The 112,794-nt window shown below is 41.4% G+C and overlaps 4 protein-coding genes across 6 annotated transcripts; 1 reads left to right on the top strand and 3 right to left on the bottom strand.

Moving 5' to 3' along the window:
- Positions 1-7,914: 7,914 nt before the first annotated feature.
- Positions 7,915-13,004, bottom strand: LOC110975670 (uncharacterized). Its single transcript, XM_022228344.2, has one exon. The coding sequence runs from the start codon at positions 12,576-12,578 to the stop codon at positions 11,598-11,600; it is 981 nt and encodes a 326-aa protein (XP_022084036.1). The 5' UTR covers positions 12,579-13,004; the 3' UTR covers positions 7,915-11,597.
- Positions 13,005-19,796: 6,792 nt separating this feature from the next.
- LOC110975684 (uncharacterized) lies at positions 19,797-37,463 on the bottom strand. 2 transcript variants are annotated; one of them, XM_022228374.2, is made up of 11 exons: positions 37,309-37,463; positions 33,995-35,362; positions 33,689-33,803; positions 33,178-33,371; positions 32,764-33,019; positions 32,294-32,461; positions 31,829-31,898; positions 30,986-31,117; positions 30,406-30,578; positions 29,260-29,879; positions 19,797-21,300 (listed from the first exon to the last, which is right to left on the bottom strand). In XM_022228374.2, the coding sequence occupies exons 1-11, from the start codon at positions 37,382-37,384 to the stop codon at positions 21,257-21,259; spliced, it is 3,216 nt and encodes a 1,071-aa protein (XP_022084066.2). In that variant the 5' UTR covers positions 37,385-37,463; the 3' UTR covers positions 19,797-21,256. The 2 variants fall into 2 exon arrangements, with proteins under 2 accessions (XP_022084066.2, XP_022084065.2); XM_022228373.2 differs by lacking the exon at positions 19,797-21,300 and adding an exon at positions 23,633-28,595.
- A 3,487-nt stretch (positions 37,464-40,950) lies between these two features.
- smpd3 (sphingomyelin phosphodiesterase 3) lies at positions 40,951-81,428 on the top strand. Its single transcript, XM_022228375.2, has 7 exons — positions 40,951-41,868; positions 45,770-47,864; positions 65,161-65,236; positions 69,572-69,712; positions 76,275-76,428; positions 76,882-77,053; positions 77,804-81,428. The coding sequence occupies exons 2-7, from the start codon at positions 46,530-46,532 to the stop codon at positions 77,978-77,980; spliced, it is 2,055 nt and encodes a 684-aa protein (XP_022084067.2). The 5' UTR covers positions 40,951-41,868; positions 45,770-46,529; the 3' UTR covers positions 77,981-81,428.
- Positions 81,429-81,588: 160 nt separating this feature from the next.
- LOC110975686 (glutathione synthetase-like) lies at positions 81,589-97,082 on the bottom strand. Of its 2 annotated transcripts, none has more exons than XM_022228380.2 (11): positions 96,835-97,082; positions 92,771-93,072; positions 92,497-92,572; positions 92,253-92,389; positions 91,152-91,262; positions 89,431-89,595; positions 89,033-89,102; positions 88,475-88,666; positions 86,587-86,668; positions 84,426-84,615; positions 81,589-84,103 (listed from the first exon to the last, which is right to left on the bottom strand). In XM_022228380.2, exons 2-11 carry the CDS (start codon positions 93,052-93,054, stop codon positions 83,980-83,982), a joined length of 1,431 nt encoding a protein of 476 aa, XP_022084072.2. In that variant the 5' UTR covers positions 93,055-93,072; positions 96,835-97,082; the 3' UTR covers positions 81,589-83,979. The 2 variants fall into 2 exon arrangements, with proteins under 2 accessions (XP_022084072.2, XP_022084071.2); XM_022228379.2 differs by having other exon boundaries at positions 96,715-97,081.
- Between the last annotated feature and the right edge of the window lie 15,712 nt (positions 97,083-112,794).

The following is a 112,794-nucleotide window of genomic DNA, read 5'->3' on the forward strand; positions in this document are numbered from 1 at the left end:
ATACCAGTGGGCGGCGCTTCGATTCGTACAGACATGAATCTGTTTTACAAAGTGAAGGACGCTAGTAGGCCTACGTGAGTACCGTGAATTTGTCCTAACAGAACGGGATTTATGTTGGCACTAAAATGTTTGCATACGTGGAGTGGTAAGAATAATTTCATTCGGTGATAGATGAAGCATTCCATTTTATACAACACCTGGATAAATCCTCGTCATCTGCTTGCCGGAATTTTGATCAATGTCATTATCTGTTGAATAGAACTTCATTTCACTTGACTGGTTCCCACCCCCATTTCATAAATTTCATTCACAGTTATAGAGAGGAAAATAGTGGAGGGACCAGTGTAACATTGCACAGGATCTAGGACTGGCAGTGCGCGTATGCGGTGGCGCCGCACTTCAAATACGAATCTGTTTCGCCAAATGGCAGATATTACTACGCGAGGACTTTTTTCCCTAACTGTGAGAAGAGGAAATGATAATGAGGATTTGCGCAGGTATTGCATAAAGCAAATAATGAATGGTTCACATTTGTGCAATGGTAAGAATAATTTTGTCACCTCGCCTCGTGAAATGGCACATTTCGTCTGTCACCTCAAGTTTATTTTTACATTGTACTCGTATATATTCTTTATAATGATATTCGTCGTAAAATTTTGTGCAGGAAACTCGGGTATATCACAGAGACGGTATTGTGGGAAGCTTATTATCCATGCGCAGACATTCCACACACTTGTCTTGTGCGCGTCTTACATCCTGTGAGGGTTCAGGGAAATTACGTCGTTCATCCCGAAGGAATTAGACCTTACTGACGTCCTGTTTAGGGCTGTGGGTGCGTGCAAACAATGATCGAATGCCGAAGCAAATACGCTACAGAATTTGAGAAATAATTCGCATGTACATGTCCATGTCGGCGTTTCCAGATTTGCTCAGTTTGCAAACTTCACAGGTACGAGAGTCTTCAATTCGTTTTCACTGAGATTTGGAGGGATGGGATGTTGTTCTTCGCGTCGGAGCTGTTGCAGTGGCACAAACAACTCCAAGCGACACACTTCAGACTCACCTGTCACACCCAAGATCTCTATAACCAAGAACGGAACCTTTCCCGTCTCAAACTGTGATGAAAAGGAACCAGTCTTTATTTCTCTCTCCGTTTCACCTAAGTACTGAAACGTCAGGGATCTTAGCCACCCGCGGTTCCTTAACCGCAACTTTCCATAGACCGGCGTAATTTAAATTGACGGTGTGTTGTGGTGATCTTTTTTCCCCTCCCATCTCGCTACTCCAGAGACTCGTGGGTTCACGGCGTGAGGTGAGCTATTCGTTGTTGGTGAATGGTGCGGTGAGACGGCTCCTGCCCGTGTCGTGGCATTCCTTTCCATCTTCCCGTCTCTCACCAAATTAAAGGACACTCTCCGTTTAGGGTTTCAAGAAATAACTATCTAATATCTGCTGAGATAACTCGCACAGTGCCGACGTACGTAAGCCTTTAGGCGTAGAGGGGTTACCAGTGGCATATACACTGACACACAAACACAAACAATGGTGACAAGAAACGGTAGATAGAAACTGCAAAGTAGTGCAGAAACACAAATAATCCCCGATTCGAAACAGCAGATAAGCCCGCATGGCCTGGAGCAATCGTCGGTTAGATTTATACATACATGTATTTGAATATTCAACCATGTGACTATGGATTGAGAAATTCAAAGTTCACAGGTATAATACACTTGGCCAAAATTCTTGCTTGACTGCCCTCTACTTTCAATCCTCACGCCACGCCCACATAAACACATCCCTTCGCAGAGGTTAACCACTTTGCGTCTACCTGATATGGACGATTACTTTTACGAAATTCACGGAGGTAAGAGTTTTTCTGTCCTCCCCGCGTTGATCTTTTCTGGACTTATTAAACAAACTCATTTAAGGAACTTATCCGAACCCAACGTGTTTGCTCGTGATTTGTTTAACACTGACGTAGACTTCCACACTCATATCTATTTCCCCAGTTTTTTTCTCGTTCACAGGAAAGGGCGTACCCTTTAACGCAGCCAGATGTGGACCTCTGGCTAACCCATATCTTGCCGTGCAGCATTGGTGATGGAATCACAGACGAAAAGACCCCAAATGAAGATCATAAGACCACCAACTACGCGCTGGGCCCATTCGGCCCGTCTGCAACCCTCAACTGAATTAAGGTCAATGCTAAGTAGATTTGTAAGTTAAGAAAACATATCCTTCGGGAGTGGGAAATTTTTTTCAGGGAGAATTCGGAAACAGACTGGACCACGAATTTCTGTGTCTTTGATTTAGTTTTCTACGCCTTTCGGCGTCGATGGGGAAAATCATCGGGATACCACATACGTAAATGTGATTCCCAAAAGAAAGCATCGTTTTATAATTTCGTTTCTGAACATTGTCCTAATTTACCATTGCGTAAGTTCGTTTTTAACATCACTTTCCTGTAAATATTGACATCCGTTTGATATGGAGTGTATTCAGAAACGCCAGATGTTACTGTTGCTAAAGTGACCATATTTGGAACGATCACGACTGTGGTTCGTGTTCACTTCGTGTGCATAATAACAGAGACAACAAGCCTTGAACATGTTTTTTTTTTTTGTGACAGGTGTGTAACATCCGATTATTGAGTGGATTCCCTCTCTTGTCAGTTCTCTCTGCGTAGTTTTTGTTGGGACATGTTTACCAATGACAGTGGCTCTGTTACAGCCTAGAAATAAATACGTGCATGATTCGGAACTGTTCAGTTATCCCTTCTCTAATCCGTATTTGTAATGCAGTTCTCAGTTCGTAACAGTAAACTTTGATTATTGTGAGCAGTGAAATTAATGTGTTGCATGTCCTGGGACAACCGTTGAGATATTCTGTTTTAAGCCCTGGAATTATGTCAAAATGTTTATGGTTGTTAGTACATGTTTAACTTTATAACTAGAAAATAGCTACACTTTGCTGGAAATGATTATGATAGTTCAGGGAACAACGTGTTCGCGAGAATGATGGTAGACGCATTGAATTTGAAACTGTCCATGCAAGCTTGTTACCCACAGTTTGGGTCACTTGCTCTCCCCGAACGGCCGTCCTTGCCACGAGGTGCCCCCTTCCCCATTTGAAATTTCCAAGTACATGTCACCCAACCTAGTTCTAAGCCATAGGTCGTTTGCTTTCAGCACCTCCTTGAAAAAAATTAGTTCCCCCAGGTGCCCCCTCAGAAAAATATCACCCTAGTTACACTACTGTGTGACTTTCATTTGAAGGTACGCTGGCAGCATGTGCTCCACATGTGAATGGCTCTCGTACAGCAAACTGGACCTACATCGGTGGTTTGGAATCGAGTTGAGGATGAGAACAGGAAGAATGGTTCAGTCGAGTATCCAAGCCAAAAGCCTTACGTTTTGGGTAAAGCCACCTTTGGTTAGATGTCGGCATCGACACCCATCGAGTCAGTTTGGTGAAATAGCTCCCATGCAGCACGCAAGGCGGTTGTAGTGTTTTTCTTAAGAAATTGATTTTTCTTTAAACATTAAAAAAATGTGGGAAAGTTGAGAAAGTTCCCCCTTACTCGAGAAATTCGCCGAGAATGTCGAGTCAGTAGTTGAATGAAATTGATTCTCCGGAAATTGTTTCGTTTCTGCGAACCAGAGATGATGTATAGGTGTCAATTGGCAGTTTAAAAATCAAGATTTCAAACGTCGCTCAAACATCAGGGGCAGATGGAGAGTATTTTGGTACTGCATGTAGTTGTTTTTTTTAAGATGGGATGAAAAAAAATTCTCTCTTTCTCCCACTATGTCGGCACGTAATTTCCTTTAAATTAGTCAAAAGTAGTTCGACTAGTCTCTCCCTCGAGCAGGAGCCAAATGTTGCCGCTGAGCAGAAGCACACCGGTGGGGATAGATGGAAAATAGTTTGTAGGTCACATCTTGAACCTTTGGCACCTGCAGTGCTTTTTTTCGTGGTCCGGATGGATCCGGTTTTCACCAAAGCACCAAAATGCTGATGCGCATTGCGACTTCCCCCAACGTAAGTTCAAAAAGGTGACCTACTTGGATCGAGAAGAGGGGATAACCTAACCAAGCATTTCTATGACGGGAGATTGCCCCTGAGGACACTCTGCAGCAGGCTTGATTGAAAGGCTATACTCAAGGGGAATTCATTGACCTTGCGGCCAAATGAGAGCGATTTGACGTATGGGACATCGAATGGTCGAATAGCCTCGATTTCTGAGATTTTCCTCCTTCTATCCAAAATGTTGTTTGTGATGTCTTTAGAAGTCAAACACAAGAAGACTTTCATCAGTATTATTTTGGAGTTCGTTGTGGTCTTCGATATATCTAGACTATTCTGAAGGGAAAGCCAAGTTAAATGAGATACTTCTTGTTACTCCCAGAGTATGTCTCCATTTTTATGGCCCTCAAAGTTCTGCTCATGCTCAAACACGGCTTGACCGCAACTGAACGTTGTAAAGTTTTACATTTTAAAGCCGGCACGGAGGCGAACGCAAACTTTGGACATCAGATCAAATATTCGCGGTGCAAACTCACTGGTAGAACACAACCATTTTAACTTGGCAAATTTCTCTGCAAATGTCTTCTGATGTCGAAATTCGCTTCACTTTCGCGATCGAACTGGCCTTTCACTCGTGCATGCTTTCCACGGTCTTGTGAAGTCAACGCTGTACATACAATTTTAAGGAAGCTCGATGAAGGCAAAGCTGAAGTAATGCTGTTTAGTGTTTACATCAATCACTCCAGGTCAGCTTCTAAGCCATACCTTGATGGGCCAATCGATACTCCACATTTCAACCAGCTGTTGGATCATTTGCCCACAAGTCGGGGTACACTATCGTTGACCCCGGCAACGAACAGCTCCCAAGTGACTGTATAAATCAACATCAAGCTTACTTGCTTGAGCTTGCGAAGTATCCCAGGAAAGCCTCATGCAAAGGGTGGGTGAAGGATCCAAGCTTGCTTCTGGAATACTGGTTTCTCCAGGAAGAAATACACGGGTCCAACTTTTCACGGTTTTGCTAACCATAGAATGTTGCGTTAAGCCTGTCGACCCGAAATTTCAAAACGCACGCATAAAGATTTACTTGAAAATTGAAGAACAAGCTAACCGTTCGCGCAGAATTTTCTGCTGTTAGCGACGATTGTTCGCTCATGGTAACCATACCCATGAAATCGGGCCTATTTTGTTTCATAGAGCCGCTAATCAAGAAAGATTTGAACAAAATCTGGCACACCGAGTATAACAATTTGAATTCTCCATACTAAAGACATTGTTGCTATATACCTTTTGATTTGGGGCAAGATAAGGGTTGCCTTGCACTAATAGGCCCACAGTGTTTTCAATGGATAAAAATGGAACAGAGGAACCATTCCCTCCCAGAGATGGTGGTCGCCAAGCAAATGTTTGCCCCGAATCACCAGATATAGCAACAGTGCCTTTAGTCTGGGAAATTCAAATTGTTTCGTTTATGTGCAATGAGATAACTCAGTGTACCAGACACAAATTTAACTCGCAAAAGGCTTATTCTCAACGCGAACATTTGATCTGGCGTCACAAATTGGCGTTCGTTTTCGATTTCGCGCCAAGTATGAACCGGCTTTTAGCCCTATACAGTAGATTTCCGGCAGCTCAGTGGAATGGACCCGCTAACAAGGCCCTGTATCCCATCATGTATTGAGATCGAATTCATCGATATGACATGAACGCCCATGGGCATGGCATTCGGAAGGGCCCTACGTATTGGGACATCGAGTGACTTTGCGAAACCGAGGTCAGTACCACGACATCTTCAGCAGACACATTTTGCCGAGTCCAGGAAGTGTTTCGTCGCAAGGACGGGTTAGCAGCCAGCTTTTGGTAAGGTGCGAGGTCTCAGCGGCTTGTTCTCTTGTTCATCCTATCCTTACCAGGAGTATATTAAGCCGTAACTATTGTACCCCGTTCTCTTCGCAAGAAACAGTGCAGAGGGCGGAGTGGTTGTGTGACTATTTTCGTGAAGGAATTTCCAGTGTGAAGTTGGCGATATTCGTACCCACTCTTTCATACCATTTTGTATATGACTTTTGAAAGGATCCTCAAAAATTGGTTCCGAAAAATCACTCCCTGAAATTAATAGTTCATTCCGGACTAAGTAATGTCTAGAACCACTTGAAAACGTTTGATTTGTGGTCGTTTATGGCGTTGGAATGATTACTGGGAACGGGCAAACTTTGTAAATTGGATTCAACGGTGAATCTAGGGAGGCTCAGGCCACCCCCCCCCCAAAATGGTACTGGGTCTACCCTTGATTTGATTGTACGGATTAGAGTACGGAAAGCTAAGACTTTTGTGCCATGGGATGGGGTGGCTCCGTGGGACTCGTCTTTAACTGGGACATTTGTTTCTAAAAGTTACATAAAGTTAACTTTGCTGGAATCTCCTTGTCTGGAGCGAACCATTACTTAGCTTTGCTCGGTTTTTATTCCTTGCAGGGATCACCAGAGACTCAGACTTGCCCTAGATCTAGGTTAACGTAAAAATCTGCCAAGAAAGTTTCTTTGACCCGTCTTTATTTTGTTTTGGAAAACTTTAGTGGCGTATCAGCGTAATTGGCGCCTTCCCGCGTGTAACCGAATTTTCATGACAAAACGCCAGCTGAAATTAAATCTTGCCAGATGCAAAGCCCCTGTCAGAAGCTCGGCATGTTTAACCCATTACACGCATTCCGACTCGAAGCCATTTGGGTGAATTTTGGTGAGTGAAAAGAAAGTGGATATCAGAAAATATGGAGTCATTTCACGCTGGCCCAGATCAGGGAACAGCGGAGGTCACACATGCCCGCATTCATCTGGATGCCGAGGACGTCTCAACACTCTTCGCCTTCCGTCATCTTGAAAATGAATTAGATATTTTCTGATTTGAGCGAACTATTCCTGAAACCTTGACATAAATAGATTTAGTTGAGGGAATTATGCACAGCAAATTTTGTTACTTTCGTTGCTGCTTTGGGTGAGACTTGAAAACAACCTTTTTTTGGTTGAGAAAAGCGGCTCCGTATTTATTTCTAAAAATCTTTTAACAAGTTTGGAGGGCACGCGCTTTAGATAGAGACTAGGGAAAAGGGATGGAAGATTATGACGCTAGAGAATGAACTTCCAGAGTGTCCACAGAAGAGGTGAAGCGTAGATGCGTGCTCCTGATAGCGCCAAACGGATTTTTTCTTTCAAAGGCTGGCATTCCCTAAACAGCAGCAAGGGCTCCCCGTTATTCACTGGAATTGCACTCTTTCAAGCAAGTGAGCCGTGACAGGTGGGCTATTGCTTGGTCACGACTACATGTGCTCTGGGAACCATGTCCGGAGATGTCATCGGTGTACATGTAGTTTAAAGCAGGTCCTTTGCTCACCATGGGAGGGGGGTAGGGGTAATACACTTGGAAATATTGGGTGTGTTCGAGTAGCTTCCACGAGTTGACTCTGCATGGTTCAACTTATTCCTCACACTTCTGCGCGTTTTACACACAGCAAACACGGCCTCTCCGAGGTGCATGCTGCCCTGAGGAAGCTACTCGAACACACTCATTTCTAAAAACCGAGTCACGCGATCAGAATGGCGTGATGTCCCAGACGTCCAATCAAGCGCGACCTCCGATAATTAAAAGAACCACAAACCAAATCCCAAGCCAAAACAGTGCTGCTTCATTTCATCGGCTAGCAAGCACATTTCACTTAAGCTCCCCTTCCCTTTCCTCTCGATGAAAGAGTCCTCTATGGACATTATTGCTTGTAGTGCGTGCACTGTATGTAACGTGACAAAACGAGTATGAAGTTCACGGAGTTTGGGTTTAGCAGTTGGCGGTTAACACCATTTAGACACACAGTAATCAAATTGCCAACCACAAAGATGATTTATGCTTCCTGAAAAAAAAACAGAATTTTGTTTATTGTTTGACTCCAAGAATAAAAGGAACGAAGTTGCAACAAAACCATTAAGCTTAATTGCTTCAAACATAAACAAGCTTTGCAGCACACTCTTTGAACCTTATCATTAACTCATGCTCAATTCTCAAGAGAAAAGTGATTGACGTAATATAAAACCAATTCTTAACATGAAACATCATTAAGAATCCTGGCAAAACAAATCATCCATTGTTACTAAAACTACTGGACTTAGGTACATCTAAATCTATTTGTTTTTACAGGGTTGATTCTTTAAAGGATTGGACACTGTTCGTTGTGAAAATGTACAATTATTGTCACATTACATCTGACATTGCAAATAGTATCGTGGTCCAGGAACCAGTCTTTTGCAGTGTTAAAATCGCAATACACTCGCGAGGATACTGACAACAAAATTTAGACAAATTTGATCACTTGGAGGTTAAAGGATCTACGCAATGAAATTTTTACGCACAGCTCTTGAAAACGCATTTGTGTCTTATTAAACGTACTGATTTTTCTTTGCTATTTTTAAAGGGCACTCTGGTACCTTTGTATATTTTTTAGTATTCCCATATTCATGACCAAACCTGTGATGTCATGCCTGGAAGAATATTCAATGTTACATTGATTTGTTCACAAAAAAGTTATGCTGGATTTTTTATACGTTGTTGGCCTGAAGTTTCATTTGTTTGGTGATTAATTTTTGTGTGAATGCAGGGCTATAAACCAATGATCAACCCTTTCTCAGTAATGTTTTCGACAGGCAAATTTTATGCTCACAAGTTGGATAGAAAAACCTGTAAAACAAGCAGTGTCTTCTGTAACTGACATCACAGCAACAGCGCCCTCAGTTGTCCAGAAAAGCATGGACCATCTTATTATCTTAAATGTTAAAAAGGTGCATTTTCAATACACTTAAACCAAAGGGGAAGACGACTAGTTTCATACAAACAGGATAACATTAAGAAAAGTTCAACAAAAGACGAGACTAAGAAAAATTATCGCTAGGAGAATTTAACGTCAGCAAGTTCTGCCTTCATTCGGGCACTGACCTCCTCAAACACAATTTTTTATAAACACTTTCAAAAATTATTCATAAGAAAACTAATGTCTTCGGCTCAGTTGTTGGAAATGAACACAGTCATTTTTTCTTCAAATCTGCTGCGTGTCACAATCATAAATATGTCGCTCTTAATAGTTTGGTTTCACCTCCCACTCATGGATTCAACTTTTCAAGTTTTTGATGAAATACATGTAGCTCATGTCAAAGTTACCAAATGCATGCTATCACGTATCCTTTTTTCCTAAGCGCAAATGGTATGTTGTTCGACAGTTAGGCCCTTACTTAGAAAAGTCACTGTCAAAACCATATTTGATCCATGCTTAACGAGGTGGCACACAGACCAGGTGTTTTGTTTTGTACGGTTTAGTTTTGTTAGTCTTACTTTTCATTGAAAACGGCTTGCATTGGTCCCAACTAGGAAGTGGCAGGCAATTAATTGACTTGTAAGGATTCTAGAATTGAAATTTGTCTTACAATTTTGTTTCTAATATAATTTTAAGCAACAGCCTCGTACTTACAGCGCTGCAGCTGAACTGCAGTCGAGAAATGGAATGAATCTCACTTCAAACAAACCTACGTCATGTATGGACAAATGTCCATTATCGACTGCCACTTGAGCAAAGAAACGAGAGAGGTATATAATTCACTGATACAACAAAGTCCTGACAAAGACACTGGATTTCGCAGCTTTTTAAGTAATATTACACACTTTTTCATTTCATAATTCAGTACTTAACTTTGGAATATTCTATGTGCATAAAAAGATACACACAGCATGTTCAAACATCAGTAACAAATACATGTAATAAGATTGATTACTTTTGTCCTTCTGATATGCATAAGACGGAAACTGTTACTTTATCGTCATTCACACATCAGTATCTTATGCCCCCGGTGTAGTTCACGGTAATGAAGCACTGGAATCTCGTGCACTTTCTGAGGATAAAAGTCATTGCCTGATGAACATACTTAGCCAAAGATAATCAAAATCGCCATTTATAGTTTATGGGTCCGGTCTTTGTATATTTACACGAAAGCGGTGTTAACATAAAATACACTTCTCTGGGTATTTATATCACAATTTAAGTTCCGCTACACACATTCCACTTCATTCACGTCATGGTAATGGCACATTCTGCGAAGAGCACGCTCTGATAGGACAGTGCTATTGCTAAACAAGATTCAAACCCCTCGTTAAACCTTGGCTAGATTTTAATGTATAAGTCTCATTTGTTTGTGCCTTTCTCTTTTCAGAAAAGGACAGGTCTGGGGTTTATTAATTGTCCACAATTAAGTGTCTTCCCAGTAATGAGTTCTCGACTTAAAACCCAGAAATGCCCGTCTGATTTCTGCGCTCGGCCTCTACAGTACACGTATACTTTTAGCACAATGCATGCTGACTAAACGTGGTAACACTCGCCCCTCAAACTCTACATTGTACAATTTTATAGCAGTGTGTACAGTTACTTACTCCAATTTACAAATAAGGTTGAGCAGAACTCTTTGCCCACTCGTTTTTGTCTGACTTTCTATCACTCACTTGCGTAGTGACGTAAGTGTGACGTAATAGATGACCAGAGCTCCTGCCGAGCAGAAATACCTCCACAATATTTCTGCATCAGGCTATGCCCCGGTCTGTTTTTTTCTCTTTTTTATATATTTTCCTCTTTTTTTTCGTTATTACATTTAGCTTGAATTAAACCACGTGAGCGGAATTCAATCTAACTGCATACATGTATATTTCTTTTTATTTTTTACTTGGTTGTTTGTTCTTTTTTTTCTTTCATTTGTTAACTTGTTTTGCTCTCAGTTTTCGTATTGCGTATTGAGGTGTTAAACAAATACGACTCTTTTTTTACTTGTTTCGTTTCCATAGTTACCCGTTGTTCCGACTGACAAAATTGGTAGTTTTCCAGTTTTCTGCCAGATACCTTGGCGTCAGTGCCCTGGTATTCTATATAAAAATATATATTTTTCTGATAACAAAATCGGCAAGATTGTCGCCTAAAAGGGCGCGTAAAGCTGACAAACACATGCAAGGCATTGCATACATTACATTAATTACACAGCTTACAGCGACAAGGAGACTAACTTTGATGTACATTAACTATGCCAATTACATGCAGCTGTGTGACACTTAACTCGGGACCACTGAAGATTAGTTTCTTGTCCTCGATACATCTGCTTCGATCTGCTTTGCTTTGATCATGCATGACAACATCTGCATAACGTTTGAGTACGGTGAGAAACGCTATCCACACAGCTGCGTATTGGTTTGGTCGCATAACTGAATACATGTAAATTTTTCTTGCAGTACTACTTTAAGAAAAGGCTTAAATAGCAAAAACTTAAGTATGCAAGTATGCAAACTTGTATGCTTTGAGTGCTAAATGTAATTGCAATTTAAACCTTCTCTCGTCGGTGCTAAACAGGTTTACACTTACATTCAGTTTTACATGAGATGAACTCTGGTCGAGTCTGGCAAAAAGTTCACAGTTCCGTGTGTTTTTAAGTATTGTAGAGGAGACTGGAACTTGGCCAAAAGCTGCTTGATATTTTTAGCTGCAAGGTGGTAATGTCACATGTTTACATGAAGTACTCTGGGGACTCAGGACTGCTCGGCAGACTGTCGGCTCTCAATCGGCGGGCACTCTTGACAAGTTCGAGTTCTTTACGATACTTGTCTCGCTCGTTCTGAACACGTTCCAGTTCCTTCTTCAGCCGGGTCACCTCGGTGTGAAGGAAGAGTTGACTGTGTTCCAGATCCAACCGCTGCTTGAGACGTTTGGTGCGGCAGCACTGCGCGTAGCCTCGGTTCTTGAGTGTCCGTCGCTTCTGTTTCAGCTTCACAACGTCCTCTTTCTTGTATCCACGAAGCTGACGGTTAAGTTCCCTGACTGTCAGGCGAACTAACTCATCGTCGCGGTACAAAGAAAAAATGTCTTTAGTCGGCTTGGTCACGGCGGGAGCGCCTGGGTCGGTACTGTCAGAATCGGCCGCGGACGAGATGCTCTCTTCATCTTCGTCGCGAGGCTCAGTTCCGGAACAGTCCGAATACTTGTCGCAGTCGAGGTCAGAGGGACGGGTGGCTGTCGTAATGTCACCCGTGTCGCCAGTACTGTAGACCGGGGACATCAGCTGCAGATTATTGATGGTGGTCAGAGACTGGATGCTCGACATCCAATACAGCTCATCGAGGTTTGGTTTGTACTCCATGTCGACCGGGCTGGGAATCAGACCCAGATCGTCCGGTGAAGGAGGCACGTCAACGCACGGGGACTCAACTAACGGAGTCAGGGATCCCGTGCCGAGGTTGGGCAGGCTTGTCGGGGGAGAGCGTCGCTTTGCAGCCACAGCGCCCGTGCCACCGCTGCTGGTCACAGCGGCAGCAGAACCGGCTCCCTGGCCCTGTATCAGGCAGGACGTTCCCAGCGAGTTCGCCTGGTCCTCTCGCTTCACCTCGATGTGTTCCAGCGCCAACGGAAGCAGGTCGAAATCCTGAATGTATTCCATGGCCAGAGCTGCGTCTGTCTCGAAGTCACAGCTGGTCTCATCAGTACTTGCCATCTCCCGTACACTGCAGGCAGCAAAAGCAGGTGGCTTTCGATAGTGTCACGGCTACACACGCCGAGCTAGCACCGGGGAAACTAGCGGGGCTGTACTGCTCGGCCTAATCGCGGTGACCTTACCGAGGTCAGCTTGCTGTGCTGGAATGACGGCTACCCCTGTCTCGCTTGTCATATAAATAACTTGTGTGTGTGTCTCCTTGTCTCTCCTGTTATGTTTATGCGCTCTCGCGGTCTGGTCGTGTGGTTAGAGCGCACAAGGGTGAGTTGGGGCAACCCCGGAGAGAAATTTGAGACTGTAACCCGATTCCCCAAGGGAAGGACCTTGCGACGGTTTACCAGACAAACCGCCGGTAGGTGTGGAGGATCCCAAGGAGTGAATGAGGCAAACAACGGCTGCTGCACTGAGCGCAATCCCAATATATACCCCGTCACCGACCGCGCTGACGTCAGATATTGCTTCCTATATCGAGTTCATTACATCACTCCCAACCAATCATCTTCACGATCCTGAAGGTGGCGGGATTACCCGGATGAAGTAATTCTCTTTTGAGCGTTGTTGTGCAATGTTCATAGTTCACGGCGGGAAGGTTTAGTATCGATATTCAAATTGCCGTGATCACTCGCCCGACTCGTGCTTTCATATCGACCAAAGGTTGATATTGTTTTCATATTAGCAATTTTCGACAAACAATATGTTCTAGCTTATTTAGTGACTTTTCACCGAAGAGCAATCGAAACGAATGTGGATTAAATTCAGGGGTGCTGCCCGGTACCAACCTGCCAGGTACTAAAAGATAAAACAGATAAATCTTTTGTAGACTCTTGTATCACTGATTAACAGAGCAGTACACGCTGCCATGACGAAATGTGCTCTATCATGACAGGCTTTTAGGAATTTCTAGAGAATGGAGACATAACATAATACTCTCTCACGGTTTTCAACCGCGGATATTTTAGCCTCATTTTGGTTTGGGAGACAACCTTTTTGCAGTTTTCAGTTATGCTGGCCTTGGTTTGTCTGTTTCCTGTAGGGACCAACTGGAGAACTGCAAAGCACACAGATTTAATCAGAAGTGGGTTGGCTTTGCTTAATATAAAAATCGAACCCAGCAGCATCTCCTGCCTAGCCGCTCCATGGAATTGAGCCCTGAACAAGCATAGGCCCGCTATATTTACTCTCTTAGCAGGTTCCTCGCAAAAACAATCATATAATGTCAACATAATGCTCCTATGATTAGTCAGGTCCCTTTAAGACGGCATATTACAACCTGTTGGGCAATAGCCACATCAGTAGAAGCGTTGGTTGATATTCTTCAGTTCCTTTTGTGATTCCTTTCAAAGGGGTTGACTCACCGTGTTGACTTTCATTATCCAAGTATGTGTCATCTTTAAAGGGGCGCGCAGAGCTGACTCATATGAAAAATGGACACAGTTTTAATCCCGCATAAATCCATTCACACAAAAGGTTAAAAAAGTGTTTGTTACCCCCGGTTTTTAAGACAGTCCTTTCAGTCTGTGGTTATTGAACACGTGACGAAACATCAACAGTACACTGAAGGTCATACATGTACATGTGTACATGTACAGCCAACTTGCCTTCGCTCACATTTCCAAATTAAGGGTCCATCCAGCTTCAGATCGCAGGACAGCACACAGTATCGCTGACTTGCCTTTTAATGTCCGCGTTTTGCGGGGCATTGAAGCACGAAATTCCAAGGTTTTCACATGTTTTTATATACACACGTTGTAGGCGTGTGGTGCTATGTTTGCCTACCCCTTCTTTATTCTTGAAACAAGCGAACAGAACGCCACATTTGTGATCAGGTTTTGTCACTTTTAAAAGAGAGAGAGAGAAATTGCCTAGCTTATATAGACCAATTTCTCCTTTTATTCTTCCTATGCATCTGATATTGTATGTTTCAGACGACAGGTACTTGATCTTTTGCTGTCCTAAAATATTTTTCAAAGGAGTGGAAGCAGAAAAACATGAGTTATGATACATTTTCATAGTCGATCACCCATTTATTGAGAAGTTGCTTCCTATTTAATGTGGGTTAAGTGGCAGTATAATTCGCCATCTTGGGCACGATAACAAGCCCCTCTTGTGTTCAGTTACAAGACCAGACTGGTCACTTGAACACGAATGACCCACTGCATGTCCGCAGGCATAGAGACTAGTGGAGCCAACTCGGAAATTGGAAAAGATTCCCTGAGATCCCTCTATAATTTTGTTTCTGAGGTATCTTTGTCTCTTAATAACCCGGCCAATTATAAGGTTTCCATTTGAGTACAGAAAGAAGTGAAAGTTTTATTGCATGCGAGGACGTGCACAAGTGTTGCTTGAACCCGGTCCACTGTCATACCAATCGGGCATCATGGGTGTCACATTGAAACAACGCATTTTCATGATGACTGAGCCCATCCGATTTATACAACGATGAGTTAGATTCCGTGGAATCGTTTTCATTTTCTGGTGAACTACAGTTATTTCAGTGGAAGAAATCAGAGGAAAATTTGCCCATGATGGGCAAGCTTAAGTTCCAGTGTTTGGGCAGAATATTTATTTAAAATGTTATATTATATTTTTGGTGTCACGGGTTTTAAAGTCGAGTTTTTACCTCCTCAAATTGGTATAAACTGTGTAAGCTGTTATCCCTCATGCCCCACCCAGCATACACATGTGAATGCACATAATTATAATAATATTTAAAGCCGTTGCACAATTTATACGCGAAATTTCTGAATAGCACTTCACTCATACGACTACGCGCAGGATCGTGTAAGTCCTATTGCCATGCGCACAGCAAAGTACGCATGAAGTGTTTTATCACGTGTGATGTGTTAAGTAACATTTGCCTGTTAATAATATCTTAACACACATAGTGACCTTGTGATGACGTTATTCTGTCAGCCTGTTGGAGTTTGAGTTTATGCTACAGGTAAATGTCGATGAGAGAGTGGTTATCATTTGAAGATTTAGCTGGATACGAATCACCCACAAATCACGAAAATGCCCCCGCGGTCGCACAGCTCCGAACAAAAAGAAGTGTTAGACATTCGATCAAAGGCAGGTCTCTTGAAGGGAATTAATTTTCAGATATTGTAGGAGGACTCGAACTGTAGGTACAGATATGAGAAATCAGTGAGCAAGTGTTTCTTCTGTTGAGCCGCCCCCTCCCCCACCTCGGAAGTTCGACTGTTTACCCAACTCTAGGTCCACCGTGAGGCTCGTTGCCAGACTATTTAGGTCTGATCATGGATCAACTCGGCGAGGGAACAAAACAAGGTCGTCTGGAGGACGTGCAAGCCCCAATTATAGGAAAAATTCCATTCCCCATTATAACTTACACAAGGACTCCTTTAAATCTGTCCGCGGCGAGCGTCTTGCAATACAAACACTGTACCAAAATGGAGGGAAAGGGATAAAAACAATATTGATCAATATGCTTCCCGCATAGATTTATCGGGAACTTGGCTCTGTTCTTTGGGTACACAAAATGTGGAGCGAATCGACGACCCTCTCCCCTCCTTCTGAATTTATTGCATTATTTTCCAGACACGATTCAAAGTAAATTGAAGACAGACATTTTCCAGTGTAATGAATGCGGAAAATTGTCGTATTTTCAGCTCTCAGTGGACTGTCTTTACATGGCGAGGGATGTAGGATGACCTCGTAAGGTCACGCGTACCGTTGTCGTGGTAATATCCCGTAGGTTTTTAATTAATTCTAGGGTGTCCATTTTGAAGAACAGGTGGTTGGCCGGCATCTAGGTTGAGTACCTCGGAAGGCCAAGTCCCAATGGGGGCTGACCTGGGCACCGATCTGGGGGAACTTGCAGCAGCCAAACTTAATGTCTGCTCTGCATCTGGAAAATTATGATAGAATGGAAACATCAGAAAGAATTAAAATCCAAATATGATGTGTATGATTTCTTCTCTTCTATACGCCAGGTAAAAAAAAATGCACTGAGGACCCAATAATTGCCCAAATAGAGCGTTAACAAGTCTGGTCGTTTAGTAGTATAACAGAAGTGTTTAGAGTGAACAGAAGGTACCATTGAATTGTCAACATCTATCAGTGAAATTAGCCCATCGCGTTGTTGCTAGCAACCCTTAGCATCTCCCGGTTTTTGTCTTACTGAAGCACATACATGTACCACATCCAAAAAGCTCAAGATTTCACAGTGATCATATCAAATTAAAAAAAAAAGATTGTACGCTATTTTTTTTACTGAATTTTACAACTTAATTATTACAAATGAAGTTTAGGCAAACGACTGTACGTAAGAAACAACTGCGCATATACATTGTGCATGTACATGTATGTCATAGTGTCAGTAATCTGAAGTGTCTGTTTCAAATCCTTTCAACTCCCTAATTGTAAATATTTGGTCAAGCCAGTTTCCAAGGTTATATTTTTTCTTTCCGTGGTTAACAAGACCCGTTCGGGACGCAGTGGCCCTCGGGTAGGGGTGTGGTCACTAGGACACAGTTTGCACGTTTGCATGAGCCGCAGGTGACCTTAGAGGCTTTACAATGTGTTTGGGTTGTAAGCACATGTCGGCCTACAGTTTTCCAAATTTTCAACGAAGTTTTCACTTTTGTGGTTCTTTGTTTTTTCCCTCACAAAAGCTGGGCTTAAGACAAGGTTGCGGTTTGCAACAGGTGGGGTCGTTGCACCGATGGCTGAGTAGGGCTGGGGTAGTTTGCTTCAGTACATGGGAGCGGAGAGGGGGTGTTGGCAACAGAGCTTTCGGGTACAAGCAGGGGATCTCTCTCTCTCTCCTTTGAAGAAGTGTAGAAAGAACCAGTAGTGGGTGTTCTCTCACCGCCAGAAAGGGGACTATTCTTGCCTTGTGACGTGTGCTTTACCCACAAATTTACCCACTGAAACGATAAAAACGCCATGTTGACGCGATTCCACAGGAGTAGATCCCTGGCGGAGAGGATACACTTTCTGATTGGGATAGGCTGTAAGATCCTTCCCCCGGATTTATGCATCCAACACCAAATACTGATGATACATTTTCCCTTCATCAATCAACACAATCGTACAAAGTACAGTATATGCAATTCACCTGTAAAACTGATACTCAGCATACTTTGGAAAGACACCATTCCTGTACGTTTTGCTTGTGGGTGTTAAAGTATGTGTTTTAGTCTGGCTTGAACATATTAGGGTGCAGACCACTAATTCAAGTGAGAATTTCTGACCAGCTCATTAGCATTAAAAGTGCTCCCCCCCACAGTATCTTTTGAAAAAAGAGATTGTTTGGCCCCCAAAATGGTGAGATTGTGTAAATCGTCGCCAGGATCAACTCCCTGGGTCTTTGAGCTTTCATATGAGGGCAGAAGGGCTGAAAACTACGGTTGAAAAATGGTCCTAAGTGCCCGAGAAAGTTGAGGGTTGCCACTTGAAAAATGGCTGCAATCAGACTTCGGAAAAATCACTTTTTGGGGGGTGATTTTGTTTTGTGGGAATAATTAAAAATGTAATTGGTTAACCCACAAAAAATTGAAAAGAAATTGAAAGATAAGTGACCAGACAAGAATTTCATTTGTGTTTCAGAAATCTCAGGGATGTTGGCGTGCATGCTATTGGGCCCTGAACGGTGCTGATTTTACACTGTTTTCAATGGGGCTTGAATTAGTGGACTGGACCCATTAGTCTCGACAGTCGACATCGTCGTCTTCCCAATTGCTCCAATGAAATATACGCCCCTTCTTATTTGACCGAAGGGTGAGATGTATTTCTTACCCTCTTCCATGCAATTTCAGTGGATCGACTGTGCACCGATCCCTCTCTCAGGTTTTGCGGTACTGCACGGTTTTATAAAATGGACGAAGTAGGTTTTCAAGGAACCCAGCGCTGGTGATAGGGATGTCCGGCCGAAAAATATGAGGTTGCGGTGAAGGTCAAGGAAGCGCACTCACTCGGGGAACTGGGGGGGGGTTGAAAATGCTACAGGTAAATAAGGGAACAAGCACGAGAAAAGTTGGGACATCGAGATCCAGATCCGCGTGAAACAAACTGGCCCATGGAGCTCAGAAATCTAAGTGGTAAGAGGGAGACAATAGTGACAGGGGTTGGAGGTCCGACAGCTGATCCGGACCCCAAGGTTGACACGGAGGGCATGAATAGACAGGCGAGGCTCTGGAGAAAAGCCCTGGTTGATGGTGATGATCTTACACTCAAACTAGATTTGCAGGAATGCCTTATTGGTCTGCCCTACAAAGGCTTCGAAAAAAGTGAAGGGGAGGAGTGGGACGGTTAGCTTAGAAAATGGTATTGGAGTCGAGTCCAGTCAAAAGTAACGGGTGAACAATGGTAAGGAATACTTTTTGTTACAGTTCATTTGAATAGCTTGTATGGCTCAAGACTAAACAGGTTGTGATAGACACGCAGGAACTTACATGTAAGAAAAGGTCAGATTCAGTAAGTTTGCTTTTCTACTTACAAGTGGCAGCTTACTTCCCAGCGGTTCTGTCCATGTGTGTTCGCAAGCAGATAATTTGATGCAATGTATCCAGACTGGAGGGCAAACATAACACCCTGAAAATTTATATTTAAATTTCGAATTACAATAACACCTGACAGCAGCGCCCTCAAGTGCATGCATCTGGCTTTTTAATGAGAACTTTCCCCTGTGGAACGACCCGACAGCTTCAGTGAGCTTCTGGAATTCCAATAAAAAGAGGACTTGGTTGCCCGACGAGAAAACCAGCCGACTTGAATGAAAACATCAATCATTGGACTCTATATGAGTCTTACCAGACATATGCCAGGTGTATGCGCTGTAGCCCGTTTGTAATAATGTTCCGTAGCACAAAAGTCACTTACGACAAAACCATGTGACTTTTCATGTTCAGCATGGTTTGAAAGTTGACAATTTGAAAGGGACTGATTCTAAAGCAGTAATGCTTCACTGGAAAACCTGCTAATTTTGCGTAACAGGTGACGACCTGGGGGAAAGCCATCCAAATGCATTGGAATTCCTGGCCCTCAAGGCTGGACTCGAACCTAAGCCAGTACAAAAACCCACGAGAATTTGAATCCGATGAGCCAGACCAACAGAAACCAATATGCGCACATACATGGATGTGTAATGTTCGGCTATACCAATTCAGCTTCATAACAAGAGACGGTGTCACCCAACTTTGATAGGGTATAAACATGATCACATAGCCAAAAAGAAAAAAAACCCTTACCACATCCTTTAGTATACTTGTACACCTTCTGTTCATACTTTATTAATAATGCCATAATCACAAATTCACAAAATGATGTCAAAAAATTAAGGGAAGATTAAAGATAGCATTAACCGTAAATCTGACAAGAGCAAAAAGATGAATCTATGAGTGATACTGAATTTTTCACACAAAATTACCTGTAACTTAAAGTGCAACAACTGTCCAACAACTTAATATCTTTCAAACTTAAAGCATCTCTTTTGGGCTACATCACATTCATCAGATTTAACAATTTACAATGATTCCATGGGTACACTCCGATGCTGCATTGTCTGCCATAAAACAAAGTCTTTGCTATGACCACGTGCACTTTCCATCTGTTCATATTTGGGGATCTTTGTGTATCATGAAGGTGGGGTAAGTCCTGGCCTCTCCCTTATCATTTTGAAGGGGTGGTGGCAAGACAAAGACAACGCAAGAGAGCAACCCTTTTCTCACTGCGGTTTCCGACATGACAGTACAACAATGGACTGACGACAGTGTTTCAATTCTGTTTTTACTGCTTTGAGAGTACTTATTCTCAGACTCTACATATTAATAACAGAATGAAAACATCAAGTGGATAACTGCACATCAGAATAAATATAACTTTTCAAAAAAAAAAACCCACCATTCAAAAATGTATACGCATGTGAAATGATCTCATATTTAGTCATGCAAGTAAATATGCAAACAGAACCAATTCAACTTGGCACTTCATTTAAATTTATGCACAAAACAGGCTGTAAATAATAAGGCAATCAATTAACTCGGCAAACATCTATCTGTTGCCTTTTTTCCACACTAACAAATGAGCTACTTATTTTCTGTGAGAACAGCAACCTGTTAAAAACCTTTTAAGCATTAGTGAAAAGTAACTACACACGTATTGTGAAATCTTTGAACTTTTAATATGAACACTTATCAAAATATACCATATTTGTTACTATAGTTCAAAAGAGGGCAAATTATCTTTTGAAAGGTAACTGAATTCTATCTCCTATAATTTAAGGGATCTTGATCTATAGCCATTGTCTAAGTTTTCCGCAAGAGATACATGTTATTGGAATTTGTGTTGCATGGGGGAGTAGCCTCGAATATTTACAGAGTTAACATTTTTTTTCTGGTCACTTATTTATGTACAGATTATTATTTAGCTGGAGTCGGATGGCCACTTAAACAGTTCTGGCTTTTCAACTTTTCTAGAGTGCATTTTGCTTATCACTAGTCGAGCACTTTAATAAATCAGTACTTCTGTAAGTGCCTTTAGTTCCGTTCTGTTGTGAAATAATTTTGTTTCAAATTCATGTACACCAGATTGTGCCACTGGTCTCCGAAAGTTTTTTCTAGCCACAAATATATATCCTTTGTGGCTTCCACGCTCAATAGTTCCCTACTATGAACACCGGAAGGACTGCACCAACCTTGCTTCCATGCTGACTGTCCTCATTTTGAAAACCGAGGTCTTATTCTCAAGCTTCTCCTTCGTTCTAAGAAACAGCCACAAGATTTAAAAAAAAATCACAAGGTGAGAGAGAGAGATGATTGGATGCTTCAAAACGCAAATATAATTGTTCAGATTCAGACAGGGTCTACTACATGACATGCACAGGATACCATCTTTGTCAGTGCTCATCCCTGGTAGGCATTGCATTTCATCATCTTCCAACGCTGACAGCAAACTTTATTTGTTCATCCTTATCTTGCCAGTTCAAGTCTACAATGTATGTGTATCCTTTCTCTCTCTCTCCAGAGTTTCAAGTAATTTGGGCATTCCTGTAAGCCCACTCTTTCATTCCCTCCTGAATCAAGATTTGTCTCACACTGGCTTCGTGTATTTAATCTTGAGAGAAGACTATTATAATACAAGCTTCATCCAAGCAGCCACACGTAAGCCACTTTAAATTCAAGTTTTACCACAACAGATTTTGGGTGGTTCACTTGATACCGTTCAAAACTTTCCCCAACACACTGACCGAGCAAGCAGATCAACAATGCATTTACTACTTCTCCACCTCAGTGTCTCACCTGCCCGACATTCAGACGAATTGTAACCCTCAATCCTCAAATATTCAGAAAAAATCCCACTACACACTTGTTAAACCCACTTGAGGCGAGAGTTTTCCTCGTCTGGACTTTTGCACGGGATGGTAATGCCACACTCCCTTTGAGTTTTTCCTCACTGCAGCTGTCAGAGCAGCCGCAGACACAGCATGCCGGGAGATCGCAGTGCAACTCACTGGAGACCCAATGGAGTTCATGAGGGCATAGAATCTCTTAACATCACTCCTATATCACTGACACCCTCAACTTGCCCAGGAGCCATAAATCTTGAGAGTACATGAATGAGGTGTGAATTGAGAATATTAGCAGTATTCAGAGTCAGGGTGGCAATCCACTGCATTTTGGGTTGGGAGGCAAGGATACCGCTCATGGATAGCCTACTGGTTAGCTGTAGCACTGATGCTCTGGCCATTTCCACGATCGATAGTATGGATTGGTTGAAAATTTCAGCAAGAGTGCTCAGAACTGATGAGACTTCTCTTGCGGCACATCATTTTGTTTGGCAACTAATGTCAGAGCTGAGGCTGACGAAGTGTTCACCAGCTGTCCACTGCTTGTACAAATTAATGAACTTCTCCCCTGCAGTGTGGATTAAAGCGTATGCATAATATCGCCAAGACCGGACAGAATTTGAAGGCAGAGTGAAAACCATGGTGCCCTTACTCAGTGAATGATGGGCATCAGCCTCATTTTGCTCCCCCCTGCCATTCTTACTCTTAGTGGGAAATTTAATCCAAGCTCCAGCCACCAGTGTGCAATCAATGATTGTCACCCATCATTCATGCAAGTCATGGAGGACGTGTGCCATTAAAAGGGTCAAAAGGCTGCCAGACAACGGCAACATACTTCCCGGCAGACAAGCCTACATGTACAAGCGCTAACAAGGCCATCAGAACATTCATGACACTTAAAGTGTAGCAGCAACACATTTTTCCTCGACACAGTTTTTCTGCAACTTTCTATACCTCTTCAATGAGTGAAAATTATTTTATAACCCTTTTGGGATAGATGCATTGAAACTTATGCAATTTTTGGAACATTAAAAATTGCCCATTCTTTCTTGGACAACTGAGGGTGGTGCTGCTGTGACGCCATCCAGGAAAGACATGTTTCAGTTTGTAGGTTTTACTGTTCAAATTGGGAACCTAGAACTTACTCACTGAGAAACGTTTCTGTTCTATAGGGTTGCGTGCTTGCTTAATCATCAGAGAGAAGAAAATTTAAAACTCAAAAAAAAAAACCATTCGGCATTTTTTTTGTGCACAGACCAATGCAACATTGAGTTTCCTTCCCAGGATGGCATCACAGTTTTTGCTTATGAATATGGAAATACTCATTTACATAAAAACAAAAAAGGAAGCAAAATACCCTTTGAAACGGTGAAACAAAAATTGGAAATGGGGTTAACTGAGACATTTGGTGCATTTTGGAGGTTTGTTTTAAACAAATTGCTTTGCAGCTCCCGTTGCCTTTAATGATGTGTACAGCTGTGCTATCAGTGAGATACATAAAGTAAAATATAAGCAGCACTTTCAAGACCACCTGTAATCTATGAGTGTGGACGAATCCGAGGAGATGTCATGCTTGTGGGGCCATCTCATCACACTCAGCGTGCGCACACTTTGGCAAGTCACAACACCCTATTGGTGGACTAGGAGTGTAACGCATACATATATGTCCCCGCAGTAATGGCTTCCAATTCCATACAATCAGGCTCTGGTGGCCAATAAGGCTCATTTCAGGGATAAAAAGTTTAGACTGTGGTTGACATATTAACGCGTCCTGCTTGGTTGGGTCAAAGCACAATTGCAAGGGTGGAGAATTTGCAGGTAAAAACCCTCCCCCTGCATCTTTTTTGGGTGAGAAAATCCGACGTTAACTGACGACAATGAAGGGAAAGGGTAGAAGACACTGAATAACAGGAGAGGCAGCAACAAAAGGGGAGGCTACCGGAAAGCTTGGGGAAAAAACCCTTAGTGACCCATCTTCAGATATGGAAAGTTCAACAGAGCTTTAACTATGATGGACAATTTCAAGGATTGACAAGGCGCAGTTCCACCAGGAACATTCCCATTTTACCACCACTAAATTGTGCTCTCCTTTTCTTCTGACTGTGACTTTCAATCAAATGTTCTTATTGCCGGAGACCTAGCATGAAGGCACTTCAATGTGCTGAGAGAATGTTCGCTTTTGTCACCAGGAGTCTCACATCAATCCAATCCCTTGTCAAGCCAATCGGAATAGTTCAGGATACAGAGTTCACACTGGAATTTCGGTATGCAGAAAGTCACATCGAAGTCACATGCATCACGTAGAAACACACATGATGTAACAGTATGTTCGTTATTTTCACATGATCTTGGTTCTAATTGGAGGCTGTGCCAAGTACTCAGTCCCCTCCTTCCTCCATGGTCCAGCAGACCGTGATCTACATATTTGCCTAGCACAGCCATTACAAGCACACTCAATCTAGAGTGGTTGTGTAACTATTAAGAGGAGGGGGGTACTGTGCATGCCCCTCTAGATGTGAACAATGCTGGTACAAAAAGACTACAATAATTTAACCCTACCTCCCCCAGTGCAGATTAACATGAGCTCAACTGTAAGATTTTGGATAATGCCTAGAGATTGATGTGACTGACATTGCCTTGATTCAACTGTGCAGGGAACACAAACACTGTATGGGTGATGAGGTCTGTGGCTTTGGGGAAGAGCTAACAGAGTGCTGAGTGTTGCTGCTGGGCTACCATGCACAGGTTACCAAATATGGAGTGAACAACCTGTGGTAAGCTTGACCTAAACCCTTGAGGCAAATTTCCTGGGGCTTCTGAGCCGAAAAAGTTCCTAAACCGAGTTTCCAGTTTGACTGGGGACCAGTTACCAAAAAGCAGGTACCGTATAGGCCCTACATGTAAACATGTATTTTGCCTGTAACCTTTTTCTTGCTAAGCAAGTTTGCTAAGTTTACAAGTATTTGTTTGTACTGTAATATGCAAAATCTGGTTTCTTGAACAAGTTGAAAAAATAAAATGACAGGGCATTTAAAAACCAAAGTAAATAAAAAGACTAGGCCTACATATTAAGTGAAGCTTCTGATATTCCCTTGACCCCCCATTGTCAACTTCTTTCCCAAGAAAGCATTCTCTACAATATGCATTCAGTTGTCCTTGGATTTTTTTTTATGGACTCACTAAGCTCAAACAGTCCAACTTTCTATCCAGGACTGAAAAATGGGGAAAACAGGGTGTCCTCATGGTGTCTTCAAAGCTTACCAAATCACCATCCTTCAGGAATAAATCAAGGGCCTGATTATTGTGTTTGGTTTTAAGAGGGATTCCACCTGCTGAGGGACCCTGTGAGGGATTGGCTTGGTCTGCTTGCCCGGTCGGCCCCCAAGGGGGTCATCATGGCACCTGTCATCAGAGACTAAATGCTGCTTGGGATGTGGATATTGGCTCAAATACCAAGAGCTGGGGAAACTGGAATTGAATCAACTTCAATAACAAATCTGGGTTGGTTGAGAGGATTCGGTTGTCACCAAAGAAGCGTAATAATGGGCTGAATTTGAAGAATTTGAGCCAGCTAAACAGCCTGGTGTAATATTTATGATCACAGTTTTTACCATTTTACTGAGGGTGTGTTTTGGTGGAAGGGATTTTTTTGGCTCAGTTGGAAGTACCCCTGAAGATATATAATGTTCATCCCAGCTCTGACAAATGTTTTGAAAAACAGAAGTTTGTGGCAAGTGCTTGTGAAAATTTTCCTCTTAACTTGACCCTCCTAGCCAAGTTATTAGCTAGAACTTAGGTGTTTTTGGGGGGCCTTAAAATGATCTCTTTGAGCGCTGCTTCCCAACAGAAATTCCTTTCATTGAGATGGCCTTGTTTTTAACTGCTGGCATTTCCAAGGTCCCTAAAACATTTTGTGTGACAGACTTGTCCTGGCAACACACCAGCTGCATTAATCTTGTTTAAACATTCCCTGTGGAACCCTACAGATAATGTGGCTCAAGCCTGAAGGTCAAATCGAACTTGCTAATTTTCATAGTTTGCTCTACAGTCTCTGGACAGGCATGGACCAGCTTGTGTTTGGGGGCAACTGGTGAGCTTGTCCTGTGCAGAAATAGCACTGCCTGTCCAATTTATCTGATATCAAATTGACTCAAGGGGGCAAATAATCCAGGGTAATCCGTTGTGCAGTTGTGCCCAAAATTACACTGCTGTAGCTGACACAAGTTTTGCATGTAAGAGGTCATCACCAATGATACCAAACGTTTATCAATTTTTCTTATGAAGAAGCAATGACTGAAATTGACGATGTCATTTCTCCTTTACCTTTGTTTTTTTATATGTGGCTTTTGAACCTTTGTTTTGCTTTCAAGATTGTGGCCAATGCCACTGAAAGCCTCTTTCTTGTAACAAAAAGACACTTTGAGGGACTTTTTTTCAACACAAACCCATGTATGATGTTGAGCGTTGTGCAACAACAAAGCCGCGTCCAGATTACTTGGCTGCGGCTCGAAGTTGCTCACAACTCTATGAGAAGCGGCTACAGCCACCACCATAGACTAAATGCATAATTTCAAGCAATGGACAAGTAATTCAGGCAGTGTTCAAATCAACAGAGCAGAGCTGCACAGCTGGGAGAAACACATGCCTGTGAAACTTGGCCACAGCCACAAGCCAGTGGCTGACTGGCTTCCACTGCACAAGTGCCTGTCTTATTTGCACCCGTAGCCGTACATGTAAACTGAGAAGCAGCCTGGAATCAGCTTCTGGAGGTTTTCATGGAACGGAAGGAGGAATGCCCTGATTGTGTCCCACCCCAAGATGACAGGTCAGAAGTGGCAAGTTAATTGGGTTCTCTGTGACCCGATGAGGGTGTGTGTATATGCAAGCACCCGGATCTGCAGTCTACAGCTAGCTGCACGCTGATGGAACTGAAGACGTCGACAGCGGTCAAAAAGAGGTGAAATCAACCTGTCCATTTTTGAGAACAATGTGGTGGTTCACAGGGACCTGCTTTGCAGGACGGCATCCAGAGGTGCACATTAGGGAGGGGAGGCAAAGGAAATCAGTGTCTTGCCCAGTTTTGATGGCAGCAATCTGATCATTTCTCTTCCATCACCCCTAATTTTTTTTGGGCAGTAAGAAACAAAAACTGCAGATTTATGAAGTACCGTAATTGTTAGCCTTTCAACAGCCACGAAATGTACACTTGTACTAAAACAGCACTGGAAATCACAGCTAACAGAAAAACTGTAAGTTTCCCATTTTGGTATGTTGAGGCCCTTACGGTACTAACTGGTATTAGCGCAGTGGAACCAGTATTTACACAATAAGTAAATGCATATCTGTATCGTGAAAAGTGCCCCCCTACTCTTTTGTAAGTGCCCCCTTACTCCCCCCTCCCCCGCAAAATTTTGCTTTGGGTCATTCCCCATCCCCTCCTACACTCAATGACAGAGATTTGGGGCACTGATTTGAGCATTCTTAAACAAATTTTCTCTGTGTTCCTTGCTGCTTTACAAACTTGCATAGTATCACAGGATGATGTTATTTTACAAACTGAGAAAAACGTCTGTTGAGTTTGAAAGGTTCCTTTAAAGAATATTCTAGGTGTGAGCACATTGCCAAGAGCACACTGGGGATTGGTTTCAAGGAGAGGGGGTGGATTTCAAGGAAATTACGCCTACAAGAGCTTTCCGCATCTAAACCTGACCGATGCCCTTCACAACTCAACCTTTTGTTGGCAAATAGAGTGGCATTTAATAATAGACTTTCTGAGAATCAAAGGTTCACCAGGCACCCAGGATCAATGAACACTGTGGCAAACCATCGACAGACACATCTTTTTTGTTAATTTGAAATTAATTTAGAAACCAAAACTGCCACTTGCGGTTGAAATAACCCCCAGCTGGAGTGAAAACAACAAATCAATTCTGGGTCAACAACCTCTTTGAATTGGCAATGCTCCGACAACCAAACAGGAAATTGTTAAAGGGGAGGGGTCAAAGGATGGGCTGGTGTGGAAGGTGAAGGGTCAAGAGTAATGGAAAAAACATTGTCACAGCTACATGTAAGATTGCACACTGGTGAATAAAGTGCCATTGACAACAATGATAAATTCTCCCTCTTCAAAAATTTGGAAAATACAAGTTTCTCAGGTGTTCCAGCGCATATCAAATTGAAACATATTTCTTCATTGTTCTTTTCATTTTAAATTGTTGACGGGTTAATCGATGACTTGTGAAGATATCTCCATCCTGAGATGATCACCCCTAGAAGAACAGTTGTGAAGCCCATCACCATTTTAAAACTGATAAAAAAAATTCCACTGCAAGACACAGCCATTTGGAAGGCTCAAATTTTGTTCCAATTTCTCAGGCACGCAAGCTGGTACTTTAGTCCTGTCTGTGGTTCAGTCTTCTTTATGAAAAGCCCTCAGTTCACAGACCGCAGACTGCTCCAACAGCAGAGAATTTGAGTGCATGCAAATTGTGACTGGGTTGATGTGAGCAACGTGAGGCCTATTCACTGGCCTGGAACACTATGGCTTCGTTGGCAGACTAGAGGCTCTGAAGACAAGGGGGGCGGGTGAGTTTGAGAAAGGCACACTGGTGGACTACTGGTTGACAGTGATGCACCTTGCCCCTGCATGCCTCTAGTCAACATTCAGTCAAATATCATCACAGCTTGGTGTCCCCTTTCCCTACTGTAAGCTGTTAGAATGTAACCACGGTGGTGACAATAACTTAATATGATCATCCATGGAGGGCCAGTCCCCTAATGATTAACTAGACCAGTCCAACTAATACCAGCTACATGTAGTGTGTGTTTAATCAGAGGAAGTCAATTAAGAGTTGGCCACAGGTCTGGACAAAGGTTTCTGAGATGAGTGAAGAATGCTGACCTGTCGGCTCAGTCACACACTCTCTTTATCCATTTTGATTTGAATTTGCACACAGAGGTCAGCTTAGATTGGTTCACTGATTTACATGCAGGCTGTTTCCAATCGCTTTATGGTAGTAGCCTTCAAAAGGAGCCGACGAGAACCTTGATGGTCATCGTCAGCTCCAAACATGGTTTCACACAATGAATGTTAAAAACGAGTGAAAGATTTCCAACCTTTGGCCACACATCAAACAATTTCCTTATGTCTCTTTAACAGAAAATGCCGAGCCTTATGGTCTTAACTTGGGGGAATATATTTAAACTTAAGCCAGATCACAGAGATGGAAATTAAGCTGAGATTTATTGAGAATCATTGTATTCTATTACATTGTCTTTCAATGACAGCGGTGCAGTGCTTTGGACAGTGACCCTTTTCCTCAGACACACTCCTCCATTTGCGAATATAGAATCTCTCTGAGAGCAAAAACTCACCTTGCTGTTCCATGTTTGCGGGCTCCTCCATCTGATCAGCAGGGGTGTCACAAGTTGACAGCTCGATGAATGAGGGGAAGCTGGTGCTGCTGCCGACTCCTTCGGATGACGGAGAGGGCGCTGTCACCTCCTCCTTGGAACTGAAGGTGTGCTTGGTGGGTGTCAAGATGCACGGACTGACTGCAGAGGGCGACGTGACCGGGCCATCCTGGGATGAATGGTGGGATATTGGTGTGTCGTCAAAAAGTTCCAGGTAATCGCTCTGGCTGAAAGGGGCCGCTCCAACAGGCGGGAGATCGTTGGATGATGTCCGCATGCGAGACAGATTTGTAGAGTCATCTTCTGCCTTTGTGTCTCCCACTCGCTTGCTGGCACCACTTGTTGAGGCCGCCTTAGCCCTTTCAACAGAGGACAGCTTGATGAAAGATGGAATGATACCGCCAACCTCTCCACTTGTCAGCGAGGACGTTCCTTCCATTGCTTCTGCCTTGTTGGCTGTTGCCTCTCCTGTTTTAGACTCCGAGGACGCTGTTTTTTCTGGTGGACTGTTTGAGGATAACTTGATGAATGATGGAGTGTTGGTGCTTTCATCTGCCCTTTTAACTTTCTTTGCTGGTGTTCTGTGAGCACACGGCATAAGGAAAAATACATCAGTGCTGTTATTATTCACAAGTCATTTACATGTACCTACAATCACACATTTCTGAGAGAGGCTAACTTGATGATGATTCAACAAAACATCTGCAAAACGAAATGGAATAAACTCCACATCATGTTGTGAGTGGAATAGCCAAAGGACTGACTTGATACCAAACCCTTAAGGTGGGTCTCCCAACATCAGTGGAGCAATGACCATTAAACGGCTCAAGTAGGCCCACAAGGCAGGCATCTGTGCATTAACTTGTGTTTTATGTGGTAAGAACAGGTCGTGGATTATGGCTTTTTAATTTCTTTAAGTTTATGTTTTACTTGAACTTTAGAGCAATGATTGCGCGTCTTGTTTTGTGAATGTTGCAAAGAGAGGAAATGAGAAATTAGAGGAGAAACAAAATCTGAAATCCTATTAACATCGGACAGATATCATGCCCAATTCATTCACTGCTGTGCTAAACACACATCGTTACAATGCCAAACCCTTCAACTAACCTTGTATCTGTTTTATCCATCTGGCCAGAACGCTTTGTGGCCATCTTTGCCTTGGTCCTGCTCTTACTGCTGTTGACCGCATCTTTCTTGTGCAGCAAGGGACAATCCTTTCCTTTGTCACATTTCCCCGTCTTGCTGAACCGCACGCACCTTAGGACGTGCTGCTTCTTGCACTACGAACAAAATTAAGAATTATAAAAACTGCAACAAAACCGCAACCCCCATCACATTATTATTCATCTAAGCCCAAAGGTAAATTACATGACTTTCCTTCGATTTCCAAACTCTTTTATTGTTTAATTTATTTTGTTTTTACAATTTACAAATACCTGAGCTTCAAGGGGATAGACGAATCGGTCTATACAAACAATCTTGTTCTGCAGTTGTGGGGACCACACAATGATTGTTATTCTGCCGACCCAGGTCCCTGTAATCTGGTTCAAATTTTTTTAACAGAAGAAACTGTCCCATCAGTGCGTTGTCAGCCGACCCAACAGCCCTTGTGCTCACCCATCATGAGAGTGGAACCCCTTCCTTCCACCAATCAATTCCTTTTGTTTAACCAGCAAGACATCTGTACCTTTTCACCGAGAGGACAGTAACCCTTGATGAATGCCGAGCACGGGATGGCTTTGCTGCTGACCTTGACGTGCGAGTACGGGCAGTCGTCCCTGTTGCAAATGCCGCGCAGAAAATAGGAACACACCGGCATCTGGAGGTTTATCAAAACCAAATGAATTGGCAGGGTCAATGACTTGTACTCTCTGACCTAAAAATCTGTTTGTACATGAATTTAGTTTCATGGATGCTGTTGATGATGGTGAGCTGTAAAAAGCATTGGCGAAAGCATATCCAACTGCCGAGACTTTGCTTCTCTGAATATCAGAACCTTGAAAGCCGGAAATATAGGTGTCCTGAGGTAGACAGAATGTCAGACTTTTACTCTGTCGTAATGAAATGTGGACTGTAGACTTGGCCCAAAAAAGGTTTTTTTTTAGGGGGGGAGGGATGTGGCTTAATTCCAACTGTCCTTGATCCTCCAAATCCTCCAGGCAGTTTTGGAGGATTATTTTGGTAAAATGGCCAAATTGCCTGACTGATTGCAAAGGATGCGTTGTCTCAAGGTTATGGGCAAGACCTCGTGTTGCTTACGCTCCGCCATGCATGAGTTCATGCCTACATCATATATGAAATCCTCCATACTACTCCAAGCATCAACATAATGACGGGACTTGCCGGAGGACTTTGAAGAATTGAGGCAGCGGGCAGCCCTCAATGGCGCACACTCAAGAAATATCGGAGGATTTGGGAGGATTGAGGATGAATGCAATTTTCCTGCATGTATATATTGGAGGAATTTGAAGGATTCAGGATGGTGCCTTGCAAATAGGCCTAGGGGGTTAGGGTTCCGAAAGACTCTGACCTTTTCTTTGGAGACTTTGTGAGAGAAGAGGCAAGATCCATCTGTCTTGGGGCAGGTGCCACGCAGAAATCTGAAAATGAGTCAAAGACAAAGTGAAGTATTTTATGTATCACGGCATCACTGGAGGCAGCGGGCTAGGAATGAGGTGGGTGGGACCGTAGTGAACAGGGTAGGGATGACGGAGGGGACGAGGGCAGACCTGAGGGTGGGACTAAGGATTGGGTTGAAGCCAAACGTTAGGCTGAGGGTGTGGCTAAGAGAGGGGCTTGGTTAGGGGAGGGGGTGGCACTGAGGGTGGGACTAAGGACTGGGTTGAAGCCAAACGTTAGGCTGAGGGTGTGGCTAAGAGAGGGGCTTGGTTAGGGGAAAGGGTGGCACTGAGGGTGGGACTGAGGATGGGACTGAGGATGAAGTCAAGGGTGGAACCGAGGAAGGGCCAGGTAAAATTGAACCCCCTTATCTTACCTAGTGCAGACAGCCACCTTCTCAGGGTCGTGTATGTACGGGCAAGCATCTCCTCTCTTGCACCGACCATACAGATTGTAAAACATACAGTACTGCTTCATCTGGGATTGTTTCTTAGTGCGCTGCTTTGCAGTGAGACTGATGTAAATGCTTCGTTGTAAGACGTGGCTGGTGAGACAAAGAATGATTGTATAAATTTTTAGACAAGTTATCACTAAGTTGAGTGAGTAAATTGCAATGGATGTATACTACATCAACAGAGGGCGGTGCATTGATATCTTTTCAGTCGCGCAGTCTCAACCACCTTTGTTGGAAAGTTCAAACCTGACCAATCATGTTTTTCTTTCTCTATCAAGACCCAGTGCAATACGTTTTTCTGTCTTGCATAAAATATTCAAAAAAGGTTATTTTGATGTCAAGGGGTAGATTTTTCCAACCAGTGTCTTTATCAAATCAAAGTATTTACAAACCTGGCTACTTTTCTTGTGACAGAGGGGGTGGAAGATTTCAACACAAGCTTGCGACCTTGGTTTGAGGTGTGACGTGGAGTCTCTGCGGTCTTCTTGGAAGTGCTCGGGGTGCTTCTAGGGGTGCTCATGGGGCTACCTGAAGGTGCAGCATGGGTGCCAGACGGAATGCGGTATAAGACCTTGCTGTAACGGTTGATGCGGAGCTTAAACTGACTACCTCCCAGGTTAACCAGGGACCCCGATGGCCTTCTTTCACCTTGATACGTTGAAAAATTTACGCCACAAAACTGATTAAACTTCAAAGAGTGAAGAAAACATTTTGTAAGTGATGAATATCAAGGAAAAAGCATGTCTCCTATTGGAGGATGGGGTGGGGTAGGCGGGGTGGAGGTATTATCACTATAAATGACCGACCTTCTGCTCGCCTGATGAGCTTTGTCTTCGTGTTCTTGACAGTGACGAGCCGTTTGACGTCAGACGTCTTCCTCACTGTCCTTGCCAACGACATCAAGGATGACACCGGCCGGACAACACTGCGATGACCTTTGACCAGGTTGTACTTTGATCTCAGAGGAACCGGTGTATTACTCAGCACTGTTTGCCTCCTCCTATTCCATGACAGAAACAAGGGCACATTCTGTCTACTGGAAATTGACAGAGGTCTGACAAACTGCTGCTTGTGTGAGCATAAAGAAACCTGATTGTCACGAAGACTGTAAATTCATCTACCGGAGACTTCAGTTGTTGATTAATTTTTTGTCCGACGCATTTGCCGCTGTTTTGAGTACGAGCGGATTTGGATCCATTTTTTTTAGTTTACAATTGGGGATCTCGCATTCCAAATCGTGCTATGTGCATTGAGTGCACAAGGTTTGTTTTCTACAGTTGAATGATTCACTGGGCTACACTCGGGCAACATTCTTACCTTTCCATGAATGACAGAGGTTTGTCACGGGCACTTATTCCCAGAGATCTCCTCAAGGCATAGCGCGAGCTGAAGCTTCTACTTGTTGACAACTTCTTGGGAGACATGGAAGTCGCTGTATGGGTATAACAATTGGACCTTCATTTAGCATTAAGTCTAAACTGGTTATTAAAAGCAATCACAGATGTCAATAAATGAAGTGGAATTTCCTTTGTTACAAAATCCTATCAAGATATTTACATGTACTTGAAAAAGTAGCACATCTGGGATAGGATAATATTGGATGGGAATGTTTGGCTATGCCACCTTTTCTATTGTAGCTGCTCCTGTGTGGTACCCTCCAAGCGCTTGCAGTACCTGACCTATAGCCAAATGAACTTCGACCTCTGTAAAAGCCTCTCCCCCTGCTCCTTCCGGATGAACGACTTCTGAACGCAAATGGCCTGTATCCTCTTGCCCCACGACCTCTGAAGGTCACTGCCCCTCTTGAAGCACGATAGGCAAATCCTCTGCCCCGTGGTGATCCACGACCCCTTGAACTCCTAAATCCGCGACCTCTACTACTGATGTAACCAGGGCCTCTATGACTTGAAAATCCATGGCTTCTTGCTGGGGCAGAAGTGTGATGGGTAGATCTCCGCACACTGCTAGAAGGCTTGACTTGTGGCATCGATCGAAAGGTAGAATAGGAACTACTATGGGTGCTTGACGGCCTAGCTGTAGACGCTGCGCTGGTGTAACTGTAACGAGAGGAGTGGCGATCTGGATCATGCCCGTGCCTCCTTGATGAAGATGATGTCATCTTTGATGACTCAGAACGGTACTTGGACCCGTGGGTGTTTGAGCTGTGATGCCTGGATGAGGTGGAACTTCGTCCAGAGCTGTGACTTCTGGATGCAGGGGAGGTCTGGGATCTTGGGGCATGCGTCGACGGTCTCCAGGAATATTTGCTTGATTTTCCCTTAGAAGAAAGGCTCAGACTTGGTGACGATGATCCGACAAGGTAGCCTGACCTGTGAGAACTGTCTTTAGGGCTTGGATAACTCCGGCTCCTGCTCCATGGGACTGAAGTACCAGTAGACAAGCTGGGCATTGGCAGCAAAGACCTCAGAGCTGCCGAGTTGCTTGACTGTGCGGTCTGCCAAGTTGATAGTCCAGGGGCATGCTTCAAGTACTTGTCTTCAATCTCTTTGAGCCTCCTGGCACTGCTCAAATATTCAACAGAGCTGTGCGACAAAGATCTCTTACTGGGCGGCACTTTTTGACGGCCTCCCAGGTAAGACTGTCCGTGTGACTCACTACGACTGTAGCTATCATGTCTGGACGGTTTAGCGGCTGGATATTGTTTATACTCTCTCCCAGTGTATGAAGATCGATTAAAAGTGAAGCTCTTGTGCCCATTCCCATGGAAAGATTCTGCCGAATAGGTGGCTGACCTCGAAGCCAAGTTAGACCGATCGTCAAGGTTTCGCGACGACCGATTGTCACGCCAACTTTGATTTACTCCACTGCTTTTTGATGGCCGCCGTCCCGTAGAGGAGAACTTGGAGCTATCATAGGCTTTTCCGAGATATTTAGCCTCAAGCTCGCTGGTGTACCTTGGAGTAGGCTCAGATGTGGCTTTGCTTTCATATTTGGATGATGTTGATGATGACTTTGGAGAAGTCAAAGAATCTGAAAGAAAATAAGATCACGAACATATATCTCAAGAGATTTGAAAAAGACCAGGTCTGTCACTAGAACATTGGACTGTTTGTGCATGTTTATTACTTTTATAGTTTCAAGTCCAAAACTTTTTATTTACATACAGGTGATGCAGTCCTGTTGAATGACTAGCCAACTTTTCGTTAAAAACAATGGCAGCATATGTGGATTTCAGCATGCTCACTGTTGTGACCCCGAGTCTAATCCCTACAGAATGATTCCCAATGAAGAGAAACAAAGGGGTGCCTCTCTCGCAGATAAGTTTAACAGCTTTGGACTGGCTTTGCGCCTGAATGAATCATAGTGCGAAAAAAAAGAAGAACAGTTGTGCTTCCAATTACACAGCACACGAAAACAAGGTACTCATGTAGGTGCATGTAGTTGGGCATTCTTGTTTTGTTTTTGCTTTTTTTTATACTGATTCAGTGTGCAGTTCAAGTGTTAAATTAAGAGCTTTAATAAAAAATGACAAGACCATGGCAAGAGAGGTCTGGTGGCATTTGTTAATTTTCTGAACAATCCTTCAAAGGGTACTAGCTGCTTGCATTTGTAAACAAGTCCGTTGAACCTTTTTTGCATCACATTCAAACTAGGCCTACGGTACAACGGACACATTTTTCTTGTGTTATTTCCATTTTAACACTTTCCCAAATCTCCCCCCCCCCCAAAAAGCTTTAAGGATGCACCGTCAGGGTCAAGATAGGGTACATATAGACCCGTAAACAGGGCCCGACAAATACTCCTCCGTCGTATACTGGGCCCTGTCCCGATTCATACGGATTTCTTTTGAAAAATGTATCCACGATATGCGGGGGCATAACAAAACATCCGGTTGATTTTATGAGCTGAAATTGAACTGGTATGTTCACTAGTTACGGTGTAAACCAACCGCTAGGTTGTTAATTGTAGAAAACTCGCCTTTTCCTCATTTGAGGAAAAAATGTTGCCTTTTTTGCCGTTTTCCCACTCCGGACGGAGTTTGCCCCACTTGCACAAAAGCGATGGCTGTTTCGTCACTTTCATGTCACGTGACAGAAAGCGAGATGCGCTACCAATGATTGGCCGCAAACAGTGTGTAACTAGACAGGGAATCAGCCAAGGGCATTGCATATTAGCTGCGACACAAAACAGCCGTAATTTTCTACAAGTACTTAGATCAATAGGTACTCTCGCAGATCTGAACGAGATCCGTAGGTGCTGAATTCTGGGTGCAAACTAGACAGGCTCTCGTACAGGGTACCATTACTTAAACCATACAAAGGAGTGTGTGTAATGTACAAGTCAGGAGAAAATTCGTACAGAGTGGGAAAATGGCAAAAAAAGGAACATTTTTTCCCCAAAACGAGGGAAAGGTGAGTTTTCTACAATTACTATTAGCAACCTAGTGGATTTTTTACAGCGTAAGTAGTGAACAAACCGGTGCAATTTTAGCTCATAAAATTAAGCGGATGTTTAGTTAGGCCTATGCCCCCGGAAGTCCCAGATAAAGTTTTCGAAAGAAATCCCTATGAATCAGGACAGGGCCCAGTATAGGACGGAGGAGTTGAGTATTCGTTGGGCCCTGTTTACAGGTCTAGTCTAGGTTACGTAGGCCTAGTACTTAGGCCTAATTCATTGTGACCCCTAGCACAGGGCCTACACACAATGACACAAGACATTTGCAGTTTTTGCCCACCAGTGGTTGAAGAGGTCTTTTTTAAAAAGGTATCTACGGCATTGCCACACGCTAATTCGTAATTGCGTGCTAACACTGAATTGCCGGTTACTCAAATCTTGCGGGATTTCCCCTTTTAATGCGTCCGAAAAATGGGCACCAGTATTTTCATCGTGTTTCTGTCTAATTTTCATTGAACGGTATCGAAATATTGGCTGGACTGCACATACTGTAAGGACAAGATAACAAAGAAACACCATACCTGTTAATTTCTGTATTTCTTGCTGCAATTTGGACAGCCGCGTCAGGGTTGTTTGCCTGTCCATGAAGTTCGCCATCTCTAAAATTTGAGGCAGAAAACCATCGAAAACGTACTACTTACAAGCGCGATCGTTTTTTAGACGAGCACCTCGTTTTGTAAATAGCGCCACCAACCGCTGAAATTGTCTTGCAAACAAAAACACGTGCCGCTGCGCGCCAGAACGTTGGTACTAGCGGCGGTTCGGTGCGTGAGTAAACCTTTCGTGCATTCATTGTGATTTTTAACAAATTAAAATAACAAAAAAATCCTCCAAGGCACCAGCAATGCATAATCTCTATTTGAAATAACCAACTGCCAATTCTTGTTTCTGGCAGTCTGCCTTTCCTTGAGTTACGTTGCTGAATGTTGAAACCGTTTGTTGAGAGGAATATCGCATTTAGCATATAGGCCCCAAAGAAAGGCCTACTGACAGTAGGCCTTACTGTATTTTGAGTGTCAAACACATGCTCAGTAGGCCTGTGTTACTGTTTACCTGCTTGAAATCGGGCAATGAAAACCCGGCACGCTGCACTACAGCTTGTTCTTTAATATACTCTGACTGGCACCAGAAACTTGGAAGAGAAAAACTTGTGGTCTGTGCTGGCACAAGGGTCACTTGTAATTGTATGTCATAAACACTGGCAAAGGTCACGGTGCCATCTGTTTTCTTCCTCCAATCTGTGCATCAACCAGCACGCGGACGGATGACAACCTGCTACAAATTAAAAGAGTGAATTTATTCCTGTTGGCCTATTTTGATTTTCATGCGGGTTTTCTTACTGAAGGTCAGGCAATTTTTAAGATTTCATTTCCTTTCTTCCCAGAAGCGTGTAAAACTGCCCGAAATGTTAACTTCACCTTGGAGAAAAGTCCAAAAAATGGAAAATCACCCCAGTTTTTGGCCCTCTTTCAAAACAACTTTTGCACCCCCCTGCCCCCAAAAGTCATCCTTGATCATGTTGATGGTGTCTTTAAATTCAAATTCAAATCCATTTTTAATCTGTCCACATTACATAAAGGGCGGATATTTGTATTTTCTTGGCAATTCACTCTAAAATGTTTCATCAGTCATCACAAACACCAGTTACACAATTAGAAATTAAAAAAGAGAACATTCAGAGTAAAGAATATTGAAAAAAGCAGGTAATCTGAGTATGTGTCTTTCATTCAGTGACTACAAAATTAGATATTCCAAGGAGAAACATCAGTAAATGTTACAAGTATTCTGTACCAAGATTTGCGAGAATGTTGGATATTTTGATGTGATATTTCTATTTGATTCATTATTCCAAAAGAGATGTACTGAATAACACAGGATGATTATATTCCACAGTAAAACTCGTGTCTGAAAATAACCCCATTACTATTGAATAAAATAATAGGGCCTTAAGCTCACAGAATGGCCATTTCCATGAAGCAAGCCTAGCTCTATATACCGGGATGCTGTTGAAGCTCTCCCCACAGTTTATAGGTCTTCAAACTTCTTACCAAAGTTTCTGTCTGTTATTGTATCTAAATATAGTTTCTGGTCAGGCCTAGTGTTGCCCATTTCTAGGTCAGGTCTGGTGTTTGCCTGTAATCCTGGTGTTCCTCATTAGGTCAGGCTTGGTTTTGCCCATTTCTGGTCAGGCCTGGAGGAGCCCGGTCAGGTGTGGTGTTTCCCATTTCTAGTCAGGCCTGGTGTTGCCCATTTCCGGTCAGGCCCGGGTGTTGCCCATTTCTGGTCAGGCCTAGTGTTGCCCATCAGCCTGCTGTTGCTCATTACTGTGGTCAGGCTTGGTGTCGCCCATTTTACTAGTAGGTTAGACCTGGTTCATGTTTGCCTGGTGTTGGCCAGTACTGGCTGGGCTTGGTGTTGCCCATTTCTGGTCCGGCCTGATGTAGCCCATCAGCCAATTACCGTGGTCAGGCTTGGTGTCGCCCATTTTAGGTTAGACCTGGTTCATGTTGCCTGATGTTGCCCAGTCACGTAAATGGTTGCTCATACTTTATGAAACCAAAATGCCTTGTTTCTGGTACCCAGAATAAAGCAGTCCTCTGACATTGTGGCTTAAAGTTGTTGATTTGCCTCACATGTTCTTTCATTTAGAATCATCAGTCTGAGTAGAAACCCTGATGTACATGTATGTATGTGTATTAGACTGCTCATGAAGGTTACATGTAGTACTTTACCGAATGCGAATATGACATCAACTTCCATGTATCAACTTTCTGTCTACTTTTATGAATTACCACCAGCATGAGTCAGTCATCCCTGAGCATGACAGCTGTAACATCTTAGTCCCAGTAGGTATAATCTAAGAGTGAAAAGAGGAAGACCAAAAAAGTTTGTTACTGGAATCTGAAGGGGGCTGTGCGCAGTCCAGTGTACAATGTTCATGGGCCCTTTGGGACCTGCTTGAGGAGTGGCCCAAAAAACACCCTATCACAGCTTTAAAAAAGTGTATTTCTATCCCACTGTCATGATCCAAATGTAAACTGCTCAAGCTCTTTATTTCAGACTCATCATCAAAGACATTTACCCTGTAAATTAAATGCACTGTGTCATTCTGAAAAGCAAGTTAGTTTTTTTTAGGAAAGTGGGATAAAAAATTTGGTGGAGAAAGATCAAGAAGTCTTGGAGTCAAAAAAAGAATTAATTAAAAAATATGACATCAGGGGTCACTTGGTTTATATGTAATTCCCAGTATTACATTACCAAACTTATTTTCCATGTTGAGGGCAAATTACAAATAAAGACCAATTTCCGTCATTCACAGACACAAGATGGTGTTCTTGATCACTGATGAAAAAATTTTAGATGCTTGTAACCTCTCTCATCAGATTAACACTGCCCAAGGCCTGTTATATTCCTTTGAGTTATGACGGTTTTGGTTGAACATGTCCTTATTAATTTAATCAGCTACAGAAAAGAGAATGGTATACCGTAGCTTTAAAGAACTTGTCATCAGCAACTTCGACCACAGCTGTACTTAGTGCTTCAGCAGAGGAAATGGGGTGTGCGCCTGTATCTTCACCCTGCAACACGCCTTACTGGACCTCTAGTGCACTCACAGTCAGTCACTGCTTGCCAGATGATCCAACGATCAATACCCTTCGTCTGTACTCATTAAGGTTGCTATGGTAACCCAGGATCTGTTGACCCTGGGTGTGCATACTTGACCTGATATGCTCGGGTTAAAATAAAAATCCCACCTTTTCCATGAGTAAAAATAAAAATCTCCAATTCAGGTTTTAAAAATGCATACTTTTCATGAATATTGTGCTGTTGATCTTTAATATATCTTTAACTATTAATAAACTAATTTTTGAAGAGATGAAAAGTTCCTTTCATCATTTGTTCCTGACCAATTTAAGCAGAATGTTATGGCTTTCTTGGTTTTTTATGTAAGATCAATAATATCACTTGTGGAAACATATATGTATCAAGAAGTATTTTATTTTATTTTATTTTATTTTATCTTATTTTATTTTTGTTTTTTTTAATTTAATTTAATTTTATTTTATTTCATTTTATTTATTTTATTTCATTTCATTTTTGTTTTTTTTTTTCGTTTTTTTTATTTTTTTTTATTTCATTTAATTTAATTTAATTTTAGTTTTTTTGGTTCTCAAGTTGAACAATGCTGTCTGTAAAAATATCAGTAATTTACCCAGTGTTGTTCAGCAGCTCACGTTTTGCATATTTAATTTACCTATTCAGATGATGACTGTTTGTTCAATTGATTCACCAAACGTGACTGATTGTCTTATACAGATACTGCTTGACATACTCTGTTGCTCAAAATTACGGTGATTGGATATACAAAAATTACCCTGCCATTCTTTCCTGTTTCCCACAACAAGAACAATCCATCCTGAATGATCATAAAAAGATAAGTTGTCAAATTAGCTTTCATTGGGTTCAATTTTCTTCAAACCACAGGTTCTTTTACGTGCATTTACTTCTGCACCCTCATGAAAATAAACTGTGGATCCTGTCCAGTTAAAAAAGATCAAGTGTACATATACGAAGACGTGTTTCTATAGTTCTGATACTTTTTTTTTCATTCGGAGATCTCCTTTTAGTCAGAGTGTCCATCAAACCTCGGGCTGTGAGTAGATGTGCGCTCCCACTGACGGTGTGTGCATGAAATGATCAGTGCACATATCACTTTGCATTCGACGGCCGTGCGGCAATCGGCCAAAGCTACGCAGACCGTCAGTGGTTTTGCCTCGAATAAATGATGCATTATGATAGCATTTGTGTTGTGTGTTCGCTTGTGCTTGTCACTCGGGCGCCGGCGATTGCTGAATCTGGCCGAATGGATATCGCACACGTGTGCCAACGGAGGCTTGGACGGGGGTTCATTGTCTCACTGAGGCTGTGTGCAGGGAAGACATGAGTGGCTTTGACTCCTCACAGACATGAATTACTGTGCAGGCAGGTGGTGGGGTGTGTTAGCCAGGAAAAAGGAGCACATACATATGTGATGCTGATGGGTGGTAACTGTGTCAAGTTGATCAGGCTGGTCTATGACGGTGAGTTGATAGATGTACGGTGCCTCCATTAGTAATAATTTCTTCCTTTTATAGGTATTGCTGTTTTGTAACTCATTGATGCAGCTGTTTGAAAGTAACTTGCTCAATGTCTGTGTCTTGCTGTTGCTGTAGCAAGGGATTCTACCATATTGCCTGGTAGACTTTTGGGAGTTACTTTTTTAAAAATTATCTTGAGAGAATTCTGCTGCAGCATCAATGGTGCAAAATGTTTTACACACCAGAAATGCTGGATTCTCATTTGATTTCATTCAGTTTTTGTTTATTTACATAATGTGTGCTTTTTTGTTAAATTAATAGAGGGTAGTTAACCTTAAAATGCCACGGTCAGTTTTGCCTGGAATTGCCTGAAAGTGTTGTAAAAGAAAGTGCTTTTCCTGGAGGATTTGAAGAGTGACAGTGACAAGAGGCTGTCATGAACTAAACCAACCATTCGGCCAGACATGCAAGGCAGGTTCATACTCCCAAGAGAACCAAAAAGAGATTGCGAATGCAAATTGGAAACTACTTATTTGTACTGTAAATTCACTGGAGTTAAACACATGTTCAACCTGTCAGGCGTCTCGGTGAATGTTCCTTAATTTCACATTTGCTTTGCATTTGCATAAAGAATCTGTCTTTACCTGAATATAAAAAATTCTGCCCTGTTGCGATATTGTTTTATATGCTGTCCTTGTATTCAAGACTAATCATTGCCAGAGGTTATATTCGGGAAGAAAATTCCTGGGATTGTACATTTCTTTCGTAGGGAATCATTCTATTTCATGATGTGCTTGCATCAAGGAGATATTAATATTAATTACAGGTTTTTGCCCTCACTAGTTAGCAGGAAGTTGTTATACCAGAGTCATCGGTGTAAGAGGGAAACCTTACTTTAAAATTAAAATAAAAAAATTAAAATTAAACTTTCCATGTCCCTTTTCCCTATTCATTTTCCCTGTCACTGATCCGTTTACATTGCCAGGAAGTGTAGGCATACATGTACATGTATCTCTTTCAAGGTGATCAGAGCACTCAACAGTAACAGACTGGCAGTTTGTAAATATTACAGGAGTCAATTCTAAGTCATTTCCATGGAAACTAGTGACATTTTTCCCTTCTTTTCCTTTAGTTTTTCTTCCCATTTCTTTTTCCTCTTAAACAATGTCACCCCCCCCTGCAAAATCAATACCTACATCCCACCAGTTAAAATTAAAGATCCACCTTCCATTTAAAACTAATGAGTTTGGAATGGGCTTTGCTTCGTCACTGTATATTCCACAGATGCAAGTTGGATTTAAGTAATAACCAGTCTTTGCCAATTCACAGCCAGCAGTACTTGTCTGTTGTTGAATGAGTCAAAAAAGTATGTCAAAAAGAACAAGCAAAAGAAGAAGAAAAAAAAAGGCTATGATGTTGACTCTTGACCCACAGAGGCAACATGAGAAACCATGTTGCCGGTCGGCAGGCTGAGGATTGGCCTGTCGTTATCCCCGGCTCCCTCATGTCTGAGTCCTAAATAAATCAGAAGCTAAGATCCACTCGATTGGCTAAGTGTTCATTATTGTCAGGTGTTACTTTGCTATTAAGTACAGGCGGAAGGCTTTCATTCCAAAGTTCCCAGGGGCTTGACGACGGAAAATCAGACTCTAAAATCATCACCAAAGCATGAATAAAATTTGCCTCCTAATAGTCGCTGATCTGTCCAGGAGATTAGTAGTAGCTTTGGAGGGGTAATTCTTACTGGTTCCCAGAGGCATTTTTCTTTTCTTTTTTATGAGTATGGTGCCTCTCATTTTTATCCATAATTCATTTCTCATTCAAGGTTGAGTCATCATTTGAAAATGAATTTTTAAAAGAAATCTAATTGCATATTTGATTGGAGACTTATCATTGTCAGTGGTACATCTATACATGTACATATCCTTTCTCATTGAAACTCTGTACACGTCCACTGCTAAATTTGGCAACAAGACATGTTTGACCCTTGTAAAGGAAAGGTGCATCACATTTTGAAAAAAACAGTTGACATCAGCCGAGTTGAGCCTAAACTCAAAGAAAGATTTTCAAGACCAACACTTTCCTGAGTCATTTGAGTCACTTACTGTATGTCTTTTAGACAGGATTAATTTGATCACTGGGTTTCTTTTTACATTGAGAAGTTGAAAGGCCCCAGTACATGAACTCATTATTTGTGCATTTTAATCGCATTTGAAACGTTTTGGAAAATAATTTTTTATGCAGGGAGTGACTTTGAGTCATATTGTTTGTCTTAATTGAAATATGCCAAAATTAAAAAACCAAGAATCTCCACTTTTGTGAGTAATCTTGTACCGACAATTCAACATTTCTGCTTTTAGGATAGAATGGAATACTTCTATCAAAATGTAAAATCGTTGCTTAAAGTCAACACTGTTGCAAAGAATTCAAAAGCTATCCTCCAGTTGACAAACCCCTCGATGTTTATCTCAACATACAAACAAACTGCCCTGTCCAGAATTGCAATTAGTGTTATAGCAGTTGTAATATTTCTACTTGATATCTGATCAAAGGAACGCCGATGTGCACCACATCAGAATTGCACGCTCCATCCATAAGCATAATACTTCAGTTGAGCCCTCTCTCCCTATTTCTGGTTGTCCACAGCAACAGTGCCCAGTCACGGCAAGGGTTGTGGGCCAGTCGATTGGAGACTTGTTGCACTGGATGGAAATTAGGGGAAGGTGAATGGATGGGAACTAGAGACCAGAGTTAATATTCACTGATGTGGAGACGGGATGACGGTTTACAGCCAGACTCGGATGAAACAAATAGGCCATGACCTCAAAGCAATGGAATATATTCGAATGTTAGCAAAAGCCTTTGGAATAATTTTTAATGTTTTGCCTTAAGGCCTAAGAATATCATGAGGATAGCAGGAGCAGAGAATGCATGAAATTGAATTATGTTTTTAAACATACCTAATTCTATTGTGGACATTTTACAGCTGTTTATATGGTTTAGGATTCAGTTTTCTATAGAATGTAAAAGGAATTTTATAAAAATGTTCACAACATGACATTCAAAGGGAGTACTAATTTTGTTTTACTAGAATCCTTAAATGTGACTCTTTCAGACTTCTCTTGCAAACTTTGCCATCTGACTGTCTTTTTTTATCAGATGAATTTAAAATTTTTAGAAGTTAACTATGTTTTCAGGGCCCCTCACATTTAGTAAACTGTAAATGTACATAGTTCATGTAAACTCCATGTGCATAATTTTATATGTACATACGTTCTGTATTTACAAAGCAATGCATTGGGAAATGCCAAGCATTTACAAAAAAAGGGGGAGGGGTCAACCAAACTGCTGGTGCCCCCTAGGCAAAGGAGTGGACATCTTTTCTAGATGTAAATTTCTGTCTTTAAAAGAGATTAAATGACTGATTGAGAAAAAAGATGTGTGTGGTTATTGTAAGAAAAAAAAATTAAAATAAAAAATATAGGGACACATGCACCAGCTATGTCCCCTCTGGATCTGCTGCTGTCCGAGTTTATGAGATGATTCATAATAATTTTTTTAACTTCAATAATATCCTCTGCCCACAGGGAGGTTGGTCTAGTTCAGTGTAGGCTAGGTGGCACTGCAGAGCTGAAGTCCAACCGCCACATAAAATAACCTGTATAAAAAATCGCATAAACTCTAAAATTCATTTAAGAAAATGAGACTGTCTTGTGAACTATTCAGAAGAGGAAATAAAGTTGCACTGTAGCATCGTGATGGCTAGAAATGTTGAGTATGCTGTTTCTGGTTACATTTTCTAGCACTCAGAGAAGCTTGAATAGACGTATTTTCATCCACTGATTCTGTCAAGTGCTGGGACATCTGTGCTCTTGAATAAAATACAGAGTTTGGTTGCTTTCAGATTCTGCATATGGCGATGATGACGGAATTTGATGAGTTACGAGTAGTTGTAAGCGTGACGTTCACCACCTGAGGTCAGAACTGGACTTGGCAAATGCCAGAAGGTTACACAACAACCTCCCCTTCTCCCTCCACACCATTTTCACTTCTGCCGTATATTGATTGGCCGTGACAGTGAAGCAAGAAGTTGCAGTCCATTCCATCTAGCGAGAAGCCGACTCACCAAGGGAATGAGCGATGATTCACTGGTGGAATGGACGTGTAAACAGGTCGCAGTTGATTGAGGGCACGGTCAAGAAATCGCAGGATGCATCGTCACCCGCTTGCACAGAGCAAGAGCAGAGGTCATGAGTGGATGCAACTGTAAACAGAGAAGCCACATCAAAGATTGCACAATGGGAGATTCGTGTTTACCAAACACTTCTGATGAATCTGGATAGTGGTGTATCAAAGAGTGGTTTGGACAGCCAAGGCATTCTTCATATAGTTGGTTGCTGGTCAAAGGTTTTGCAGTGTCAGTGGTACACAGATTCCAGGCTGTATCAGCAAGTCTGTTGGATTTCAGCCCACAGTGGCTACAAATATAAATCTACCATGATTTGGAGAAAAGATGGTCCAATTTTAAAGTGAAATGGGTCATTGAGGAACATTCTTGGGTATAGCAGACTAGTTTGACCAGCAAAAGGAAACTTCACATTTTGGAAACTAAATGTCGATTGTGGTCTCTCAGTTTGACTGTCTATGCGAGTGTGGTTGGAATCATGTTGCACAAGACGGCATTCAGAAGCAAACACAAGGCAAGAATGTATTCGGTTGCCTACAGCTTTATGCTGCCATGGATCTGGTCTGTAAACCAGCTTCTGTCGTTAATGGTACGGACAACAGATGAATCGCGTAATGAGGAGGAGGCGCCATGCTATGAGCGTTGCGTTATCCTTGTCTTCTCGTTGCCTGTGTGTCTTGCTCTGATCGTCATATTCTCACCATTTGCCTTATTTGGGTTCATTGCCAGGATATGTCTGGCTGGTGAGCGTGCCCCTTACGTGTATTCCTTTGCCGACACGCCAAGCAGAGTCAATGTCAACGAGGGTATATGGACCGATCTCTCGTCAAAGCACTTTTTCAAAATTGCTGTCATTGATACCTGCCTTATGCCTGAGGGCATGTCCAGAATGAACAACCTCCGGAATGTTCAAACGCGGTCAGTCAATCTTGGCCGGCGGATTATTAACTCTCAAGTTCGACCGAGCCCCAGGATTTTTGTCCAGTCACCATCGGACAGTGAACTGAAGACCTACAGCATAAACCCACCGGCCTCCACCAACCCAATGAGTCTGTTCAATATGGGTGAGAGCCACCAATTAGATGTCAGCGACACTGATGTTTCTTGTGTGACATACACAAACATCCAACCAGAAGAGACATCCTTTTTTGCACAGGGTATCGACAAAATCAGGGATAATTGCGACGGCGGGGAACCAATTCATCAATGCAATGGAGACACACCTGCTTCAGATACACCTGCGAATGGAAACACTTTAAGAGGGTCCAAAGACAATGACCAAGATGCAAGAAATGACCGTGAAGCGAGTGTGATTTCCGTGCCCGATATCGTACCAAAAGACATCTCAGATTCCCCAACACCATCAGAGTCTTTGGCTTCTACTCCAAATGTAGACTGCGGTATTCAAATTGAGTTCCCTCAAACACCTTGCCATGAACCCAAGCCTCACATACTTGCCAGTGGCTCATCATCCATTCAACAATCAAAGTTGCACAGTGAGGATAAAATGGGAGATGTCCCATCCCCGTCGGAGCACGCCGTCAACATCAACTTTCCAGCTGGGCTGGACTTTATCTGTTTCCAGGAGGTGTTTGAGCGCAGAGCTGCCAAGAAACTTGTCAAGACACTCCACCTTTGGTTCAGTCACGTCATCTATGACGTGGGCATGGATTCCTGGGGGATTAACAGACATTTTTTGAACAGCGGCCTGCTCTTTGCGAGCCGTTACCCAATCCTGGATGCATCATTTGAGTGTTTCAATGAGAGTCAGAATGAAGATCGTGCAGTTTCAAAGGGTCTTCTAATGGTCAAGGTAAGCATTTGTTTCTGGCATAGATGATCATCATGAGGAATTTCAATTTACAATGTAATTTCTAAACCTTGCAGATTCAGTTCTAGAAATACGTCAAATGAACATCTCCTCAATATTGACCACAACTTTGCCCAGTGCATTAGGTCACCTTCAGCTGTCACTTTGGCCTAAACAGAATTAGAGATGTAATCCACTCATCATTCAGGAGTCCATCGTGAGTCAAACTGTAATTAAGGCAATCACTTGTGAGCCAGTTTGGTACTTGAAAAACATGAGGTCATCTGAGAGCAAAGCACCTCCCATGTGTACCGATGTTCTGGAATGACGTACGGCGCTTCATTTGGAGCATACCTGGTGATACGTGTACATGACATGAGCATGCCATTCAAATACTAGACTGACTCAGTGAGATATACATATACACTGATAAAGAAATGCCTTAGTCACAGCTCGGCAGCTTGTGTGATGACTTGATTGTAAAGTAGAAGACGTGTTTGATTTGAGGTGGTTCGTGATGACTTGATTATAAACATTCAGCAGAGCTTAGGCAAGTAATTACTGCTTTGGAGCAGCTGATTAATATGTGGCTTGTTTGTGAACAAAATTGTAAATGGTAATGAGTCATAAGAGTATTAATCATGGACCAGACTATGATTAAAGAAATTCAGATTTTTCTGCAATATTTGAGATTTTAATCAGTTTGGTTAGCTTGTTGAAACTATGGAGTAAAACCCCAGCATTTCATGTATGTGTACATGGACATGATACGTTATTTTGAACAGTTTAGGCCCTATGTACATTTTCTGCTGCCAATCTTCCTTTATTACACTCACATCGTTAAGGCCATTTTATACAACAGGCAAATGTGAAAGCGAAGCGAAGTTGATCATGCTTGAAAGATTTGCAGCAAGCTTTTGTTTGCATTTTGAAATTTGCATTTGTGTTCACTTTTGCACCAAATATATGAACTGGCCCTTAACCTCATAGGCCTACTTTGCTTCACAAAGCCATATATAACGACACAAAGGATTGAGTTCTGTTTCAAGCACAACCTGGGCCTACTGGTCGCGATAATAATGCCCTTTGACTGTGTAATGTGTAATCTTTCACTGTCAGTGCAAAATTTTGCAAGTTTTGAAGTGGGGGATGGCAAATGCATTTTATCATCGTGCCTCACGCTTTCTATGTGCTTAGTAATCTACTTGATGATACGGGTACATGTTAACACTGTTACAATGTGGAAGATTCAATCACTTGAAAAGGTCTTGAGGTCTGTGTAACCACTTTCTGCTCCTTGAACAACAGAAACATACCAAAAGTAGAAGGCCGTCTTTGGGGAAATGTAAATTTGAAATTGGCAATCTGCTTTGTCAATATAACCTGACACTATACTAACATGTCTTGTGCCAGTCGTGACAGGCATACGGAGTCAAAGCATAGTACATCTGGAGTCCTGTGGTCAGGGGGGGGACTTTGCAACCAATGCAGCTAGTCACGGAAGGGGGCATGGATTATGTAAAAACTGCTGGCTAAGTGTGTGAATAATAGACATAAACGTTGAATAATGCATGTAAATCAGGTACTGGTGAGTTGTTTTTTATAGCAGTCGGAATTATTGCTTTAATAAGATTGTACAGTGACCAGTCCAAAGGGTTTCATGATCTAATAATGTGTATCTATGAATAAGGCTGAGATTGTATTGAAGGGATGCAAAATTTATAAACAGCCATGTCATTATTGAGTCTAAGTCAAGTCGCACAATTTCAGAAATTGAAGATGAACTTTTGTTATTTTTATCGTAGCTCAGAGATGCCACATTTACCAGTAGACAAATATGGGGACAATGCATAATATGCCATCAAAAAGAGCACAGGTACAATGGAAATCCAAGTGTCATACACTGTATGTGACCCATCGAAGAGTCAGATTTCGTATGTAGAGTCATATTTTGAAGGCTTATGACTCGTCAAAGGATAATAAAGCTCCATGTTTGTCTGCATAAGCATGGTGCAGATGACACTCGGCTCCCCCACTGAAAAGGACTGACATAGCATGCAGGCGTTATTTGCTCACATGACGACAAAATACTTGTAACTGATACTTACAGGGCCTAACCACTTCACACCAGGATCATATGTGTGCTCAAACCCAGTCGGTACAAACAACGCATGAGACATGAGTGCACGTTCGCCACCAGAGGAAATGGATACAAAGCCAGCTCATCATACATGTATGTCCTCAATGGAAAAAGTAGAGCACACATACACTGCCTCCAACCCTAACTGGCTAATTTTCAACATATAGAGTGTACCTGCACTTGTACCTTTAAGTTGCAGTACAGTCAAAAAGTAGGCATGTGCATAACTGATGTACATGGTCTGTGAAACTGTATGGAAATTGTAACCAACAGTGCCAAATATTTGTATGAATACTATTAAAAAAAAATAAACTAAGGCAACCATTGAAGATTTTTTTACAAATCCAAATTGGATTTTCAGTGGTAAAATGCACCCATTGCATTGTTAAATTTCTCAAAATGCGTCTAACGCTGAAGCACGCCACTGCCCCTTAAATAATGGCTGTGTTATTCTGCTGTATAATGCATAAAACAATATTCGGGAAACGTGGAGAATGGGGGAGGGGGGTTTAGAATGAAGGACTTCTCTCTTCACTGCGTGCGCCATTAGTTCTAGTTCATTGGTGCGTCCATTCACTTTGTTCAACTCCCATCAAATCCGTAACGTGATCTCTGCATTCTTAATCCTGCCACCCGCAGAGACATGTATCTGGAAAAGTCAAATTGAAATGAAAGAATTGATTATTTGAACAACAGATTGCTTCTGGGAACACGAGCTGGTTTTTTTCTGGGTTTACACTGTCCTATGTACAAATGCTAAACTTTCTTCAACCTTGAGGAATTTTCAAAGCTTCCACTGCAGGTATGTTTGCCATGTCAAAATAACTGTTTTAATACTGACCTGACTTCTATTACTAAGTCATCCTAGCTTCTATTTTTTTTTAATGAGTTAAAAGTGTGTTTTTACTTCAACTCTACTCATTTTTCACACTTATCATTCATAGTCTGTGGAAGGTTTTTTTCCTTCTGTTTTTTGTAAGATGTAAAAGTAGGGCTAAGGACCTTGCCCTAATTTGAGACACGTACCATCTGAGTAGATAGCGTGATGCTAAGTTTATTCAGCGTGGAATAAAACAACCTACTCCTACAGATTAGGTTATGGCAGGTTTTCTTGTAACTCTAACTCTGCCAAATCGAACAAGGCTCTGTGTGATTTCCTCTGACCCTTTGGGTTGGGTTAATAGATAAAAAGCAGTAGGCCTTGTTTCCTGGTCTTATGGACAAAAAAACTATTTCAGTTTAAGAACATGTGCATCTATGTGTCACTGACGAGTCAACAGCAAAGGTTTCTTAATACCAGAATCAGGTTTGTATTACACCTTGAATATCATACGGATCAGGGGCTTTGTTTTCCTCTATGATTTTATCATTTCGTGGCTGCACCCTCCAAAAGACTGTTCTTTTCCATGCATTGGCAAATCCGTGGATGACCAAAGGGGAGGTCCCTCTTTCCCCCAAAGGGGCAATATGATGAAAGGTTATTTGTAGGTGGGGCAATTTAGTTTTCTTTCGTTCTCAATGCATTTTTAAAAACCCAAATTCAGCCTCACCCCTGAAAAAACTCGCCTCCTCCCCTCCAAAAATTTGGGTTCTGAGTCTTCCCTTGTTTTCATGTTAGCATATGTATGTTCAGATACACCCTCCAATCGTTCACCATTTTTGCATTAGTCGGTGGCTTGAAAGGATTAAAGAGATAGGTTGCTCTCTATGCATTCACAACATGACGATAAATTTTACACAATGCCTGATTTATCCAATAAACCAGAACACAGGCATTAACACTGATCTCTCAATGAATAGATCAAGTGCCATTGCCATGGAAACAGAGAGATGGAAAAGGTTTAGGAGTGAGAGGTAATGGACTCGGTGCATTGGTCTGGTAATGAGCTGTATGGGGGATCTGTACAGCTGTTAAAATAGCTACCATCAGTTGGGTTTTTTAATCTGCAGTGGCAGGCTGCCGGAAATAATTCTGTGCTCTGACATCAGTACTAGTAATGGCTCCTGCCTCCAGGTTGAAGGAAAGAAAAAATGGCCTCGCTATGGCAACCTTTTGGTGATGCACTGTATTGTTAGTGACCCCTTTTGTACATTGGAATGTTCAAACCATCAACAACTCTTCTGGTTCTTGTTTTTTAGGCATGATTGGATGACTTTGTCACATGAATCCATCTAATTATTGGGGCTTATTTCTGGCAGGTGCCTGCCTGGTGAAATATTTCTTTGTTAATTTGCTTTGCTACGAAATTAGCTAGAGTTACGATATCAAATTTAGTATATGCTCCTCGCCAGCATGAGTGATTGCCATATATTTTGTTCTTGAATCTTGTCATAATTTCTTACTGATGTGCAAACTCTTTCAAAGGAAAAAAATCTGTTTATAGAAATCTCTGTGATAAGAATCTTTGTGGAACAGCTCCCAAAACGCCTGTGTGCCAGATCTAGTTCACCACAATCAGACAACTCGGCCTCGTCCATTAAATGAATTCTGCTCCCAGACAATCTAAGATGGGCTCTGTAATGCAAAAAAAAGTTCTGCATCCTTTTACATACATGCAGCATCTGAGAAAGGGTAGGTTGGCAGGATGTTTCCTCACTTTTTTACGCTGACTTTTGCTTGCACTGAACTTTTTTGCCCCACATTCGAAGTACTGGTATAGACACGGTTTTTTTTGTTATTTCTAATTCCAGATTTTACCAAAATTCCCCCCAAAAGAATTGAGGGTCTCACCTTCAAAATGGGTAGGCCAGGAAACAGGAAGCATGTACCGGTACCTGTAACTGTTTTTTTTTTTTATTGCTTATCACTTGCTTCCCCCCTTGTGTATGTGTAATAAGCAGACTTGCACTGAGGAAGGTTAAATTGCTGACCGGTTTGGGCAGCATGGAGCCTTACAAATCTCCTTACCTCCTCCTCCATCCCCTGAGTATCGACTCATCCATATCTCAACAAGTCCTAGACTGTTCCCTTTGCCTCTCTGCTTTCATACACTAGAAGATGAATTGGCTCCTGCCACTGGCCGGGTGAAGCTCATTCACTGCACTTAATTCACTAGGCACTAGTCACCCATTATCTAAATATAGCATACACGGACATGTTGCACCTGAACCTTGAATTGTATTTGTAGGGTTGCATTTTTGCTATGATAAAATTTGTGTTGTGAGACAAGATTTTGGGGACCTTACGTTCATCCAGGACAGGCCAGGAGAGAGTGTTTTAGGATATTGGCAAACTATGCTGTTCACAATTTGATTTTTGCAAAGAACATTGAAAATCTATGAACAACATTCATTTTTCTTTCATTTTATTTTGTAAAACTTGTACTCTTCACACCCAACTCGCTGTGTAGTTTTCCTACCCCAAGCTCAACAGTTAATTGTTATTTTGCTGTGATAGTGTTCATGTTTTTCTATCTGTATCATGTTATTTGAAAATGATTTATCAAATTAGTTATCAAAATTTGTTGATTAACTTTTAAAGCTAACACTCTTCAATTACTCCACAAAGACCCTCAGAAAATTTTAATTAAGCATTCAACTTGCTACAATCTTGGATGTTCTTTGTAAATGTTCACATCCTTCATTTCTCTATTGAAGTGGCATACATGTATGTAGTCTGCTTAATAAGGGATGGAACCATTTCTGTGTTGGGCATGCTTCTTGAACCTTAGACTTCTTGTTTCCACATTTTTAGAGGGACGATGGTTGTGACTGGATAGTTGTATACATGTACTGGACACACTTTTTTATTTGAAACCTATTAATTATTGTAACGAAACAATTTGGCTTGAACAAAAGTGACCGTCGGTATAGAGAAAGAGATGTCTTGCATATTATATACGTGTGTGCGGCAAGTGGAATTGATAGCCAGTGTAGTCACAATTGGCCGACAGTCAGCTATCGTCGTTACTTGTAATCAGCATCAGGCTTCGTGACTAACCTGGCACCACTCTAAGCTTGGGTTTGCTATATTCCCACAGATGTCATTAGGTCTTGTCACAAGGAGATTGTGTCCTCTGTTAGCATCTGTTGACACCTTTGCTGGGGGGGAGGGGAAGGGAATAATCTGCAATCCATCAAGCAGTTTCCTTGTCTGCAGAACTGTGTGCATGGAGGCAACCTCCATGTATGTACATACATGCAGTTTGTTGTCATGCTTGTTCTGTAATTACTTTCCGATGAGACATCTTTGAGGACTAATTCTGTTCGTGTCAATTCTGCCAAGGAGGCCATGTGTTGAAAAAGAAAAGACAGTGTACAGCCTTGCCAAGCGTTACTCAGTAGGGATGCCACGTTACATATTTTTATGTACGTACCGGTAGATCCATGCCTAAAAATTTCACCTATATGATGAGTGTAACGAACCAATTGTGCTTTTATGTATTAGCTGTGATTTGGGATATATACATGTATGTGCATACAAGTAGAGGAATTATCAGATTGTGTGGGAAAAAATTCACATGACCTACAGTGTACTTCAGGATGTTAGATTACATGTAAAGCAGTTGGCTTGATGCATTTAGTATGTGTACATTTTAAATCCGACAAGTGTCAAAGATGGTGCTTAATATGGCATCGGTACAAATGTAGTGGATGTGGAAAAAAGTACAAGGCCAGAGGAAAGGTGAAGAGATAACACAAAACAACTATCTGCCTTTCTCATCAGCGTGCATTATTGAGTGATGTGTTCAGCAGTTGGATGAGCAGCAGTACAGTACTATCATTCTAAACGATGGTTTCTACATGGTTTGCTAAACAGTCGATCGTTCACATTGCAGCAAGTCCGGGGAAGCTTCATTAGGTTTCACGCAAAGAATAGGCACGCCTTGTTAAGCCGATTGCTGTAGAGGGGAACAGACTGTAAGCAACCTGCACGATCCATTCCAACCTCGTCGGAGAGCCCTAAATTATTCCTTACTCAGTGTTTGGATGGGGTTGTGTTTAGGAGCCATCCTCAAGTGAGGCGCAACTGTTTGCCTCCATCCTCCTGGGATGTTCAGAGTATTGACTTTGAATTTGGCAGGTTTACTCTGCCAGATTCCCTAAATGGTTGTCGAGAATGATGTGGGGAGGGGTCTGGAGGTAGTTCATTGAATTGCCAGTCATGACAGTGGGCGGAAGTGGGGGCATGAGTGTGAATTCCAGTGCGGTGTTTGAATATAATTTCTGGGTCTTCATTTCTTCAAGTTTGTGAAGAACACACTAATAATTGTCAGTAAATGGAAATTAAGGAGTCACATTAAGGAGTTGCATATTAAGTATTGTGGTTTCACTCAGCATTCCTCGTCTTTGAATGTGTACCAGTGCTCTGTTAGAGCAACCTGTTATGAAACGTTTTCAGTTGTTTGTATTGCTTTCTTTTCCTAAACTGTCTCTTGATTTATTGTTGTTCTAATGTATCAAATTAATTGAATTCATCTCTATACAATAAATAGAATGTACATATTTTATGCTTTATTCCACCTTGAGTTCAGCAGCTCTGTAAACTACTGCCAGGACACCAAGTTCTGTCTGCCCATTACCTGCAAGCAACTTTGTTTCTTAGCATCAAGGCAAATATGACCAGAGTGAATTTATCGCTCAGAGCTATAAAACATAACCACACACACCACACAATCTATCAGTGAGATGAATTTTTGTACTCATCTGGTGGACGTAAACATGCGAGCATGTTAGCACCTGGGGCCACATGCAGTCGATGTGCTGCCAGTTAGTAGTGGTCGTTTTTCTCCTATGTATCCTGTGTATTAATGTGGCCTTTCTTCTGATCTCATCTTATCTATATTGATTATGTGTCATCTTGTGCAGCGTCTTTGCCGCAAGCCGCCAGTTGTCCTCGTACAGTAGCTTCCTTGACTTAAAGGGATGCTACAGTCTGATATTTTGTTAAGTGTGCTTGCAATGGAAAACCCACAGGATAGAAAATAGCCATGTAAAACAGTGAATCGAGCAATGTAAAGAGGAAATACGGTGCCTTGTAGCAGACACTCTTGCTCAACTTCAGCCCCTCCTTGAAAAATTAAGTTCAATCTATCTGAAATAAAATTGTTTAAGTTCAACAATGAACATGTGCTAACACATCTCGTCTAGTTCTGTTAAGTATGTGTACATGTATCAGTGGCAACCTGACATGTACATATTGGTCTGTGACCTCCACCTCCCCCAAAGAGCAGCCATCTGCAGAGATGCAAAAGACATCTTCACTCCCGTGCATTTTATTACAAGTTCTCAATCCTCATAGGGAACATGTTTATGCACTGTTGCGCTGCCTTGTAAAACCTTAATCCCGCCTCATTCCTCTTCCTCAAGTTACCATTAAGTCACTTAGGCAGCAAATCTAAATGTAATCAACTTCAAATGGCCCCTTTAAGAGGCAAGTACGATGCCCCATGGAGGATTTCTTGCTACAAGGAGACAATACTGCTTTTCGCTGCCACAGAAATGCATCCTCGCCAAGACACTGCAAGGTTGTTTTTCTGCCTCAGAGATAGGGCAGCCGGCCCGCACCAAGGACCGAGAGACAGAAGGACGGAGGGACAGGAAAGAAAGCCAAGGGGTTAGAAAAACACTCCCATGATAATGAAAGAGAAGAAGAAGTTGACGAGGGAGGAAAGCTGAGGAGTGACAGAGAAGAATGGAAGGGACGTGTGGAGCAAGGATAAAGAGAGGAAGGGAGAAAGAGAGAGCAGTCAAAGATGTGTGGGGATGCACTTCATCGTGGGCCGGGTCGAGTATTGAAGAATGTTGAGTGCTTAATTGGCGCGTGATAATTGAAGCGTAAACATGAATCTTGCAACCCTGACACTCGGTCTGTTTGCTGGAGGATGAGACATGCAGGAGTGAAAAGAAGGAGAGATGCACTCAAAATGAGGATGGATGCAACACCTGCATGGAATTTTTTCAATTGAAAATTGTCTGGAGGGGATTATAGAATGTGGCACCAGAATACAAGACGTGCCTGAAATCGCAACTATGTAAACGTCCCTGAAGGCATATACATGTATGACAAAGGCAGGAGGGGGGGGAATTGATCGTATTTGTGTGCATCTTATTAACCCTAAGAACACGATATGATATTTGATTCCTATTCACACAATTCCACACAATTTCGAGTCCAGTTTGCATGTTAATTAAATGTCATTATTAGACTTTATAACCTGATTTACCACTGCCTATTTGGTATACATGTACAAGCTGTCAAAGAATAGGATTCAGATTTCCTTCATGGCGATTGTATAAATATAGACAATGTGCTGGTGAGCTGAGGCCCACATATAACTGTATGGAATGTCAAGTCCTCAACAGAGTTATGCCACAAGCAGTGCTGTTGTCCTCATGATAAATGGCCCCTAAACTGATTTGTCCCTATCAATTTACAGATATTGTGATATTACTGAGTGGCAGAAATTGAAATTGATCAGATTGAGATAGAGACAATGCACTTACATGTGGCACAAATCAAAACATGCTCGGATTACATTGATGCATCCCATGCAAAGGGCAAAGAACCGCTGTTCATTTTCTTGCCCTAAACTGTCCGTGGCTGACACAGGCACACCATGTAAATGCCACATTTCCCGGGAATTCATGCATTAGTGAATTGAGATCGATCAGTCTGTGATTACTTACTTGATAGCGCTAAGTGGCATTTAATGTTTCTTACATGACCTCAGTGGTAGTGCTCTCATTTTTGCAAAATTGAATTTTAAACTAGCCTGCAGACATTTCAAAATCTGCAATTTTTGTTTTCTCCAATTGCTTTTTTCATACGGAACACCTTCTAAAAATTTGGCTGGCGGCCTTCCATCAGTCTTGCTCTGGGATCTCTAGAACTGCCAAAAGCTTATAAATGCAAAAGCCACATTCAATCACTAGATAATATTTGCTGAATGAAGTGAAACATGTCCCACATACATCAGTGTTAATTGGTGGTCATACCGTATCTGTGAGGATCTTTTTGAGAAATGTTTGATTGCTCTTCACATGCTTGATACTCATCATTTTATTCTTTTTAAATGAATCATGCCTTTGAGAATGCAGCATTCGTATGGTATATACTTGTCCTGGTATCGTATAAATGTAAAAATCCTGAAATGCAGAAACATTGCTTCAATTGCATGATTGATCTGAAAGCAGCGAGTGCAATAGACAAGATATAACAGTCCTAATTCACTAATGATGTGTTATCAAATGTCTCCCTATATCCGCAATAACAGAACACACAAACAAGTTGCCGTTGAAGACACCTGTAATCCACATTTTGTTACATCTTTCCCCAGTAGCCTGCATAACAAATGTACATTTTGTAAGGGCTTCCCTTTGATCCAGGATGCCACATGTTCATTTATCCATTTATTTTTGGGCGACTGAGTATTGAAAACACACATGCATACCATTGGCTTTGTGTTTCACAGTCAAGACCTGAAGAAAATGTGGGTGGCCTGGATGCTGAGAGCTCTCACCTTAGAACCCTTGGTGCATTCGCTGAATACTGAATATGATCTTGGCACGTGTTGATGTTTAATGGATACTTGAATGCTTTCACTGGCATTTGGGTTTATTATCTCTGCGTATTACTCATCAGTGTCTTGGTAGTTAGTGTTGTTTCTGATAACACTCTAGATCTTGAGACGTGAGTAGGAGCAAACAATGGAAATATACTCATGTATTAGAACAATAGTTTTTTCTTTTTTAAAAATCAGTATCAGTGTATATAAAAAAAGTGCAGGCATTGTATTATTGTAACATGTCAAAGCTGTAAGGAGAGAGAAGATAATAAAAAAACTGTTGTGTTTCAGAGATATAGAAGGAACTCTGTTCAAAGATCTTTCAGGGAAACCACTCCTGTTAATTAGGCAAGGAACTGAAAACCATCAGTTTCTATGGGTGGGATGTGAATTGGAGTTGTGGAGTACTACAGCAGCAGGAAAACTACTTCTGTGGCAATCCAATGCTGCAGGTCACACAAAGGGGCGATAGAAATCATCTGAGAAGGATTACAGTAAGTAATTCTAGATCCCAAATCATCCCTGATAGGCCCTCTGGCTTGCCAGATACAAGACCCCATGATTTACAGTGATGTAAACTCTAGATTATGTCCAATCTCAGGTATTGCCTTGGGAGGCAGCACTGTCTCTGCGGAGCATGGATTTATGTACGGTGATCCGGTTATCTTGTTTAGGGCATTCTGGCTGCAGTTGACGAGATGCCAAATCCGACTCTCTCATTTCACATGAAATGACTTTGACTCTGAAAGTAGTTTGTTAGAGTTTTTGGCTGGTGGCCTTTATGGAAATAGGATTATGTTTTTGTTGCTCTCTGCTTCTTTCATCTCTTAAATTTTTTATACAGAAAGTTATCGGGTTATGCGACTGAGGCTGTATGAGTACTAAGGTGTCAAGCAGATGTTATGGGTGGATGGGTACTCGGCTGTATGGGAAATGGAACCTGTCAAGGCAGATTGTGTATTTAATGCCATCATGTTGGAAACAATGTGATTCACTTAGCAGGCTGCGATGATTCTTGCTGTAATACCCTGAAAGGGCCAAGATCTCAACTGTCCCATGAGCAATGTGAGACATGCAATTTATGTGAAGGCATCTATTTAGAGTAAGTATCTGGGAAGTTCAAGTTAAGTTTATTCAAGTTTAGTTGGACCTCACAAAAGGGCTTGAATTGTCATTTAAAGTCTCACTATCATACATACTTGTCTGCCTGTGTACTGATCATATGCCATTTAGAAGAGTTCGAAATTTATGGCTTGTCTGCCTCGGAAAAAAAGCTAGCTGATGCCAGTTGATTGGATCTAGCTATATCCACCTTGCTTCTTAACCTGTGTAGGATATAGGATATTAGGAGATAATTATGCTGTGAAGTAAGTTAGCTTTTGAAAAACTTCCCCCAAATCTCTTTCTGACCCGATATTGTGTGAAATTGTCACTGACCCAACCACCCACCCCCCCCAAAAAAGAATTTACCCCGGCCTTATTTGGCCCATAAATATTTTAAGAACACGTGTCCCAATCCTGGTATCAATCCAGGGCTGATGAGGTTGGTCCCTGACTCTAAGCACAGTGAATATACCACCAGTGTCACATGAAGTGATGGATTTTTATGGAATTACTCTTAGTAAAAATGCTTTGAAAGTTAGAGTTAACGTATAGTGATACATGTAGCTGAAAATTAGCCATTCAATGCAACATTGCCGCTTTTTGCTGTTTTATTTCAAAATCAAAAATACAAATAAAAAGCACAGAGCTTAGTTATTGTAGACATCATGTCTGAGTGGTGAGCTTATTCTAAAAAAGAAAGACCTCGGTTCTGATTCTTTCTGGTACAGTAGTAGCATGATGCCCTCCATAACTTTAGTTTCTGTGTTCATTTGGCAAGCTCCAGCAGTGCATGCAAGTCTTTTTTTTCAAATCGTGAAATTTAAAAGAAATGACTGCATTAATTTAGATGAAACAAACCAATGATATTTAAACACCCCCCCCCAAGTTTTAGCCTCATTATTTCCAATCCAACTACTAGTGCAAACGCCACGCATTAAATCTTGTATCCATTTGGCAAGCTACCATCTTAAATCAGGATTAGAAACCCACAAGTCCCGTAATTTTGCAAGCTTCCCCATTTACTCTTATAGGCTTTTCTGCTGACCCCAATTAGAAGCCAATACTGACATAATGCATGCCGCACTAATGATCCGATTGTACACCTGCAGTAAGTGTTCCTTTTTTTTTTTAAAGTCTCTTTAGTTTCTTAAGCTTCTTATCAATTTTTTCTTAACATCTCTGCATTAAGTGTCTTCAGGTTGTCTAACTTGCCATTTCTTTTTAGTTTGCAAAAAACGGAAAATGCATAATGCACATACATGTACACATACAGATACGTACAGTAGTGTATATAATTATGCTAACAGAGATTTTTGGAAACTTTTGAGCTTCGTAATATTTTCGTTTCAATCCATGAACACAAAATTTATTCTCAAAAGAATTGAGAAACAAATTAAAGAAATGAGGATGTTGATTGCAACTTTCTAAAGAATAGTGAAATACAGTATTTGTTTATGCCTTGCACTCACGCATAAATCAGAGTGCTCATTCCTGTATTATTACATGCAAGTGCAGTCATGCATGGAACCCTCATGGCAAAATACGCTTTAACCTCCTTCAAGTAGTTTCTGAAGTGGGGCACATTTTCCCACCTCATTTATGGAGCAGGACTTGCGTTATTGCCACGTAAGAACCTTCACTTCGATATACATGTATACGTCAGAGGTTGGATGCATGCTTTCATGAATTCTCCACAGGGTCAGAAAAAAAAAGATGTGAAAAAGATGTGAGTGCTGGAAATGTGCCAACCAGTCTAGTTCAGGGGATTGATTTTATCCAGAGTTGGGCTGTGGGAATTTTGAACACAACAAACACTACACCTGCTTGGTTAAGGGATGTGAGGATAAAAATCATCTCGGGCAAAAAATGAATGTGTTGATCAACAATGATCCGTATATTTCAGAACAATTGAGACGTTCATCTTAATTCTTCAGCAGATATTGACTTATCCAGATGGCTTCGATAACAACATATGCCAAAATGAGTCTTAAGACATTTTTTATTTGATTTGTATCAGAACAAGTGAACTGAAATTCTTGTTCCGATGTGCCCTCAATTTGGCATCCTTGTGAAAATAGACACGTATGATGTAGGTGAAAAGTCTTGACATCTCTAATTACTTCATGAAAGATCCTTTTAAAAACATTTAATTCCAAAATGGCTCTGGTAGCTTGCAATTCAATTTGTTAGATTTGTTGAGTCAACTAATACAGGAACAGATTTTTTTTCTACAGATAAATACACAATTTTCCAATTTTTAAATCCTTCCTTGATTAAGTTCCATATTTTTGCTGGCTGTCCCGAACTTTCCAGAAACTCTTTGATTTAGACAGTCATGGCTACGAAGCCGAACTAGATGTGGTACATCTACATGCACAAAGTGATAAATTAAACCATTTAAAATGATTTAAACATCGACGAAAATCCAACAAAATATTGGAAGCAAATAAATTTAAGGCAAAAGTGACAAAAACAGTAAACAGTAATGCACACAAAAACGATATGGAAATAATTCGGAATAAATTAATAGATAAGTGTTCCTGGCTTGTACACTCCTTTAAACATGCAATAATAGGCCCACAAGCCACCTAGAGCATTATGTTAAGTCCCATACACTGACGTAGTCACTGGTGTTTAAACATCAAAGAATATCTAACGAAATATTGGTAGCAAATAAATTTAAGACAAAAGTGACGTAAACAGTAATACACACCGAAAGGAAATGAAATAATTCTGAAAAAATTAATAGATAAATGTTCCTGGCTTCTACACTCCTTTAAACATGTAATAATAGGCCCACTAGCAACCTCAAACATTATGTTAAGTCCCATACACTGATGTAGTCGCTGGTGTTTAAACATTGAAGAATATCCCACAAAATATTGGTAGCAAATAAATTTAAGGCAAAAATGACAAAAACAGTAAGCATTAATGCACACAAAAAAGATATGGAAATAATTCTGAATAAATTAATAGATAAATGTTCCTGGCTTGTACACTCCTTTAAACATGTACATGTAGTAATAGGCCCACTAGCCACCTCAAGCATTATGTTAAGTCCCATACACTGACGTAGTCGCTGGTGTTTAAACATTGAAGAATATCCAAAAAAATATTGGTAGCAAATGAATTTAAGACAAAAGTGACAAGAACAGTAAACAGTAATACACGCCAAAAGGATATGGAAATAATTGTGAATAAATTAATAGATAAATGTTCCTGGCTTGTACACTCCTTTAAACATGTAATAATAGGCCCACTAGCCACCTCAAGCATTATGTTAAGTCCCATACACTGACGTAGTCACTGGTGTTTTGTTCGTGTAATCAGCAGCAATTTAATAGTTCACCGTGTCTCATGCCCTTTTTCCCTGTTCGATTGCCGTCGTGCTTACCAAATTTTGTTCCTCTAACTGCCACGCAAACTGATGGCTATTTGCGGCTTAAAGTTTGAATTCTTTTTTTTTCACCTGCAAAGAATTGGTAAAGCATAAAGGCGTCCTGGTCCCAAAGACTTTAAAAGATCACATTCCCACAGGGCTGCTTTCGCTCTCTTTCTCTGTCTCCTTTAAGCACATTTCTCTGCTGTTATTTACTATAAGCTAAAATAAGTTGAAGACATTTTTAAAGACAATGTAGAAGTGTAAGTCTTGATAATATAGAAAGCAGATTGTTTGCATGCTGGTAGTTTGCCAAGCCCAGATGTTTTACAGTACGTGTAGATCAAATTATGTAGATTATGAATCGTTGATTGAACTGTTGACTTTTGTGTATGTGTGGTTTCATCAGCAGGTCTATTAAAATTTGGATGTCTGAAGAACAAACTCATCACAGATCCATATTCAGCACTTACACTGCTTCAAGATATGATGCAGCATCTCATTAAAAACTAGTCCACCCTTCCCAGCAATTGCAACAGGAATGCTGCTGTTCAGGCCCAAAATGCAAATTATGACGGAATCCGGTTTAACCTCCCAACTTAGTCCCAAGTCCACGTTCCATTCTTATGGACAGTTTCAGTCCCTTTGTGCATGAACAGCATATCAGAAGTCCATAAAAATGGAGATGAGCGGATTCTGTCACCAATAAATATGAATTAGAAATGCAGATGGACTGTAGACAGCTGTGTAACTGGAGGCCGTAGACTATTCCTCAGTGGTTTCTGTGGTAATGATGGCCTATGAGAGTCAGTTTGGAGAACTCTGCTGCTGTGTTCTTGCAAAGAGCAGTCCAAATCTAATCAACCCATTATGCCTGTAGTGTACAAAAATGGAGGGCATGCTTGGCATTTTCAAAAGGGATGAGGCATCCTAAATGGAGATGAATCCACTGATGAGTAGGGTATATTTCTGTCTTTAAAGTCATTGAATAATCAGTGTAGAACAAAAGAAAAGGCATGGACAAAGGGAGAAGTGTCTCCCTTCAAAAAGTGAAATATGGAGGTGGGCACCGATTATGCACTCCTCTAGATCTGTTACTTGCTTGGGAATGTGAGACAGATGGGGAGCTAATCGGATGCGTATTGTGTCTGTCTTAGGGATGACTTGGGTAAAATAGGCAGTCATATGGGATCTTAGCAGTGAGTGGTTTTTCTTTAAATACCAGGATACCCCCAGCAAAATGACATCTATAAACTGTTACTTAGCATTTGGAGTGCATAGAGTTGCACAGTGTTCCTTTGGGTCTGAGGTTTCATCCAAAGAGGCTTCCAGAGCTACATGTACAGACCTGCCAACCTAGCCATACTCCTGCCTGAGGTCAGCCCTTACCACACAATAGATTAAACGGTATTTAAATGAGCCTGCACTTCATTAAAAATTTTAATCTATTGTGTGGTAATGCCCAACGTACCTCAGGAAGGAGTAAGGCATGTTGGCAGGTCTGCATGTAGGACTGTGTCTGTTCTAAGCAGCTGCCCACGAATTGTGACCAGTTAAAAATCTTGAGACCTACATGTAGTTCTTTAATGCAAGGTAGGGGGCACTTCTAACTCCTGTGGAGGAAGAACCACTCATGAGATTTGGTTGTATTTGTAGGAGTACTTTGCCAAGTAAACATGGGATAAATGTTCAGATATCCATATATTAAATTGTGGTCTGGGGCTATGCATCTGAACCAGGTACCCGAGTATCCCTCCATTGATGTGAGGAACCAGTCGGACAAGTCACCGAGATATTAAACAGAAAGTTTTTAAAAGGTTTTGTTGTTGAGATTTTGTAAGGCAGACTGTTTGAAATGGTTATGTTGACTTTACAGCTATCGGTACGTTTATTTTCAAAGGCTGCTGGTGAGCATTTACTGCAAGACAAAATTTGAATACATTTTCCACAGATAGGTACCTTGTATGATACCTGTGTTTTACTTTCACATGTTATGCTGTTCCTGTATTACCCATAAAATTGACATCAAGAAACCCATAGATGTTCCTAGACATAGGGAAATTTTTCCTATGTCTTGGAACATCTACGGGTTTGTCGTCAAAAGTTTGGTTGAAGTGGTAATTCATAAACTTTCAATTTTCTCTTCCAATTTTATGTTTGTACATCCAGGTCCAAGTTGGCAAAACCAGAGAGGGGCATCCTGTCGTGGGTTACATCGCAGTCACACAACTTCAAGCCGCACAAGGTATGTTCTCCCGTACAGATATGCCACTGATAACTGCGTGTTGGGCCTCCAGAGGAAGTTTTGGCTTGATACTTTGTCTATTTTTAAGTGCGAAATTTTTCGGTTAAATATGTAAGAAAAAAGCAGAAAACGTCCAGCAATATTGTGCTGTGGAATGCCAGAACTTGCAGAAAATCCATTCCCAACTGGATGTTTGTGAAGAGCCAGAGATTTGGCCTTTGTGGTTTGAATCAAAGGGAATTCCGTAAATTTATTAACACCACTCTGGTAGTGTTCATCTCTCAGTATTCATTCCATCTGTCTTGTCATGTGGTAAGAAAGGTTCAACAGCTTGGTAAGAAAGGTTCAACAGCTTGAGCAAGTACAAATATCCTAAAAGTCAAACTTGACTCTTTCTGATTGAAAAATATTTAAGCAGCCCTCACTCTGTTGAGATTTTTTCTTAAGAAGCAAACTGTTGTCCTGAGCTTTGTATTGGTGATATCTTTATTCCTTTATTTCCTGCCTCTTTCATTTAAGTAGCCACCAGGTTGGGTGGCTAATCAACTAGTTGTGATTAACAAGTAATTAACAAGTCTTGTGATATTTTCGCAAAAACTTTTTTGATTTCTAATTTACATTGAGTTTTCTCATTTTGCCCAAACAACTTCTTCCTCGTTGAAGTTCATACATCCCCGAATGCCCTTGAGTGTCACCTGAATCACTTTCATCGATCCTTCCCTCATACATTGCACAGAGCAACGTCATGACCGCACCGCATCGACACCAGTCAGAGACCAGCAAGGTTGGCTAAGTGTTTCTACAGCCAAGTTAACCTCTGTTTCCGATCAACAAGCTGTCAGGAGGAGGTTGCTACAAAGTGTTTGATAATTCTAACTCACACGCTCAAATGACATTCATTTCTTTACAGCCCAATGTTCTGCTAATGTCTGCTGATTTCTAATTATGGCAAAATTATCTGTAGCAAGACTCCAGTTTGTTCCTTTTGGATGTGTACTTCCAAATAAAGTGTGTTTTTTAATAGTGTATTAACCTTTTCATGCCTAATCTAACAAATATTTATCAAGTTAAAATTGCATCTTGCAGGTTGAGGGCTATTGAACAAGTTCTTCATTTGCTGTAGGAATGGAACAACCCACAAAAGCATAATTGTTGTCTGACCCTGTATTGGAGAAAAAGGCAGAAAATCTTTCGTATCAAAATTTCTGCCCTTTGATGTTTCTGCGGTGTTATAAAGGAGTTCATTAAAAGCTTTTTTCTTGCTCTTTTTGTATAGTTTTGAAATTTACAAATCAATATTCCTGGCTGATGGTTATGAATGTCATCAGCCTGTTAGCAGAGTAAAACAAAAATAAAAATTCTTTGACTTTTTCAAACACAGTTGTAAAACAGAAAAGAAATGTGTGCTCTAACAGAGTAGGAATACATATGTTGAATCGCTTGTTCAGAATTCTTTGGCAGCTGGATAAATGGGACAAGACAGGATGATACCAATGGTTAGATTGATTCGTTGTTATCTCATACGCCTCGAATGGCATATAGAATAGTGCAAAAGTTATGAATGTATCCCACAGGCAACCCTGCAGGTGTTTCTGTAATACATGCTCATTGCCCAGCATAGTGAAAGGATTATATTGAACATGTTTCCAGAGGAACTGCAGCAGATAGGCTCTCGGGCCGGTTGCTGTCAAAACATTTGATCTGCCAAACTACGGTGGGTTCATTTTTAAGTGTGCTGTGCCTTGTGCAGTGCAGCCTAGGCCACAAAGCAACAGTTCAGGCCCAATGCATCAGAAACATGTAGACCCATAGCCACAGAAAACTTAATTAATTTGGCCCATGCAACATTGGTCCGAAGCTACAGCAACTTAGGCACAAGTTTGGCCCCATATATATACCATGGCAACTTGGGAAATCAAGCCAGAGTCTCTCTGGGGAGCAACTTAGACCTACATGTAAAGCCACAACTTAGGTTGTGTCTGAATCACTTGGCTGTGGCTTGAAATTGCACACAACTCAAAGGAAATTGCAGGCTGGCCACGACTACTAGTACCATGGACTTGTCCATAATTGTAGACCGCAGCCAAGTAATTCTGACACAGCCTACACGTAGCTGGACAATGCACTATGAGACATTATGTATGCCTACACCATACCATTGATGGAACATGAGGAAAGGAATATGCGAGTTCATGTACATTCACTCATTCGCTTGTCCATGTCTGTGATTTGATGGCATGGTTTAGGTCATGCCAGAGTGTGAGCTGATCAAAAGCCAGTACATATTCCAACTTCAAGCATGGTGGTTAACCATTGTTTGATTAAATTCACTTGAATGCAGCATGGTGATATGAGACCTTTCTACTTGTAGTTTAATTGACCACATGTATTTCTAACCATACCATAGGAACTCAGTTGTATGTTTTTCTTCTTACAGACTTTGTTTCAGCAGAGGAGCCTATTACTGACATCATAATACTAGTGTGAATATGGAGTAGGTGCCATGAGAGCTCTGATGAAATGTAACAAACAGGAAAATGTCAGTAATGATGGGATTTGCCAGTGATCGGCCAGCTGTTTTTTGTGGGACTGAATTATCTGTACGTATTGATAAAGTTGATCACTGGTTCATAAAATAGTGGATCCCATTTTTTGTACCCGTTCAGGTGAGGTCAGAGAACTGTTATAGGCCTAGTCCTCCTGAAATCGGGATTGGATCACTGAAGAAAAGTAATGCTGGCCACCTGTTTCTTGTGGGCCAAAAAAAATGAATTTGAATGATATGTAAGAGTGAACCTGATACTGCACAGTTTACTGCTCATCAGTTATGCTTTCTGAGTTGTGAGCTGGATGTTGACAGAAAGTTTTGGTAATACCATCTTCTACTGTATGCCTACCCCTACACCACTGCACACAAAAAATAGAAGTACATGTACCCCACAGATAATTGCCAAGGGTAATGCACAAAATGGAAAATGAATTTTTTTCATATGCCTCTCATCAGGCTGGTTGCCGTAGCAACATGTTATTGCAAATTACTGCTTTTATTAGTAGAGAGGACAAAATTGTGTGTTGAAATAGAAGAAGAGCTTAATAGAGCAGTGATTAATGTGGGATTTGTGATGGCTGATATGGAAAGGACTAATACGGTACATTTGATTCCCCTCCTTGTAATAATACTGAAGCCTAATCAGTCACTGTGCTAATGAGGCGCAGTGTAAATTCACAAACATACACATGGTATTTACATGCAAATGAAGATCCTGGGATACATTATGGTTACATTTTTATCACTGAACCCTGTTTGGGTGTAATTTATAACGCAGGTTCATTGTTGGGCTTACATGTGGCAGGGTCCGACAAGTTTCCTCTTCTTGTGTGCTCAGGCTGGCTATAGGCACGTTGATACATGTACTTTGGGTCTAAAATACACATAGTAGGTGTATGAATCTTACCATTTAAGTGCCGTTTCACATGCGTTAGATGTTTTTATGGATGGAAATGCAGTACACCATTTCAAACAATCCCATTGATATAATTTAATCCTGTTGATCTTTCTGGTTACATTCATGGCTGAAATTCTGCTTTGCCGATAGCCCAGCCTTCCCGATATCACGCTGCTTCTACAAAAACGGACAAATCATAGTCACGACTCACAAGTTAGGCTTAATCTCATTGCTGTTCCCGTCCTGCACTAATGCAAACTCAGAGCAAATAACCTTGCTCCTGATAGCCCCTGCAACTCTGACTATAACCAAAATGAAATTACCTGAACCAAGTTCCATATTGATACAGCAAACCCAACGGTGACAGTTACCCCTGTAACTCAATTATAACAGCCATACTGGCTACCGTGCAGTTATTAAATGTGAGTATATAACCAAGCTCTCGAGTAGACAGTACTTTTTTTTTTTCATTAGTAAGGGATGTTTTCTCAGAGTCTTAAGGAATATTCGGTGACTGTGACTTCACCTGGATTTTGTCACAAAATTGAGTGATTTTGACTTCAAGGAATATATCCTTTTTATGTTTGGCTAATGTGTTGCGTCAGTCATTTCCCTGACCAGAACTAACCAACTGCCCCAAGTTCCCTGTTTCCACCTACAGTGTACATATTTGCAGATGAATGCATTCTCCTTCATTGTAAGAGCCATCAGGATCGATGTGTAATCCTATGTCATATGCCCACTTCCCTCTTTTTTCTGATACCTCATGACCAGTTCTGACGGACAGAATTTACTACCGCATATTTGCTGTTCATTGCAACTTGTTCGTGTTGCCTGAACGATAACCGGGAACGTTTTTCCCCTTCCTCTTTGTATTTGGGCCTCCCAGAAACCAATATCCGCTCGGGCCAGCTGGATTGTGTTCTGAACTGGTTGAGCAGTTTCCATAGTAACACCCACACTGAGTGCTTGGAGTTGGTAGCATTCGACCTTCTTTGTGGCAACTTCAATTTTGACAACATGTCGCCAGGTAAGGAACATGATTTGTTGAGGCTTGCTAGTCATTATAATAATGCAAGCCACGTTGAGAATATGAAGATTTTGTAAAGTGTAAAAGCCGTATTAAACTGTAAAAAATATTAAGTGCAATTTCTGAGCCCTGGTTAGACTTGGGGCTTTTCGTTTACAGTTGTAGCATTAGGGCCCAGTTTCATAGAGCTGCTTAGCAGATTGACATAATGGCTCAGCAAATTTTTGTGCTGAGTACAAATAACTAGAGATTAACCAGTGCAAAGTATTAATCTCTAGGGCCATTTTACACCGAGTGTTGCACTGATTCATGGTGTTTTTTGTGTGGTCTGAGGATGTTGCACACAAATTTGCAGGCTTGCTCTGGTAGGATTCGAACCCACGACTTCCTGCTTACTCCACTGAGTTTGTCAGGATCAGGCGGCTGGATCAAATCCAATGCATTAGCAGGTCACCGCAAGCAGTCTGATATTTGGATCTGTATTCAAACCAGCCTGTCGATTCCAGCAAAAAGTAAAAACAGTAAACTAATAAAACAGGCTGGTGATATTTTTTGCAACTCTTGGACCACACTGAGATCATAGTGTATGATGTAAATACACTGTACATAAGTATTAACTTCCCCAAAGCAAAGCCAAATTAATATAATTGACCCTAAGGTATTAAAGTTTAAGCGACAACCATTGTAAACCGTACATGGCCATAAGTCACCTAAACAATTGATGGTTTGGACCATCTCGTCAACCGTTTCGAGCTAGGCCCCAGGGTTATTAGTCACTCCACTGGTTATCAAAAGCCTGTTAAATTTATCAGTACAGAGGGAACCATTCACATGAAAATAATGGTATGAGACGTTATTGACCATGAACGTCATGAGAGTTGCAGCTAACGGCAAAATGTGATGTCGAGATCTTACCAAACAGTTCAACTATGCAGGGTTGTTTGAGGATGAGTGTATCGTGCATGCACATGGTTAGAATCTAGTTGACTAGCAGTCGAACTTGCCCCTATTACAAAACTTTAGTTGCCAACCTGTTTTCGTAAGCGTATATGTATGTATGTATGCCGCTGTGTGTTGTGTTCTTGACAAATTTTCTGTGTTTGCCAAAGCAGCTATGTGAAGTTGATGCCACACATCCTTTATGTACACAGTTATGTATTTGGGCGAGGAAGTCTTATTGGCATTCACGGCATCTACTGTGGGTGCTAGCTTTCTATCACTGAGGTGTAGGCCAGTCACATTTCACTTACTGTCAGTCCCCTCCCCCCCTTTCTTTTTTTGTCACTGCTGTGCGCTCGATGAATCTCTGATGGATGGTTCCCATCTCTGTCATATGATTGCAGATACCATGAGAACCAGTACTAGTGGTGATAATTTTGATCAGTGCATGGAACGAGCTTGCCATGATAGCCGATGTGGTGCCACCGGACAGAACATTCCAGACATGCATACTGTCCAATGATGAATTTCAAAGAGATTGACGCGCAAGTAACATTCATGTATATACACGCATGTTTTGTACTCTAGCTGTTGAAAATGCTGCTGGAACAAAATGCCAGAATAAAAACACCAGGTGTTGTAGCAGGTGTTCTAAATGCATATTTACTGTGATGAAACTTGTGTTTCATGCATTCTAAAACTGCAGGCATGCATTTTGACAATTAGTAGCAACACCTTACGGTCTAAGAGGTGTTCCACACACGTAGGATGTGTACACTGCATCTACGGTAGGCTTCCAGTTCTGGTCACCAAATTTATTGGTTATGCCACGGCTATAGATAGTGAATTTTATTGGTCGCGTATTGATCACCATGTGACTTGCTACTACATGTAGCACGCATGTACATGTATTACTTACGCATTACGTTCATTGGCGATGTTGCTGGGCTACAAACAAATGATGGATAACAGAGATCTTGCCCGCCGTTGATTTATCATGTCAACTGCATTGTAATTGTGTAATCTTGGGAATGAGGATGGATATCAGCGGTGGTACTACATGTTAATTATTGTAGGAGATGTGCTGTGCAAGGGACATTGAGGCATCGCGTGTGTTTGCATGTGAAAATTCTTTTCACTTGATGCTCTGACCATAGGACGATTAGACTTCAGTTTTTGCACCTAGCTATGCCCATGCATGGAGCACAAGTATGCTGTGATCACTTCTGCTCTAATTGCTATTGTTTACATAAAATGCTCATGTCATTATAAATCCTAGAGATCCTCCCCCCCTAAAAAAACGAAAAAAACAAAAAATAACTCAACACGGCAATCAATGCCTTTCTTGCAATCTAATATTAAATTTGCTGTTCAAGTGTTTCAATTTGTCAAAGTGTTTTGATTTATCGTGCAGTAACATATGCATATATAAGACTGTTCCAGTTTAATCTATGACGATGGTACAGGTACATGTGTAACAAGACAACTGTTGCCTGCAGTGTTGGCCACCAGGGTCCCTAAGTTTTGTACACAAAAACCCATGAACCCCTACACCACAGGCAACAGTAGTTAACTGTACATGCCCACATTATGCCAATGGTATGGAGCAAACAGATGCACTTGCATCTATTTCAAGTGCATTTATATTCATACCATAAACCAAAGTGTTAGTAATTGTAGAAGATTCCGTGAAGTGGATATCCTGGTAGTGGGAAATCACCCGAAATGCCACTGAAGGTTGCCTGCAGCCTACAGTATATAGGATAATGTGGCATGTAGGATCTGAAGATGTGACACAAGACTCAGGACACCTTGAGTGTTTTAAAAGGGACACAACATGACGCTATATGTTTACATGTCTTAGCACTGTATTCACCTGCTGTCATTAGAACAACATTACACACAGACAACCCTTGTTATTTGGGAATGCTCTTGGTATTAATTGAATTTCCTGTCAAGTGTTTAATCAAACCACTGGCTCGCCCTACACCTAATTGAGTTCTGAATGAGCCGTCGCTGTCTGAAAGGTGTGTTCCAGGCTGCATGGAGTCACGTTTGCAATTGAAGTCTCAGTGAGCAAGGACTACATTATAGAGATCAAGGATTACGAACGGCCGTCAGCTTTATTGTGGTTCTGTCCTCTTGTACAAGCCAACTGATTGAAGATGTTTTGCTGAAAGAAGATGTTACTGTCCATCAGTCAAACGTAATGTAAATTCTGCCATTATGAGGACCTCTGGATATTTTAAGCCGCATAATTAAAGTATAGCTGCAATGAATTGTTTTTAGACACAGTTTTTCTGCAACTTTGTACTCTTCTTCATTATATGAAACTGTTTTGCGTTCCTGTTTTGTTAATCGCATTGAAAAGTGCACTTTCACACTTAAAATTATCCACGTGTTCCAGGATAACCGAGGGTGCTGTGGCTGCGATGGCATTCACGGAAGACGTTGTTCATTGCATGGGCTTTTATTGTCAAATTGTGAATCCAGAATATAAATAATTATTGAATATTTCTGAGAAAGCAATTGATGCTTGCTTAATGCTGTGCACAGACAAACAATGAATCGGCAAAGAAGAGAAAATTTAGTCCAACAAAATCTGCAATCTGATTTTTGTGTACAACCAATGAAACACTGCTTTCTTCCTGGGATGACATTACAGTTTTGCTTGTGAATATGGAAATACTCATTAGCATAAAACAAAAGGGCAGTAAAACACTGTACCCTTTGAAATAGTGAAACACAAGTGGAAAATAAGGTGAATTGAGTTGCAGTAGCCCTTTGACCAACTTGATGAACATTATTCCTGGTATAATTGATTGTCCTAATACATGAAAATAGTCAACCATTTCTTGGAAATTTAGAGATGAAATCATCGATGCTTTTTGCAAAAAGACAGTATGAGGCAGTGACCAGATGCATTTTGACATGGGTGAAAAAAAAAATTGTTGGATCGGCATACAACTACTGGTCTATTTCTTGGATTATGTCTCGTGTATTAGGCTGTCGCCAGCCATGCCATTATGACATTAATGTTCTTGTCTTCAGGACATGAATACATCAGCATCATACTTCCTGCTGCTGACAAAACTTGCCTGGGTGATGGAAATGAAATGGAGTTAATTGGCAGCGGGCACTCCAGTAAATTTTAATTCTGTGTTGTTTGTTGCACAGTGCAGGGTGCTGCTGCTGAGGAGGACTGTTTCTAGACTGTCTGTAGACTAGGTCAAAGATGTGTTTTTGGAGGGCAAAAACTGTAGGGAAAAAAATCCTCTTTATTCTGAAAAATAGATGCATGCTGGAGTGAGGTCAGTGATCAAGTGGTGCATGTTGACTGTATATGAGGCACTCAATGGGTCTACATGCAACATATTTTTAAAAGCTACAATTAATCCTTCCAAATGTATGCTTGTGTTATCCTTTTTCCAATGTTTGGTTTTCTATTTTAAGGCATTTTGGGGCCTTTTTGTTTTTTCGGTGATGGAAATTGCCAGATGTCTGGAACAGTTTTAAATACTTCAAAAGTACACTTTTCAATACATTTAACCCCCCCCTCAAAAAAAAGTCAAATAGTTTTCATACCTTTGCACAAGAGATCCATTTCAAAAAAAATATCTTACAACCCTTTCAGTCTCTCCAGGGAAAATTGTTTGCCATTTTCAAATCAGTTGACGAGAAATTTGGAGCAATTCCACTGATATCTGATGCATGAAAGAGAGAGAGTTCCACCATAGGCAGTTTGTACCAGGTTGCCCACTCCTCATGCATCGCATAATGAATTTAGACGTTTACACGTGCAAGGACCGGATGGTTGCACACCGGAAATAATCCAAGTGTGTCAGACCAGTCAAGATCATTGTACTTTAGCAGGCATTAAATGACAAGACATAAGTAAAGGGTACATGCAGATTTGATCCTGAAGGGTACATGTATGTGATGCATGTGTGCTTTTGTGTATGAGCAGATTGAATTTATCTCTGCAATATCAGCTGATTAATTACCATGAAATGGTCTAAAGGGAAGTAGCCCACAGAGATGTAGAAACTTGGTCATTTGCTGTGGACACTACACTTGCAGAAATCTTCATATTGATTTGTTTTCTTTAATGGCTGTAATTTACCGCTCCTTCCCTCAGGATATTGACGGTTTATTTCTAACTGACAGGACATCGTGTGCTGGGCCGTGTCAGCTTTCCCCAGCGAAATGCTAATATTGAGCAGTTTTTGCTGGATGATTCATTTGACAAAATGTCGGTAACAACATTGAAGTCTTGTTTGCCTAGGGCACGCTCCTTGTGTGATTTCCTGCACTGACCAAAGTGTACCGTGTGTGTAGTTTTGTGGATTAACCTGATAGATCTAGTGTGGCATCCCAGCTTCGGTGACTTTCACGAGAAGGTGTCAAGTTTTGACAGTTAATAATGAATGGCGATTCAAAAAAGTGGTTTTATAAAGAAATGACATTATAGGAAACACCATTGGCATAGCCAAGATTTTCCAAGGGGAGGGAGGGGCAGGCAAAACCCTTTTTTCTCAGGATAAAATTTCCAGGGCCAGAGTGTGTACAGTACTCATGAGCTTTTAAAAAAATGGCAATCAATAGCTGATGAAAGGGGGCCAATTTTGAGGTTTTCTTCTAATCTTTCATCTCATATTCTTAATTTCTTATGTTTTTTTCCTGTTTTTTTAGTGTTTAATTTTTTCTGTTCTGTTGGTTGACAAGTAAACATTTGTGATTGAAATTGAGAAAGCATCAAGAAATTGTCATTTGTACATGTATACCCTGCAAATTGAATATTTAAAACAGATAAAGCAAGTGTGAAAAGTGTTTGACTAAAAAAAATTAAATAAAATATTAGAAGTTTGAGTGTCTTGAGTTTTAATAAGTAAATTTGATTTAATATTTGGCTGAGATGAGGTTTTCTGATTTCACTGGCATTTCTGAATAAACAAACAGTATGCTGACTTAAATTCAGGCACTTTTTTGAGAAACAATGAAGCAGACAGATTAGTTCGGTAATTGATGAGCTTACCACAAGTGCAGAGATAGTAGGTTTTTAAATGGAAGAACTTAACTTAGTAATTGTAAAGATGAAGAGAGAAATTAAGTGACTGGAGCAGGATTGGAACTTGTGACCTCTGGAACACCTTACTGGTGCTCTACCAACTGTGCTATTCAACCCTCTGTTGGCAGTTCAATCTTTCTCATCTTCAGGGGGTGCTAGTCAGCTCTTCAGAAGGCAGTACTGTAGTCAGAAACCATATGTCCCAAAAAACCTGGGAACTTGTAAATTGGCTACTTGTAAAATTCTTCTTAGCTCTGCATTGATAAATCTTCCTTGTAATATTTCAAATCTGGAAACTCAATGGACTTGATCACCGGATGGAGGAAATACCTGTGTATGTATGTGCCGTTGACAATGTATGGATTCGCACTAGGGATTTATGTATTTTACGTTGATATCCCAAATGTGTTCAAAAATTTGAGTAATACAGAATGACATAAATGCTTAATAATCCATTGATGTTCTAAGGTGTGTTAAATATTCTCAATTGATCAGTCATGTTCCCCAGCTTCATTGCTCTCAGACTGTGATCCAGATTTTATACACGTATTTCAGGTGATATGCCAGATTGGAGCCATCCTGTGTTCCTCATATACCATGACCCTTGCAGACAGAGGCCAGGACTAGACCGAGCCTGGACTGTTGGCACTGTACTCAGGAAGAAACGTCTTCAAGATGAAGAAATCTGCACACCTGAGGGTTTACAAAGGTAGATATCCAGAAGTACATGTATGTCCTCAGAGTAAGGCCAAATAAAAAAAGAAATCAATCGTTCATCCTCAACCTGTATCCTTTTTGAATCAGCATCTTTTTGTCATTTAACTTTTTTTCTCTCACTTAAAAAAATCTTGTTTTTAATCCATATTAACAAGTTACTTTAATGAAATTCGGGGAACATTGTCGACCTGAACATTTTGACTCCACATATGCTTACTAGTAGGATAGCTCATAAAAAGCTGGCATTCATTTTGAACCGAAAAGTTTCTATCCATTTTGAATTTAATTCTAATATTAGCGGCCATCTTGGAAAAAAACTAAAGTAAAAAGACCATCATCCTCCTCATTTTGGAAAAACCCGAGCAATCAGCTGATTTCTTTTTATTTGGCTTAACCTTTTCAATGATATACCTTTCTGGTGCTGTCATGTGCTTTGGATTTGCAGTGCTCTGGAAGATCCTCAGAGGAGGAGTAATTATCTTGAGGATTCTGAGGCCTTTGAGGCTGGAGGTGAGGCTTTCCGTTGGGGAGCCTCAGACAGCAGTCACTATGAGGGAGCTGGCAGACGCAGGGTGGACTACATCCTGTACAGCAATCACAGGACACATATGCAACAGGTGGGTCACCCCCTATATGCATGGTGATTCCCTGGGCATTGAAATGTGTGGCTTTATTGAGAAGTGGCTGTGTGATGGGAATCTAATGTAGTCGTTACTATGAGGGAGCTGTCAAATGACAGTCAACCAAAGGAAAAATGTGAGGGATTCGGAATTACTGTTGTAATGAGATTCAAAGTTAGGCTATCAGATGTGGAGTCTCGGTTAAATTGTCAGAGTTGGCCTGACAGACTACATCCTTATAGAGTAACCGTACTTATATGATGTATGCAGCAGGTATAGGGCATGGTGTCTTTGCTGAGGTGTGAGGTTTCAGGCGAGGCTGCAGTGTGGAGTCTCAGTTAACAGGGCTGTGAAATTTCCCCTTTTAAGCAGATTTCCTCTTTGTTGTTGAAAATGTGGAATTTATTTTTCCCCTTTTGACGGACCAGATTTCATCTTTTTTCTTCCTTTCGTAATTAAAAGAGCCGATTTTTCCATTTTTTTTCTTTTTCTCTCGATGCGATAGCCAGGCCAATGTTTGCGCGTCCTCTTTCATGTACATAGATAAGGCACAGTGTACATGTACATGTAGGTTGAAGACTGATCAAGTTATAAGGGTCGCGATGCTGTCTGATGCCTTGGATACCTGCCCCTGTACATGGGGGGAAGGTGACAGACAAGATATATGTTACATACGAATCCGACTGAGCAAAACATATTTTAACTATAGAGTTTAATTCGGAGCTGTTCGTTCTTTTCTATCCATAGATCTGTGAGGAGTACAGCTTTGTCAGTCAGCTGGCCACATTAACTGATCACATTCCACTCAGCATGACATTTTCTTCAGCTATTGGCCCAGCAGCTATGCAGGAATGGCCCCAGGCTGTCACTCCAGACAGCGATGGTTCCCATTCCTGCAAGATAATGTATGAAACTACCGTTTGATAATTGGTGTAAGGCCGGCCATTGCGAGAGGAATCCTTGTTGGTCATTGTCATCCACTCCAGACCTTTTGTTTCACTTTCAATGGAAACTAAATGGTGTATAGTGTGTGGCTATTAGAAGTATCACATGTAGTTACTGGTATTTTGAATATTTCCTAGGAAAAAAACTTGTTCAGGATGAATAGAAATTAAGCCCAAGACATCTATGAATATGGTATGTGCCTGCTTGTGAGAGGGGTCCTTTTTATTTTAATATTTTTAAGCATTGGCTCCAATGGCATGGATGGAGGGAGGCAAGGGGGTTGTTACCCCCTCCCCTGTGGGGACTCTTACCTCCCTCGCCCCACCCTTTGAATATCGGGGGGGAGGGGGGGGGAGCATCGCCACACCATCTGTAGTGTACATGTACATATAGGTCGAGGACTGATCAAGTTATAAGGGTCGAGATGCTGTCTGATGCCTTGGATAGCTGCCCCTGTACATGGGGGGAAGGTGACAGACAAGATATATGTTACATATGAGTCCGACTGAGCAAAACATATTTAAACTATAGAGCTCAATTCGGAGCATCGCCACACCATCTGTAGTGTGTTGTGTGTTGATACATGTACATGTATATGTTACTTTAGTAGCTTCTCGAAAGAGCCATATTATACAAACTCAGTGGCATAGCCAAGGAGGGCATCTGCACCCCTATTGGCACTGCTGCCCCCCCCACTGAGAAGAGCCTTGCTATGCAACTCATTAGCTCACAATGGTTTTTAATTGGTATCCATTTATGGTTGCTAACAACCAACTGTATTTCACCATGTGAAGGCTATGCATGCAGCGCTTCCATTTCGATAAGCACTTTCCTGAATTTTTTCCCTTCAACATCCTGCTGAGTGAGCAGTATGGGTGGATCAATATGAATTACACAACCATGGTTGCTTTTTCCTTATTGGGAACCTTCTGGTTCTGTCTCTCACCAGGCATTGCTGCAGTACCAGGGGGGGTCCTGATTCGGCTGTATTAGGATTATACGGTAGCTGTGAGAACCCCCGTTGCTATTGCTTTCTCTACATAGTTTTAGTGACTTTGCAATTCTTATTTTACTTTGTTCATGATTCCTCTAGCTGCTAGATTAATGACTACTAAATAGCACCTCCAATTTCATAAGCAACACATATAGTCGGCAAACTTTCAGCATGGAGTTATAGGCAGCACTATTTGCCAGGGAAAATCCGGGGAGAATTTTTCTCTGGAAAATCACTCACTTTTCCAACCTAACCAAAGATAGTGCTGCAGATAAAATTCTGGAAATGGACTAAATTTACAATTTTGAATAACTTGCTGAAAAATCACAAAGGTTGGAGATCTATTTAATACCATGTTTTGTAGTGTTCAGTTGCGCTTTGTGCAAAAACTTACATAAGCCTATGCAAAAAGATCCCACCATGCGGTAAATCTGTCAGAAGGGACATTTTCGGATTGCAACATTTTGGTAAGGAGGCAGTGTCAGGGGATGGAAGAAAAATAAAATTCACTCTGATGAGTCAAAGTCACACATTGTTCTAATGGATTGGTATAAAAAAAGGAAACTGGCTATGATCCAGAGAAACATGAAATAAATGGACACTTCTCTGGCTTTGCATTGATACTGTAAATGGTGAATAATTAATTAGTCTCTTTTTTGACACTGTCACTGCAATAATGGAAAGTTCATTGGAAAAACATGAACTTGAAAAGTATCCCAAATTGATTTTTATATTTTGTCATTTGCCCCCCCCAAAAAAGGTGGATTGATCCATAATCAGAAAATGATAGAAAAGTAATGTGACCTAGATCTACTTGTGACATTTAACTAAGTCAATGGAAACACTTGATCAAAGTGTGAAATTCAGAAGAAGTGAGGCTCCAGTAACCCTTCAGGGTGTAAACTTATCTCACATAATGCAACTGGGAGAATGCATTAAGCTGTATACTTATACTGTGGTCATGTGTGGGGTAAGTGTGACCCGTGCTGTGGCCCCAAGCGACTTCGTAGTGTATGCTGTACTAATTTAAATGGAGTGATCGTTATTTTTTTGTGGGGGGTGGGTAATTAGAGTTTGATCTTTTGTGTTGGGATTGCTGTCATGGATGGAGGTCTCAGTGTATCAGCTGCTGATAACATTCTATTCGGCTACCCCAAATAAAATTACATCAACTTTGCCTTCTGCTTGTATTTTTGTAGAGGATAAAAATTGAAAACCATTCCTTATTTCCACCTGGCTACGTGGCTCCTTCCAAATAATGAAACACCTAGTGGTATTGGTCTGCAACTGTCCCTCAAGATTGTGACAGTTTGAAAGTTCATATTTCCTGGAGCAAAAAAAGAAAGCAAGGTAGCTTATTACACTAATTATCTGCGAAGGCAAAGATGAGTTCTGATGTTGTTAATAGGGAGTTCTTCCTGAGCCACATAATTTACATATCCATTATCATGGGCAAAGACCGGGCACAAAGTATGCTCTAGTATGCAAGCCTTTCAAAGCTTTGATAATGACAAAAAATGTACGGGCATCACTAGTGCTGGATGAGCACAATGAAGACAACCATGCGTGGCACAAATAATAACCTTTTTTTTTTCTATTTTCATGAATAATCACTTATTACCTTTGTCTTGATAATTACCAGAGTTTAATGGGGGATTTGTTGCAGTTTGATGAGAACTCATTGTATTTCTATATTTGTGTCTATCTAGTGTGGTTATCATTAAATCTTTGGTTTAATATTATTCCAAAGATAAAAACCAAAGATGCTCTAATGTATCAGTTTGTAATGGAACTTATTACTATCAGTTTTCAGGTGAGAATTCTTTATAAGTATTTGTATTTTCTATTTAAACCGTTTGGTAGTGTGGAGTTTAATCAGTGGATTATTTTTTTACTCAAATTTGCTTATTCTCATTTTATATTGTTCGATGTTTTGGTTACAATGTGCAATTTGCTGGTAAGTTGATCAAAATATTGTTCATCATTTGGTATTTAATGAATTTGTTTCTTTACATCAGTGTAACAAGAAGTGTAAATTTCAAATTATCAGTAATTTGTTACTCAAAACTTTTCAGTACTTTATTGAAATCAACTTTGTCTTGTTTGAAAGTACTTTTGCTAGTAACTTTCTACTTCAACATACTGTTTGTGTACATTTTGTTTGTTGGTTAATCTGAACCAGAAGATTTTTTTACATTATTTTGATACATTCTGATTGCTGGAATTTGATTTCATGTTCAAAATATAATCCAAAGATATCTGAAGTTTGGATATATTTTTATCCTATTTATCTGTACATGTGACAATATTCAGTATAAAACTATATTACAATGACTGTGTGCAATACGCAAGTCTGTCTGACACAATAGTATTCATTAATAGTGCAATTTGTTGAGAAAAAAAATATATATCATTTTCTGAAGTGTCATCAAATTGAGTTGCTGGTTCTTGTGTCCTTGTGTAATGTCATTGTTAATGTGAAGTAGAGAACTGCATGTACAATGGAACATTTTTGCTGATCAAGAGGGTTCCTGCGCAACACATCAGCTCTCACTGCCTTTTTGAAGAAAAAAAAAACAAACGGCAGTACATCTCATTGTGAATGGTTTTCTGCATTTATCGTATACATCATGCCTTGACATTTATTTTCAAAAAGTAGCAAAATAAAATTGTATTTCATTGATCTTTAGGAAAAAAATAGTTCCCATTTAATTCTTTTGTATATGGCATATTCAAAAAGAAACAATTTTTATGAACAAATGTATATCAATTTCATGGTCGTTATCAAGTCTCCAGGTATTTGCCTATTAAAGACATGAACACAAGTTAACTCCAAATACGTTAAACATTAAATTTTAGATTGAATCTAAAGCTTTAAAACCTACTGTTTTGAGAGAAAAAGATTACTGTTTGTTATAGATGACGTGCCCTAGGATGTTTTGCCAAGCCTCGGTATACAACTGGGCTTGACCCACTTTGCCTAACCATGACAATACACTGACATTTACAACTTTATTTTATAATATTATACATCTCAATATTTTAAGTAAGAAGTATTCTGTAGGTTTGCTGTGGCCTGCAGGAAGTCAGTGCCAAGTGACAAGAAAACACATTTTTGCAGACTCTTAGCATGTAATCATTTTTGAGACTTAGTGGAGACAAAATGCTTTATTCTCCACAAGAGTCATTGGATTTGGTCAAAAAAAAAGGAATAATTTTAAGAATTTTTTGTATATCCTCAGATCATAACCACAGTTCTTATTGGTTGGTAGCATCCTCAAAAACAAAATAAAGCTATTAATAGCATGTGCTAGTAATGTGCACATATGCCTTAGTACTGATGTTCAAGGCACTGCATTATCCTTGCTCACAGGGCAAAGCATCCCTACATATTCACCCATATAACAAGTCCCATAAGCCTTTTAGAAGCATGGAGGACACAAGGAGGGCGCTATTTCAAGTGAGTAGTTTTGGAGCAAACAGATTTTACCCAAACCAAATACCCCCATCCTATTGTGTCCGCCATGCTTCTAAAAGGCTAATGGGAGTATACAGTGGGTATTCGGGTACAAAATGCTACTCGATCATCTCTGGCCTCACAAGTGCTCACTTATCCTCGGTGGAGAGAGTAGAGGCACAATGGGCCAACCTGACACACCTAGTGCAGATTCGTGAACAGATGAGGTCCACGCTGTGGATTAAGCCATGTCCACAGGCATTGTGGGGTAAACGTTGTTTGTGAAGTGAAAAGAACAGGAACAGCCAACAAAACTATTCACAAAAAAATAACTATTTTCCTGACTTTTCTGAGATGCATGAAAACAGAATTATCCACGGTGGGTCAGTAACGTAAACAAGTGATTATGCCCAGCGGATAGATTTGAAACTTCCCCCATCTTCTGAGTGAAACTTACGTAACTCAACCACTAGGCAACACGTCCAACGTGCTACTTTACAAAACAATTTCATTGCATTGTGGTTGCTTACTGGGCAAAATTCAGAGTGAGACTTTCAGCTCTATAGATAACAACACTGATTGCACAGGACCTGTCAGTCATTATTAAATTCAATTTACATTGCCTATTTCTTTGGCCACAAGGCAATATTTTAACATTTGTGAAATAAATGCTACTTTATGCAAAGATCAAAACAATTACGCGAGTATCTACTCCGTGACCAAGCACTCCTACATTGGCTGAGCTGAGATGATAATCTTTAGTATGGCACTGGGTATGTTCAGAGACAAACTGTAGTCCAACTATTTCAAAGTCTCACGGTCTTATTTAACTTTCACTCTTGTAGTCATAAATCATTCATATATTGACCTTGTGTATAATTTGATATATACACTGCAAAACAGAAATAAATGTCAATGATTATTTCTGTTTTGCAAAAAACAAACTACTAGTCCGTGACTTCTTAGCAATGTGGGGGGGGGGCAAGATGGGCAAGTTGGTCCCCCCACATTGCCAATTTTTTTAGGGCTTGAAATCACCAGTATTTTAGAAATGATACGACCACTTTCCCTTTGTGTGAGTGGGCAGGGGAGGATGAGGATTTTTTCAAGGATGAGAAAAAAAAGGCAAAATTTTTGGCAAAATGTGCTCCCCTTCCCCACCCAAGGCCTGGACATGCCATGGAATACAGTACCGCTCGAACAACATAGTTGAACTGTCAATATACTTAACCCAAAAGTGACATCGAATACTTTTCATAGCCAGAAAAAGTGTATAATGGAGTTGTAAGAAAAATCTGTCGCTCAAGCCCTTTAATTTACAAGAACGATTTTTGATAAAAAAACCGACCAACCATGCCATGGGCATGTCACAGAAAAGGAGTTTAACAAGTACCACTGTCCTGTACAACTTGATGCCACTTTCCTTGATCCGAGTGTAAATGTGCATAAATAGCCAGGGTAGCGTACATATTACAAATTGTTGGTCTGCTGAAACCACAGAGTGAGAAGTCAGATGGTATGCTGCCCTTACACCAACGCGACGCTATCCATCGCTGCATTGCCGATTGAAATGCCCCCCTCGGCAACGTTGACACTGTGTGATTTCATGTAGTAACCGGTAGTTTTATTCAGAAGTATTTGATCTCCATGGCTGTTGAGGAAAAAAAAAACGAAACAATGATATTCATTAACTGTATATGGACTATGTAGAATTCACTGAAAATAGCCCATTTTCCATCAATGAGACACAATTTGGCATTGCGATACATGAAAACAGGTCATTTCCCAAATTTTTCAAAATGGGGTATCTCCTAATGCGAATCGTAAACCGCTGCTTTCAACAATTAAATGTTACTTTGGCTATGTCTCTCCTCCAAACTTTATGAAACAAACCCCAGGAATGTCCTCTCCTTGTACAGGGCTGAGAGCCTTGACAGAAGGGCCACAGGGAATGCCTTGTGCAGGGACTGTACCTCACTATGACCCCAAATGGTCCGTACTCTGTCACCATGTCGGACGCTTGGTGTGCCCGCGGCCCCGAAACCACGTAATTCTTGAAAACCTGTCCATGGATCTTTTCCATAAGGATGTACGCTCCACGCTCCTCCTTCCCACTCAGTCTCTTAAGCTCCGCCTTCAGCTCACTATCGTACAGATTGTTTCCTGCATGAAGAAAAAAGATGAGTTTGTAAAGCCATTAATACGACTTCGAAATGGACAAGTTCGACTCTATAGCTGTGCAGCATGGAAAATGAATAGAAGCCATGACAGGAAGCTGGACTCGTTTAAGTACAAATGTTTGAAGAAGATTAGGCAAATATGGTGTCCCAACATTATGTCAATGGGCAAACCGAGCATCGTAACTCAAGCTAACCCAATAAGCCAGGAAGTAAAATGGGAGATGGTGAAATTAGAATGGCAAAGCCTTGACAAGGGAAGAAAACATCACTAGAGATTTGCCTGAACTTGGCGGCCTGAAGATGTGAGGAAAGTTGACAAAGGAAAAAGTAGCAATGAAGAAAAGAAAAGAAATCATATTAGATCCATAATGGAATGCGGCAAGAAATCTTGTCACACAGGAAATATGGAAACTGAGCATGGAGGTCTTATGTCAAAGCCAAGTGGCGCGAACAGGAGAGGTTGGCAAGGCAACTGGAAGGAAATGGACAAATTCACTGGCTTCTAAGAAGCATACGTGTCTCAAACTAAATAACACGTGGAATATTCCAATTTGAGCACAAGCCACTCTTTGAACAATAGCAACAAAATCCTGCCGGGCGACACAAAATAAACAATAGACACAGGAAGTGCAACTCATTTTCAAGACATGTATTGTCCAATTTTCATTGGCATGTAGTTGTGCAGTCGTTTACGACGGCGAGGTACTTGCAGCTGAAATGGCTGCCTAATCTGATTTGTTTTTGTAGGTCAGGGCTTTTGCACAAAGCAGATAAATGGTTAGACTGGGAATAATAGATGTTGCTTTGTAATGAACACAGGCGTGCATGGCAAACGCACACACATGTATGTTAGCATTATTATTAGCGTGGACATTACTTCAAATTCTCAGTGAAAACACTCACTTTTTCTTGCACTGTGAACACTCTAAAATGGGATTTTTGTTACCAGTTTCTTCGACTGTTCCTCTCCCTTTTGGCAACAAAACCTGACCACAAAATGCCTTTAAAGCTGTCTTTCAGAGCGGGACAAGCATTGTGTGGACCCAAAGAGTATGTGAGGACATTTTTTTTTCTCATGTCCACACAAGCAATAGCGCACTTGTATACACACACCACACAAAATCCATTAAACCCACACAAAATCCATTATTTATGCAGCTGCATTATTCAAAATCTGCATTATTCATGCAGCATCAAAACCTTGCAATATGTCTACAAGAAATAGAAACAGATGATCCAACATTAATAAATACGTCAACAATGTACAACTTGACCCTGTTTTAACACTTGATAATGCCTGCTGAGAAGTGATAATGCCTGCTGCGTAAATCACCTGCTGACATCTGGATACGAGACTGATTCTGATTGGTAAATAGTCTAATAGTCTGTGTGCACGTGGCTTGCCAAGCGCATGCCAAGTCCATATAATGATATTCTTTTGGACAACTTGTGCAAAGAATATACCAGTTGACAGGGATGTTTGGGAGAATGCAAGTAAAAGTCCTGAACAAAACCATTGGAAATCCATCTCATATTGACTTCTTTTGACCGACTAAAAAGGTATTTATGAATGGGAATAATTATGTGTTTGGCTGGTCTTACCGGCTCAGGAGACTGAATGCTGATAATGCCCTCACCTGCAGCACAGGTATTAGTCTGGTCCATAAATGCAGTCAGTCTTACATGCATATTTCAGACTATCCAAGCCCATTTTTATTCCCTCATTAAAACCACAATTTTAAATTGTCCCTGGTGGAATGAACAAAGAAATGTCAAAATGAATTGAATTCTTAAAACATGAGTACAAAAACCAGAAAAAACTTCAGCCCGCACTTCCAGAAGTCTGCAAAAAATTTGTCCAGTACAAATTAAGAAAAAAACAACTAAAGAAGTCTGAAAGAAATCTGCCAGATCAACAGTATTTGAATATGGACTATATGAGCAGGTTTTTTACCTCCGCCTTCTCTCTGTGGCTTCAAGACGTATCTCTCGGGGTTCTGGATGCCAATAACAGCTGCTGCATCACCCTCCTCTGTCTACAATATAAATCCAATAATATTCAGAAGATTTTTTTCATTACATTGCTTTATACTGAAATCAGATTGAATTTAAGATGGAGTTACCATTTTGGGATTGATAAAGGTACATGTATACAAATACAGTCTTTGAAATGTGTCAACTTTTTTGACCATGTGAAAAAAGCGATAATTGTGAATTATAATTGTATAGAATAATTTTTTATAATTGTATAAGTTTGGCAGTTACAACTATGGAGGTTTAGCAGTAAAGACTGTAAATTATTTTTCTGAGTGTACAAAAACAGCTTGAAGAATAGGTAAACTGATGATGGTTGTTTATGAATCAAATGTATAGTTAGATCAAATAGAACTAATCGCCCTAACACTCTCAAATCCTTTGATTTCAATATGATTTTACATACACCCTAGGGGGTTAGGGTTAAGCTTTGAGTTGTCACTTTAAACCATGTGTATTTGGGTGTAAAGTCCTTTGGTTAAAGCTGCTACACCTGGCAAAGTTTTAGGCACTCATTAGAGTGTGACTGTCACACCCATGTACATTTAATCAGCTGAAACATGCAGACAGTTCAAGCACAAACTGTCACACAGACTACGTGCATGAATGTGTCTAGCCGACTGGTATTGGTCACTAAGATCCTATGGGTGCGATACCTTCCAATTAAAAATTTTTGTGAGAGCAAAATAAATAAGTTTTGGTGAGTGACTTGTCGCTTAGTGGCAAGCTACTCTGGTACGAACTCTCCCAGGGTACCAAGGCCCTCTTAATTTGCTCTCCAGTCTAGAGAGGGCCAACTGAAGTTAGCCAATGCCAGTGATTATCAATACCAATTTGGCTGTAGATGTGCCGAGGTGGAATCACTGCCGTCACGAACCCTAAAAGCCAGATTTATTCTGTGTGATTCACTGAATGATGATAGGTTGTTGAAAACCTGCCAAGTGTGAAATGATTACTACTTAAAGTGGTTGTGGTTTATACAGCTTGCAAAGAGAAAAACTTGCGTCGTATCCAGGTTCCAGGTCAATATATCATTTCACCACAAGTTGGCATAATTAAGTCTACACTAGAACTAGTCCGTTTGAGGATCCCAACAGTGTAGAGAAATGAAATTGTTCTGGGTCAAAAACATGATGGACAAATCCAAACAACAAAGGAAGGAAATCAAGGGAACCATATATTTTGGTTTCCGTCAGCCTCTAAGAGCAACAGATTCTCAGTTTGGAAGTACTTCTTTTAAAAGTGTGTAGTTTAGTTTTGGTACCCTGTTAATGTTTTCTTTTGGGGGGACCGACAAACAAAAAAATGTATCAGCGCCTAGAAGAGCTGGGTTATTTTGGCCCAGCTCACAGCTGAGGGGGGGAGGGGCGATTCCACCTGCTAAAAACTCGACTGTGTCTCGCTCGATCTTTGGAAACTCTGCATGCATGTAAGGACACTCCTTATCATTATAACTGTGAAGTTTGAACTCAGTTGAACATATGGTTTTGTTGTTACAGTCACGTAAATTTCAAGGCTACATGTGTGCCATTCTGCATGCATTAAGCACCGCAGTGGAAAAAGAATAATATTTTTTGGCTGACCTGTCTGGGAAAAATGTGCACTGCGCAAGAACAGTATGTTCAGTTGTCACAAAATTGGTGTCCAAATGACCACAAAGAGTTACTCTAAAAACTCCTAAAGGCTCAATTCCTGTGGCAATATCGGACAAAAAGGTAGAGGGGGCGGATTCTGCTCCCTCCCCCAGCTCTTTTAGGGTTAAGAAATAATAAAATTTAAAATCCTTCTCTCTCTGAAACGTGACGCACAAGGCCCAGGTCATACTGATGCACAAACGTGCTCCTGATCCAGGCAATGGCCTCAGTGTCATCCAGGAATCGCTCCAGGACTCCAGGCTTGGACAGCTGCTGCTGGATCTTCTTTGTTCCGGCCAGGTGCCAGTTGATGGACGGGCAGGTCACGGCTAGAGATCGCTCCATCAATAACCTTGCTTTCCACTCCTGTTCGAGACAAGAGTTGCAGTTTTACTGGACCTGATAATAGCTGGCTTTTCTGGAGGCTCTGAACGATGTTAAGACGCCAGCTGGCTAACAGACAGCTAAGCTTTTCTTTTTATAGTTTTTCTCTGAAACGGGAATGCGTGGAGACTTTATAAAGGGAAAATTGGGAAAGGGACATAAAATGTTACAAGTGCCGCACATAAAACAGGATTACTGCATTGTCAAAAAGCAACATACTACATTTTTTCGTCAAAAATGTAATTGAGAGAAAAAACAACTGCTATCATTCACCAATTCAGATACCATGTTAAAAACTCTCGACATTTCAAAGAGATATTGAAATTACATGAGACTGATGTCACTCACCGTTTCGGTTGGGTAGTTGGACGGAGCATAGCCTATCCTAAAATACACAAAGGCAATCTCCTTACCATCCCTGAAATCAAAGATAAATAAAATATTTTTTCAAGGACGTTATCACATCCCCCAAAAAGCAGAATAATAATACACCCCTCCTCACCCTGAAGAGGACTGCCCTGTGTATCCAAGTTCAATTGTTCCACCATACAAATAGTTCTCTAAAGAACAGATATGTGTTTTTGGATGAATACAAATTTTGCCTGCAAACAATTAATGAATATAACGTGACAAGAAAGGCAAATGCCATACAATTATCTTCGTACTTAAGCTTTACTCTACTAGTATTTGTTATCAAGCAGACATTAAGAGATGATTATGACAATGGAATAACAAAACACCCTCACATGAAAAGTCTCCTGTTTTGATCGACTGTCGCCCTCTGCCCAACATCTGTCAGTGTCCTTCGCATGACCTTGATGGCCGGGTTGTACAACCTTATGGTGTGCTCAAGCCAGCAATGATCAAAGACATTATACTCCGCAGAGGAGACTAGGAACAAGACCCAGGCACTGTAGCGAAGAGAAAAAAGAAATTTGTGCCCAATTAGGTAAAGTGAAACAATATCATATGATTTGACATTCTTGAAGTAATGCAAGCCTGGCTACTGACCCAAGCTGATCAGGCTGCAAAATGGTAGCGTAAAATTAATGGTAGTAGCATCAACCGATTTCATGATATGATCTCCCCAGGCTTCTACTTTTTTAGTGAGAAAATGTTTCTCAAATATGAATTGAAAACAGAAAAAAAAGACCTTAACCACTTCCTGCCGCGGCAGGTATCAATGTCGTTGATGCTGGGCCAGGATATTTATCATTTTTTTCTGTTTCTTCATTTACTGGACACTTACAAACATGTGAAGGACTGTCTGGTGTCCACCCTAGCCTGACAGACAATCTATTGACGCCTGAGTATTTCAGCCAGGCCTTCAGCGTTATAAAAAAAGCCCAGATTGTGCGGTGTTATATAACTTTCTTTTGTTCATGAAAATGGCTCAGTGTGCTGCTGACCTCTTTTAAATAGGGGCCAGATTAGCACGCAGCGGTGCTGTGTAGCTCATCGCTGCGGTGGTGGAGCGCTTTTGTCCCCGGTGGTAATCCACTTGCTCTAAATGCCCCAAACTGTGGTATACTGTTTCAAAACAAGGCTGGATTATCTCCACTTTTGAGAGTGAAAACTTCGGTGATTCCCAGCGGCCTGGTCTTTTGTTCCGAGTACGGTCTTTTGTTACAAGGCCCTGTTCCCTCCATATGCAGCAAGGTATGAGACGGAGAGAACCCCCCCCTGCTTTGTGTTGGTCATTGTCTCGCAGGAATCTGGGGAATTCCTTTCAGACATCTTGGGGGATGTATTAAGTAACAATAGTCTGGAATGTGTATAGGGATTGGACATGTTGGGGGGTACCCCTCGGTCTCATTTCTTGCTGGGTATAGTTCCCTCTGTCTGAGTTCAAAGACCCTGGCCACGCATATAAAGCATATGTGTCCAGATCCAGAATCCCCAGCAGGAAGTGATTAAATTGCCTGCAGTACGCAGTAGAGAGTCATTGCATTCTCTGCCATATCGTAGTATTCACAGCATACACCGGTCTCCATAGAAGACATTTTGTGCTCCATGCACTAGACACGAATTACAGTAGGGCCAAATAAAAGTATATAATAACGGTGGCACAAAGTCTTAGGAAATTCCTACATCTGTGATTTGTTTGACTCTCTGATCAGAAAAAGGCACTGATAAGTGGGAATAGTGATGTACTAGAACAGGTTATTTGTGACGTTTGAAACTATCCAGCACACCACATCTGAACATTTCTGAAATCACCTCAGCTCTCCGGGGAGTGTACAGCTCAATATTTGTACTGCCATTTTAGGAGAAAATGCTACAATATGATTACCATTCCAGACAATATCCATTTTTATACAACTGAGCAGAGAGAGATACACGGGGGTTAAGTGACTTCCTCAAGGTCACAACACATAACCATTTCTTAGGGCTTGAACTGTAACCCCACAGCCGCAAGCCCTAACCACAAGGCCGTGTATCTCCCTTGTTTAGAGGGCCCACATACTTTGGCCGTCCATAGAGTTCCCATGCCTTTGCTGCTCCCTCGCCAATCGCCATGACAGCTTTGTTGCCAGCCAACTCCGCCTTCATCTCATTGCACAGTCCCACGTTATACCTGGCAGTACAATTCAGTTCACTGAAATTCAGTCGAAGTGGCATACACGGATGGGATAATGGACTTATCTCTGAGCTGTGTTCTCAAGAGTGAGATTTGGATTCAAGCAAGCATCTGACATATTCAGCTTCAATACCACATAACTTACTTCTGTGGGTGCACAGATGTAAAGCAGTGTAAAGTAGTCAGTAGTAAAGTAGTCTGTTAATAAATGTACATACATATTAACCCTCCTTTGGTTTTACAGCACAAATGTGCACAAATGCCCACAGTCAGTGGTGAGCATGTATTTTCTATATACATCTATATGTACACAGTAGGTTGCCAGCACAAAATGAAAGGTCTTTTGTGCAGTCCTCTTCACTGCATTTGGTTTACTGCACAATGATGCACATGAAACAGTGAGGCACAGTTGTTGGGCAGCACAAAAGTGCAATCTGATATTCCTGTGAGGGATAGTTGGTGCAGTGCACAACACAACACAGCTGTGCTTCATTGTGGTGTTTACCAAGTGACCCAAAGAGTGACTTCTGCATAGAAGGGTTAATTAACCTTTTACTCTATGTAGAATGGAAATCACTAACCATTAAAAGTATGGCCTACATGTACTTCAGTTTTCGCCAACACGACGAAATGGCAGTTACAATGGTTCTGACACACAACTAGGTGACTCATCATACACAGACTTTGTGGTGAAATATCAGCCAGTTTGTGGTATTCCAACTCTTAATGTCACTTTATCTGTGGTGCAACCCAAGAATGAGTCATTTGGGTATTTCAAAACGCAAAGTTGGTCAAGAACAAAGCACCTGACATCAGGGCAGTTCAAACATGTTCAGTGCATGCGGGTCGGTGTATGGCCGCACTGACATGGCTGACCTTCAGCACACACATACAGCAGTTTCCAAAAGACCTAAGGTGCTTCGTTTTGAGCAAGCACCATGCGCCTGCAACGTCAACTGGCTCCCTGAGGATGAGGTCAAGATGTACCTGTGAAGGTCAGCTATCTGCATACCAATGCCACCCATGCCTGCCGCGATGGTGTTGATTTCAACTTGTTTGAAGGCTAACTCGGGCCCCGTCGTATCCACCATATAATCTGGACGTACCACACACATCGATATGGGCTAGAAAAAAAGCAAAATATAAGGTGAATTAGAACAAGCAAGTGAGACGGGTTGGGCAGGTGAATTCATCAAGCCTTTCTGATATCAACCTGTCAGAAAATTCTTACCTTCCTCAGTCCTTCACTTTCCACTTGTTGATACAGGTCCATCAATCTGGATGTGAAATCGTCCACAGCAATAGTGCTAATGAGTAAAAAGGGAAAACTTTGGTTAAGATTGAAGTAAATATGAACTTGCATTTAGATATTCCATAGCCTTTGCTACCAGCCCAAAGTTGAAATGCACGGTAACCAGCACAAGCTGCTGACACGAGTTGCTTATTTACACAATTTCCACTAGCCAAAATTGTTGTAAAAAGCTACATTTTCTAAAATACTGTGCCTTTTGAGTGAAGTCATGAGGAACTCCTTATCTGTAGCTACCCTGAGCATCAAAATGTTGATGCTGTCTTGCATCTGATTTGCCACTTCATACAATCCATGAGGCAACGGAGAAGGGAATAGTGTGTGGGGCACGTAGGTCACAATCTCGGAGGAATCCAGACTACCAACTGCTCTCTTCAGTATCCCGTGCATTAGCGCATAGTGCTTGGAGCAGTCAGTGAGGTAGTCCAGGGTGTCAGTCTCCAGTGACGGCAGGTGGTACTTTGCAGTTTCGTCACCCATCCTGATGGAGTGTCTTTTCTGCAAAATGGAAGAATTCAGAGGATTCAGGGTGTATGGCAAAAGTGCCTGGCTGATTTCGAAGGATGCCATACGTGAAGGTCATGGATCAGACCTTATGTTGTTTGTGCTTAGTTAAGCACAAGTTCGGCCCGATATGTTTTTTTGAATCACTGCATAGCTCAAGAGTGCCATTTGAATTGCCTCAACATAGTGACAGGAATTGCAGGAGGATTTTGAAGGATTTGGGCAGTTAGACACACCTTCAAATGACATTTTCAAGAAATTTGGAGGATTTGGGTTGAATGCAATTTTTTCAAGTTGAAAACAGGAGGATTTCGGAGGATTCAAGATGATTCCTAGTAAAAAGGCCTAGGGGGTTAGGGTTAAGTGTGATCACATGACTAAGTGTTTAAGATGTGCAGCACTAGAGCGCTGGTCCTCAGGGCCTAGGGTCAAGAACCACAGAGGATGCGGACATCACTAATTTACCCCTGAAGTACACATGTACTTAGAAAGCCATTAGAAAAGCCATTAGAAAGTGATAACATATCCTAAAAAGCCAATTTTAGTTGGGAAAATATTGAAGTACTTACTTAGAAAACATTTAGAATTTTTCAGATCAGTATTACAGGATTTGTTCACAGTGTGTCACGTACATGTAACATCCGTATATGGAACTCTTTCTCAACTTGGTTTCCCATAGGGCCGCTCGAAACCAAACTTGAAGACCACTTCCTGTATGCTCTATGCTGTGAACACATGCAGGTTGGCAGAGGACATTTGGTTGCATGTTTATGTCATGAAACGCGACCTACGCCTGCATCTCATAGGAGCCAGTTTAGTATTCTGACTGCGCATGCCTAAATGGAGCGTCCAAGGTAATTTGGACGTAAGATGCGCAATACGAGATGACAGGTATGAGATGCTAGATATGAGATATCAGATGCGAGACGTAAAATGTGAGATGGCAGATGCAAGATGCATCAGGGGAGATGCAAGGTGTGAGATGCGAGACACAAGATGGTATACAAATATAACACCATACCAGATGAACAGATTTGTCAGTGTCACAATAAAATGTTTAAGTTCCCAAAAGACGCGCAGCGCGTGTTCAGTTGCTGTATAACTAACTGTAAAAGCATTTTACAACCTGTTCACAGATGGAACAAGCCCCATAGGCCTGTCGACATCACTTGACACCCTGTCTCCAAACCCAACTACCATGGAGGCCTCTATATGCCATGTATGACTGTGGCTGGTCTAAAAAATGTCTATTTTCCAGGAAATTCTAGCTAAGTAGGCTCCACAGTAAATATTGCTAACTGGACCAACTTCAAAAAGCTCATTATTTTTCCTTCTCCATACATTTGACATTTTAGGATAATGTAAGCCTAATAGACCGATTGCGTCTACTAAATCACGTGACCTATAGTGGGTATCAACCCCATAGCAATGTGTGTTTTGAGTGTTGTTAGCAAACAATACAGCAAAGCTACGGAATAGCACCCAGCACATCAGTAGTCCGAGTACGGTGCTTACAGTCGGCTTTATTTTTGGTAACTGTTACTTATGACACACTTTGATTTGGGTGGACGCTGTGTTTGTTGCTATCTAATACCCACTATAGGTCACGTGACTTAACTGGCGCAATCGGTCTAATGCTATCACTTTCTGGCAGCTGCCACAAGTAGGGCTACAGTGCATGTCCCTGTGTGGAAAAAGCAGTGAAAGGCCTATGGGGGGGTCCTACATGTATGGAATTCTTCCCAAATTGGGTCCTACATGTATGGAATTCTTCCCAAATTGGATAGCCAGATAGTTTATGGCAGCAGCAGCATGTTTCTGGTTAACCTGGCAGGTGGTTGTGATCAAAAATCATAAAGTGCCGCATAGTGGCACAAGATGGAGAACTACACAATGAATATGTGTAAAATGTTGTAATCGCATCCATGGGTGCCATTGGAGTTGGTAATACACCTGCACAGTGTATGTTAATGCAACAGGCACAGCTGCTGTGACATGAACGCACATGCACACCTGGAGGGCCTGTATCTGTTGCATTGACGTGCACTGCACAGACATATTCCTAACTCGAATAGCAACGATGGTGATAACACCTTTTTTGGCAGCGTTCTCCATCTTGCGCCACTATGCTGCACTATCCAGTTCGTAAGTGTGACACCACTTCATTTTAAACCATGCTCACTGCATATATATGCACTGCACAAAGTTACACGCACTGACAAAATTGATCACCGTTTACATGGAACCATGGGACTGGAAGTTAATGCGCAACATCAGTGATCCTCCAATGGGAGCCTACAGATCGTGGCGTGCCCGCCTCTGTGATGAAGTCACTTACGACCCGAATACGATGTTTGGTTGGGATGTGGGATGGGCATGTCACTGGTAGCCGAGGTTGGACGTTACGCCCTTTTGCTGGAAAGCATGATCACAGCAGAAAAAATGCTCCCGGCAAAAGAGTGTAAGAAACACACTCTCTTTATTTAGTAAAAATGCATAAATTTACTCCAAAATCAACACAGGCTGTACAAAAAGCAAACATTGAACAACATTATTAAACCACTTGGGACAAATTCGTAAAAGTTTATTAAAAAAGAAATCTTTACACACATCATTAAAATAAAACAGTTGCATACATACGTCCTTTTGCCAGGAAAGTTATTTGCAGTTGATAATACTTCCTGGCAAAAGGGCATATGCCTGAGCGCTTATGCCCTTCTTCCAAGCACACAATGAAATGTACATGTAGACCAAAGATTGTATAGCATCGCAAGATAGAAAACTACGCTGTGAATATGCGTAAAACACTGTTATCCCCCGGGAGCCATTTGGGTGTGAATATGCTATGTTAATGTAACCATGTAACAAGTGCAGGTGCTGTGACTAGGCATGCACACCTGGTATGCCTGCACTTAATAGACTCATGCATTAACATTCATACTCGAATGGTGCCCATGGTGATAGGACATGGACAGATGCAGGAGATGGTAAGAACACCTCCATGGCAATAACACCTTCTTGGCAGAGTTCTCCATCTTGCGCCACTTTGCAGCACTATACGGGGCACTTTGATGTTGACAACATCCACTAGGCTACCGACAAGTCATTTGCATGAATGGTGCCAGCACTGATCATGCATAGGCCTACTTTTTGTCATAGTGAATTCGCATGCCATGAAAAAGTGACACGATTAACTGATAGACTTCCACGTTTCAAGAGTCTCTTCCATTAACACCAAGTAGGATGGATTACGCCATTAGGAAAAAATGTTGCATCCTGACTCCACTTCAGCAGTTGTGTACAAAGTCTATGGGGAGTGAAGAGAACTTTCGAAGTAGCTAGGCCTAGGCCAACAACATTGGTAGGGCCTAATAAATGCTTCTCAGTCCAGAATTCCTTTCTTTCCAGCATTTCTTTAATTACTGACTTTTATTGAGATGATATATGATGACAAAAGTGGAGTCAGGATGCAATATTTTTTTCCTCTATTATCGTGGTAGTTTACATCCAGAACTGTGGGGTCCGACGTCCGCCCCGCCCCATGCCGCTCCCAGTCGGAGCGTGGCGGACGTCGGACCCCACAGTTGAGTTCTGGGGGATCACATTTCCCAATAGAAATAAAGATTGCTCGCTCACCTTCCTAAATTATTCTATCGTTTCTGTTGTTTAACTCTTACTTTTTAACTTGATTCATAAATTTTGTTTGTGGTTCAATTTATTTTCTTCTACGATAGCTTAGAAAATCTGGTTGCGCACCGTATACAAGCAGAGTCGGAGTCTGTGTCCTTACTCCATGTATTATCGCGGTCTCGAGAAATGGTTTCTACGATGGCCTTTAAAGCACTTTGTTTGTAAATAAAGAAAGACAAAAAGTGTGGTTTTGTTTTCAGAGGAAACAAAATATCCTCATTTTTGTGACAATGTTCAATTTGACCTGTGATTGACTCCATTTCCCCCGTCTTCTCCTTAAAGAACCCATACATGTACGCCGACAGAAAACGTGCACTGCGTCACCTCCCGCAGCGCGCGCACTCGGTGTCGGTCATCACTTCGCCCCAAACCACTTCGCCCCTCATCACTTCGCGCCATACATTCGCCCCATTTCCACTTCGCCCCATCGATTATAGTTCATTCTTTTTCTTAGTGGTAATAGAGGCGTAGGCCTACTTGAAGATGCAACAAATAAAAACATCGACATTTTAGCAACCAAATAACGGTGGGAGAATCCAACTTGCAAAGGCCAAAACAATACCGGCTTCCGATTTCCCGACCGACCCTAATTTTTCGGTGAGACCCTAAAATTGTTCATGATAAGCAACTTAGAGAAAACTAATTTTAAAAAAATAAGAACGAAAAATAAATACACCCTGTTTCTTTTCTGTCTTCACAAACAACTCAGAACAACTTTTTTCTCACCATAACGCTTGTGTTTACCCGGTTTTCCTAGGCACATTTGCAACATGTAAAAAGCAATTTCTGTTAACATAACGGGTTCTCTTCGTGATTCCCTGTCGCTGAGGGGTCACGTATGTTCACACCCATGCCCTGGTGGCTTTGTGCACTAAGTTGAGAGCTAGCGCATGCGTACTCGATCACTTTACTGTGGATTTCGAGGCATGCAGGCGACGTCGAACATGATCGTTCTGACATTTCTTCTCGCAGATGAATATCATAATTATTTTTTAACAAAACACAACCAAATAAAGTTCACGAAGATAACCTGATAACTATGAGAAATGGATTAGACAACATTAAACCGCAGTATTATATGAACCAAGCTGCCCAAAATTTGAAACAAATTTTGAAAAAGTGATTTTTACAAAATAAACTCAATCAGATTGGAAAGAAAATACATCCATGGTTTCTTCCCTTTTAAAACAACTTCTCCAGTTTATCGAAACAAACTAGATAAAGTGCCGTGTGTATTGATGTCTAATAAAATCATCAGTAGTATTTTCAAGCTATTGCGAATTAAATATCTTGCACGAGAATCAAGTTGTCCGTAGTAGTTACGTGCGTTGATGGAGTACATGTACTCATGGACTGCACATGACCATGTACATATACTGTACATGTACATGTACACGAAATTGCAGGTGTGCAATTTCGTAAAACCATGGCCGACCTGTCGACAGAGTATGGAACGCCAAAGAGGCAAAAACGTATGGAACGCCAAAGAGGCAAAAACTTGGAGACAATACATCGATTGTTCTTCAACATCGATCGATCGTTCCCCTACATCGATCGATCATTCTTCTACATCGATAGATCGTTCCCTACATCGATCGATCGATCCCTTTTGATCGATGAAAAAGAGCGATGAAGAAAGACCGATGAAGCTACATCGATGCCAACGTTACGTTGTAGCATTCCCCCCCTGTAAAAATAAGGACACTTGCATCTACAGTAGATCCCATGTACATTTTTCCCAGCAGTAGATTAGGAGCCTTTAACTTTTGACTCTGTAATGTCAAGCCTCCTAATTGATTTAAGAGCACTCCTACACAAGGACCCACTTTTATTGCTCCTGCCTTCTTACCACATTCCTCTGGTAAACTTCTGGTCTAGGATTTATTACTTTATGATTAGATTTACCTAGTTCTTCTGGCCTGTGTTCCCAACCCTGTTTTTACCACTTGGCCATTTTTAGCCAGTCTCATCACAACCACTCTCCAAGCAACATCTCTACGCGCAGTACTCCAGTCTCATCATAACCACTCTCCAAGCTACATCTCTACGCGCAGTACTCCCACTCTCTCTTGTACACGCTGTAAAATAGTTTAGAATAAAAGTTCCTTTCTCAAAAGTTAGTACCTGTTGTCAACATTGTTCCTTTTTATACAACACTTCTAAATTGGTGACCCAGACGTGATTTGAACATGCCACTCAAAGAAACACCACCGGTGGGCTCGACTGCCACACCCATGAAGGCTGCAGTTAGCCTGGAACTACCTCAGTACTGGCCAGCAGATCCACATGTATGGTTTGCTCAGGTGGAGGCCCAGTTTGCCACAAGAGGGATCAACACCGAGAAAACGAAATACAACCATATCATTTCAGTTCTCACCCCGTCAATTGCCTAGGAAGTCAGGGACACCCTCCTAAATCCTCAACAAGACACCCCTTACAAAACCCTGCTTGAGGAGCTGATCAAAAGAACAACGGCAACTGAATAAAAACGACTACAGCAGCTCCTGACAGACGAGGTACTTGGCGATCGTAAGCCGACGCAGGTACTGCGGCGGATGCGCCAACTCCTCGGTGACAGAGTACTGGAAGACTCGATCCTGCGCCATCTGACCCGAAGCATCTGACATGACGCACAGAGGCGCGTTTGGCTTTGGATGAGCGAGGAGAGTGGCATTGGTGAGGGCAGATTTGATCGCTTGAAATGCAGCCATAGCAGTGTCACTCCAAGGCAACGGTGCCGATTTCTTTCCTGCATTAGTGAGCAGATCAGTGAGTGGCTGGAGGACTTGCGAACAATGAGGAATGAAGCGGCGGTAGAAGTTAACTAGTCCGAGAAATTCGCGCAGTTTGGTCAGAGTAGTTGGCTTCGGAAACTCGCGGATGGCACTGACCTTTGTTTCAAGTGGTTGCACCCCTCGAGCATCCACTCGATGTCCAAGGAACTCAAGCAATTCCATACCAAGGCAACATTTGGCCGGATTGATGACCACTCCATACTCGTTGAGGCGGCTAAACAGAAGACGAAGATGTTGAGCATGTTGTTCAGCGTCGGCGCTGGCGATCATGTCAGATGCAACGAGTGGACAACGCATGGCAACCACTCGTATTTTTCTCCAAGAGACTTCAACCCACCGAGACACGTTATAGCACATTCGGTCGCGAACTGTTTAGCCATTTACCTCGCCATCAAACATTTTCGGCACTCACTTAAGGGTCGACATGTTCACGTGCTTACAGACCACAAGCCGCTCACATATGCTCTCAGCACCTCATCTGACCGACACTCCCCTCGCGAAAGACGCCACCTCGACTTCATATCACAATTTACCTGTGATATCAGACATGTGAAAGGTGGAGATAACCTCGCAGCCGATGCACTATCGCGTGTTGAACTTAACACTCTTCGCTTGGAACAATCTTCTCTCATCGATTTCCACAAAATGGCGGAGTTGCAGACAAACAGTGTGGAACTGACACAACTTCAAACACCGTCGTCATCCTCCCTCAAATTCCACGCAGTTCCTCTCCATTCTTGCGACACATTAATTTGTGACATTTTGACTGGAAATCCACGTCCGTTCGTGCCAGTAGAGTTGCGTCGCACAGTATTTGATGCACTGCACTCCCTGTCACACCCAGGCATTCGCGCCACGCAACGCCTACTCACAGATCGATATGTTTGGCCATCTATCAACCGAGATGTCAGACAGTGGGCCCGATCATGTATTCAATGCCAACATGCAAAGGTTAGTCGTCATACCTTTGCCCCCCTCTCTCAATTTCCTGCCCCGGACTGTCGCTTTTCACATGTCCACATCGATCTGGTAGGACCATTACCACCATCCAATGGAAATACATACATGCTCACATGCATTGATAGTTTCACACGTTGGCCGGAGGCCATCCCATTGCCTAACATCACCGCTGAAACAGTCGCTCGTGCTTTTGCCACACACTGGGTTGCCTCATTCAGCGTTCCATCAACTCTCACCACTGACCGTGGTGCACAGTTCGACTCTGTACTCTTCCGTGCCCTGACCAACCTACTTTGGCACTCAGTGTATACGTACCACTGCTTACCACCCCATTGCCAATAGCCTAGTGGAACGTTTTCACAGGCAACTCAAATCATCAATCAAGACACAATTAAGTTGACACAACCAATTGGACGGAGACATTACCACTCGTCCTGCTGGGGATTCGAACCGCGGACAAGGCAGACAAGGAGCGTGTATACGGAACCACTCTTCGCTTGCCCGGAGAATTTTTCGATACTACCACAGATGCCGTGGACCTCGACCCAACGGCCTACGTTCATCGTCTACAACGCTCAATGCAAAGTCTTCAACCACCCCCGGCCGTTCCCCCAAACGGACTAACATTCATATTCTCTCAGATTTGCATACGTGCACCCATGTGTTTGTCTGCCGTGACGCGGTACGCAAACCTCTCCAACCCCCCTACGATGGCCCGTTCAAAGTTCTCAGCCGTTCAGACAAACAGTTCGTCATCGAACTGGGACATCGAAAGGATACTATTAGCAATGACCGCCTCAAATGTGCACATCTAGACATTGCCAAAGAAACAATTACTGTTCCGCCCAAGCCTAACCAACCTGCCCCAGCACTCGCACCTAATATTGCTCGTGATAATAATCACAATTCCTCTTTGTCAGGCACTCCCTCCAAGCGTACCACACACTCCGGCCCTACCGTCCATTGGCCAAAACGCTATGTTACATTCGTTCGTTCCTAATTTTTTTGTTAATTTCTCAAGTCATTTTACTTTCCTTTTCATTGTGTAGTCACTCACTGGAAGGGGGCTCCTGTAGCGTTTTTTCCCCCTTGTAAAAATAAGAACACTTGAGTAAGATTCGAGCTTTGCATGGCGGAAGTACATAGGATGTAGGTTTGCGGGTACACCATGTAAAATTCTCTTTTGGGAAGAGGTGTGGTTCTGAGAAGAACCGGTTAGTGTTTAACTCGACGTTTCGGCCAGTATGCTCTGGCCGTCCTCAGGAGAATGTGTTGCTGACTTGAGTGGATGCCGTGTAATAAAGGTTGTCTGGAGTCGGTGAAGCGTGATGTGGCTTGGTGGCTTGCTGAGGGTGCACTGGAGCATGCAGGTGTTGGATCCAGTGGAGGATTGGGGATGCAAATTTGGGCGGGAAACTAGTTTAGGCGGGAAACTGGGGATAGGTTGGCTTCGGGTAGAGAGGACCCTAACACCAGGGGGATGAGGGGGGCCTGGGTTTGAGGGGGGCCTGGGTTTCAGGTATAGAGGACCCTACTGCCCGTGTGGTGGTGGTGGTGGTCTTGGGTGCTAGCAGTGGGAGCCAGATGTCGCTCAGCTTGAATCCGATGTCTTGTGGGACGGTGTTGTGCCGGAAGATTTCGATTGCCTCCCAGATTCTTCTTGGGTGCCAATGTTTGATCGGGGCGATGAGTTCTGCGTTGTCCCATTCGATGCGGTGGTCTGATGTGTGTGCATGTTTGATGATTGCTGATTTCTCGTAGTCTCCTCTGCGGCCGTGTGCTCGATGTTCTTGAAGTCTGGTGTGGAGGTTCCTGCCGGTCTCCCCGATGTATACTTGGCCGCATTCATGGTGTACCCGCAAACCTACATCCTAATAACACTTGCATCTACAGTAGATCCCATGCACATTTTTCCCAGTAGTAGATTCGGAGCCTTTAACTTTTGACCCTTTAATGTCAAGCCTCCTGATTGATTTAAGAGCACTCCTACACAAGGACCCGCTTTTATTGCTTTGGCCTTCATACCACATTCCTCTGGCAGACTTCTGGTCTAGGATTTATTACTTTATAATTAGATTTACGCTTGTTCTTCTGGCCTGTGTTCCCAACCCTGTTTTTACCACTTGGTCATTTTTAGCCAGTCTCATCACAACCACTCTCCAAGCAACATCTACGCGCAGTACTCCAGTCTCATCACAACCACTCTCCAAGCAACATCTCTACGCGCAGTACTCCCACTCTCTCTTTAACAAGCTGTAAAATAGTTTAGAATGAAAGTTCCTTTCTCAAACGTTAGTACATGTTGTCAACATTGTTCCTTTTTATACAACACTACTAAAACGTAACCTCTTCCGGCACCAAATAACACGTGTTCCCTGTAACCATAGCCCACCAGCACACGAGGCCACCCGTGTTCAGTACCCGTAAGTCTGGTCCCGAGCAAATTGAGTTGTCAGATGGGTGTTTATATCTAGTTTCCTTGTCATGAAACCACTGAGAATATTTTCTATTTGCCTCAGGATGGGATGCCAGTTCATTATGGGTCGCTCCCTAGCCACTATAGGCACCTATTCTTACTCCTAATGACTCAAGTTTTATTTTCCACACTAATAGCATTTCGGCGGAACTATCCTGTCAGAATGCTACTCAAAAGTCAACCCTCATGAAGCTCAGTGGCAAAGGAAATGAAACTATAATTGTAGAGTTTTTAGGAATCCCAAATACGTAAAAATCATACATGCATAGTTCAATTTATTAAACAAATAATGGGAACTGGTGTATTTAGTTTGATAATGTTATTGTACAGAGTCTAAATTCTTACCAACATGTAGGGAAAAAAGAAGCATATGCTTTTGACTTTCCCTCTTTACACGAACAATGGTTCAGACTGGACAAGAAACATAAGACAAGAGCCATGAGACATAAACACAGTATACACTGGCAGGACAGACAACAGTTAAAGACACATGTGCTAGCTGTTGAGACCAGACCTTTACAGAATGGAAGTAGATTGGCATGATTACATGATCTGAGTTTCATTATTCAAACTAATAAGGTAGGTTTGGAAATAATAAGTGCTAAATCTGCTTCGGTAACAGGAGCGAAAAATAAAGATTGAGCACATCTTTACCAAGAAAGTGTTCAAATGAACTGCTTGATTGAGGAAGTTCACTTGCTATTTTCTTGCCAATGTTAATGAAATAATCATCGAAAGCGTTAGCAATATCAATGTAAAAATTAATTTTAGCATCATTTTGCGTATAATAGGACAAATTTTGTTTAACGTTCGTTTGACCGAGCAACGAATTAATAAGCTCCCATTCATGTACCTTTAACATTATGTCTGACTTTATTAAATTGTTCACCTAAGTAATTTTCTTTGCCATTCTTATAATACCTGTTAATTTGTTTCAAAACTTTATGTTGGCAGATTTATTATGAACTGTAGGATTCTGAAGATATTTCTATGCATATTATTTTCTCTGATTGAGTTATAGATTCCTTCCGTTATCCAACGTGGTTTTGACTTATTTAATATGACTTCGGAGCTCACAATGTGGACAATTTTTGTCATACACATGTCTACAGTAGTAGGGAAATGCCGATTCTGCCGCCCCTCTCAACAACCCAAAATTAGCAAAAAATCGAAAAAAACGTCCTATACCGACCCGACCCTTTTTCAAAAAATAATTTGAGCCTTACAACTGACCTCTGAAAACATTAAACCCACACCCCTCATCGACCAAAACAACGACTGCAAAAAATGTCACGACCGCCACAAATGTCACGACTGTAGGAAATGTACTCAATGTTCGACTTGCAGCAAATGCGGAAAATGTATAAATTGCGTAGTTTGTTCCAAATGGTACGATTGTGGACATTCTAATGCCTTGGATAGTTGTGAGGCTTCTTTTGATTGCAGCAATTGCGTAGAATGTATCTGTTGTGACGATTGCGTTTGCTGCGTTAATTGCATTGGGTTAGATGGAATGGACCATGTCGTCTTAGTAGATGGCCGGCACAAAAGAGTCACGCACAAACGAGAAGATGATTTACCGCCTAATTCTGAATCTAAGCTGGATGCCAATTTATATGATATTGGGTTAATAATTGAATATGACGTGGATATAGAAGATTTAAATTTTTATTTTAGAGTAGAAAGTAAGTTAATAGACGCAGCCAATTAACCCCCAAGACAAAAATGGAAAAAAAAATTCCAACTAAAATACAAAATCAGAAACATGTCAACCCAAACTTACATCGTATTAACCAACGAATACGAACGTCTCAATGCCAACAACAACGATCCCAATGTTGTATACGGTCCTTTTGATGCCAGCAGATTGATAATTTAAAACCCCGTGATAAAAGAAGGTGCAAATATATGTCGATGCTATTCGTTTTTTTTTTATAATCACGCTGGCAAAGAAAAGCTCATGCTGATTATGATGACAGACTCGACTTGTTACGGCACAAATCCCGTCTATAAATTCGGCACGCGAGATAAAATTGTCGATAACATCGTTGGCCAGCAAATCTGTTATCAGCTACAAAAGCCTATGATGCGTATACTTGATGATATACAATTGTCGGCTTACGAGTTTATTGACAGGCAAACGACTGAAAAGTTTCCATCTAGTACAATAAACGCTTACAAAGCCAGTCGCGATATCGAATATTTAAACCGAGTAGAATACGTCGATAATCGGCTTATACAAACAAACATCGAATGTATGTTAAAATACATTCTTATGGTTCTCTATTTGACCACTGAAAGAGGCCAATTAGGCTACAGCGTCGAATATTGAGAAATTTACAAACAAACGATGTGATTCCCCAATCGTTTATTTATCCAAAAGACGTACATGTATATTAAGGAACTCACGGCTTGTTGTCTTGCAGTGCCAGAGTTCGATATACAGTAACAATGGCCAGGTTGAAAATTAGAAATGACGGTATTATTTCGAGTAAAGTGGCATTGCAAGCATTTAGAGGATTTGACGATATGAAATTAAAAGAATTGGAAACAGAATCGGAATCTGAAACAGAAACGCCCGTGAAATTAAGTTTTATTAAACTTTGATGAACCTTGGCTGTCCTCAGGATAGCTGAGGTTAATTTTGTTTTAAAGAATTAATTGTATTATAAAAGGCAGTGAACCTGTCATCAGACGTACGAGAGTTCACGATTTGCTCGGTCAAAACCCCCCACCAGCGGCCTATGTGAAAATTGAAGAAGACACATGCCCGCACGCGAATAAAAGGGGAAAAAAGGATTTGTCAATTGCCGCGATTGTTTTAGAAGATTACAACCTTATACAGATTTTGAAGTATAAAACGAAGGCAGAAAATACAATCAGCGTTTTGTTTACCACAAGCCCAAATCTAAAACAAACAAAATATTTAAACAATTGGAAATTCAATTGACTACAAAACAAGCGGGTCTCATTTTAGAAAATAAATTAAACCAAGTTTTAGCATGCAAGATTTCCAGAGGCAAACCACTCCGCGCGTTGACCGCTGTATGTTATCAACACGTGACAAAAGAAATGGTAGACAAAGTAAAAGACCTGTTTCAAGTCTCGGAGAAATATTGGTGCGATGCCGTCAATAGATTTAGAACCGGTTTATTACAAAATGGAAACGTATTCTTTTTATTTGACCCAAAGCGAGCACACGTTTAAATTAAAAAATACCATCAATAATTTAAAAGGCGACAAAATCTGTTAAAGTAAAAAAAAGTAAGTTTTCACCCGGAATACTTCGACATTACAAAATCTACCGAAATCGAATGGCAAACTCAAGTCGAAGGACGGCCTGCTGAAAGGAATCCGGCTGAAGTGAGACTTCCTGCTGAAGGGAGACCTGAAATACGCAGGCTAAATTTGGATACGAGGCAGACAGCTCGGTTTTGTTTTATGGCGTAATAAGAGATTATCTTCGAGCTCACGAGGCAGGGAATCTAGCCTCAACTGACCAAAAAATAACTGATCTCAACGAACAAGAAAACTATTTTAAACAATCGAGTGGCATTTATAACGAATTAAGTTATGTGGCGCTTTTGTCTCGAGAAAAGGCTGGCATTTATGTAGAAGCCCGCGCCGCGGCATCGCTTTGGGATTCATTCGCGAAGCGTTTATAGGCGACGACAACGATCGAAGGAAGAACGAGAACCATTAGAGCCGCACAAACTGAACCCAGAGACGCTCTTCTTGTTATGGGTTCTGGTTCTACCGCCCCAGTGATGCATCGGTTGCACAAGAGAGAAACTCCCGGTGATGTTTTTGCAAGGTGGTGAACGCGGTAGTGTCATCATTCCTCCAGGGTTTTATAACGTGAATTGGTTCGGTTTTATTTTAAACGCTATTCCAGGCGGGAGTTTTAAAGTTCATGAGAAGTCAAACTTAGTGACAATTATGAAAACAGATTTAAATCTCAAATTGCGGTTAGGCATAGAAGTCAGTAGGCTATTAGATTTAACGAGAGGTAAGTTCGTTCCAAATGTTATTTACAAAGGGAAGATAAATACAAACCCTTTGGATACAGAGCCGAGAAATAAACAACCATTTTAAATATTTCAACGGGCAACCTTCATACGTATTGTGTAGCACGTTTGACCCGAGCAAAACTACTGCATAACTACTTGTAAACAGGCAAATAGCGAGTTTTGAATTTTCGTTTATTAAGAAATGAGTGAGGAGAAGTCATCAAAAATAAAGACGGCACAATTTTAATTGACTAGACATTTTTTAAAACGCGTATATAATAAAAAGAGATGGCAACAAACATTGAGTCGAACATTTACCCAGACTTAAGCGGGTATTCAAACGGAGCCAAAGCAACGAAAGTTTACCGCCTTCAAAAAATAGAAGACATCCGCAGGCAAATATTACAAGAGCGCAATGCCAGAGAAACTTCTTATAAAAAGATCAAACGGCTGCTCCCCGCATTAGATTACGTGGAATACGCAACCGAAGCAACAGGCGCTACGTTGGCAGCCATAGGCATTCCCACTCTATTGGGAGCCGTTACTGCACCCGTCGGACTAGTGATGGAAGGTATTGCTATCGGCGCATTTGGTGCTTATGCGTTGCTCAAATACGCCGGTCGTAGGATGGCTCATAAACTGAAAAGCACGATAAAATAAGATTACTTGTAGGCGCCAAGTTAATCACCATCGACGAGTACGTTTCTCACGCGATTGAAGACGGCGACATGTCTCAAGAAGCATTTGGTTTGATTTTGTCAGAAATGAGGAAATTTAACGAGTTGAAAGAAAAGATAAGGTCTATTACAACGACCTGGTTGCAAGAAAACAAAACGACAAGCACAGAGGAATTTGACCGCCAAGTGCAAGCAAAAGCAGAAACTTTAACCAATGAAAGGGTGGCAGTTTTTAAAAAAGACCTTATGAAAAAAACTTGGAGAATAAGCTTAACCAAGTCTGTTAAATATTTGGCAGATTCCGAACAACCGCCTGCCTATGAAACTGTGAAACCTTCAGCGCCTGCTTTTTAAAAAAGGTTTATTATAAAACAGATGGGCGCCAACTTTAGTCAATTATCAATAGTAGTCAATAAAGACTATTGGTTTAGTGCCGTGTTTCCCAATTTAACCGCAGCTTTAAAATTACCAAAAGTGTAAACAGACGAAGCCGTTAACCATTGGGTACAGATCCTATATCATTTTATCAAAACCGATTTAATTTCGTTTTTGCGCTACAACAGCTTGCGGGGTATGTTTCGATTTATTGTCTGATTCAAACCCATGTTATCAGCGCTGTTTAATTTTCATGTGTACTATACGGTAAGAAAAATCTTTTACGACTGCGTCATGCCTGTCCCAAGCGACGACATATTCAACGTGTTGCACAACAGTTACGACCACCGGAAATTTGTAGACATATATGTCGTCTATTTAACGTTGACAAAAATAAACCGTTTAAACAAACGACGGATACCATATCAAACGGATTAGGAACCGCTTATTATTGCAACGGTTACATACCGGTGCCAAATACGACGCGCAAGATTTACTTGTCACCAACGTAGCACGTACACAGTGACATGGATTACACAGTCTGATGCAGTTAAGTTGGCATGGTGGGATTTCATTCCGAAAAAAGAGTAAATTAACCGACGTAGGCGTCACAAAGGTAAAAACGAATCGATTAGAGCTTATGTGTACGCTTTGCTAGGCGCGCAGACCCAAACAAAAAACCAGCGTAATGGCACATGGCACCGGACTAGGTGCCCAACAGCAGTTTATAACTATCGTGGAATCTTTGATAAACTCGAAGCCTGACTTGGAACAAAGTATCGATCAATTTCAAGATTCTTTACAGTACGCGAAAACGCTGTTAAACTTCGTCGTGGCACTCGGGTTATATTTGGTGCCCTCAGACATACATTTACGCATCGGTTCATTTGAAGGATACGACAACAATTTGCAAATTGCGACAGCTGGCATGCAGAGGGGTTACATTCCAAATTTAAACGCTAGCGTTGTGCCAGAGCTTACCAATTTTGATGAAGAAGTGCCAGAGCCAGAAAATTTGCCAGATCCAACGCCTGCTCCAAATATAAAGCCTGTATTACCACCCACGCCTAGGGCACCTAAACCATTAGCTGTTCACAATGAAGAAAAATTGTCGTTAACTGTTGGAACGATTGCCGTCGCTGGACTTAGACATTTGTTGTATTACGTATTAACTTAGAGTAACTACGAAAAGCATAAAAAATTCCCTTTCTCAATTTCGAGAAAGGGAATTATTTCGTTTTTTGGCCCACTCACATCTTCTGCACATAAGTCAATCTCAAAACGCCCACGCCTACAAACAACGTCCACACATGATCAGCAATCCATCCGATTGCTTTACTCGCCACGTTGAATATATAACTCAATATACTACCGATTATGCCCAGTAAAGCAGCAAGTGCTTTCAGGCCTAATTTCTTCAATACGTTTGCTAAATTCTGTAATTGCCTTTTGATCCAATCTGTAATGCCGAGTTTTGGTGCTGGTTCTGGTCTTGGCGCAGGTGTAGGTTTTGGACCCGTTTCAACATTTGGACTAGGTGTACCAGCTTTTCTTACAGCGGCTACCGTATTCGATACGATGGTACTGATACCCAAAGAAAAAGCCGTCAAAATACTAACAATTTTCTCGCGCAATGTTAAATCACTGTCAATTACCGCGTTAATAGTTTCTTTGATGCGATTGGGGGAGCAGCCGGCTTTTGCTTTACTAGATCCAACTTGATGGCTTCCTTAGGCTTTTTATCGGTTAATCTAGTTTTTTCTTCGTTTAACGCTTTTATAACCTGTGGCAACCTTGCAACCCATTCCACGTTACGCACGCCAACGTTTAACATTTCGTGCGCGTGTCCAAACAATCGTTCGGCCAATGTCCTACTAATGTCCTACCTGCAACGATTCCCTGCGACCAATGAACACCGGGTTCACCTACTTGTATTTTGACCTTGTTTTTTTACCAGCAGTTTCTTAAACTTACCTTTAAATTCCGATCCCGAGTCTACCATTGCAACTTTAGGCCAAGTCAAAGGCGATCTACGTTAAATCAGTTTTACAGCTGCTGCGACTTGCTCAGCCGTTTTACTCGTCAAAGGTTCAGCTTCTGGGCACGTATCCAAAGGCATCACGTGTTTACCCGTCAACTCTGAATAAGCGCGCAAAGCCTTGCTCACAATAACGAATGTAGTTTGACTCGCACACTCTTGCCTCAGGCATTCGTTTAAAATCCAACAGATGCACGCGATTTTCTTCCAAAGTCTGCTTGGGTTGCGTCAATTATTCCAAGGCTAAATCGTGCCGCTTTCTTTCCTCGTTCATTCGATTTTGAGATAAACTGCCAAATAGACAATTGGAGCCAGTGAACGCCCATGCATTGACTATGGCACCTCCAACTATAATTAAAGCACTTGCCATTTTATTTTATAAACGTTTTACTATAAAACATGGAGCAAGAAACTCAGGATATATTGGCAGAAACGGGAACTGGAGAAGGCATGCGGGGCGACATGCGAGCCGACATTGATCATATCAGCGACGTGCTAGTAGAAATGAGAGTTCAAAAGTTCTGTAAGCGTGATCTATGGGGTAAATACGAAGACTTATTTTTTGCAGCAGATGTGTCTTTGATCGCGTCGTCGTTTATGTTTGTGATTTGGAAATAAGAACCTTAAATTATAAAACCGTCTATTATAAAACATGGATCCACAATATCCAAGAAACTAAATCCCGCCCGTACGCTCAAAGTTCCTAGGGCTATCAAGGGCGAAAGACGCGAAGTCACCATAACACATAATCCAAGTACATGTACCGTATCGGCCGGTCACACATTAAACGTAGAGTTCCGGCGTTGGGTGTAGACGATGTTGTTGTACCTGAAACCGCGAAATCGGCTTTCAAGTTGGAATTAGACGGCGCATCGGTTGACAATCAAACCGTTTACAACAATGTCACGCGTACTTTAGTCGCAGAACTCAACATCAGTTTACAGGGCAATAAAACCGAGACGCAGACTTTTCACAATTTTAAAGACAACTGGTTGCCTTTGACACAAACGAAAAAACATGAAACGCGAAAACGTGGCCAGGTTACGCCTAAACGCGGGCGACAAAAACGAAGCAGCCAACGATGGTAAAGACAAGGCTTTCCCCGACGCTTACAAAAACAGGTATGCTATTCCTTTGGAAGTGCCGTTGTTAACAGATCACGGACCTTTTTATCCCTCGGGTCTCAAAGAATATTTAACGTACTAATTGACTTTCAACGAGCATGATAAAGTCGTCAGATCCACAGATACTTACAGCCGCAGAGTACTCAGTTTTGGACCTTACGGTAGAGTATGAAGTCGTAACCAATCGTGATTTTGCTCTAAACTTGCGGCAAAAGCATGCACCATAAGGGTAACGTATATTATCTATTCGACCGCATTCACTCGTGGAAAAAACAAGCAGTCAACGAGACAGACACATTGTGGAACTTAAACATTGATCAGACAATTAAAAGCTTGCAAGGTGTTTTAATTTTGTTCAAAGATCCCACTGTTAAAAAACCACAGCAATTTTACAACCTGCACGTAACGAAAACCAGCATCACAGTGGAAGGGAAACCTAATCAGTTATATTCACAAGGTTTATTCGAATATCAGAACTGGAACGAAATCTCCAAGTTCTTCGGCGATTCAGATACAGAGTCACGCCGTGCAGTCGTGAAAGATCTGGACTTGTTGAGCGTTGACATGGGTAGCTACATGAAAGACAAATATCGATTCAGATGGAACAGGAAGCAGAAACTGTGGGGCCTTTGTTCATATAAGCGTTCTTGGTTATGGATGCCCAATTAACGGTGGAAGATGACAACTTTAAAAATCTGGCTTACTATATTTGTTTAAAAAAAAGTCTCAATATATATAAAAATCCGCACTGCGCTTTAATTGTCGGCAAGACTGGCAGCGGCAAGACTCAGTGAGTCTTGGATTTATTAGAACGGGAATATTAATTTACATACGAAGCGATCGTGATCATCTGCCCGACCTTGTTTAAGAATGAAACGTATTTAGAAAGCTCTGGATATTTATAGACGAAAATGTTTATTTGTGCGAGTTAGATCGAGAAAAACTCGACTAAAAAAGAGGCGTTGGAACTTTACCAAAAAGCATTTGATGGGGGTAAACACGTTGTCTACGCTTTCCAATCAATTTATTAAGTATCGCAAAAAATCTAGGAATAGCAACGCATGTGCCTTGAGCAAAATGGCTTTCAGTGGGAGGCATTATTTGCACAGTTGTTGGCTCTTGATTCAGAAATTTAACTCAATCTTAAAAGACTATACAGAGAATGCGGCGTGGATTGCATTGTTTTATTGCAAAGATAAAAATTCGTTTGATCTGTGTTTAGACGAAAATGACGTAGTGCCCGACGGTGAAAGAGAATCAATTAAAACGCATTTGAGGGACGTGAAATTTAGTAAGCTTATTTTGGCGACTGAACCACCTGTCTCGTATTTACTCCAATAAAAATTTAACAAAAATGTATATTATAAATTATGGAGACAACATTGTGTAACCGATGTAAGAAAGAAAAAGATTTAGCATTATTTGAAATTAAAGATAACAGCGCGAATTATGCACAGGGTGTATACAATGCAACGATTCAGCAGAAATGTATAGTGCACGTTATAAATGTGAACACGGAAAATGGAAAAACATGTGTAAAGATTGTGGAGGCATTGGCATCTGCGAACATG

Source organism: Acanthaster planci, linkage group LG06, assembly GCF_054643075.1.
Source record: "Acanthaster planci isolate LZ-2023a linkage group LG06, COTS_SCS, whole genome shotgun sequence".
Taxonomy (NCBI): Eukaryota; Metazoa; Echinodermata; class Asteroidea; order Valvatida; family Acanthasteridae; genus Acanthaster; species Acanthaster planci.

Coding starts and splice junctions, on each gene's coding strand:
- LOC110975686 (XM_022228380.2), bottom strand. CDS start 93,054: ATGGGTGACGAAACTGCAAAGTACCACCTGCCGTCACTGGAGACTGAC. Junction 92,390..92,496: donor AAAGTGAAGGACTGAGGAAG/GTAAGAATTTTC, acceptor CTTTTTTTCTAG/CCCATATCGATGTGTGTGGT. Junction 84,616..86,586: donor GCCACAGAGAGAAGGCGGAG/GTAAAAAACCTG, acceptor TTCTTCATGCAG/GAAACAATCTGTACGATAGT.
- LOC110975684 (XM_022228373.2), bottom strand. CDS start 37,384: ATGGCGAACTTCATGGACAGGCAAACAACCCTGACGCGGCTGTCCAAA. Junction 29,880..30,405: donor ATGGATAAAACAGATACAAG/GTTAGTTGAAGG, acceptor GTGTGCTCACAG/AACACCAGCAAAGAAAGTTA. Junction 28,596..29,259: donor CGCAAACATGGAACAGCAAG/GTGAGTTTTTGC, acceptor ACATTCTAACAG/CTTACAGTAGGGAAAGGGGA.
- LOC110975670 (XM_022228344.2), bottom strand. CDS start 12,578: ATGGCAAGTACTGATGAGACCAGCTGTGACTTCGAGACAGACGCAGCT.
- smpd3 (XM_022228375.2), top strand. CDS start 46,530: ATGTTGCACAAGACGGCATTCAGAAGCAAACACAAGGCAAGAATGTAT. Junction 47,865..65,160: donor AGGGTCTTCTAATGGTCAAG/GTAAGCATTTGT, acceptor TTGTACATCCAG/GTCCAAGTTGGCAAAACCAG. Junction 69,713..76,274: donor TTTTGACAACATGTCGCCAG/GTAAGGAACATG, acceptor CACGTATTTCAG/GTGATATGCCAGATTGGAGC.